The sequence below is a fragment of the Nesoenas mayeri genome (assembly GCF_963082525.1).
Source record: "Nesoenas mayeri genome assembly, chromosome: 4".
NCBI classification, from domain to species: domain Eukaryota; kingdom Metazoa; phylum Chordata; class Aves; order Columbiformes; family Columbidae; genus Nesoenas; species Nesoenas mayeri.
The window spans coordinates 23,504,160-23,648,338 of record NC_137540.1 but is presented as its reverse complement, the minus strand read 5'-3'; positions in this window follow the sequence as shown (position 1 = coordinate 23,648,338).

Genomic DNA, 144,179 nt, shown 5'->3' with positions numbered 1-144,179 from the left:
GTTTTCAAAACTGTTTGAAGAGGGTGCTTTTTATTAAATGTAGTTGCTTATAAAGTAGTGAACAATTGTTTTTTTCCTTTTTTTCTTTAAAGGTTTCAGTTTTTGAAGTTAGAAATGTACAGTATTTAAATAGGAAGGGTTGTGTGTTGTGTGGCGAGGTTTTTTTTTTGTTCTTTTTTTTTTTTTAAGGGGTCCACATTGCAAAACTGCTTGTCTTCCAATTTGGGACACAAGTCGGTGTTACCTGCAGACATGCAGAGGAAGTGAGAGTCAACTGTGTGTGTTTGGAGCAGGTGAACCCCCATGTTTGGCTTGTCACCTCTCCTAGGTGTGTGTCAAGATTTAGTGTTAAAAGCAGTAATTGCTTGTCTTCTGTACTTCAAAATACAGCATAATGCTGTTCCTCTTCAAGGTGTTTTAAAAAAATCTAACTACACTGTGACTAACATAAAAATAACGAGAGAACCAAACAAAAACAATGGAAAAAAACCTCAAATGAATGAAAAACAAACAAACAAACACTCAGAAACCCTAAACACACACAACCCAAAAGCCTTGGCTATGCTGTGACATTGCAGCTTCAACACCCCAAACAAAACTGATGGCACCCTGGCCTTGCAGAGGTTGCATGCTTTCAGTCCTTTGGTAGCTGTTGTTATGTAGTTCACCACCAAGTCTTGGCAACATTGGCAAGTGTGGCAGTGAAGTAAATATTCAGCCATAATTTTGAGGTAACCAATAGAAAGATGAAGCTGTCTATCAAAGATATCTATGAAGCTGAGGGTAGAGTCCCGCTACATGGGCAGAAAGCCACTGCATAGGAGGCTTTTGGCCAAAAATGTACTTGGGCTGTAGCCAGAGAACTGGGAAGCTCAGTCCTTGAAAGGAATGATTCTGTTGTGAGCAAACTGGGAAAACTGATCAGGGTGAACAGGACTCAGAAAAGCCAGATTTTTGTGGGTGTATGAAACTGGGTCCCATGGCCTTCCTGTGGCTGGGGTATACAGGGCTGTGGAGCAACAGCAGGAAAAAAAAGGTTCAGCTCAAAACAGTTCATCATGCAGTAGCCTTGTGTCACCATATGGCTAAGGAGCATACAATGCATTTGTGAAAATTTTGGCCAACTTTTCCTCCCTGTTTTTGAATTTCCACAGGGAAGAGGACAAAGTTTCCTAAAATGATATGATTTTAGGTTTGGTGAGGGGAAAAAAGCAGGCTCAGATGAGAGCGATGGCAGTGTGGATGTATACTGCTGTCTGTGTTGGTAACCAGAAATCTGTTTTAGAGACTCAAATCTCTCAGTTGTCATTTGAGAGGACAAGATGTTTAATTGAAGTAGGTGGCAGTTTGATTAAATGCTTTCCTTGCAATACAGTGATATGTTTCTTAAAGTGCCTTTTCTTCTTAATGTAAAAATGATGAAAAGAAGGTAGGCTGTCTCAGTTTTGTCTAGCTTCACATGCACCATTTCTTTTAACTAACCGTGAATCTGCTTTGACACACACTTGTGGGTATCTTAAATTAATGGATGGGAAGCTGATGAAGAGCAGCTATTGGGTACATTTGGTCTTTGCTACTTTTGCATTCCCTTCAAATAACTTGGAAAGGAGCTGGTGTCTTACAGCACATGCAGCTAGGGGCCAGCACCAGCTCACGTTTGCATTTTGCCTGACAATTGTCTTGCTCGGCATGGCCCTAAGCAATAGGAGCTCGTCTGTATGGTGCACTATTTGCATACCCTAACGAGATGGGCTATAATTGGCCTTCATTGATTTTGTTTTCATTGAGCTAAAATAGAGTCAGAGCTTCTTAGGCAAGAAGAGTGGATTGATTTGTGGTAGGATTCAGGACTATTCAGCTGAAGAAATAATTAATTATGTTCTTATTTAGTAATCATCAGGGTCTAAGTTTGCTCCTACTTTTTGAGTAGACACTGCTGAATTTTATCACTAGACTGAGCCCTTTTAAAAGCTAGGATAAGGTGCCAACATATGGAAAATGATTCACAGGAAACACTCAACTCACTTCCTTCTCTACCCCTTCATTATCACTTCTTTTTTCTCTGCACTTCCTCCCTACTTATACGTAAGCATGCAGTTCTTCTTCCCTGGTGTTAATTGATCAGCTCAATTCCCTGGCAATTTTCTTTTATATAATTCCAACAAGGCACCTTTTTAACCAGAAGCTGGAAAACAAAAGAAAAAGTAATTGCTTACTTTAGAAAAAGTTAATGTTCACACACTGTTAAGATTTGAGGGAAGGTGTGGTGGCAGTGTTAATAGTCAAGTTCTTGCCTTACTGAAATGCTTTCTTGTTTTGAGAATGGGTGTTGAGCACATACACCTGCGTTGATCAGGAGCTGGGGGGTGTTGATTGTGTGCTGTTATGCACTCGTAAAGTTGAAACAGTGGATATGTCTGTGTACAAGTGAGTTATGGTCTGGCTGAAACTGTGGAAGAGTCCCTGTCCTTCCTTGTGCTTTTCTTACGAAGTATCTGTTCAATTAAATGTTAATGCTGTGTCTGAGCAGACAGTGCTATACGGCTGAAGCAGATTTTATGAGCTGGTGCAGTAGAGTTGAAAGCAAGGTTATAATGGCCACATACAGCAATGTTAGTGTTGAGAGATATGTAACAAAAATGTTTAGTACGTTTTCTACTCATCTTGTGCTTGCGGCATAATATGGAGGCAGTGTTTACTAGTGCTTGTTAAGTGGTGGATCATATTGCAACTATAATATTAAACATTAATGAATTGAGTCCAAGTGCTCTCTGTGCTGCTGCCAGGAATACAGAGCTCAGTAAATACCTTGCACCAAGCAAGTAAATGATAAAGGTGCTCCCTGGACAAACACCACCCAAATGCAAGAGATTGTTCTTCGTAACAAATTAGTTCTTAAATAGAAGGATCTTCCACTGGCTTCACTGGACGAAGCCTCCTGGCTCAGTGCACTGAAGTGGACCCAATTGCCAATAATAAGCAAGACACAACCCCTGAGCAGCCTCAAGTCCTTCACAATATGAGAGTTGTAGGGGTGGGAAAACTGGAAGAGAAAACTCAGATGAATGCAGTTTGCTCCAGGAATGCTACCCTTTTGCATGAGAGTTGCTGGAAATCTTATGGAAACTGCCATGGAAAAACTGCAAAATTCCTTTTCATATGTGCTTCGCAGGGAAGGAAGAATTGAATTTGGAAGGATCTTAAAAATACCATGTTAGAACTCCACTGTGTTAAGGTTTCTCCTTTCTTTTCCAAAGAAACGCAGGAGGAGGAACACTTGGATACACAGAAGGATCTTCCCACTCATTAGTTTCCTTCAAAAAATTATGGAAAGATAGAGAGGAAGTAGTTTCTGAGGTGTTTTTTTTTATTTTCTTCATTTTGTAAGAATAAAGGGGCGTTGTTGTTGTGTGTGTTTGTTTTTCTTTCGTGAAAGATTTCTTATTTGGAAAAGTTGGACCAAATTTCTTTAGCAGTTTGGGGAATATCATTCCTAGTCTTTTTCATTTCCCACATGTGAACAAGCTTCTTTAGTCCTACTGTATGGAAGGAGCTCCTCCAGAGAGAGAGAACAGACTGGAGGCAAGGTTCTTTCAGCTGATATCTGGACTTTGAATGCCATCCTGTGTCTGAGATATTTACAGACTTGTGGCAAAGTTGCAGCTGGATAATAAAGCCAGGGCACTCAGTGACCTGTGAAAGCTTCTGGGTGCATCATCTAAGTTATCTTTTTGGTGGTGGCTTTTCTCTAAATGACGCTCTGTATTACTCTGCATGGTCCTGTTTTGAGAGCTTAAGGTCACAGTCTTCACCATTTCTATAGAGTTGCCTCCCCTCTCCTCTCTTATGTTACTGACCTGTTTTAAGGAGCAGGGATGTGTTGCATTTTCCTGCAGAATCTTCCTCTGTGAAGTCAAGGTCTTTATTATTAAAGTACCTTTTTGTTAAAAAAGTGAACAGATGCACCATGCCACCAGGCAACTAGCATAATTTTGTGTCTGAATGTTTTTCCAGTATGGAATTAACCAACATATGTACCTCCTGGGATTTCTGTCATTTGTGCTGTCCTCTTGCTATTCGTTCTGCATCAGAGGTCACAGGTCATTTTGGAGCAAGGAAGGCAGGAACTGGGATATTTTGCACAGGTGCTTTCTTGCTTTCATACACCAGAAATCTGAAGGCACTTCCTGCCTACATTCAGTTTACCAAAGGCGGCTTTCTTCACTGCGTATGCATCTCTTGGATTGGATTCTTACATATTTCTGCCTTGGAACAGAGGTTGTGCGTCAGGCAGGCCAGTGTATTTGTAAAGATTATCTGGCTTTGTCAGCATTGTGAAAATAATCTGAATTCCAAGTGCTGGGGATTGAGTGCATCTGCCACACTTGCTACGTGTTTTTCCCTTTGCTTTCATTGAAAGCAGAATGAGGCCTTAAACCCATCCAATGTTAAACATGTTTATAGGCCTCTTAAACTCAAATGTTTAGGGTGGACCAAACTTCAAAGACTTGTCATGTATACTATACTTATTGCCTTCAAAAATAAAGAATTTTCTATGCTGTTATACTCTGGATAATGAATAACCAGCCTAGAAGAAGGTGAGCAGCTTGGCAGTTGTGAGGATTATTGGACCGCCTATGCTGGAGCTTTAGCTATTGCATTGTAAAGATATGAATCATTAATTGATCTCATACTTTGTACTTAACTTAATTGATAGCAGTGTTTTGGCTGCACTGGCTGCTGCAGCAGCTTAGACTTAGAGGATATACCATTCTGTGTCAAAAACAAAAAAAAAAAAGAAGGGGCATAGGACAAGGAACAAAGTGCCACCCATAAGTATCCTCACTGGCCCACACAATTGTTGTGTGTTAAATGAGAGTGGAGGAGAGAGCTGGGAAAGGGGAGCACAGCAGGAATGTTCCCAGCAGGGGAGATGCAGAAACTCCTGCTGTATGGAGAGAAGAGCTTGCATTGCAACCTTCTTCTCCCTTACTAGCTAAGACCTCAATTTCTCTCTTTTCAGAAGAATGCAGAACTATGTGAAATGTCTGAGGCTGACCTGGGTATCTCTCCTGGGTATCTTCTCCTTTACAAATGAATTTATTGCAGCAAGCTTCAGCTACAAGGACTTGTTACTGCTGCTGTGCTATTTCCTCTTCTCGGCAGTACTGCCTAGATGTTCTGTGTCCTTGGCAGATTATTAGGCCCTGTACTCCTGTGTTTCCAAGGGTGAGTTACAGAAATAAGTGGCTGTTAAAAGAGGCAATTGGCCACAGTACGTCCATGTCAGACATGAAGTTAGTTCCTGTTAGCATTGCCTTTGTCTTTGTAACCAGCAAATCCCTATTTTCTGCCACTTGTTTGTACAGTATGTAAAATAACTTGCCAGATCTAAAGGGAGCCCTGGCAGCTGTGCAGCTCTAATCTTCTTTGCAGCAAGGGAGAGTTACAGTCACATTTTGTCTAACAGTCTGCCAGAAACCATCACACATTCATTTCACAAAGTGGGAGGAAAAAGCTCTGCAACTCCTCAACATAAATCAGGGAACCAGCTGTACAACTACATTGTCTTTCCTCCTTCCTGACGAAAGGAGAAAGGGTCCTACCATGACTCACATCAGAATAGGATGCTGGAATAGATGCTTTCTGGGTTGTTCACCTGTCCTTTTGCCGGGTGAGCTTTCATCTTGAGGGAGGTGATGGTAGCAACATACAATGGTTGGAATTGTTCCTCTTGCTGAAATTCCTCACTAGTTTGGAAAAACGCTGAGGTAAAGCTAGTAAAATGGCACTTGAAAATGAAAGTAGGGACATTACATTGCGAATATATGGTTGAATGGATGGAGCGTGAACTTGCCTATACATCTGTGGTAATCTTTATGACCAGGGAGCTGACTTGGGAAAAAAACCCTGGAACAAAGGACTGCAGCTTTCAATCAGATAGGCCAATTTTGAAAAGGACAGACACATGTCATTAGTGCCCCAGAGATGTGAAATCCCATTGGTGTGAAAATACGTTCATTTTCTAATGTGCTGTTTCTGATTTTGCAACTTAGAAATAATTGCCAATATAAGAGTGGAAACAGATACAAATGAGTATGCTACGGTGTTAGCAAATGGAAGTTATGTTAATCTTGGTATGAAGAGTCTATATATGTTAATAATGACCAAATAAAATTGCTCATTAATAGTCATCATAAGTAATATTGATCTTTACGGCCCTTTCCAACCAGATGCTCCAAAATGTTTTATGAACTTTTGAAAAATCACAGGAAGATGAGGTTAGCAATTTTGTCTAACACAGGCAGCGGGAGGGGGAGATGAGATCTGGGGTCACAATGACTTGGCTTTCTTCACTGAAAGTTTTCGAGTTGTCCTGAGCAGAACTGAGACTTCTTGACTTGGTCTGATGCCTGAAGATAGATGTTCACTGATGTTACTAGCAAGTGGCAGTGCAACAAAACGTAGTAGCTCTGACACTGCTTCTGCTGCTGTGGAGCAACTTATTTATAGTGTCCTGGGTACATGATATGCCCTTGCAAGATAGTGAGCGTGGTATATTTCATAGCAATAATGTGTGAAAAATCTTTTAGGTTGATTTTTCTAATTTGTTTCTGCTTCAATTAACTTTTTTAACTGCATGTCTTGTCTCGTAAAATGATGAACGCCTTCCAATTTATTGAAACAGTGGTTCTATAAAAGAACAATATGCTTGAGCAACCCTTTGTACTGATACATCATCATCAACCTTAGTAATGAGTGGGAGAGAGATAGAGCTGGTTTGGGCTCCACTGAAAACATTTGTAGATTTTATCTGCAACAGATTTTATTAAAATTGCAACAAACTTTATAAAGCCCAATATACGCTTCATTAAGTGAAGATTACCTTACAATTATGATTAATTAGATTAAACTTATGAAAGTGTGTTATTTGTTCAAATCAAAAGGGTGGCAGGGAAGAATGATGGATGATGAAAGAGTATGATAAATGAAGAAAGCAGCTGAACTAAATTGAATGTGTATTCATCCGTTTTCACTTCATAACTAATGATAAATTGAGCATGTCACATTTAACAATACATGTCTGAGCTTAAGCACAGTCCCAGCTCCTGTAGTCTAATGTCTTTTGTCAGGTAGCTGCATTCAGGGGATGTGATATTTGTTTGGAGAAACCTACACAGTTCATTATCTATCTGTCCTTGCAGCTAAAATCACAAGTGAAAGCTCTTGCACTCTTCTTGTAATAAAATCACGGAAGTCTCAACTAGGATAGAGCTGTCTAGGAAGCAGAATCTGACTGTGAAGTGTTAATTTGACTCGAAAATCAGGTGATGTATTGAAAATTGTGTGTTGTTGACAAGAATACAGTTTGGGATAATTGCGAACTTGAACAAGCCTGTGAGGGTCAGAGTCTAACTCATGGGCTCACAGTCACTTATTGTGCAGCCACTTGAGAAGGATGCTATTTGGCACCAGCTGAAATGTCTGAATTTGGCCTGAGAGACTTGGAGACTGTGTGTGGGCAGTGCTTGGGTTCCTCAGGATGGTTTCACAGGCTTCTGCGCTCATACTACATTTTCTTCTGGGTTAACTGTTTTTTCCCTCTGGAAGTCAACCTAGAAAACAGTCTTTCCAATGATAATCAGCAATTCTGCTTCTGTTCTTGGTTGTAGTAGATGTGAAGCAGGGTGACAACAAGGAGTGAGTACTGAGGAGAGGATCTTAATTTTGTTATCATCAAAATTAGAAAGAAAACCATTTTATTCTGGCATCACCAAAAGCTTTGGTCAACTTTTAATACCAGAAATTTTGTTTTAGCTGACTTTGTTTCATTCCTGTTCCAAAACTATTAAAACATGTTAGGCCAAATTCACTGATGGTGGATTGATCTGCTGAGCTACACCACGGATGAATTTTGGGTGTGAGATGTTTAGCATTTCCAGGAATAGTTCAGCAGTGATCCTACAAATCCTTATGTGCTGTTAGACCAAAGAATGAGAAAAGTTTGTTGTATAGTTTTAAGGGGTAATAGGAAGCAATTGCAGAAGAGCTGAAATAGTCCTCCAAAACCAAAATGGAAGGAAGTCTTGCACCTCTAAGAGTACTGGGCATAAAGGGATGTGCTGTATAATAAGAAATGCCAAGGTGAGCATGGGCATAAATGTTACGAATAGTGGTAGCCAAAAAATGTAGGGAAAGGTAAGTCTCTTTCTCTGGTTATTAGGAAAAGGATTCCTCATTGGCTGCAAGATGTTGCTTTAGTGCAGGACCCATTTTTCTCCCTGTGCTGTTCTTGAAAATCATGTGTCCCCTGTTTGCTGTCAAGTCTCTTGACATGGGAACTGCATCCTGTGCCTCATCCGTGTCCCTTGCCAGAAGCACCCCTGTAGAGTTTGAATGAAAGTTGTATTTTTAAGCCTCTAAGTCAGGAGTGGACTCAACTCGATTTCTATATGGTGCTGCCTGTAAGACTGGATGTTAAAGCAGTTCTGGACCATTAAAGTCATTTAAGAAAGTTAGTGAGATTGAACTTTGCTGGGTTCTCTAAATTTAGTGATGGGAGGAAAGGGGTTTGTGTGTGCAAAAGTCAAGAAAAAGCCTGAAGACTGCCAAATAAAGGGAAGCAAGCTGTAATGTTAAACTTTTCAACCCATTTTAATAATGAAGTTGTTTTCCTCCTAGACTAACACCAGGGTTTGAAGTGGTTGCAGTATTGTTCAGCACTGGTCTCGGGTGGGTGGGTGCTTTGTGGCTATGTGCCAGACATCACACCTGGGATGGATGTGAGGGAGCTTCTGTGAAGTCATCTCTGCTTTGCCTTTGTTCCAGGAATGCTGTAAAAGGTTTTAGTCCATTCAGCTGAGGACTGCAAGAGAGAATCTCTTGGTGTGTAAAGAAGTAATTTATTTACACCTGTAACCACCACCCATAAAACCAGAACCTGACTGTCTTGAACTATTCAGGTCTTATCCTTTGGGAAGGCTGTGATAACACACAGCATAGAATTGTCTCTAGCAGTCAGGTTAATAGGGGTAGGATTCTGTTTAAATTATGGCGTTTGTAGTGAAATGAATTCTGCACTTGAATTGTGTAGTTACTAGCAACCAAAGTTTAAGGAATTTGATGGAAGTCCTGTGCAAATTAGCAGTTTAATTTATCCTGGGCTCCATGAATGTGGTTGGGTGGGTTTTTTATGTAGCAGATACATGAAGTGCCAATTTTGTGCTTATCTCTGGCTGTTATTAGTGATGCTTCTCAAACAATAGTTTATGATTGCCACAGAGATATTTCTGACTCTGACCTGATTGATTTGGTGTGTTTTTTGAGAAATGGTCTGTTCTGTGAAGATATTGAAGTCCCTAGGAGGTGTTGTAAGTGGCCCACACGACCTATTTTAGCCATTTCAGGCTTCAGTATCTCAATAGGTGATTTTTACAGCAAGGCTAGATTTGGGTGAGAAAGGAGGGTGTGAGATGCTGGGGCTTCTTTTTGGAATATTCCCACAGGCCCTTTGATTGCGTGTCCTTAATCCAATACCCTTGCATCTCTGTATTGCCACTTCTGTAAGCCCCTTCCCTGCCAGCTCCGCTCTGCTTATGCTGCTGCATTCTCCTGTAGAAAACAGCAAGTTGACTGAGCAGAATGAGAAGGTGACTCTTCTGGAGAAAATGCTGCAGATTGTTTGGCCCCCTTGAAGAGATCACTTCTTTTGTGTGTCACTTACCATTTTGGGTGGCCCAGTTGGAGACTCCTTGAAAAAAAATGGCTATGAGTACTTTCTGGACTTCAGATTTCTCCAAGGCTTTGCAGTGTGAGCTCCTATAAAACAGAGGTAGTGGAAGTGACTCCCTTCTTAAAAGGCCACCTTTCATCTTTAAAGAGTTATGTAGGCCACCCTTCCCCCATGGCTGGGTAGAAGCAGAAGGTGCAGAGGAGACACGGGTGTAGGAATCATTAAAGTGAAATGTGAGTCATGTTCATTAAAGGCAAGCTAGCGGAATGTCTTATATTAGTGGCTGTGTAATGATTAGAACTTCCTGTAATAATGATGATGGCGATTCAACTATATGAATTGAACATTCATTCTAAGTTAATTCACATCCTTTTAACTAATAAGTTATTTAAAGGGGGAAAAAAACCCAGTCCTTTTTAGCTCATAATTTGAATAAACTGGTCAGAAGAATACTGAAATAGCAACCCTTCCGCTGTGCTGGGGAGATTCAAACTCTAATCTGTATCTGAATTTTCTACTGAAGGCATACTTATATTTATTTATTCATCATTCATTGCATCTCTGCTAAATGCTAGACCTTCCTCCTATTGGAACTTATATGTGTGTTCACTAGCAATATGTACCTTGCTGAGATATTAATAAAGAGCTTTATTTTGAGATTATTTAAAGAGAACTTAACTTTGATTTTCGTTATTGTGAGACATGGCAGGGAGATGAATGATCTACTGTTTGCCTTACAAACATCTCAATTTTGAGCAAGAAATCATGGTCTACAAATACTACTTGTCTGGAAAAAATGTGAAAGGCAAAGGAATTATTTATTATATATTGGAAATAGAAATTTAGAACAGCAGGATGAAAAGGAGAGCAAAATGTTTAGGTTAAATATTGAAGGAAAGCTTTGGTGGTGACAGCCGTAGCTTTGCAGTAGTCCCTTGGTGGGGAGGGAAACCTATGGTTAAGGCTGTTTAAAGATAGCCTAGAGGCTGATAAATAAATAAATATGAACTGCCCCAGTGGACTGGAAGATGGCTTCAATTAATTAATTGGTCTTTTGCAGCTTTGTTCATTCTGGAGATCTGGATCCATTAATAAGTTGAGGATCGTAGAAGCTGTGCTCCATTGTTGTCAGCTTCTGCATGTTTGCAAATCTGCTTGAACAATTAAAGGTGTTTCAGTTAAAAAGGTGAGTTTTCTCATCATTTTATTAAATACCTTTGCCTTGCAGTCAGAGTAGGTATGTCAAATAAAAGTTTTGGCAAAGTTAGGTATAAATACTGTACAGAATGCCACAGTGCTTGAGCCATGAATGCTGCTTAGAAGTAACAACCGAGTTATTACAATGATTTCTGTTTTGATTGAAGGATTACATTTATTAAAATATTTCTTGCATTGCCATACATTTCAAGACTAAACTAGTCAAAAGCTCCACTGTAAACACTGTCAAAACTTGGAGGAATTCCAAATTATGTGAACTGAGGGCTCAAAGGGAACTTCAGATTAATATAATTTGGTATGAGTCTGGATGATATGTTCTGATGTACATTCAAGCTTGTTCAGCTGACTTCTAGCACATAATAGGTTTTACAGGTTGGCTTGTGTGGAACTGCAAGCATGTAGGAATTGTAAGTAACTTGTCATAATTTATTCTTCAGGTTGTGCTCTTTTTTCTGATGTGCAGTCTAATCTGCAAAGCCCTCAGAGTCAGTACTTGCCTGCAATGACTCAAATAGAAGATATCTGGTTCCTTCTATATTAGTCACTTGACAATGAGCATATGGTTATTTTGGTTGTAACTAAAATTAGTTTGGTGAATGTTTGGTTTTGGATGTTGCAACGTATTCTGTAGGAGAACAGCCATGGCAGGGAGCCGGCTGCTGAGGCCTCTGTCTCAGAGGGCCCTGCGGGCTGAGGGAACTGTCCAGCCCTGTGTTCTGCATGAATTTTGCAATGGTACCTCTTAAAATATTTTTTTTTCTTTCCATAAGATGAGAGCTTTCCTGTTTGCCTCTTCAGAACTAAAAGCAAATCCTTACTGTGCTCAAAGCTGCTCTGGAATAGCAGTACTGGAAGCCACGCCAAATCAGGCTTGGATTAACATTTTAATAAAATAGCAAGTACTAAATACCTTAGTTCAAATAGACTGAAACACTAGCATTTTACTGTGTTATGATGCTGCAGATGACATTCCCACTTCAGAGTGTATCAAACTTGAAGTAATCTCTATAATGTGGCTGTCTCCTCATTCATAGCTCTGAGAAAATAGTTTTTGGTAGGCTTAACTCTTCTGATTTTGAGCCATATTGCCTTCCTCAGAAGTGTTTATGTGCTTTCATTGTCTTTACTGATGATGATACCCAAACAGAGTCATTGTGTACGATGATGTAGGTATTGAAGGATGCTGGCAGTTCTAATCCAAAACATATATGAAGTAGAATACAAGAGAAGGCCTAGTATATGCTGTCTAGTGCTTGCATGTTAGACTCAGGACTTGAGGAATTGCTTAGCAACTTTGTTGATGACAGAAAACTGGGAGGAGCAGTTGACACTCTTGAGGGCAGAGAGGCCCTGCAGAGGGATCTGGAGAAATTGGAGAACTGGGCAATCACCAACCACATGGAAGTTCAACAAGAGCAAGTGCTGAACTTTGCATCCGAGACATGGCAACCCTGGCTGTACATACAGACTAGGGCGTGAGATGCTGGAAAGCAGCTCCGTGGAGAAGGATCTGGGGGTTCTGGTTGACGGCAAGTTGAATATGAGCCAACAGTTGTCCCCTGGCAGCCAAGAGGGCCAATATGTCCTGGGGTGCACCAGGTACAGCATTGCCAGCCAGGCAAGGAAGGTGATTGTCCTGCTCTGCTCTGCACTGGTGCAGCCTCACCTGGAGCACTGTGTGCAGCTCTGAACGCCACAGGATAAAAAAGATACTAAGCTACTGGAGAGTGTCCAGAAGCGGACTATGAAGTTGGTGAAGGGTTTGGAGAGGAAGCCACATGAGGAGCAGCTAAAGTCACTTGTTTTGTGCAGCCTGGAGAAGAGGAGACTAGGAGGAGACCTCATCACAGCTACAGCTTCCTCAACAACGGGAGGAGGAAGGGCAGGTGCCCTTTGGTGACCGATGACAGAACCCGAGAGAATGGCAGGAAGATGTGCCAGGGGAGGTTTAGGTTGAACATTAGGAAAAAATTCTTCACCCAGAGGGTGGTGGAGCACTGGAATATGCTCCCTCCAAGCCTGACAGTGTTCAAGAGGAGACTGGACAACACCCTCAGACATATAGTATGAACTGTGGGGTTGTCATATGCAGGGACAGGAGCTGGACTTGATGATCCTTGTGGGTCCCTTCCAACTCAGGACATTCTATGATTCTATGTTGCAGTGGAAGATAGCTGGATATTCAGAAATGAATCAATAGTCAGGATCATAATGATCAAAAAGGATGTTCATGGATTGTAATTAGCTATCTTCTGGCTTTATTTTTTTGCCAACAAATAGAATGTTCTGATGAAGTTGTAGTTTAATTAACCTCATCTGAACAGTCTCCAAAAACCTATTCTTTGCAAGAACGCCCTGTTAGCTGTCTACAGTGATGTTGCCATCAACATTATTTGCTGTAATTTTCACATGTTGACTGAAAATCGCATCCAACTTGACTGTGAAATTCATTAAGAACTCTGCTTTGGAGCAACTGTCAGAAGAGGTTTTTTATCCTTACAACCTGAACATTCATGTATTTACATTTAGCTCTGTGGGAAACCACTTGAAAAAAGGGATTTTATTTTCCTTCTCCTCTTACTTTCCTCCTTCCACCGCCTTTCCCAACACTCTCCTTTACTTCCTTCAATAATGTCACCTAGATACCTATTAGCTCTGTCTTTCAATAGCACTGCTCTGGCTTCAACAAAAGTGCTTTTTAATGTAGGAGATGTACTTCAGCCATAACACTGGGGTCATTTTCTGAGTAACATTTTATGGGATTGATTAAACTTTAACACCATAACTGTTGACTTTATAGGCCAAGGAAGAGACACTGAGTGCTAAGCTCCAGATAATTTGTGCTTCACAATTTTTTAGAATCAAATAGAGATAAGAGTTTAATGTGTTTGATAAAGCAACCCTCTATTTTTTCCCATTGTCTTCTATTTTAAAAGATCGCCAACATTTAACATGAAATAATGCCTTTAACGCTAATGAAGTAAAGTTATAGTAAATAACCATATTAAAAAAAAAAAGTGTTCAACCCTATGGGAAGAATATGAGAAAGATTTAATTTGCTCTGTACTTGGCTTCAATGTGAGCACCTCTTACTTTTTGTTATTTCTAGAAAGTGAACAAATGGGTGCTGTAGGCTGAGATCTGATGCTGCAGAAACATTGTTCCTTCACACTGAAAATTCTCTCCTTCCAATGACTTTGGTAGGGCAGAAAAAATGGCAGTTTTGTTAAATTAGCTGAAGAACCTCAACTCTCCTTAAACTGCTTCTTTCAGTGTGCACGTGTTGCTGCTGAGAAAGTGCTGGATGGGAGTGCATCTTGCCATGTACCAAGAAGAAAGATGAGCATGAAGGAGGCCTTGAAGGACGAATGTGACTGCAGGTCTGAGGACAGTTCTTGGGTTGGTGGCAGTCTCACATGACTTTAAACAGGTCATCTGTGATTTCCTCATCACCTCACCTGTCAAGTGGCTAACAGAGCAATTATCTATCAGGGTCTCCCTTTTCTTTTTTAGCCTGTCAGTATCTTCTCTGGCTGGAGCTGACATACTGTTCCTAATGACTCTGGCACATTCACCCAGAAAAAGGGATGTACAGTTGTACTTCTTTGTGGAGCCTGGTGAGTTAAGTCCAATGCATGGTTGACCTCAGATGGGAGGACACTGAGGTTCAGTTTCATCCTGGCTGAGTGACTTGGGTGCAGGTTCTCTGGAGACCCTGGGGACATACCCAGGCTGCTAGAATGTGCTGCAGGTTATGAGACTGATGCTTCCCTGCATGTTTTTACTCTATTAGAGCAAATTTGTGCAGGGATGTTGGATAACACCATGCAGATCTGTGTTATAAGCATGAGCTTCCATTTGGGGTTTCTGGGTCTCAGATGAAAAATGATAGTTAAAAGCTCTTCATGAATCCCTCGAGGTATTAAGCCTGTGTCCTGGTGAAATCCAGGCACCTGCAAGGAGAGAAACACCTTCCCAGTTGGAAAAGATGACTTGGTGTGGCCAGTGAGTGCAGTTATGGCCTAGCATCAGCACATTTCCTGATGAAGTCACAGTAAGATTGTTATTTTAGAAAATCAATAACATGGTTAATTGTCTTGTCCTAACATTTCTTGGGAAGGGTAATTGCACCACTTAAAAAAGAGCCAAATTTTAAAAGCCTTGTGGCTTACCATTTGAGTTGAAACATTTTAAAATGGAAAGCTAGATCATGCTTGTATTGCTAACCTACTCAAACACCTCAGCCAATTTCTTCTCTTGAGACTTGAAGGAGGGGAATTCTGGAGGAGTTTCATCTCTCTCCTGAATGCATGAGAGGCCTGGCCTCCTATGAAGGCAAATACCCTGAGAGCTGCTGGGAAAAGCTGGAGAGGTCAACGTAGGTTATAGCTAAGGAAGGCCAACCTCTCCATGAGCCCTTCACGTGATGTTCTTCTGCCTGGCACTATTCCCAGTATCTCTGGCCAACATCTAAATGCCCTTCTCGAGAGATGGGTGGTAGTGGGAAGGGGTAGGGATGGCACTGATTTAAGGGCAGGTCTCTAGAGCTGCTCGAAAGTGTTAGTTCATCAAAAGCACAATTATGCTGTTAAGGGGGATTGGATATTATGAGTGATGTGGAAGAGGCAGCCTCTGGCTCAGGAGATCCCTGAAACGCTTTCTGCTGGAAACTGGGAATAACACCCAGAGAACAAATGCTCTGTCTTCATCTCGTGCGGTTTCTTGGGAAGTCTACTACTTGCGGCTATCAGAGATAGGTGCAGTACCGAATGGATCTTGAGTCCATTCTTAGTGTTTGTTAAAACTCTTAACTAGTAACTAAAATGGTTTGATATAAGTCTCCAGGAAGCTCCATAGCAAATAAAATGAAGATTGCTTTATTTTCATTCCCAGAATTAAGCGTATGAAATATAGCAGACTTTTTTGTTTGTTCAATTGTCTGAGTTGTTTTATCCTGGCCTCTCTGACTGCAAAAAGAAGAGTTTGTGATGTGGGGGTTTTTGTTGTGTTCTGTTTGTTTGTTTTTTGGTGTTGTTGTTGTTTTTTGTTTGTTTGTTTTAAGCTGGTTATCCACAGTCTGTGTACTTTTTCTGTTCATAAAGAGCTGCATATTCATAAGCCAAACCCATATTTTTTAAGATTAAAAAATACAGTCCAAGATCAGATCAAAGTAAAAATCTCTATGAAAAAGCAAAGCATGTGCTTTCTTTGGGTTACTGTGCTTTCTCAGCTGCAGCAGTACCCAAAGGTATCTATTTCTGCACATAAGCTGAATCCAGGGGAGTTCAGATTGACTGTGGAAACCAGGAGGAATCTCGATCATAGTTCCCTAGATGGAATTTCACAGGTTGAGTATAAGGTTGCAGATGGTGGAGTCTCATGACTGCTGGAAATTCACTGTATGGGATGCCTGCTTTCTCTGCTACTTTATCTTAATGGTTTTCCTTCACACAAATTTGTTTCTAATTTTATACTTTGCCTTCCCAACTTTCCTAGAACTTTTCATTCTCTGGCTTCTTCTCATAGGTGTTTCTTTTGCCTCCTTAAACTTCATCTTTCTCACCCAAAAAAGAGCCTACTAAACATCGGATGTCTTTTCCTTTCCACACTGACAAGTCAGTCTGTATTTTCCCCTTAAGCTGAATATATTTCTTAGGTAATTTCTCTAGCTGTTTCATTCTCTCTCTGAATCCATACAGGATTTGTTACTTGCGATTCCCCTTCAGTATTTTCTTTGCCCTTGAGTCTCGTGTCCTTTAGCGTGCCACTTAAGCTGATCGCTGAAGTCTCAAGAGAGCCTGGCAGGCACTGTTGCTGTTTTCTGATCTTGCCAACAGTAATATTTCTTCCAGGCAAGGCCCCTCATAATTCAGGTGAGGTCAGTCAGGACCTAAGAGCTGAACCTGTCCTTTCCAATGAATCAGCAGTGGCATTGAAAGAGTTTATGCAAACTATCAAAATGATTTTGTTTGTTCCCAGGTTGGGGGTAGGTCTCATAGCATCACAAGTTTTCTTTTCTGCAGCAAACAGTTAAAAAGTGCAGGATCTGCTAGAGATCAGCTCAGGCCTCATTCATCCTAGACGTGGGCCTTGAGCCAGTCCTCTTACTGCACAGGAAGCAGAAGAATGAAGCTAAACACAAACTTTTAGGTAACAATTTATCGCAAGCCTGCTTGTTCCTCCTTGAAGTTGCTCACCACCACTCAGCACCTGAGAGTCCTGCCTCTCACCTAAGGGAATGTGGTTTTCCCCTCAGGCCATAATTAATTGCTTTCTCAGATACAGACACTAGACTGAGAATTTGTCTCCTACTCTGCCTTTGCTGTTCTTTAGAGACTCTCAGATGAGAGAAAGAGGTGTTTTTCTTAGAGCAGGCTGTACTTTCAGAATTAACTAGTGTAACAACAGTCCATCTACCTACTTACAGCTGTTTTATTGAAATTAGAGCTGATTTAGACTCAGCAGTGTGTATTTTGGTGTCATTTAACTTTCTGAAGGCTTTGAGATCTGACTGCTGGTCCAAGCCTGGATTTCTGTCGTGGGCACTCATGTCATAATTCGGTGGACCATGAGAGAAAGAAACACAAAACACAGATGATTTGAACCCTCAGGGAAAGCTTATCTGTACAGAAATGCTGTGGAAAGAAAAAAACTGACTGGGTAAAGCAGTAAAATCAGTTTGTGGACACCCTGAGGTACACCTGGTGGGTAAAGGCAAAGCATGCTCAGCATGTGCTTCAAGTTGCCTGGAACCAAGTCTGATCTAGTGGGGAAGCTCTTCTTTGGTGCTGTGCTTTGCTTAGTATCTCACTGCTGCTGTGCCTTTTTAAATAGTCTGCCTTTAAAGGTTAGGATAAGATACCTTCTAATTCTCTTTCCAGAAGACTGTTAAGTGTGCAGCCTGCTACCATTATTGAACTAACATGCTATACAAGTTAAGTCAGCCCAGTTTTCCTGAAAATTTTAATGTAGCTATATTTAGATTCAGCTCTTGGAGATTTTGAAACCTTTTCCATAAATAGTTTCCTATTTTAAGCACTGTTTCTTTTACTCTAAAATAAATCGGGAGCATTAACAGTAGCTCAAAAGTGTGAACTGCACCCACTGGAGCCGATGCAGTCTAGGTCCAAAAGATGTGGATGTGATCTGTTCTTTGTTTTGGTCACTTCTTTACCAAGGAAAAATGTCATTAATCTGTGGAAGAGAACATATTTAAGACACACAGTCTTAAATCCAGAATGTGTTATCTTTGCTCACATGAATGGCACCTTGGTTCCTGAGCACTCCTGTCCTTGTCAGTATTTTCCAGAGCAAGGTGCTACAGCTGAGAGTTGTTATCCACCCATGAACAACACAGAGCACTTTAAACTCACATAGTAAGGTTTTGCACACTTCTCTCTCTCGAGCTCGTTGCCAAAGCAGACATTAATCAGCTTTACTCTCAGAGTTAGAATAGGAACTCGCTTGTAAATTACGACCATTACATTTCCGGCTTAAATTTCCCTACTCCTTTAAGCTAATGTTTTAAAAGACTAACCCTACCACTCTGGCAAGAGCTGCATCTTGCCTTTACATCCATTTGGCACAGTCTGTCTTTTTTTTTTTTTTTAAGTTGAAGAATTACATGATGTCTGTGAAATAACTTTTCCTTCTTTAGTTGTTCAATTTGATTCAAGGATTTTTGATTAAGCTTTCAGGGGTTATGAATAAATAAGAACCAGCAGCCCAGTAATTGGTATATCATTACTCCCTAGTAGCACATTTAATCCTCAGCTTCGCTGCACCATGTAACCTTTTCCTTCAGTCTTCCTCCTCCTCCTCAATATTGCTTACAAAAAAAGAAGGGGGCGGGGGCGGGGGGGAAAGCTATGTCACTGCAAGCTTCACAAGTTAGCATTAAAATGAATACTTTTTAATTTCTCTGGATGAGATGGGGCCCTGTGCTCTGGGACAATGCTGATGGATGACATTTTAATGCAGCCGAAATGTTATTTTTACTGAACCAGGGAAAACTATAAATTTTGCTTCATTGCCACTGATGGCTCTATGCATAAAACTATGGTGGCGCCCATTGCCCATGAATAATCACCTCAGCATGGCAGATGTTACTTCGCAGGGAAAGCAATTCTTATGCCGAAGAATTGTGGAAAGATTAATTGTCTACAGCTGTTTCATGGCCCACAGCAATCTTGATACATTTATGATAAGTTTAAGAGCTCACTAGAGGCAGCCCCTATTCCCTGTTGTGAGAGAGGGAAGGGGGGTGAGCTGAATGGCTTTATTTTGACACCTGGATTCATAGAATCTGTCAGCTCCATTACAGCCTTCATAGAAAGCTGGCGGTTGGCAGGTTTGGGATGATTGTGAGTGGGCTAAGATGCAGGAATTATCTAGACATAGATAAAGAAAAGGAGACTGAGAAGAATTATTCAAATTTGTGCAAATGAATTGCTTCCATTTTTCCTCCCTCTGCCAAGTGGAAATTGAACGTAACCCGCTCTGACCTTTCTCTATTAAGTGCTGCAAATTGCAGTAAATGCATAGTTCTGAGTGCCCTAATGAGACAAAGCTCTAGCAATGCCTCATTAATAAGGAAAGTTTGACCTTGCTGGTCAGCCCTTCATTCGATATTGAAAAGAAATAGGAAAAAAGAAGAGATGACCTGCTGTAAATTTTGAACAATACCTTTGATTTAGTTTGTATATACTCCCAAGCAGACACTTCACAACCTTTTTTTTTTTTTTTTCTTCCATTTTTGCTACACTAGTGAAGTAGAGGTATTTACTTACTAAGTTCCTCTGTAAATTCATGATGACTGTGGTGATTTGTGGTGGTAATGCACACAAGCTATCTGATGAAGCTTTTTTAAAATCTGGTTTTAGTGTCCTTGTATTGATGAAAGAATATTGATACCATCCATCTTGTACTGGTTTGTTTTCCCTTTTTCCTCAGCCCATATCCATGATCACTGTATCTGAGCGCCAACATGTATTCCTGCATTACTTGAAAAGGGTACTGCAAAGAAATAATATTCTATCCTTAAATATACAGTTGCTGGAGCAGGGAATCCATCTGAGAGGGTGATGGGAGATGTTTGCTCCCCAACCTGACAGACCAGCTCTGTGATTCCAGCCACTGGTCCTAGCTGAGATACAACTTAAAGGGCATGGTACTTTATTCACTGGTATATGCCAATAAGCCAGGCTAAAGAGCTGTATTAGAAAGTCCCAAAATTAAGAAAGAAAAGTCAAAGTCAACAAATACATTTATATAAGTAGAATGGTTATAAACTGTGGTATTCTATGGTCAGTCTCACCTTAGAAATCATGACAGGTCAAATGTTGCAAAAGTATATTCCTCTTTTGAATTACTTGTTCGTGATCATAGAAACACAGAATGGTTTGGGTTGGAAAGGAACTTAAAGATCATCTGCAGACATTCAAGCCAGGCTGCATGGAGCTCAGTGGAACCTGATCAGGGTGAAGATGTCCCTGCTCATGGCAGGGGGGTTGGACTAGATGAGCTTTGAAGGTCCTTCCTAACCCAAACTATTTTATGACTCTATGGCTATGAACAGTAAACGAATGGGTAAAAAGTTGAAGTCTGCTCAGAAATGGTCGATGGACAGAACTAATGTCACTCAATTTGCTGGATAACTTATAAAGAAAAAGTTGGCCAGCTCTGTTCGATGTTCACAGTGCCTCCAGAAATTGCATCCCCTGGGATTTGTGGGTGGTGGGGGATGTGGAGGATGATACCCTTAGGGATGCTGTAACAAAAGGGAGATGGATGGAGGTTTTGTGAGTCCTGCAGAGACTTCCTGCAGGGGTATCCTTAGATCAGCTTTTGGCAAAAAAGTAATTAGGAACGTGTTGCAAACTATGATCCATTTTGTGAGTGGAGCAGTGGCCCTCTTGAGGTGAACTGGACTGCCACACAAAACAAGAATATGAGTACATGCTTTGCGAGATCAAAGCATCAAATGTTGAAATGTTGACCAAGGAATCTAGTTTCTTCCATCCAGTTTTGAAAGTGTTAGTTTTAGGGGCTGAGGGGTGTCAGGTCTTTACGAATAGTATGGTTTTCTACAACAGATCATAACGTCTGTGCTTGCCATGTTCCTGCTGGGGACATAAATAGCTGCTGACCTCCAGGTGGCTTGTGAAGCAGTGTTCATTTTCTGGAGGACAAGGATGCTGGGGTGTGTTTTCCAGTTTGAAAAGCTGGTTATTACTATTGCCCACAGACACAGATATTTTTTCAGTTTCACATTGTCATGTGGTATGGCTGTCGTGGATACTAATGTTATGGGTTCTGAATCAGAAACAGCCTTCAGAAGAGCTTTAAAACTTTCGGGACTCCAAGGAAAGGATTGGGTTACCCCATAGCAGCAGTGTTGCAGAGCGGCAGCCAGAAAATGTCGTCAAATCTGTTGGGGGAAAAAATGAAGTCTGAAATTCCACTTTGTTTAAGAAACTGCTGATGACAAAAAAATACTCCCTGAAAGATTTCAGGAAATAAAATAGATGTGTCAGTGTTTTTATCTATACAGTGCTGTAATCAAGAGCAGAGTTGTGCCTCTTAGTGTGGGTGTCATTGGATGCTTTGCAGTGGTACTGTCCATTCCATAGATGTCCCTCATATACAGTCGGTGGACCTTATGTAAACATGCACAGCTGGAAACTGAGTCTCAAATCCTTAGTTTCCACATGGTCGTCTGTGGTCTGTCAGGTCCTAAGTGGTCTGTGGCGGGTCTGTGGACCAGTGCTGGCAATGGAGAAAATTTGGAGGGGTGACAGCAATCATCAGCCTAAAACGTCTGGGAATCTCTGTAGTAAAGGGACATCAGCTGCCTGGTTGAGTCCTGTACAGGGGTTTCTATAAAGGAATCTGGGCAGAGGATGTATATAGTAAGATATTGTGTAATGGAAGGTATGAGCATATGGAAGGAGGGCATTTTTAATGGATGGATTAGTTTTAAGTAATTTTTTGACATGTTTTATATTTCTAACTTTGCAATCTCTCCAGGATTTTGCTATTAGACCTACCGTAACAAAGGTCAGTGGCCATATGAACAGAGGTATATGAGAAAAGAATCCTAAACAACAATTATGGAACATATCAGCTTAATAGTTTCCTTGCATTGGCATACGTGATGGAAAGAGTGCAGGTGCTACATACATGGCAGCATTCTGCCCGCACTTACTCATTGCATCTAGTTCTAAGACTAGTATTTTTTCTTTTAATAATTTACACCTGGGAACAGATAGAATTTCATCAATATGTTCATAATTCAAAATAATTTGCTAAAATTCTGTGAATGTATCTTAAAATGAATATTATTTGCAAGTGGGCTCTGACAAATATCACTTTAAATATTCTGAAGTCAAGACAAGCCAGACAGCTTTCTTTGGATATGTGAGCCTCATGCCTCTGATTGGATGAATGTAACACTTTGAATTCCCACAGTGAATATTTATACTTAAGACTTAAAATGTTCATTTTGTATCAATATTTTCCAACGTGAACTTAAAATGTACTGTTTCTGCAAACATTCCTCCAGAAGGAGTCACTTGTTTGAACATGGTGAAAGTGTCTCAAAAAAGGTTGCCTGCACAGCTGGAATAATTTTGAATAAAAATTCTGATGTATTTACCCACAGGTTGTATAATACTCACTTACCCCTCATAAAGGGAGCTATTTGAGCTTGGTGAATAAGATTAATAATCTGCTGCCAAATTCTTCAGTCTTCAGGATCAGATTTTTAAGCATAGCTTGAAGATTGCAAATATTTAGTAAAAGATTAATTACGTAAGAAACCTGTTTGCAGTTGGAAGTGCAAAAACAGTTAAAATGACATTTTGTGGGAGCTGTCACTAAACTAAAATATGACATGTGATTTCAATGAGATTTTTTTTTCAACTATAATTAACTTTGTCTTTTGACAACTCCTTCTGAGGCATATATTAATTAAATATGGGATAATGAATAGAGACAACTAGATCATCAGGATATAAATCAATTGAGGGGTTCTGATGATACCATAAACCACAAGAATGGAGTATGTGCAGTTAATAATAACATCAAAAGACTGTGATTGATTTGGAACTTAGTGATCCTTCTACATTCATTATTATTTTATATAAAGCATAAAAACGAGTGGTGTTTTATGCAAAGACAGGACGATTTTTATCCCCTGGGTTCTTTGATAATGGAGAAATTGTCATTGTTCACAGTTAAAGAAAAAGGCCATGGTTATTATGTGGAGAGGGATGGTGGAAGATCCTTGTGTGGTCACAGAGAAGCCCTGGGACTAAGAACAGTTTTACTGTAGTTATTGATATACCTTCTACAAGGAAACAAGGGCCAAATTTTCTGATGGTTTAAAATGCAGCTGCTACTTGGAATCCACTGAAATTTTACTGACTGGCTTTTTTTAAAAAAAAAAAACAAAAACAAAAAACAAAAAAACAAAACCTGCAGGTTGTGCCCTTTTGCCAGATTCTCTCCTATGGTGTCTAAGACCCTTTCCCTGTAAATGACCTCAGTTTTTTATTTTTTCCAGAGAAATAAACCCCTACACTTACCTATGTTTAAAGTATAGAAATGATAATAGCCTTTTTTTTATCAATGGTAATGTTCAGTTCAAACTAGTGGGTTTTCCATGCAGTCGTGCATCTGCACATTAAATCTGGACCAGATGTGTGCTCTCTGTGGTACGACAGTAGTTGTTTTAGAAAACTGCATGGGGATAAATATGTTTGTGTGTATATACACACACATATATAAAAGTGTACTTTTGTAAAATAGCACTGGATGAGCACCATATATCTCTGGGTTATGCCACGTACACTCCTTATAAATTCAGTGTTTTCCATTTTAAATTTATTTAGCATGGGAAGAGGCGGTGGAACATGAGATGTTTGATTCCCAGTTCAGAATGTTCAATGCGAGAAGTCTTCAGACAGAAAGATGAGCTCCTGATTCTTTCACCTGTGCTGCGATGCTGTCAGAAGTACATACAGAAGGGGTTTTAGCTGATAAATAGGGCACTGGTTGAAGTCTCGTCATTATTTCTTAATAAACCTTTCAGGTGTGGTCAGCTAACTCTGGGCCTTGCAACACTTTGTAAACCAAAACAAAACTAGCAGATGGCTCTGTAATTGCATACCACGCACAATGATGGAACATGATTTTGGCTGTTTGATCAGATATAGCATTTAAGAATGAGGAGTTGAGTTTGACTTTGTCAGTTAACCCTGCTGTCATCACCGACCAAGGATAAATGCATTAAGTTAAAGTCTCTGTCCCCTCCATCCTGACTGCTTTCCCCAGGCTGATTTGCAGAGCTTTCTGGCAGCTCTAACATTCATTCTTTGCTGGTAACTTTTGCAGTTACAGATATTGAAAAGAAAGACCCTGTAATCCCAGAGGGGATGTGAGCCCTGGAAATTGTTGGCTTTGCAGTCTGGTGCTTGCTGCTCCTCTCAGCATCGCTCATTTTGACACCGAGAATCTGTCACGTTTTATGTGTGTGAGAGTTAGAGCCCAGGTGCTGGCGAGATGGTGCTGAGAGGTTCTGGGAAGGGGAAGGAGAACCAGCGGGGTGCAGGTTATCATATAGCAGTCCATGTTTGTGAGCTTCAGCCCCTTTCTTGCGGAAAGCTGGGCCGGGCTCGGGGGCCAGGAGTCAGCCACAGCTGCTGGAGGAGGATCAAAGACTTGAGGCGTGTTTGGGTTTATCTTGACTCCCCCATACTCTAGGTATGTTTTAAAAGCAGGTTCATTTATACTTACTTTGCAGTTATAATTGCGTGCACACGTAGTCCAAAGTAACTGGTTGCTTCAGGACCTTTTCTTTGCATGTAATCATCTCCTCTGAGTCTTAAAACGAACCTGACTGCAGATGGCTTGGCCTCAGAATCTTTTTATATCACTTCAAATTGGCTTCCAAACACATGGGAGAAAAAAAAAAACCAGTCATTTTTTAAAAAGTCTATCTGTCCATCTAAAATGTAAATTTGCTGCTAAGGGTACTGCTTATAAGTAAAGCACATTTTAAACATAAAATCCATTTTATTTGCTGAAACTTTGGGTACATTCTAATACTGTAATGCTAGCATTTTAAGTGTATTTTTGTGAGGCCTCTAGAGCGCTGTTGCAGATAGGCACCATATAAATAACATTTATTGTTATTATCATTGTATGTCGTATTCACTCTGTTTTGCTACCATTAATAAACCATTCAGGCAATGTTGTTGCAATGTATAATATTAGCAGCAGCCTCCTTTGGGAGACATATAATGGGGTATTTAATATTCTAGCTGTTTCCTGGGCCATCTCTCTACGGGCGCAGATGCTACAGTGTGTTCAAAGTTCAATATAAAAAATATGGGCTGGCTGTGCAAAGATCACAGCATCTTACAACATGCCCCACGTTAACTCACATGCTGGCTGCTGCTGTCAAAATTCTGCTACACTAGATAATAGTAAATTAGTGAAATTGCCTGTAATTTGGAGGACACTATTTTGCTCTTTTAAAATACACCACTGCTCAGAAAAAAAAAAGAATTCACTAAATTAATTGTCCTCATCCTCAGCCTTCGAGATAAGGCTGTTGCCCTGCAGGCCTCTCGTGGGGCTGCCTAAATTACAGAAAAGGCTCGTGCTAATGAAAAGTGTGAAACCCAGGGTTATTGGAGGGCTATATTAATTTTTGCTGAGGATCTGAGCCTTATGAATATCCTCCTTAATTGCTTGCAAAGCACAAGTGCTATGACCTTTTCTTTTACTAAACAATATACAAAACCCAGCCATGCTTAAAATTGCGCTGTTAAAAAACACAAAAACAAACAACATTTTTGGATAACAACATCATTGTGAATATGGAAGAAACAGAAAAGTATACAGGTGTGAAAGCACCATTGGATTAGTGGGTGGCTTTGCCAGACAGGGAGGAGCATCCCTCCTGCAGGGCCTCCACACCATGTAGCCACCCAAATGCTTCATCAGCTCACATGGCAGAATGCACAGGCTGGCAGACACCCCCGAAGGCTCCTGCTGGCCAGGTGGGTTCGGGTCTGGCAGCCACGTGGCCCTGTAAGGACAGTCCTGGCTGTACCTGCTTGCTGTGGGTTTTCTCCTTCTAGAGTTGTACAGCTTTTCTTGTGTTGCTGCTTTTCCTCTTGGGTCATATTTTCTTATCCCTCTGTGGATTTTCTCACAGCTCTTCCTTGGCACTCTGAGTCATGGTGATGTGGCTGGGACATATCAGAGCTTGTCCGTGGTCTGGCAGCTGACCTCGGGAGGACAGGAGGGAGCTCGTGCCAGGCAGCCTCAGCACCCACAGGCATCCAGTTAGGAACACAAACCTGTGGCTCCAACACTTTGTAGCTCTAGACACACTTTTCTTTCCTTGTTGCCTGTCCTGCCTTTACATTTTCCACACCTAGGAAATAAAACCTTGCTGACATCAGCCACCAATAGCGAGCAAAAAGCCAGCACAAGCCGTTGGTTTTGAGGGCACCCATGCTGTGACCCCCACCCTGCCTGCCAGGTTCTGGAAGTCTCACAGTGGCTCCACTGTCCATATCGCCAGCTCATAGCATGGGATGGAGCTGTGTCCTGCAACTGAATCATCTTGAAGGTGAGAGTGCGCTACCACCTCCTCCCCAATGTCATCAGGAGAGCCTTGTGATCTTTATAGCAACTAACACTTTTTTCCAGACTTCCCTCACTTATTCCTCATAAAGCGTTCGATGTAACTTGCACACTCATGCATTTAATGGCCTCTCTGGGACTGATTGTTCCATCTCTTTGAACATAAGCTGTTAACTTTTCTGTCTAATGATTGGATCATCATATTAGTCCATATTAGTGCAAAACTCCTCCTAGCCCTGCATAGCCTGGGAGAAATGTTTCCTTGCGTTTTATCAGCAGGAAACTGCATTTCAGGGCAGGCTAACAGGTTTTCAGCCTGCACACATGATGGGAGGGCAGGGGTGTAGGAAGTGTGTCCTCATCAAGGTCCAGACCACTGCACTGCTTCTTACACAGACAATGCTATCTGTGAAGAAATCTGAGTAATGGGCACATAGTAGAACAGCTGTCTGATACTGAGAAGATTAAATATCATGGATTGGTGTTGTAAATGTTCTCCGTGATTTTTTTACATTCATTTCACTGCATGACTGCTATTGGTAGGCACCTGCTTCTTTAAAACCTTAATAACTGGCAGACCAACCCATGGAAATTCACCACCTCCTGCCATAAGTTCAGCTCAGTGCAATTGTGCCACCTCGTGAAATGTTTGCAGCCAGGCAATGATGATGTTTTGACCAGTGGTCAGAAGTGTGGTCAAAGTCTTTGGGGTATGCTGAGTATGTTCCCTAATTGTTCTTGCACATTTGCAGGACAGCTAGTACTAAAAAAAAAAAAAACCAACCCAGACAAATTGATTTAAAAAAGAAGAGATTTAAATAAATCGAAATAGAGAACAGTAACTGAATTATATACAAGACATAATCAAGTTCCAAAAGCAATCTCAGATTTCTTCTTAAAGGTTACAAGAGAAATGCAGGATTTTAAGGATCATGGACATCAGTGTGTCCGCTCCTTCAGAAATTGGTGACCATTAATAGATACCATGTCCAGAAAGGCCCAAAAGGACTGTAGTCTCTGGTTGCCTGGTGTGTTTTCTGGGTACTAAGCCAGACTGTATCTCATTATGACAGACTACTTTTAAATAAAGCGCCCTCCTAAAGACTGGGTGCCAAACAAGGCTGGGGATCTGGTTACCAGTGTGTCTCAAGTGGATTTCTGCAGTTTGTTCACTCACTGGATGCAGTCTGTTGTTCTTGGTAGCATGGAGCTTTTCTGTGTGATCAGTTGACGGGGACCTGAGGGTATTAAAGAGGTATTAGAATATGGCAAAGCTTGGAGGAAGGTGGTGGGGCCTGAGTCTATCTGTAACTTAGATATTTCTGTATGTACATAATAAACATCCTTCAGTACACAGGTCAGTTGGTTTGCGCATATCTTGGTTTTCAGCAGTGCTTCATCAGTTCAGTCATGTATTTTGTTGTGAGACTAACACTGTCCCCATTCATGACCACTGCACAGATGTGGTGCAGAAAACAAATATCTGGTTTTCCCAGAGATTTTCTGTCTGTCAGATCTGCCAGCGTGGGAATGCTGCATGGCTGTTATAGGTCAGGTGTACAGTATCATCTTTATTTCAAACTAAGACAGGAGATGTTACACTACTGGAATAAGACCTTTGGCTTAAAATGTTAAGACTGCTGGAATATTGCAAACAGTCAGGGTGACACTCTCTCCCACTGAACTAAACATGGGAAGAGAGATCACTTATCCCTCTTCAGCATCTGTGCACTGCCTGCTGCATCCTTTCAAACTCTCACTGACCCAGGCTGTCACTTGTAGAAATCCCAGGGCAGCGTGTAGGCCTCACGTTGTTCTTTGTGCTTATTACTTTATTTCAGCCCTTTCTTTTTCAATTCTGGGATTGACATGTGGCTCTGGTGGTGATGTGCAGTGTCATAAATAGACACCCTGAGTGCAGACAGTTAGTAGCTTGGGAAATCAGGGAGTGAGCTGTTGCCCTTCCACTCCCCCTGCTTTGCCCTAGGCTATAAAGCTCAGAGAAAATTATTTCTATATTTCTTTTATGTATAAGAATGCTATGTATATTTTAACTTACTTTTTCTTTTAAAAATCTTTGAGAAGAGTATCTGAATGATAGCATTTCACGAACATCTGCTTTATGCAAAAGGTTTATGGGGTGAATCTGGCTTCCTCAAAAATATACAATGCTTCAGGCTCTGATGAGCACCTTCTGGAAAGCTCTTCAATGGACACGGAACTTTCCTGGGACATTTTGCTGGCCTCTTTGGAAGCTGTGAGCTAATTACCCACTTGAACTTCATAAAAGAGACTGGGCCATGCTTTCCTCAGGAGCAGGGAAAAATGGGATGAGGACAGCTAGGGTAAGATAGAGAGGGGGGAGAAAAGAGCAGTGAAAGCAGCTCATCAAAGTCCACTCTTGGCTGCTACCTGTTGATAGTGAAGAGAAGATGAATCACCAGCTTAGGTCTGTGACAGGTTTCCTGAGATGAGAAAAACAGGGGCCCAGCAAACGCATACAGCCTTCTCCTATCATCCCTTTAATAACCTGTAATATCGTAGCAGGATATTTTTGTCGCACGGACTCTGATTGATGGTCTTGGCTATAAGACATTACAAGTGTAGAGTAAATTGACCGAACACCTAAACATACAAATTATTAAAAGGAGGGGTGAGCAGGCTTGAGCCTCCTGGGGAAAGCAGGCAGGCTTTAGTTAAGATGATCCCATTTCCAAGTGCAATTTATAGTCTATTGACTTGCAGCAGTGTCTTTTCAGATGTGAGGAAATTGTCATACATTGCAAATGAGAAGCTATTTTGACATCAGGATCGCAGAGAGTGCCAGGAAGAAATGATATCAATGCCTGGTCTGTTAAGGTTAAATGAAGTTGCATTGTTGCCAGCAGATAGGCATTCATTTCCTTTTCTTCCCTACCTGTCCCTGTGTACAATTACTGTGATTAGAATGAGTAACAATGTGCTTCTGACACCCATTGTATTGACAGCTCGTCCAATTTTTTCCACTCAAGTGGCACTAGTCATTACTTAAACACTTGGGTATTTTGACAGGGAAGATCCACGCCTGCCAGTCAAGTGTATCAATGACAAGGCAGCCTTAGCTCCTGGACACGTATCTCTGAATTAAAGCAGTCAAAGTCATCACTGCTGGAACATGATGAACCTTTTTAGAACGGGACTCTGGCAAGCCTACAGATGCACTGATGCACTGGGTCTGTTCTTTCTGCCTTCTCCATGTATTGCTGCTGTTAATGTGCATACTTTTTTCCCATGTGCTTTGTGATCTTTTGGAGGAAAGTATAATTGCAAAGTAAATTATAATGGAGGAGAAAGGAGTCAAAATGGTTGTGGATTTTTAAATTGGGAAACAATAGTTTTAATTTGGACTATTCTGGAGAAGAGCCTCAGTTTACTAGAAAGGGGCAATCTTGCATATCTAGATACTGTCAGAGAAATGATAGCGTGGGCTCGTGCGAGTAGAGGGACGTATATGAGAGACCAGAAAACAGCCAGTTGGTTCTTGATGCTTTGAACAGAAACCCAGTGACTCCCATGTTAATGTCCCACCTAATTCCTTCCCTTTGGCTTGGCAGACAATCTCACGTTCTCTCTGAATGTCTGGAGAAGGTGTATGCCTTGATAGGGAGGAAGGGCGAATATAAATATTACTGCCTTTGGCCAAAGCTCTCTTGAAATATTGAATTCTGCAGCTTGAATAGATCAAGTAGGAGAAGAGAGAGTTGTTTTGGTGTGGGTTTTTTTTGTTTGTTTCTTTGTAATTTTTTGTTGTTTCTATGGCTGTTTGTTTTGTTTGTTTTGGGGTTTTTTGTTTGTTTTTTTTTTCTGTCAGTGGGATCTAAAATATTGATATGTATTATATGGGAAAGTTTACATATGGCAGATGATCTATTTACAGGCAAATTACATACTGCATACCATATGTGGCATTTGTTATATATGCTTGACTGTACATACTAGTTTGCTCTATAGCATGGCCTGAGATCTTTTTCCAAATTGTGTCTTTCATATGTTTCAAAAGCAAATGAATATACAAAAGTTCTTTTTTTTTTTTTTTTTCCCCAGGAGGCTTTGATAGTTGAGAAAAATTTGGGAGGAATAAAAAACTAGCTTTGTGCAGAAGGATTCTGCATATTGAAAAAATATTTGTGTTGAAGGTGAGAGGATGAAGGTGTACAACTAACATATATGGAACGGGGAAAAAAAATCCTAGCTGTGAGTTTTTACTAGGTTTCATTTCAATATCTTTGAATACCTGGATAAGTGCTTGGGCATTCATGCAGTTGTTTAAGTGTTATTGTGCTTTCAAAGACCTTCAGGACTTTGCAGATGTCCTTGTTTATGTGAATATAGGAGCATGTACATGCTCACAAAGCATTTGACAGATTATTCTTAGAGCTACTAAACTAGTACTTTAGTACTTTGCAAATCCACCTGATTTTCATAATCCGCCTCTTACCCCATTTTTCCTCACCCTTCCCCAGTGCTGGATGATAATAAAGAAAATGGTTCACAGATTTCTATTAGAATCAGAAAGGAGTCTAAGCTTTACTGGAAAATCAATTATGTAGTAGGCAAAGTACCCCATAACATTCAGCAAAAAAATATGCTAACATCCAGGTCAGTACATTGGAAAACACATTTATCATGATTTCCATGATAGCCTCAGCATAGTGCGTCACAAGAGCAACCTCTGAACTTTCTTGAACCAAATATTCAAATGGACAACTCTGCCTACTTAGCATTTTAAATATTTGCATCTCTACTGAGCCTTGAACTGGAAGTCTCGGAAACTGAGCCCTTCAGTCTCCCCAAGGAGGTTTTCATAAACATTTCCTATAGAGGAGATTTTTTTCCTAACTTGTTTCTTTGACTCACCTCTAAAAAGGACTTCATAAGAGTCCCTAAACTTCCTTATCCAGTGTTTTGCCTTAAGAAACATTGACTACTAAATGTACAAAGCATCAAATTTAGATACTATCAAATTACAGTTTCTGGCAGTCACATAGGTTTCCTTTAAATCCTTGCTTCTTTACTTAGCTTGGCATTCCACATTTCTGTTATGGTTTATCATGGAGATGCTAGTTATGGGCTTGGCAGTGTTGTGCTAGGTGCTGTACGAATACAAGACTAGAGATAGAGATGGTGCTTTTACTGAGCTGTTTACAACTAGAAAATGTGTGTACACTTGAGGAAACGCCTGTGCCGTGATTGAATGAGAAAACTGTAAATGGCTGAAAGTCAATCAAATCTAATCTCAACTTTGCCCTTTTGAGAGTTACCAACTCTACTGCGGCCTTTGGACTGGGAATGCAAAGCAAATTTCCAAATGAAAAACCAGCAAAGCTCCTGTAGAGCTGTCTGTGAGGAGGATGTATCATGACATGCAATGTGGTGCCCAGGACAGGTTAAATAGTCAAGCAGACCTCCTCTGGTGAGACAAAGTCCTTCAGTCCTCTTCCTCCCAACATGACCTGCAAAAAAGAAACCTGGGGTTTCACATGACTGCCCATATCTCAGGGTATATCCTGTCATCCTGATGTGTGTCCGTCTCTCACTTTTTCTGCGTAGGCTGTAAGCAGAAATTGTCTTTGAGTAGCTATACAATTTCTAGTGGAATATTTGAAATAAATGAGGGGGAGCATTCAGCATCCACATTTGACTGGCTTGCTCTATCAACTTTAAAATAAAGTATTAATGTTGTTAAGTCTTGCTAGACTTTATTTATAGTGTCATTCCTCAACACAAAATAAGCACAGTACTGGGACACAGTGGCATCTGCAGATTCCTTTGCTAAAAAAAGGTGGAAGATTTCTCTCTTTTTTACCCCAGCTGCATTTCTGAACTAGCCACAAAAAGTGTCGAAAAACAGGACAGTAGGGACCATTGAAAGCAGTTCTGTGCATTCCTCTGCCCCAAGCAGACTCAGCAATACTTCTGTCATTCCTGACAGAGGTCTATCAAAAGAGAGTTTAAAGATGTCCCATTCTGGAGGCTTTTGCAGCCTGTCTGGGCTTCATCATCCTTCTCATTAGATGGCTTTTTAATGTCTAACATTTTTATTCCTCTGCCTGAATTATATGCACATTCTTTCTTGGCTTATCCACTGTGAGTGTGAAGAACAAGTTACTCCTTTCCTGTTTGCAGCAAAATTTGAATGTATTTTATGACTGTTTGGTGTCATATCCACAATCTCAAGTCTTGCATTTGATAGATTTCTCTGTATAATTTCCCTATGTATCCTGTGAGGCATATTGATTCACTCATGTGATATTCTTTTCTGCAATGATAACATTGGTCTGATAGTATTTTTTAATCCACTTTTAATGATGCTTAAACATTCAGAGGATACAGTGCGTCCCTTTCCATAGCTAGGAAAAAGTTCTTGCCAGCTTGCAGTAAAGTATAGTGCTTCCCACAGCCTAATCAATGCACTGATGTCTTTGGCTAATGGGCCTCTTATCTCAAGTAGCAAGTGACAGGACAAGAGGAAATGGCCTCAAATTGCATCAGGGGAGGTTTAGATTGGATATTAGGAAAAATTCTTCATGCAAAGGGTTGTCAGGCATTGGAACAGGCTGCCCAGGGCAGTGGTGGAGTCACCATCCCTGAAGGTGTTTAAAAGGCATTTAGACGAGGTTCTTAGGGACATGGTTTAGTGCTAAAGTTAGGTTAGGTTATGGTTGAACTCAATGATCCCGAGTGTCTTGTCCAACTTAAATGGTTCTATGAATCTTGTGACTTTGTTCTTGGTGATGGATGGAGACAGAGTATGCATGGATGAAAGGAAAATACCTCAGATCAGTTATTATTGTTACTAGTTGTGATCCTAAGAATATTCTGTGACTTGAGCAGGAAAAAAAGATTTAGTGGAAGTCTATATGTTTTCCTTTTTTGTTGCTTACCTAAAATGTACAATTTCCTGTCCTGGTAGCAAAAGAAAACAGTGTCAGTCCTAAAAAGACAATCTACTTAAAATCAATTTGTAATGAATTTCAATATGTGGGGGAACAGTGTTATTTAAATGAAGCTGCTGCTGGTGATTCTCTCAGACAGATGAGGAGGTTAATGCACTTACCCAAAAGTAGGCCTACAGCTCAGTGTGCTCAAGGGAAAATAGGAGCAGAAAAGTCCGTTTCTCTTTGCCTTTTGCCTTTGAATAAAAAGATGGTCTCTGTTCAAAACTTATTTTAAGCATTGGAAGAAACAGCAACATAGCACTTTGTATTGGTGTGAGGTGCCTGGAAGGGGATGGTCACAGATGTAATGCACTTGCCATAGGAAAAGTTAATCATGCGAGAGGGGATCACACATAAAATATGCCATATTTTCTTGGTACGTAGTAAGAACACAGCTATAAGGACAGTCTCACACTTATAGCCGGAGTTTATCTAAGGAAATTCTTCACCGTGCCTGAAGCCAGAAAAGAAAGCTGAGCAACAGAAATGGGTGAGAAATCTGGGTGGGCTCTTTTGCATGACAGTGTAAGTTCCGAGTGAGCAGTGCTGAGACATTGTCTTGCTGAAGTTAAGGTGTGGAGATGATGCTACTAGGTCCTATTATGATTTATTTATTTATTTATTTATTTTTTATTTTAACCCTGCAGCTTCTCATAGGGAGCTAATTCTTTGTGTTAAGTTATAGTACACTGCCCTTCAAATCTACCCAGACATGTTTTGACATCTTTCATTCTGAAATGTTATAATACTCACATTGGTTTGGTTGCTGGCATGGCAAGCCCTATCAAAAACTAGTAATGAGCTGTGTTCATTGCTCTCTTTTATATGATTGTATAAGAAGCGATTTTGTTTTTTTTCAGTTCATATGTTGAGCTGAAACTTAAATCCTTCCCTGCTGGTGTGAAGGGAGAATGGATAAATAATTTTTTTTTATAGTCAAGTTAAGTACCAGGCAGGTCTTTAGATTCTGCAGCCACCTCTGACTGATAGAGTTATTTCCCAGCCAGCCAGTAAACAAAGCTGCCTGGCAACACCCAAGGGATATGAGCACTTTCAAGCATTCTTTGCATGTCTAGGAAAAAGCTTGACAGTCTTGTGGGAAATGCTAAGCATGGATATCTTCATTACTTTTCAATTAAGCAGCGAGCTTATGGATTACAGGAAACCCTTGAGTCAGAAGCTGAGCTCTGAGTGTGACTCTCATGGGTTGCATTGGGGAGAGTTTGTTGCTAGAACAGTGTACATTTTGAGAAAGAATCCCAAAGATGGGATTTATTGTCTGGAAGATGGAGGGCAGTGAGAAATGCCTTGAGAATTAGTTTTATCTGGCACTGTGGTGACTGACAGGAACAGAAGAAGCAGAGAAACAGACCTCCAGAATTGCTGGTGGTTATAATTCCTCACTTATTGTGAAAAAGACAGTATTTCTTAGAGCTTGTGATCCCATTGACTCATGTTCCACTCCTATCTCCATGTTTCTTAGTGCCTTTCAGCTTCTCACCCTCCATGAAGAGCAATTTCTTCAGGGACATGTGGCTTCATAGTGGCAAGATTTCCAGAAACAAGGCAAAATCCCCACATAGCTGTGCGGTGCCTCCCAGTGAAGCTGGGAAGAAGTTGACTGTGCTCTGAGCACAGTCATGGGATCATGGGAAAATGATCTGATCAGAGGGAAATACTTACTGGAACATTATTGTTTGTTGTAGGAGAGTGAGAAGAATGCCTCTGAACCCCAGTAATGTCATTGTAAGGTATAGATGCTGAATGTTTTGGAGTTCGGTGTTTGGAACAAGACCACTGCATCTCCTGGGCCACTGCATGGCAGTTGTACTGCAGCTTCTATGGAAGGTTATTTTACATAAACTGAAAAAGGGCAAAATGGAGTAAACTGAGACTGTAGTTGGTATATCTGCTGAGTGTCAGAATGGGATGATCTATAAGAGATCTATGTTTGGTACAGAAGTATCACAGGGGACAAATAGGGAAAAGTAAGAATACAAAACACTGCCTGTTCAGTTACCTAATAAATAATATCGTAGATAACGTCCTCTATGTAAAAGAAAAAAGCTGACATTGACTTCTTTGACCACACAAAACTAAATGCCTTAAAGGTTAAGGAACAACTATTAAAAACCTGAGGTATCTTCAATTTATATTTCAGAACTTTATACCCATTATAAAACGGAAGATATTTTATAATTATGCCAACAACAATTAATTAACTTAACATCAAGAACTTCAGAATGATTGAATTAACAGTAAAATCATTATAAGGCTTCAGTTCATCTTAGAGTTTTAGCAAATAATTTATTATCTAGTAAATGCTTAGTCTTAATCACACATTTTAAGAGTCACTATTTTTCTCTCTTGCTTTACATGAGTTTCAGTCCCAGTCTTGCAGTCCAAGCTGAAATGCCATCTCCTATGCAGAGCTGTGCTTATTTCAGCAAAACTCTGCCAGAAATCCAAAGTCAGCTTGGGAGGAGCAGGTTTCAAACCAAGCCTGTGACTATAGGAGAAAAAAAACCCCACATTTGTTTTGTATGTTGTACATTTTGCACAATGTAGTGCGTACTTTAAAGGTAGTTCAGCACAGAACCATTTTAAGCAATAGAACAAAATGCGTTCTGCAGTGACCCTGATGACTCTCTGCTTGCACTTGAGGTTGTTGGCACCGACTGGCTGGGTGAAGTGGGTGGAACGTGGCATTAATGTGGTCGGGTAGCTTCTGTTCCTGCTCACAAATTGCCAGGAAAGCCAGAGTGCTCACGGTGAATTGTCTCTGGATTATTCTAATTTTCATTTTTTCAGCACCTTGACATCAACCATAGTGTAGAAGAGCTTTGTAATACAAATGAGCTCACCAGCAGCGCAGTGGAAATCTCCCTGGCATTATATCTCTTCCAAGTGGAAGTGGTTTGATTCCTTCACCTCCTTGCCTGTTTGCTGTAACTACAGTTCTTTGGGTGTAGAAGTTATTTGGGGTTACTGCTGTCAGAACTGCAGGAGTGGAACAATCAGTCCCTTTAACGGAGAAGCTGATAAAGTCTGGCTCTGTATGGGTCTGTCTCAAGAATGTGCTTCTGTGTGGAGTCTGTGAAAGCAGTCCAAGAGCATTTGTGTCCCTGATGGTGAGTTTATGTTGCTGCTTTGATCTCTGCTGGGGAACTGACAGAGGCTTTGCTCACTCCCTCTCTCCTCTCTCTGGCCACCCATTTTCCTAAGGCTGTGGGAATTCAATGTCAGGGAGAGCTCTGTCTGTGCATTGGAGTTGGTCAGAACTTGTTCTTGGCTTGAAGAGTTATTGGGAAAGGTCATCAAGACAGATAGCATGATTGCAAGTTTTATTTCTTCAGTCATAACCAAAACTAGTATTTCTAGACAGAAAGTGCAAGCTTTAATGCAAGAGAGAATCACGTTCAAAATTACTCACTTGGTAGTCACTCTTTAAAAGCCTTTAAAAATATTAATATATTTAAAAACTTAGATGCAGAATATAAACATGGAATATCAACCCAGTGTCTCCTTTTTTTGTTCTAGGATTTGTGCAGTGGCTTCGAATCTGATTTATGTATCCATAAATATGGGATAAACTTCTTCTTTAACTCCTACAAGAGATTTTGTGTCTTGGCACAGGTCCCAGGAAAATTTCTTATTCACTAGGTTGGCTGTGCAGTTTAATTGACATGGAGCAGGGAATGTAGAGCTACTTACTGTTCAACCCAAATGTATGCTGACTGGGTAGTATCTCATACCTAGTTAGTTTCTTGTATTGGCTTTTACAAATATGCAGGACAATGGAAAATCAGGCTCATATTACTTTCTTAGGCAACTTTTGGTAAAACTTCTAAAGATGAAATCTAAATTCTCATTAGCACAATATGCTTTGCTACTTCCAAATTGGTTTGAAGAATTCCTTTACCAAAGGGTCAAATTCTGCTCTATTCACTTATGTTGTTCCCACTTCCTTTGATTTTCTGTAGTCCTCCTCAAAATAAATATGCTGAACTTGAACTTCTGTCTGCACAGCCAACACAAATTTTCACAGACAATGAAAAACTTCTGTCAAGTTCACAGGACGTTTTCTGCTGATGAGCCTCGTTAACCAAGGCTTAGTGCTCTTGTTTTCTTAGTTTTTGAGGAGGGCAAAGATCTTCATTCCAAAACAGACAATGAGATAAAAACAAGTAGCAGAAATACTGCATTATTATCATCCTCCCTTGTGGCTTTTTCTCCTTTGGAGTTTTTCTAAGAGTTGCTTAGTTCTGTCCTCTGATTAATCTTCAGCATTTTAGCACATTTCCAGTGATTCCTAGACAAATTAGCTTTACTCTCCATGGCTGTCTGGGCTGGCTCAGGCAGAAAAAAGAAACATGAATAAAGTATATCTTCTGTACACCATTCGCAACCAACCTATTATAGGCTTCTGAGAAGTCTGGCTATACAGAAAAAAATGTATTTACATACCATATGTTTAAGTACAACTACCTTCCTCTGTCCCTGCCACTTTCACCCATTTTCATCCAGCTTTTTCCTTTTAATAGGTTGCCACCTTTCAAAAGAGAAACAAAACCAGAGAGGTTGAACCCAATAGTTTGGATGACACCAAGGGGGCATCTGAAGTTTAAATGACTTCACTGAGAAAAGTAGTGGCACAAAAAGATGTGCAACGAATGTGGATGACTCATGGCTGTTGTGTTTATAAGCATCTTTCCTATGAAAGAACCCAAATGGTATTCGCCATCAACAGCAAACAAAGGAGAGAGGTGATGCTCGCTCCTGTCTTAATGTAAACATCAATCTATACTAGAAAGAGAAGGTCAGATTGTTTATGGCCTTTACTGTAGGGGTAAAGGAGGGCCCATTCCTTTATGAAGGGTGAGAACTCTTTACTTGCGTAAGGCTTATGTTGGGAATAGCTACTAAAAGTTGGAGGAAATACTTGTCTGTGATTCTCATTTAGACCATGGAGGAAAACTAGGCTACCTGGAAGTAAGAAGGAGGTACCATGTTGTACTGACTTGTGCACAGAGTGCTCATCAGAACATGGCTCAGCTTAGCATTGCTGCTTTCTGAATTTCTTGCATCTCTCAAACTTGGGACAACATAGAGGGGGTTTGGGATATTTTCTGGTTTGACCTGCTTTCCTTCCTCTGGAATTTTCCAGAGGCAAGTAGTGGCTGCAATTAAAATGAAAGTCAGCTGAGTATTTTTTGTGTAATCAGAATACATCTATAGCTGTTCATCTCTGTTTTTGAAACCCTGACCATCAAGGCTTCTGACCTACATTGAATATAATTTTCTTTTGGGAAAGCTTGCATAGCTTTCGCTGGTAAATTTTGCTCACTTATACTAGTATAAATCCATTGAATCCTGTCCTAGAAATAGAAAGAGAACTTTAGCTCCTTGTAAGTTTCACATGCTGTGGTCTGTTTACCCTGAACTTAGGCTGTCTTTTCCCCTCTGGTGACACTGTGAGTGGCTGTCTCATATTAAGTCAAATGTATCACGTTTACTTCAATTTCTTCTAATTTCAGAAGAGAATGGGTGATTATTGAATGGCCGTTCACTGACAGGAGAGGTATGGATTCCTGGAGATGAATACATGTCATGATGAGGAAACAGCCAATATTGGTATGGAGAGATTTCTGAAAGGACTACACAGAAGAATCTCCTAGAAGGCTGGCAAGTTTCTAGTTTCCACTGCTTGGGAACCAGTTGTGGTTTTGGAATTCAGCTCAGACTGGAGTCTATAACAGCATCTTCTGCTGTTATGAAGCTCAGTGAGGAAGCTCATCTAGATGAAAAGAACAAACCCACAAGGAGTCTAGTCTTTTCCAGAATTGAGAGAAAAAGGAAGAAGAACAAGGTTTTACAGGGTAAAGATCTTAATAATGGGTATAATTCTGTGTATGAAAGGCACAAGCAAGAAGCAGTTAAAGTGTCATGGGGCCTGGGCCTTGTACCTGCATGGAACTGCATCTGCAAAGTGTGACTTGGTTGCTGGTGGACCCATACACTAGAAGCAGGGAAGGTAAAATGGCAGTTCAATGTATTCAATAGACACTAGGCAAGTGACATCTATCTTTCAGGCAGCACTGGCCAGCTGAGGTCACGCATTATGTTTTGAAGTAGTTGAAAATTCTTCTGTGGTTTCCCCATCTCTCTGTTTCCCAGAGGTTCAAAACTGTTAGCTTCTGAATGGCAGGCAATGTGGGAGGATGCTGTGCTATGGACACAGGTGTGTAGACTGGAACCACTCAGGTCAATGTGCAGCTTAATGATTTGGACAAGTGTTATCATTGTTCATTGGCTTAAAACCAACTTCAGGTACCCAGTGAGAGCATGATTTGCCTCCCAGGATGGAGCAGGCTTATGCATCCATTGGAGTAAATGACATGTCATGCTGATGATTATTTTAAATTTAGGAAAAGAATCACTGCTGTGCCCTATGAAGTTTTGTTTTGCTTTTTAAAGGTGTGTTTATGTGTGTGTTGTGGAAGGTGTGTTGTGCCTGTTGAAAACAAGAAGGAAGCAGCTGTTTTTCTCTAGGTGTTTGATCTGACTGACAGCCCCTGTCTGAACTTACTAGTGATTTGCCGTTTCATTAGCTGCCAGGTTTTCAATTTCTGCCTCTTGGAAGTTACACCGCTTTGAACAAGTCCCCACAGTAATTGAATTTGCCACAGAAATAGAACACTGGAAAATTTCATTTTCTTCCCCGCGTGAAGGCAAGCAGGCAGACGCATATTCCTGCTGGACTGCTTATCTTACTGCCCCTCCATCTCCTCCTGCCCCCTTCCCAGCATGCCAGTACGTTTGCTGGTGGCCCCCACCATCCACACACACAGTCACCAAAAAAAGACCTCCTTTGGAATCAGCTCCGAGTGCATCAGCCTGTCGCTTTGTAATTTTCTTCTAAATGCCTTCCACAAATAATGGTTTTCAAAATGAGCATTAACAGGCTTGATTACATGAAATTGTCCTTTTAATTTACACCAGGATTCTATTGATCACACAAGTGCAGATTAAAGTGTTCAATGAAGCCCATGATGAGGTATTAACCAGCTAAGGGTCCTCCAGGGGCCGCCAGGGACGGCCAGGAATATGCTAGAAGTGTACAGTTATTTCCCCATAATGAAGTGGCACTATGCGAAGGCATGAATCGCTGGCAGGAAGAATAGATCGGAGATGATGAGCTCTTCAAAGTCATTTCTCGCTCACTCATTCAGCCTCATGCCCAGATCCTCTTGCGATTCTTCTGCATTACTTGTCATGAAATGCCAGGATTTACTTAGCCAGCTGATGCAATTTTTATGACCTTATTGCTTTTTCACCATGGTAATAGTTTTGAATCAATTTATCAATCCAGCAGTGCCATCAGACATATTGCCCTGAAGATCAAGTCCAGGTCATTCCATCAATTCACTGCGGTTTACGAAGATGGAGAAAAAAGCCGGGCCGTGTGGGCTATCAACTTCAAATGGCTTAGTAAACATGCTGCTGCTACTTTAACTGCTTCACTTCTGACTCCAGACCTTTTTGCTTATAAAAATCAACCACTGCTCTCTCCTTCTCTCCCTGCATCTTAATTTCAAACATATTAGCTGTGTGACAGATAACTTAGGGAAGAACTGGTAGAGGGCTACACAAGGATTTCAAGCCTGCTACAAAAGTCTAGAAAAAACAAGCAGCTTTCTAATACATTTTCCACTATTGCACTGATGAGCCTCCTGGTTTTGTTAGTTTGTCAGCTGCTTTTCATGTGTCGTCAAGGAATGGCAACATCCTATGTCAACAACGAGGAAATGAAAGTGGCACTAACAAGCAGAAGGAAAGTGTAGCTCCAGGAACAGATAGCTGGACACTAAGCTTTTCTCCCTATTAAATGTTTTGGTCAAATAGATTTAATGCTCACTGTATCCAGAAGCCATTACCATCTGGGGGAAGCTGGTTATAGACTAGACCCTACATTACACAGTGCAGAAATCAGTGGAAGTTCTACTGGCAGTCAGAGAGTTGGGTTCTGGATGAAGCTATGCAGCAAGTGTGTTGGAGTCATGATAGAGAAAATGTAGTAAAGAGCTAGCAGAGGATAGTGTCAGGTTAGAGCCAATGTGGGCATTTCACAAAGATTTTAGGGGTAGGGAAATATTTTTCCTATTGCATGTTTCCTTTAAGGTTTTGTAAAACCAATGCTAGCTCAGTTTCCAGTCTGCTCTGTGAACCAGTGTCATCCTTTGTAATTTCTTGATGCATGGTTATCCAACTTCATTATATCTCCTAAAACATAGCACTGAAGAGAACTGCTGTAATTACATTTGGCCCCACAATTCAGAGGGAGGCATTCTCTGAGTGCTAGGAGGTGAGACATTTTCCTTCATCATAATAAGCAGGGTCAGAGATATAAATCCCATTTTTCTAGTATTAGCAAACACAGACTGATGAGAATTACTGAAAGTTTTTCCCTGCCTCACTGCAGCTGTCTAAACTCTATGAACATATGTGATTCAAGCACAATTAAAGCCTTTATAGTGAAGTGATGAAACCAGCCAGAAACCATTCACATAACATCCATGCATGGTTTCCACATGTCCTATAATTTGCAGCGTACCTTGTTTTCACAAATCTGAGCAATGCCCTACAATAGGAATAGTAAGCGTGGAAACATAGGCTATTTGGGTACATACACAAATGAGATCAAATGCATCTGATCTGCTTTGAAGCCTGAAAAACGCTTGGGGCCAGGGGACCTGAAGAATGTCTTGGAATCTCATCTGCCTGGCCCCCATTTATACCTGCCGGTCTGTTAACAGCTGCAACTCTTCCTATGTCTTGTTTTGCTTGTTCTGTTAGACCAGCAAAGTTGCAGTGGTATTATAAACCATTTATTGTTCAAGCATATGAAAAGGGCTTGTAAAGTGCTAGTCAGTGTGCACAACGACACGAGCTGCCAGGTTGTGACTGACACCACCAGGAGACAGGTATGGCACAAGTATGGATGTATGTATGGGTAAACATAGCTGACTGCTTCAGCAATTCTGGCAGAACGTCTTTAAATACAATAGAGAGATACTACCTTTGTTGTTGTTGTTGATAGTAGGAAAACCATGACCAAAAAAGAACCGGAGGTTGTGGCTTCAACTGGGTGAGGGCTTTCAAACTTGGATGGCCAGTGTCAGCACCAGCTACTGTCTATAAACGTCTTATTTTTTTCTGCTTGTTTTAAAATAATTCCTCCTTGATAGACAAACCTGGTAAGTCTAAAGAACTTAATAAGAAGAGCAAATGTCACGGAAATGCTGGCTTTTTCACCCAGCAGGCTCCAAATTTCTCCCTCTACCCTGCAGTATAAGCTTTAGTGTGCAGAATGAAGTTGCAGTAAAGCCATAGCCTTTTGGTCACAGTGCCAAACTTCCAGCGCGAGGCTGCTGGGAGCCCTGCCTTGGCTATATCAGCCTAACAGCTGCTCACGATAGTAAAGCAGGTTCAAATTTATACTTGAAAAAAATAGCGGCTCATAAAAAAGAATATGGAACAATGACAACCATGGGGAAAAGGTAATAATTTAAGTCATGAAAAATTAATCAGGGAGTGATACATTATTTTTTTAAGCAAAATGTGTTGCAGTAGGAAAAAAAAATCCTGTGGCTTTAATTAATTCTGCTTAACATTAATAGAATAAGGTCAGGCACACCAAAAACTGTTGAATAAAGCAAAACCGCGTGAAAGATATATTCTCTGATGTTACTCATAATGAAGAAGGGTTATCTTGTGGTCAATACAGCACCATTATTTTTAAGTTAGAGGTGGAACTGCTGAAAATATACAGTGGCCATAACAACTTACCCAACTGGATTGTGAAAAAGGGTTCACATAAAAAGCGTTTTATGAAATGATACTCCTATTTGGATGATCACAATTTACAGCTATTTCTAGCTCTTAAACAACCCCAGTTTTGTTCACTCCAAAATAGGGAGCCTTCCTAGAATGAACAAACCACACCGTGTATTTGAAATGACAAAATGACAAGAATATACATTTTGGAATAACTTCTTGCTACAAGTCCATGTGCAGAGAAATGGCTCTCAGCCCAGCTGTTTTGTGCATCTACAGAAATAGAAGCTCTGGGGCAACAACTGTAAGCATGTTATTTATAGTCAGAAACAACCTCACATGGTTTTCCTTATGGCTGTGTATGGGACCTGTGGAAACGGCAGCTTCCCAAAAAAGGAGAATACTTTTAAAATGTACCAAAATGTGTCAGAAACAAATGGGTTCCCAGCCAGCTCAAGTTCCTTCTCTGTTCCTGAGACTGGACTAGGACTCTCAGTAGAACACAGGTCATGGGGATGGATTAACATCTGCAAAATTCAGATATCCACATATCTCCTAGCTGCCCATATGCCTTTTATGATCAGTGAAGAGACACCTCCAGGCAGTGATTTGTCTGACATGTTTTAAGTGACTGACTTTAGTTCCTCCCAGCCAGTCAGTGGTAGCAGGGACTCACTCAAAGGCCAGTTGAGATTAATTTGATCGTTGGTGTCTGAGCAGAGCTCTGGCAGGCCCTGAAGGCACCTGGACCCTCGGTTTCCCTGGGCAGGTTCATCTGCCCTCATCCCACATGCTCCATTTATTGTCTCAGGACCCCTATTTAAGCTCAAGTCAAGAAGTATAATCCTTTTCTCCCATGTTTTGGTTTGGTGCTGTTACTTGCTTGAGTGCCTTGTTGGTGAAGACTTCTTTTTTTTTTTCCTAAGACTTCTAGATGGTTGCTGATCTTAGTTGCTGTTACCAACCTGTTCTGCTCTCTTCCTTTGAGTGCTGTGATCTTCTCTGGCTCCTGGATTGCCTGACCATGTGGGGTTTTGTAGCCTAGTTCCTGCTACTCTAACAAGTACTCTCAAATCTGTTGCTAATAGAATTTTCTGTTAAGTTAATAAGAGCTAAAAATATTTAGAATCACACAACCAAATTTGGCATTCCTGAATTTTTAGAGCTTTTATTTAGTCTTGACCAAAGAAGACAAATGCAAACAGCCTTCAAAACATCTATTTGATGAATTGTTACACAAAAATTGTGCAGCCATAGATTTAGTTCAAGTGTTTCTGCAGGTTAGTATGTAGTTATACTGACTTTTCAGTAGTGCAGAGCAATGCTGGAACTGTTGTTCTGTTGTGAAGTTGCTGTAGGTTTCTTAGACCTGTTACCACAGCTTCTTTTCTCTGTTCAAACTGCTAACAGAGCTTCAGGTGGCGATACGAATGACGTTTTCTAATCCATGAAGCACACTAACGTTTTTGCATGTGTGATATTTTTGAACAGTTTCTAAATGGTGATATCATGAGAGTTCCATACAGCTGATGTGTGTGGTAATAGAAATGTTTCTTATCATCTCAATACAGTTTGACCCAGTATAGTCCACATATTTGCCATGGTTTAACCCCAGCTGGCAGTGAACCACAACACAGCTGCTTGCCCAATACCCCCTGGTGGGATGGGGGAGAGAACTGGAGGGGTGAATGTGAGCAAACTCGTGGCTTGAGGTGAAGACTGTGTTTAATAGGTAAAACAAAAGCTGTGCATGCAAGCAAAATGAACCAAGGGATTCATTCACTACTTCCTATCATCAGGCAGGTGTTCAGCCATCTGCAGGAGGGCTGGGCTCCATGATGTGTACTGGTGACTTGGGAAGACAAATGCAGTAGTTCTGAATGTCCCCTGCTTTCTTCTTTTTCCCCTAAAATATATACTGAGTATGGCCTCATATGATATGGGACAACCCTCTGGCCAGCTGGGGTCAGCTGTGCCCCCTCCCAGCTTCTTGTGCACCTGGCACAGCGTGAGAAGCTAAATAGTCCTTGACTGCTTAGCAACAACTAAAACATCAGTGTATTGTCAACATGATTCTCATTCTAAATCCGAAACACCAGAGTCTGCTCAAGTGCTCTGCGCTCCAGGCTGTGTCCTGCCATGCACCAGTCTTTATTTCTCTCAGCTGCTGCTCAGCCAGTGAGGACTATGACAGAAACTCTTCCTCAGATAGTGAAATACCTGATGACAGCTGTGTGCTAATAACCAGTGCTCACTCTCAAGGTATTCCTCTTAAAGCATCCTGTGTGGATTGCTTGCCTATCTCATAAAGTAAATATTTTCAGTGTTTTACTATGATCTTACCTATTTGCTCAGTTTATGGTTATTTCTCTTGTAAGCAAGACCTAATAGCAACAGTCTGCTTATTGATTTGTAGATGCAGCTTGATATTTTGTGTATTTGAACATCTTAAGAGGTGTTTGTCTTTAAGAACAAGGATACATGCACACGTGATGCTTCCAGTCAAGCAGGCCTGTGTGTCAGCCTTCTGGGCCACGAAGCTGTGACTCTTCAGGTTACTGCAAGAGAACTCAGTTTGGGTGTTCCAGGATAGAGCACTGGAAGCCACTCACTCCATTAAATAAAGAGTCTGTTGGGAAAATACCTGTTTTATTTGTGGTTGGTTGGTTGGTTTGTTTGTTTGGTTTTATTTTTGTGTGGGTGTTTTTTGTTTGTTTGTTTGGGTTTTTGTTTGTGTTTTTGGTGGGTTTTTTTGTTTTATTTCTTTGGGGTTTTTTTGTTGTTGTTTTGGTGGTGGTGTTGTTGTTGTTGGTTTTTTTGTGGTGTTGTAGTTTTTGGTGGTTTGCTTGGTTTTAACTCCTGCAGGTTTGACTGGTTTTTTTCCCTCTTGTTTAGGAAAGATCACAAATAGTTGTGCATAGTGGAACCTTGCATTGGCAGAAAGTGTGTTATACAGAGAAATTGTACCTATGATTTTGTTGCTCGTACTGCTGGCTGTTTTGGATAAGTTCAATAAAGTATTAGGTATAGTTTATTTATAACTTCAGATCTGGTTTTGCAAAAGGGATTTTTTTAAGTCCTGATGTTGCTAAATATTGGTGTCTCGTTGTGAATTTTCTAATGCTTTTTGTGTCCTGTAATGCTGAAGTAAAGAAATGGATTTGGAGAGCAGTGTTAAACTCAGATTTCACTTTTCAAAAAGTGATAGCCTCATGATTTTTGAGGAAAGGCTTCAAAGTAATTCTTTCTTTTTTTTTTTTGTCCCTAGGGCTTTGAAAAATGGAGGAGGAGGGAAATAAACTACTTTTCTACTGTTTTAAACCTTCATGCTCATTTTTTGAGAGACTTTTTTTTTTTTTAATGTTGCAAATAAGTGATATTGAGAGCAATTTGAATTATTTGAATTATTAACGCTTATCTTTGGGTGACTTACTGGGAATCAAATGGATTACCTCCTATGGAATGGCTCATGAAACAATGAGTTTTATGGTGCAGCTTGTCTCCCCTTCAAATTCACTGCTTGTTTCTTTGGCTAACTTCTGGCCATGCAGAGACTTTAGTCAATACACTAAAGGTGCTGAAATGAATTTTCTGAGTGAGCGATAACATGCTGGTGTTGCTCTTGCTGGATGCCAGGTTCCGTACATTTCAAAGGGTGTTTAAGAGCTATTAAGATATTAGACTTGCACAGGTTTTTTGGACAAAGTAGAAAAGAAACTTCTCAAGATGTATGTTAGAGAAATTTGTTTACCTGTTGATAAAGATGATGGATCTGGCATCTTTGCAAAAGTAAAATATCGTTGTCTCCTCTGACTCTGATTCAATGTGCTTCTTGTGTCTGTGTACTAGTAACTAACATGCTTATTCTTGAGTGTGTGAGATTAGGTTACCTAACCATCCAAGGGTATTTTTAATAGTTGCTAATGTTATTAAAACAGCTTAAATATTTAGTGAATAGTCATTTGAGGCAGTAATACCAATTGAAAAAATTGTTGCTAATCAGAGAGTAAGATATTAGGGAAATGTAATGAGGCTCTCCATGAGAAGAATTTAGCTCATGGATGGGATGGTTACTCTCCAAGGGGAGATGTGCCATCCTAATGCAGGAGCAGACTGGTTTGTGGAAACCCTGAGTTGCCATGTGCTCTTGTGCTCTTTTATTCTTAACTGTCCCTTCAACATCTGCCTTCTTAATGTAACAGATCTCGATTCTTGCTTAGCACCAGTGAAATAAATATTCCTTACTGATGAGCTGACCCTTTTCCACAATATCCTCTTCATCAACAAAGTAGTGCCCTAAGCCTGTGTTCACTGACTGCAAACATATTTATTATGGAGGCATATTGAATAATTGTGTATTTACCAAGTTTTACTCAAGGTTTGAGTCTTTCATCCTCTCAATTTGACTGATTTTTCTCTGCAAAATGAAAAATCATGTGTTTCTTCTAGTCCTGTACTGTTTCATTAGCACTGCAGCTGTTTCCTTACTGAGAGTTGTTGTCTCAGCTGACAGCCATTGGGAAGGAGGCTCAGTTCATGGAGGATTTTTTTCCAGTGTATTTTAGATGTCTTTATGCAAATAATAGATCAAGTACCTATATGTTTTCTTACGTGCCTCATAGGGGCACCCTTTCATAGTGTACATATTATTGGGCTGCTTCATAGCATTAATGAGAGAAGACTCTTTCGGGTGATGTTTTGTCTCTACATACAGTTATTCAAGAAGCACTTTTGTGCCCTTTCTGTCAAGGAATGGGCCTCAAATGTGTGTGTAGTGACTGGAGTATCTTAAACCCAGAGTGGGCTGTATTAGAGCACCTTCTTATACAGCTGAGACACTGATTTTGTTAATGTTTAATACTGTCAAGGTTCTTATTTTAACAGAGATGCAAGGGTAGATAGCTACTTGGGCATCTGTTGACCCCTCTAATTATCTGTTGTAAAAACAGATATTATCCTCCGTCTGAGAAACAGAGAAAATAGGAGGGTAGCAGGGCCTGGTGTTAGCTCTTACCTCTGCTCTAAAGACAGGTTAGGAAGCTTTAAGGAAGTTCTATAAATTAACTAAGACCAGTAGAGTAAGAGCCAGATTAGTTTCTTTTAAGAGTTTTGGGGTTGTCTCAAACTTGCAAAGGGTTTGTGCTTCCCTGTGCTTGTTGCATTTTTCTGCTAATTCTCGCACATCTGTATTTTCTTACTAGCTCCCAAACGTTCTGGCTCTTCTCTCCTTTGCCCCATCAGAATACTTTTCCATTGCTGTTGCCTCAGGTAGAGGGAAGCTGAATAAAGTTTGCTTTTAATATTTCTACCTTTGAAGATCCATTAATCCTGGCATAGTTTTCCAAAGCAGGCTGTAACGCTGGTGTTTCTTTCCCAACCTTCTCTCAATAAGAATCTGGTTGCCGAGGAAATAAGTCGAGGACCTGCTCTCATTCCAACAAGCTAATTTTTTATTTTTGACTGTTGGAAATGAGCCTGGTGATCATCAATATTTTAACTTAAAATGAACAGCTGCATCATCTTTGAATATGTGTACCTTCAGAAAGTAACAGACTGTCTCCTGGGCAGTGCCTATAGGTTTTGACCCTATTAGGCTACAGGTGAACTGAAGAAAACCTAATAGCTTCTCCCACTGGTGAAGAGATCCCACCTCTATAAGCACAGGCACAGAAAGCAGCACTGTGTGTAACTATGCTTCGTGTCTGCTTCTTAAAACAACAACAGAAGAACTTGTCCCAAATGGTAAAATTAATTTTATTAGCTCTACTTAAAGTGAGGTCCTTATCTCATTTCATAGTAAATAAGTTGTTATTGGCTGTGTGAACAGGAGCACTCTCAATGATATTTAGTGTGATTTCCTCCCCCCTCTCCATTTAATTCATTCACTGAAGCCACAATTCAGTATTTCTGACGTCAGACTTAATTCCCATAGAGGCCATTGTGGCCTCAAAAGCATTGAACTGTGGCCTTACTGAATGAATCAGGCAGGAGAAATAGGGATAATCATCAAGGAGGGAAGTGTATATTTATACATGGATTGTCATAATTGATAATAGCTGAAAGGGAAACGCAGGAGAAATACGTAAGTGTTTTAAATGAGGATTTTGAGTAGGAGTTCTCTAAACACGCTGCAGGAGTAATTACTCATCAGAGCTGTAGCTTGGGGATTATCGTAATGTGTTTGTGAAAGTGAACAAGAACTGTAAAACCACCCCGCCCCCCCCCCCCAAAAAAAAAAAAAAGAAAAAAATCCACACAACCACCACAAATCAAAACAAACCAAACAAAAAAAAACCCACCAAAAAACTTTAATCAGTGTTTTCATTTTGACAGCGGGTGCTTTAGCTCTGCCAAGACATTTTTACTATGAAGTCAGTTCTGCATCAAAGATTTAAATGATGCGTAGGATTTCATGGCTAGTTCTGTGGTTTAAATGTTATGACTGATCAGGGCAGAAGAAATGCCTTTTCATTTTGCTGTGATAGTACAGGAAAGTCTCATGTTGTGTGGAAAGAAACTACAATTTTTTTTCTATACCCTTTCCTCTTCACCACACATCTAAAGTTTTTCCCCCTACTGTTAAAACAGTTCAGTCTAAACAATAAAGCACCATAGGCAGGCTGTACAAAGATCAGTCCAGTTTCATGTTTATTAGCCTGAGAGATCTGGGTTTTAATAATGGCCAAAAGACAGGCTTTCCTTGTGGAGAAGGGGAGGGGGCATCAGCAACGCTCTACCTTCAGGCATCTGCATGCTCTAACAGATGTCCCAGTCGTGGTATTGAGCTGTGTGGTTTAAAACTTTGTCTTTCCTCCTGGACTAGCTGAAAGGAGCAGACAACAGAAGTGCTTCTGTTCACATAAGCTAGGTCTCAAACCAAAGCTTGGGCTTTAGACCATGAGGCATTGTGCAGATATGACATGGCCAAACCTTTACCCAAGGAGCCTTGTGAACATCTGGGACGAGAGAACTGCTCTGTGTACTCTTCAGAAATGATGAGACTAAAAAAAAACAAAGGAAAATTTGAGTTGTTTGCCTGTTACAAAACATGATAGTGAAACATAGATGAGCAGCTGTCCCCTTAGTGATGATTAGGGATCTAGAGCTCCTTTCTTATGAGGAGAAACTAAGAGAGCTGGGTCTGTTCAGCCTGGAGAAGAGAAGGCTGAGAGAGGATCTCATCAATGTTGATAAATATCTCAAGGGTCAGTGTCAAGAGAAGGGACTAGACTCCTTTCAGCCTTGCCCAACAACAGGATGAGGGGCTATGGGTACAGACTGAAGCACAGGAGGTTCCATCTAAACAGGAGGAGATACTTCTTTCCTTTGAGGGTGACAGAGCGCTGGAACAGGCTGCCCAGAGAGGTTGTGGAGTCTCCTTCTCTGGAGACATTCTAAACCCACCTGGACACATTCCTGTGTGATCTGCTCTGGTGAACCTGCTTTAGCAGGTGGATTGGACTAGATGATCTCCAGAGGTCCCTTCCAGCCCCAACTACTCTGTGATTCTTTGATTCTATGTAGCTTATTGCTTCCCCAACTGTGTAGATATGCTGTTCTGGCTGGTATGATGTTAGCCTGTGAGGCCAGTAGAGGAATCTGATTACCGTGGGGATGGTTTGATTATATATATATATATATATATGAATACATATATTTTCCTTCTCCATCTTTTATTTCTGTAACTTCTAATAGGAATGTGTGTGGTAGAAAGTTGTTTATGTGTGGGACCTATAGTAAGAGGGCTGTTTGTTTGAATTAGTCAAAGCAGGAAAGATTCATGTTTAAAATAAAACATCTGGGTATAACTGAAATGACATTTCCTAACAGAAGATTCACTGTTAAAGGTATATATTTATAAATACTGAGAAAAATGAGACATGTGTAGATCTAGCTCTATTGGATATTTATGAAGTGCCATAGTTTTATTTGGATACAAGTTTGGTAATTATCAACACTAGGGCCATTTATTAAGTTTGAAATTAAATCAATAACAAATTTGTTTTGTGACCACTTTGCTGCTGTCTAACATGCCAACAAGGTGAAACAGAATGCACCAACGAGACTGTCACACATACAAGATATGAGGAGAGACCCATAGGTGTGCTTTCCACTGTTAGTTGCTTTCATGAAATACTGTGTTATAGTAAGGAATTTTCGGAGGAGAATGAGGCACATACTCCCATGGTAAAAGAAAAAATGATTGCAATGTGTGGGGTTCAGCTGATGGGTGCCAATGCTAATGGAAGCTCTGTGGTAAGGGGCTTGTTTATTGTGTGATCTGTTTTAAATGCCTTGAAGCTTTTGCAAGTGCTGGGAAAGACATTTGTTGTGCATCTCTCTGTTATGTTTGAAAGTAGCTAAATACGCAGAATGCTGTCCCAAACCAAGAAAAGCTGAGTGTCTGCTCTTGAATTGCTGACAATGATCATGTTAGCAATAAAAAGCATATGGTCAAAAATGACACCAAAAACGAAACCTGTATATTTTTACTGGCAACACCAGTTAAGTTTCTGGTGACACAGGTGGAATAAAGAAAGTGATTAGAGATGATGAACCTCTGAGGCCAACTCTTCCTTGGGCACATTGTTCTTTGAGGATGGCTTGTTCTCTGGTAGCAGGTTTAAGTTTTGTGGGACAATAATACTGTTGTGCTTGGTATAGATAGATCTCTTTGTTAGTTCAGTTTTGCACAGTATCTCCATGATTTTGTGGCAGGCAAGAGTTGACATTGTGGCTCCCCTGGAGAAGGGAGCTTGATCTTATCCTATAGACTTGGCTTCAGCTGAGCTTATGGAATACCTGCTGGGCTTGTGAGTGCGTAAGAATTAACACCCCTTGTTACATACCAAAAAAGGGGGAAAAAAAATGTAATATGTGCAGTTTGCAAACTGTTCTGGGGTTTGCGGCAGCAGTATGATTGAAGGTCTTGTGTGCAGTGGGTTTTGGAAGGATTCAGAATTCGGCCATTGGCACCTATCACTGGGCTGTTGCCTCAAGGGACTGAGCCAAAATCTGAGATCTGATCTCTACTGATACCAGTGTAGCATCCAAACACAAATCTCTTGGCGCAGATCTCCTCTGTGTTGAGTGTGTACTGAGGAAGGTAGGAAATACATTATAGTCTTAATAGTATTACTCAAATTAAAAACAAAATGGAGGGAAGAAGTCCAGACACAGAGAAAAGACTAACTGCCTGGAAGCTAAGAAAGTGTAATGATCCTTAAACAACCAATTTGCAACGATTACTGGTATTTAGATTTTCCGCAAGGACCTTCATCCTTTGATCATGGCTACTGCTGGTCAGCAGGTGGAACAGCATTTGCTGTATTTGTGAGTTTTCTGGCCTGGTTGTGTCATCATGAACTAGGAGCTACCCAAATAAACTAAATTTTGTTGCACTGAGCTGCTTAAGGCGAGGTTTTAGTATGTGGCATTTGAACCATTGTTAAGGTGACAGTTCAACAGGAGAACTTGTGGTCTGCCTTCTGCTTTGAGAAGGTATTGCTTAGGAAGTGGAAGCTGTGGCTGATGTCCTCAGTGTGGTGACCCTTGTGCCTGATCATCTATCAGTGAGTTGATGGAAAAGCCAGACTATCAACTTTCAATGGATTGGTTTTTTGTGGTTGAGGTGATGGCAAACTCATGCCCAAGAATTGATCTGTTGGTTATCTACTTCTTAAAAGCTGTGAACCTTATCTGACAGGGGATTACAGAATCATTTTGGTTGGAAAAGACCCTCAAGATCATTGAGTCCAACTGTTAACCTAATGCTGTTACTAAACCATGTCCCTAAGAACCTTGTCGACGTGTCTTTTAAACATCTCCAGGGATGGTGGCTCATCTGCTGCCTGTCATACAAGCAACATCTTTAGGTAACCTTACCCTTGACTGGTAAAGATTCTGTAGTTAGGCCTTGTTTCAAAGTGGTAAATGTGTTGATTTAGTAACTGTTGCCTGGTGAGTGGAAGGATGACAGGCTCTGACTTCACCTGAGGAACGCGCAGGTGTTTCTCAGCTGAGGATGGGAATGTTTCTCGGGCTTGAATGGGAATGTTGGCTTGTTTGGAAGTGACTTGATCAGATTCTCTGCCATGAGAGCTGCAATCAGGTGCTGTTATTGCCCTTCCTGCAAACTGGCCATGTGTTTGTGAGAGAAGCAATGGGTGAAAGGTTCCATGCTCTGCCAAAGTTGCTGTGTTGGAAGAATACAGCAGATAGTGAGATATGAAAATACAAATAGCCTGGAGCCAACAAACCGTTTAGTTGAAAATGAATGAAATACAAATACTCTCCTGTAGAGCGAGCAGAATATGTCCTGGACCTGTCTTTCCAGTGACCTACAGGATTTTAAGAGAAGAGCTTCAGAATTTTATTGGCATTGCCACTATTAGACGAACTTTTCTTTTTCTTCTCCCCAGACTGGGGTCAGCTTTAAAGAGAACATTAAGTGAATGGCTAATGGAATTAAGGGTATAATAATAGAAGGATATAGTGAGACAATTGTATTAACAAGAAATAAATCATGTTGAGTGTAAGGTAAGTGTTTTTTAATTGATTGATGGGAAGGATGCTCCATAGGTTTTTTTCGAGGACTAACAGCCACTTGCCTTCCCATCTACAGTAAAAAGCCAAAAGGGAAAAAGAGATAAGAAAATTATGCAGTGGGGAGATAAATTATTCAGAGAAGATGGCCACTTTGTGCTGACATCACTAATGTGAAAAAGCATTAAATCTTTGACACTAGATGCGTTCCTCAAAGGTTGTGGTGGCTGGTAAGAGGTATTAGAGATTACAGCTAGAATACTACTTCAACTTCCCTGGATGCCTTCAGTGGCTTTCCAAGGTGATCCAGTAAGTAAAGACTCAGCAAGAGTTGTAGGTACCAAGCTGCTCTGACTTTTTCATTTATTTATGTTATTCTAGTGACTTCATCTCTAGTGAAAATAGCTCTGATATTCTATGTAGTATGGCCTGGAGATACAGTCAATATATGTAGAGGTTAATGGAAGATGATGGCTATTTTAAGTGGGGAGCTTAAAATTTGTGTGTACATAACTCCACTGAAAAAGGGGAGATGGGAATGTTAAGTACGAAGGGAAGTTTTTAGGGACAAATCTTCACACTGTAAATAATCTGATTTTACAAATAGGAGCATGGTGCCAGGTGTGCATCTTCTCAGGACCTGGTTTGCTTTAGTCAGGGGGTGCAGAAATTAGGTCCTAGACATAAGCTGGTATGGCAACTCAAATGGAAACTTTGTGAAAATGCAGTTTACGGTAACCACCAAAGGTCTATAGAGTATGTGAGGAAAATCTAAGTTATGTGAAGGGAGAGAGGTCATTTCATGGCTTTTTTCAGTTGAGAGCTTTTACGCACTGCAGTTGAAGTACCCTTCATTGTCAATAATTCAGCAGGACCATCTGTGTGATGCAAGACCTTAAATCTAACCTCGTTTGATTCCTCAAGACTTGAATTGACTGTCCCCTCAACAATTCCCTCGCCTATTCTGTTCATCTGTGTGTGGCGTTTCCTGAGGTCAGAGTTGCGGCTGGCAGCCCGCACCAACAAACCAGAGCAATGATGCCTGCATGGAGACACATCTCTGCTGGTGGACAGCGTGGGGACACCACTTCAGCAGCCACATTGCTTCTACAGCTTTTTTTACTCCAAATAGGGTAACGCCTAACTTCTTGCACCACTTAAACCACAGATTTCACTTAGAATCCTTCAGTGAGTGTTATCTATCAGGTTTATGTGTCCCTTTGAGTTGAGAACTCTGGATCAGCCTTGCTGGGCAACTTGAACATCACTGCAGTGTTGCTGTTTGTGTTCTACACATGAACACGAACTGTTTTTTCAAATAAAGGAACAGAAGCGTGTGAATTTTTTTTTAATGAGTTTGTATATGCCTCCAGTAAAGCAAAACAAAAATGTTTCTAAAAAGTCAGCTCAGTAAAATGCAACAGAAATAAAATGGAGAGCTCTAATTAATACTTGTTTTGAAAGACAGTGTCTTGTTCCCTGTTTAGTTTTCAGCAAAATACACACAACTTGCTAAATAGGCAGCTTTGAATATTTCTGTTTTCCCTGAAGTGGGATCAGCTTCTACCCTGTCATGTTGCTGTCCTGAAGCTTCAGAACTCTGTGAATGCTCATTTTTGCTGTAGTGGTGTGTGGTGGTCAGTCTGTCATTGACTTGTCAGTAGCCGATCACAGCCATTTTTGACCATACCGCAGTGTCATTCGCTGTAAATTAATTTACTTTTGCCATTAACTACAGACAGTATGCGGTCAATTCAATTTTGTCCATTAAAGACAATAACCCTAGCCAAGCTCTTTGATGCTATTCTTAGTTCACCCCTTGGGACTACTCTACTTACATCTCCAGAGGTACTGATAAATTTATATTATCATTCCTTGTCTAATATTCATGATTTGTTGGCTTTGCTTTAATACATGCACAGTTAAGTCTAAATGCAAAGGCTCTTGCACAGTGTAGTCTCAGGGATGTGAAAGTTCTAGGAGAAGAAACTCAGGTGGAAGGGAAATGAAATTACAGAATATATCCTCCTGTGTAAGACTTAGCTGAATGTACAGAGTAGCAGATGTGCAAAGCTCATCTGGGACTCCTGTCTATCTGTGTGCTGTGAAACATTTTCTAGCCCTCTGTAGGGTAAAATGTCTCAAAGCCTTGCCTGCTGGAGAAAGCGGATGTGATTGGGAATAGCAGATATAATATTTGTCATCTGTTTTGGAGTGTGATCATCTTTGTTTCCTTACTTTCAGCATGACACATATTACTACTTTCACCACAAAATATGGTGGCATGTCCTGGATTGCTCAGCGGTCTGTGAATATCCCACCAGCTGTATAGGTATTTAGATACTTATTGTTAAAGTAATGCAGACAGATTGAGAGCTACAGGGAGTAGAGCGTACTATCAGCAAGTTTGCTGATGACACCAAGCTGGGAGGAGTGGCTGACACGCCAGAAGGCTGTGCTGCCATCCAGCAAGACCTGGACAGGCTGGAGAGTTGGGCGGGGAATAACCTAATGAAATTTAACAAGGGAAAGTGTAGAGTCCTGCATCTGGGCAGGAACAACCCCAGGTTCCAGTATAGGTTGGGAAATTACATATTAGAGAGCAGTGTAGGGGAAAGGGACCTGGAGGTCCTGGTGGACAACAGGATGACCAAGAGCCAGCACTGTGCCCTTGTGGCCAGGAAGGCCAATGGCATCCTGGGGTGTATTACAAGGCGGGTGGTTAGTAGATCGAGAGAGGTTCTCCTTCCCCTCTACTCTGCCCTGGTGAGACCACACCTGGAATATTGTGTCTAGTTCTGGGCCCCTCAGTTCAAGAAGGACAGGGAACTGGTGGAGAGGGTCCAGCGTAGGGCAACAAAGATGATTAAGGGAGTGGAGCACCTCCCTTATGAAGAAAGGCTGAGGGAGCTGGGTCTCTTTAGTTTGGAGAGGAGGAGACTGAGGGGTGACCTTATTAATTTTTATAAATATATAAAGGGTGAGTGCCACGAGGACAGAGCCAGGCTCTTCTCGGTGGCAAACAATGATAGGAGAAGGGGTAATGGGATCAAGCTGGAACACAAGAGGTTCCGCTTAAATTTGAGAAAAAACTTCTTAGTGAGGGTGACAGAGCACTGGAACAGGCTGCCCAGGGGTGTTGTGGAGTCTCCTTCTCTGGAGACATTCAAAACCCGCCTGGACATGTTCTTGTGCAACCTCACCTAGGCGTTCCTGCTCCAGCAGGGGGATTGGACTAGATGATCTTTTGAGGTCCCTTCCAATGCCAAACATACTGTGATACTGTGATACATGCAGTTCATGACTTTTCTGCAGCTTTATCAGACATTGGAGAATCTTCTAACCTGTTGACTTCAGCTCCTTTTACATGCAAAGATAGCTGGCAGAAAGGGGGAGTAAATTAAGAAAATTACATTTCTTTGTATCCTGTCTGTCTTTACTCATTTAGACTTGTCTTCTTCTGTAACTCTCATATCCAAATCCCCTACAAGTTGTTGTTTCCTCACTCTTCTGTGACATAATGAAAAATGCTGTGTTCCTGCTTGGGTATCGCTAGGGATGCAAGTGTTAAATAGTTTTACTATGTTTGTCCCTGACTTGAATAACAATGTGTTTGGTTTTGGTCTTATGAAGCCATGTCAGTACATTCTCTGGATTAGTAGTTGATGGTGTGTGTACTAGGTACTTAATGAAGCTGTTTTCCACTAGTGGTTTAGAAAGCTAGAAGCTGTAACAAACAGCACATAACTTCTTGTGGTAGTGGATTCACCATTCCTTGTGGTTGTACAGTTCAATGAAGAATTAGTTTTGCTTCAGAACTTTTTGTAACAGTTAGGTTTTTCTCTACATAATTTTGTTACCTAAAAGCTAGGTGACACGCTGTCTTGCTAAATGGAAGAACCTGATTAAGCGGAAAGCAGTTGTGACTTTATGGTCTGGCCTGTAAAAGGGAGGAAAATGCACCCAGGATGACATGGTAGTAACATTTGCAGGACACAGAGAAGTTCTCTTCCTCCAAGGATGCTCTATATGTGGTGTAGGAATACTTCTAGCAATACTTCATTGCTGTATTTTGGCTGTTTCTGTAGAATTAAAAGGTAGTATGAGGTATTGTGCATCAGTAGTTCTGCACGTTTGGACAAACTGAACCAAAAGATCTTGCCTTCCAGTTGTAGGCTGGCAGCACGAGGAGGGATGGAGGAAAGCATCTGAATGCTGGGGAATGTGGCAAAGTCTGAACCATCCATCCCTGAAAAACAGGAAAGCAAAGCCAATTTATGCTATGTCTTGGCCAACAGGAGGAACAGAGGTTGCATGTTAATCAGATAGACTTGAACAGGCAAGAGACGATTGGAAAAATATCTCAATTTCTTTGGGTTAATGCAGTATGCTAGCCTTTCACCCCTTGAGACAGTAGGATCAATTCAGGTTTGGGTCACAAGTGGAAACAAGGTTAGCGAGCTCTGGCTAATCTCCAGTGGACATTTGTCTACATTACAAAGTCATTGTGTGATGTGGCAGGGATGGCCAGCAGTGGTTTCAGGGAGGCTGGGCAAGCTGGGACTGCCTCAGCAGTTGTACCTGAAAAACAACCAAAAGACAACTTCATCTTTGTTCTGCTTAAAGCTGCTTCCTAGGTATTTTGCCTCACTGCTGTCAAAAAAACCCCCCAAAAATTTACAACACCAAAATAACACTACTCCCCGTCTCCCCTCCAAAAAAAAAAAAAAGGCAGCAAAAAAATGCTTGAAATTGCAGTTGGACTACTGTTGTGCTGTCCAAATCTGGAAAGGACTGTTACAGCTGAAATCAGGCTTCTAATATACACACTCTGGTAAGTGCCTAAGCAAGTGCTGGTGGAAGGCAATTCTGGCTCTCTTAATATTGCAACTTCTACCACTAATAGTAACTTCAGAGCATGGGGGTCTTGACAAATACAAGTGTGAAAATGATACTTTCTCCAGGGAGCCAATACCTAGGGCATAAAACTGCAGTGGCAAGAGAGGAGTAATGATGTTAGGACTCGGTCATGTCCTGGTGGTTGAGGGAAGTTCTCAGCTGTTGAGATACCATTTGTGATGCTGCACAAAAAAAACCACCACTGGGCAGGAGAAAAATGACAGTGTGAAATCAAGTTTTCATGTAGTGTCGTGGCAGATATGGGAGATCATTTGGATGGCTGGTACTTTTCAGTGAGTAGGATGGCTGAAATAAGAGACTATAGGAGGATAAATAATAACTTGAAATTTTAAGGAGAGGAATTAGAGGTGTAAGTGCTGCATAAATGGAAAGGGATAGACCAGAAGATCACCAGGTGACAGTCTTTGAGTGATCATCTCCAAAGAGGGTTGTTGCTGATGCTGGGCAGGTCTGAGATGGAAAATAAATACCTTAATTTTGCATTCTAGCAATTGCCAATTCAGATGGAAGCTGCGGAGAGTTAAGGTAAACATATGAGTTCAGTAGCTTGCTCTATCTCCTGGCATGGCTTTTTCTTACTTAAAAGGTTAAATAAAATCATGTCAATATTGCTGACTCTCTTGCTCTTGGTTTGATAGTGAACAAGTGCAAAGCTGAAGTAAAAGGGGGAGGGAAGAATAAGTATGCCAATGTTTTGGAGAGCTGAAGCTCTTTAAATGTCTCTGCTTATAATCTCCATTTCAAAGCTTTAAATTGACTTATTCCTTAATTTAGCTACAGGAATTGCTTCTTGCACCTTGCCTCTCAAACCACCTGCTGCTATTATGTGTTTCCTGGGGATTTTTTTCTTTAACTACTTTACAAAACCTTAAAAATAAGATGTCCTCCCAGACTAAAGAGCCATGGTGCCTTGAAAATGTGTTTGCTGCTGTGTTCAATTGTGTACTTCACGTCCTTTTAATTTCTCCAGCCTGAGGACAGCAATGGAAGCACAGTGGGCAGCCCAGCAGCAGGAGAGGGTCACGCAGTGACTGCTGGGCCCATTTTTCTGCTAATGGCCTGGAGGCTTTAAACTCTGCTGACCAGCCCATGGTTGGACCTCATAGTCACAAAGCTGGTTTAGCACGGACTGACTCCATAGGCACAATTGCCATACGCAACTGTCTGGCCCCTAGGTGGGAGGTGAAAATTAAGCTTAAAGTAGTTTTCCTGCAGTGTTTTGAATACTATGAATTTGCAACAGTGTGGTATGTGTGGTTTTATTTTTTTTCCTTAATTTGAGAAACTTCTGTTTTCTTTCAGATTAATAGCAGTGATTACCTCTGAGTATAGAGCAAAAATTAGATCCCCTGTGTTAAATACTTAAGTGCCTGGAGCTTATTTAGGGAGTATTACCACAGCGGGTGGATGCTGCTTTTCTTGCTGGCAGGAGCCATGTGTTCAGTCACTGTTTTGGAGCTCTGGCTTTGCAACTTGACGGTATTTGGGGTTATTTAGCTTAATTTCAGAGTGTGGTTTGGGTCAGGACTTAATTGTTTGAAATCTGGGTGCTCAAGGCCCCTCTATGCTGGCAAAGTATGGAAAGCCATCACTTTCTTCCACTGTTCTTTTCTCTCTTCGCACTTTGATATCAGCATATATTCAAGAACAGGCAGTTGTGTAACATACTGGCAACTGACACCCACCAGCCTCACCACAGGCCTTAGTGAGCAAAGCAATTGTATGTAAACACTGGTTTAAAAGTAGTTACAGAGATCCTCTTAGCTTCATTTAGTACACAGAATGAGTGTGAATGACAAGCATCATATCTCTAAACTGGGGAGACTATCCAATCGAAAACATTTAGTGGAAGTCATTGATATAATTTAAATAAATTGCTGTTTCTGGTGTGCATCTACAGGCTTTTGCATGACCAAAGTGGGATAAAACCCACTGATGCCTGATCCTGGGGTGAAAAGCTGACTTCTCAAGACTTCTATATGCAGCAATAACAGCAACTAACTTTCTAAATGTTAGGTTGTGAGCGCCATGAAAATTGTTGGTTGGCAAATGACTTTCCAGTAAGTGCTTCTGTAAGATACTTACTTGAAGGGTCTAAAACTCACTCCCTGATAGCTTGTCCTGCTAAATACAGAATCACCACTCCTGGTCCAAGAAATGACTAATCCAAATACTACTAGAAGCCAAAAGACTGTTCTGGGGAGAAGCCTTTGTATACTTGTAAGTTTTCATTTTCTTCCTGCTATTCCCTGGACAACTCTTATGGACTATCAAGGAGACAGGATCCCGGGCTAGACAGACCTGAATTGGAGGTGGTAAGGCTGTTTGTACAGTCCCAGTGTATGAGCTGTGTATATGCCAGGCTCCTCTGAGAAGGTTTAACTGAGCAAAGCCTGCCAGGTAGCTCTTGTGAGGTGTGCTATAATTCATGGAGGTTTTTGGTGATGTGGACCATGGTCTGGAGTTCTTCCAGGCCATCTTTCTGTGGACCCACACTGAAAGGAGCAGGGGTGCATCAAGAGCTTTGAGCTGTGCTTTGGAAATGCAGGAGGCATTGTAACCCTTGGTGGCTGGGGAGTCCATCTATAACAAGTTTGGGGCAGGGTTTGTACAGAAGCTTGCTATTTGAGTAGTCCTGTTAGCCTTCGACATGCTGCAGGAGCCCTTGCAAAGCCAGCAATGACAGTTTGATCCCTACACTTTAAAAGTAAGCACTTGAATCAGATATTTTCTTCTTAAAACCCTAGTATTTGAACACTGAGCATTTGTCCAGGGCATTCAGTTATGTCACAAGTTGTGTTGTGTGGTGGTGGTGTTTGTTGTTGGTTTTGTTTTATTGTTTGTTTGTTTTTACTTCTGTGCTTTCTTCCTAATATAAGTTTTGGAAAATTGCATTGTAGATGTTGAGACTATGAAATGGCTTGAGTTGGTACATTACAGTTAGTATGAGTTAGATAGTAATGACATGTATAGTCTAATGGCCCTTCTGATTTCTTTCAGAGAAGGGAATATTTGCATTGAAAAGGGGCAGAGCTATTAATTGCATCATTTGCTGTTCAAACTCAGTGCAGGCTTTTATCTAGACAGCTGAGGTAGATATGAGTCTACATCTATCTTCTCACTGTATATTTATGTTTTTCTTTTCCACGTATGCAAAGTCAAGAGCAAGAAAAAGTATTCTTTTGAATGCTGAGAAATGCCATATTACTAATGAAGCATATGTTACAAAAAATATGGATTGGAAAATGCCATCACTGAGCTGAAAGGAAAGGGTACCCTGTTGAGAGGGAGCCAGCAAGGGTATATCACAGATGCCATGACCAAATTAAGAGACATTTAAGTCCTGAAGTCCAGTTGTGCTGTGGACTTGTGTGGAGATGCTGCTCTGTGTCCAAAGAGTTTCAGGTGCTGTTTCTAGTAGTGGGAGCTGAGCTATCTGTGTGTGGGGTGCTACACCTGAAGTGATGGCTGCAATTAATGCTCTGGGGTGTGCAGCTGTATGCCTGGTCCAGGAGTGCTGTTGCATTACTGGGGACCTGTGGGCAGGTTCTGGGCCGGGTGTATTGGTTCCGACATTCAGGAGTTGTCTGTAGGTCTTCCATACTCTTGGATGAGTCAATTTACTACTTGGTTTAATTTCTCTGCCTGTAAAGCAGAAGTGATAGTATGTATTTGAACTTACTCTCCTCCACTCTCAGAATCCACTTGCATAGGTGGGGAACATGTAATTAAAAGATGAGATAAGAGGAGGGTCTGTTCTCTAGAAAGTTACAAAACTGCCAAGAAAAACTCCAACAGAAATTTTTTTATGTTTATACTTTACCCAAAGTTTTACCTGAAGCAAACCTAATAGTATTTGGATACCAGAGAGAAAAGGAGAAACCTCTAGCTCAGTTGTGCAAATATTTCGTCCTGGATTCTGCCGATACTCTGTTGTAGGTTGGCACTGTCTTATCAAAATACTGGGCTGCTGGTCACAGACTCCCTGGTAATACAAAATTTTGACCTGCTGTTCCTTGGAGGCCAGCAGATAAAAATCCATGGAGCAAGAATTCAGTATATTGAGGGAGATTCTAATATTCTTTGAGTAAAATCGATGAACTGCAAAAAGTGGGAAGAATACTTTTTTGTTTTTTCCTGAATTTTTTACAGGTCCCTGTTGAGCTCTCCTTGAAGCAAAACAAATAACAATTCAACCTACTGAGGCTGTAGAGCTAAATTGAGCACAAGTTTTGCTGCTGTGAAAGCCACCAACATGAAGCTTTAAAATGTTGCAGAGCAAACTAGATAATAAAAACTTCTTTAAAGACTCATTCAAACCCACAGGCAGTGGGTTGACCAGATCAGCTGGAAGTCAATCTAGCTTTCTCCATTGCGTTGCTGAATTAAGCTGTCATATCACCCCCTACTGAAATATCGTCTTTACCTCACATTGCAGTCACGTACTGGAAGTGCTGGGGAGAAGCGTGGATGCCTTTGCCCTGCTGGAGTCTTGACTTCTGCTTTAGGCTGATGTCTTCTGGAGGAATGGGATCTACTCAGCTCCCTGCCGTTGCCATCAAAAGCTGCTTTGTGCAAATGGGTTGTGGCTTTTGTCTGTCGGATCTTCTCGCAGGAGTAAGTGCCGCACAGTGCCAAGGATAAGAGCCTGGTTCAGCAGAGGGGAGGGGTTATGAACTGCTTTCCTAAATCGGGCAAGCAGGCTCTGCCACTTCTCTCACAAGTGGCTGGTTGGCTTGGCTTGGGTAAGTTTATCCCATAAAAAGCAGCTGCTTGCGTACCACCTGCTTCTACGTCACCATCTTGAGCATCTGTTTGAATATATAAACAAATGTTTGTGGTAATTATTGTTAAGGGATCCCTGTGTATAAGAGCTGTGGTGCTTCTAATATAAAGAAGTAGTAGAGAAGATGGGTTGCCCCCAGCATTTTGTTTTTCAGGTTCCTCAGTGGACCAGAGAAGTGTGAGTGAATAGTTGTCCTGAACTGAAACATCAGAAGAACAGATCTGTGTTTTATAGAGATGCAGCATCTGAATTCATGGTGTCCCAGGTGAACTTTTTTTGGTTGGTGCCTCTCCCTAGCTGGCTTCACACCTCCCCTTGTGCTCACGCAGCCCTGTGCTCCCATGATAATCATCCACCTCCAGCTATTATAAGCAGTACAAACAAATGACAAATCTCTGGGTGCAGGAAGGTAACAAGAGGCTGATCAGTAGCTTTAGTTATCTTTCCTTCATGTTTATTGCAGTCTGCGGCAGTTATTTCAAAGGCACTGACATTGATCGACAGCTTCTATTAAGGCCCATCCAAGGCAGCTGGATTGAACAGATACATTAAATAAAGCAGTTATTGCTTTTCATTGCCTTTCCGTAAAATATCACTGCTAAATAGCTTCTGCCATCAGATGCAGTTAGGTACATGGTTTTAATTTGAGGGACTGCTTTATAACAGTGCACAATCAACACTGGTCTTTGTTTCCCCTACAATAATGATTGTGTACATCCTGGAGAATTGATGAGCTGTCTTCTGAGGGTAGAGGGAGGGAGCCAGGGGGGGCAGCCGCCTTTGTTGCTCTCGCTCTTTTTTTATACTTGCCATGCTTGTCAGTTGTTTGCAGCACAGACAGAAATAATGTCAAGCAGGGCCCCTTATCTCAGGATGTTGTAATGTAGCTGCTGTAAGCCCTCGCCTGGAGACGAGATAAGAGCAACCTTACAAGCTGGTGGGGGGAGCGGGGAGGGGGAGACCAGCAGTGCCACTGCTGGGACAACAATGGCAGAGCTGTCACTTGCACATTATGACTCTTTCTGGTGCCAAGGAAAGATATGTATGCTGAGTGGTGAATAACAAGCACGAAAATAAAAGTCCCGAATGTTCATCTAATAATGATGTATTTGTAACGGGATTAGACTGTCCAATGATATTCTTTCTTTATCTCCTCGCTAAATGGTGGGGCAGCTGTGTGCTTTGGCACGGCATGATGTCCTTTCTTTTGTGTGCTGCATATTAATCCTTTATTGAAGTAATTAAATGTGTGCTTAATGGCAATGAGCTGGCAGAATGAACGTACAATTGAATTAGCAGTTATGACAGGGACCATGCTACAAGATGAACTAAATGCAATTACTGTAGGCATTTTTCTCCAAGTCGAATCTAGCTACATGACATGACTTAATTACAGGTTGTTAGACACACTCCCTGATCTCGTGGTGGCGCATGTGGAGGCACAGCTTCAGCTCTGTCGCGGACCTGTAACACGTGCACAGGCACCCATTCACTAACAGATTTACCCTGGTGAGAGGGTCGATGTGGATTCCTGACACTGCTGCAGGCAGCTCTCTGTTGCAGTAGGAAACAGACTAAAAACCAGGCAAACAACAAAAGAAGGGAGGTCAGTACTCTGCTACTAGCAATCTGGTGGGGTCTTTGACCAGCTCCTTGTTGTCTAGTGATCACCCCCCTTTCTTAGAGGACACCTGCTCTTTCTTGAGGACAAGGTGGACAAAAAGCAGGTAGCAGTCTTCTGAGGAGTCCTTCTCTCAACATCTGTGCCTCCAGTCAAACTCTGCTCTCAACAGGTCCACAGATAAACTTGTCTGACCCCAGCTGGACATCTCTAGACAACCAAGAACAGAGTTTGTTGTTTTTTGAAAAAAAATTGGAAATAAAATGGAAAAAGGCAAAACCGTGTGAAGCTTTTAATTTGCAAAGTTAACTAAGATCCATAATACAACCTGCAGTTGCATCACAACAAAGATAGTCCTGTAATTTAGGACTTGGGAAGTCCTTGAGATTTCTGACACTAGGGGGACTGTAGGTACAGTTGTGCAAGTATGGATTTGCCAGCTCTTTAGGCATCTAAAATGCCAAATTCTGGATTTCCAGAGGTGTTCTGTCTCTGGTTCAGAATTGGACTGAGCTTCAGCTGTCATCAAGGAAAGATTTACTCAACCATGGGCTTTGGGATTTGGTCTGTTTTGATAACTGTTGAGTCTGGATCAATGTCAGCAGCACATAAATAGGGCCTGCCTTGTGTTATTGGCACACAAGAGAGAAGGCGGCCTTCTTGAGGAAGGCAGGACATGAGGTATGAAATATCTCAGACAATACCCTGAGGTGGAATGTGTTGTGGCCACTCAGTCCTCAGTCTGGAGGTGGCCCAAGCCTTTCCTTACATCAGAAAGAGCTCTGCTGTCAAGTCTGTGCATCTTATTGCTTAGGGAGTCTTAAACTGCAAGTCTCCTGTGACCCTTCAAGGTGATACAAACCTTATAGGGTATCTCTGAGTGGCCGTGGAAAGGTGCAGGTGATCAGTGTTGCACTTGAGTGCATTGCTGTCCTGTATTGATTGTGGCCTATGTTCCTTTCTAAATCTGACATGGGAACACAGAGCAGAGTAAGGGAACAGAAGTAACAGTGAAACTGATGGTACAATATGTAGCAGTTTATGAAACAGAAAATGTTCTTTTTTTTTTTTTAATTTTTTTTTTATTTTAACTTAATATGGCAAACCTTCTGGTCACCAGGGTGCTCAAGGTTTATTTTATAGCCTTCATTCTCTTTGGGGCCATAAATGAAACCCTTTCAGCCCTAATGACCACAACGACTTTCCTCGATCATGTTATTGCTACTTTGGCACATTTATTGCTTTCACATGCACTAATGGATGAGTTTGGATATGTTAACAATTTATATATCATTTGATCCTAAAAAAGAGCCCCCTTCCACCAACCAAACTAACTTAGCCCTGAGGATTGAGTAGCTTTTAAGGAGTATAAATGAATTTAATGCTTTAGAAAGAGCTTCTGTAAATTATGAACATGACACCTATTACATTAAGCTGCATTAAGCATTAATACATCTTCATTACTGGCAGGTTGCCCAAACCTCCAAGGTTGAAAAAGCTGCCTGAAATGCCCAACGTGGTAGTCACCTAAGCTAAGATTTATGACCTTTTTTTGGGAGGGTGGCACACCCTGACTCGCAGTCTGCTGCATTTGCCCATGGAGAGATGTCCTTGTGATACCTGTTGCATGATGGCTTTTTATCCTAAAGTTTTGCTGGCCTTTCTGCATTGAAGTGTCAGACTCTTAGGTAAAAAGGTGCAATAAATCTCGTGGAAGCTGCTGGAGAAACAGAAACTAGTCGCACTAACCTTTTTAAGCCACTGGTAGTAGATTGCTTGACAGATTTTTTTCTAACCACTGGCCAAAAATTATCTCACTAAGCATGTAGCAGTCATTTCTTATTGTAAATCCTTTCTGTGATGTAGGCACCAAAAGCTGGAATTGCTGAATTGGTGTTTCCAATGGTTATGGAGGAAGAAAGTCTAAAAAATAATCACAGTACATTAATAAGAGCCTGCTCTACACGGTCAAAGAAAGAAATAAAAGTGATTTTAGTGTCTTAAAAAGCAATATCCATTAGACTCAGATTTGGCTAAAAGTGGACTGAAAGGCTCTTATTTCATCAAGATGTACAGGCTCAGGGAAAAAAAAAACAAGCTAAATGCTTCTGACATTGTAATTGATTTTATGCGGTACATTTATGAGACTTTCAATTCCTGTTCCGTATGGGTTGTTGCACTGAGGTGTTATTGCAACTTCCGAGAGGGTTATGTTGTTGTTCTTGATGGAAAAATTGGGTGATTTCCCCTGGTCCCAGAACAAGTGCTGACTTGGGCTCAGTGTTTATGCCTTGCAATGAAGGAATACCTAAACTAGGGGCTGCTTTGGCACAAATGGGAATACACGGCACAGCTTGGGAATTTGGGTGCCACAGGATGCTGCAGTGAGCATCGCATTGGCAGGGAGAGGGTGAGCTGCTGTCTGGGAGAGGCGACAATACAAGACTGTAACCCAAGACTAAAGCGATGTGGTCACTATATGAGATGGAGATTTAATGGATATTGTTCTCGGTGTTGGAATATATGAAGCAATAAATTGCTTTTCTGGATGATTCAATGCTGAAGCAAGGATGAAGACTTAGGTAACTGCACATGGTTTACTGCAAATACACTAGCTTTACAGTGGTAAATGCATAACCTATTAGACAGCAGAGGGGAGAAAGAAAAACAAGCAAACCCCAAATCCTTTTAATCAAAGCAATACTCCAAGGTTCAAAGTCAAGCTCTCAGAAGTTGAGAAATACCATATTTAAGGTAACCTAGCCTTCTAAATCACGTAGTCTCTGAGTGTCCGCATGTTTATATAGAATCAAAGATGTGTGTGCACATTTTATTATAGGCTTCAATTATAAAAAAAGTGTGTGCTTTTTTTTTTTTTTCTGGATGCTACTGGCTTCAGCACACAGCTTGAACCATGCACAAAGTGTGAAACAACTCAACAGTATTTCTGCCTGTAGTTATGGCTCAGTGCCAGGGGTCATGTAAACTCTGCGATGAATATGCATTTAATAATTTCCTGATGTTGTTCTTTGTGGCAACTGTCACTGCTGTAGACAAATATTAATGAATTTGTCTTGATTGCTTTCCTGTGACATGGCCAGCTGACATACTTACATCGTTAAGCATAATTCACCAGAAGTCAGTGAAAAAGCTTGAGTACTTCAAGTTAAGGAAAGCTTGAATCTCAGTGGCATCAGGGTCTCGAATGCCTTTACTGGATTAGTGGAAATGTGAAAATGAAAATAAATGGTAAACTATATCAGTGTGACTTCTTTGAAAGTATGAAGATTATCAGTGTATCCTGAAAAGCATATTGAGGAAATACTTAGGCATGCAGAATTTAGACACACATTTATGTCTTACTGGAGCTGTGCTTACCATTCCTTGGCATGCTTGGTTTTCTTTTTTTGTTGTTGTTACTGTTTGCAAACAAACACAACAGCTGGTAGTATTGTATATTCTCTTAACTGAAACTTAATTTGAAAGTGTACTGTTTTTTAAGGTTATTCTGGTTCTATTGGTGTCTGTGGCAAAATTCCTATATTGAGAAGTGTGTCCAGGAGGATGTCCTAGAAAATGATATACTATAAAAAAAACCCCACCTCTTCTTACTGTGAGGTGCCTGCAGGAAAGCTCTGTGTCTTTTGTCACTCGCTAAGTAATTTGCTGGTGCTTCTGAAGAATGTACTTCATTATCTCATCTCGTGTAGATTGTCTGACTTGCTCTGTGTTTTACAACAGAATAAATTGCTTTTTTTAAGGTCTTGCCAATTTTTACAGAAACTTCCTTCATAAACAATATCATGTTAATTATTTGTCCAGCACTTGTCATAATTTAAATATTTATCAGAAGCATTTATTTTAAGTTTACATTATCAGTTATCATTAACTCCTACAGACTTTAAACTGTACAAGGGAATATGATCTTGAGCCTTTTTGGCTATTGTAAAATCCTGTCCTAGCAGAAACTATAGGTCACTATTAAAGTTACGTGAAATAATTTGCATCTACTGGCTTCAAAGGAATTGAATAAAAATATCCTTAGGGTTCAAATAGAATAATTGAGCTTTTGAATCAACTCTAATGTTTAAGCTAAGAATTTGCAAATGTATCTAAACATGGGAAGAACAAAAAATCAAGGCTTTTTTGAAAGTTGGACAAGACCGTCTATGAAGTTAGGATCTCCTTTAATTGAAGGCTTGTATGGTAATTACATCAAAAACCAAAAGATCATTGTGTTTTGTTTTTTTTTTCTTGTACTAAGTGCTGTCCCAACTCTGAAAATATCATGCTTCAAATTAGGCATAGAGAGAGGAAAATATGGATGCACTTTGAAGCATGTAAACTGGTTACTTCCCTGCATAAACCTTGTATTTCTGGGTATTCCAGGCTATAGTAAAGAGCATAGCCAATTGCTCTTTACTTTGCTTCACAGGAAAAGTGCTTGGAGAATATACAATAGATTCCTTGATCTCTTAAGTGTACAAAAAAGTTTTTACAGGTTTCAAGGCCTGAATTCATTATTCAAGGCAGAATTCATAATCTATTCAAGGCAGAATTTCATATATGCAATATGTACATATTTAAGAAACTATGTAATTATCAAATATTTGGCAAACGTAAAATATTGCACTTCATAGACGTGATGTGCAAAAGGTGTATAGAAATTGGGAATTTTAAAACCAGAAAGTCATCCATATTTAAGTTTAAGGAATTCTGTCTTCTCTCCCAGTAAGTTGAAGATATGAGCTATGCATCTCAGTTGTTGTCTTTATTAAGCCAAGTATCTGAATGCATTGAAGTGTGAATCTAGAACAGATGCAGAGAGACCTCAGGCCCTTTGATTGAGCTCACATACTTAACTAAGTATAGATACAGACATCTGAAAATGTTGATTCATGTTGTTGCTGTTTCAGTCTTAACCAGTGGGTTACAAAATGCACTTGAAACCAGGTCATAGTTAAAACTATATTATTTGATTATTTTAATGCTGCTGGAGCACGTGTTTGCTGGGGCAAGGACCAGCTTCAAGTGGATATGTTTTTTTCTTTTGAGTGAGTTATGTAGGAAAATGCTCTGATATGAGAAGCAAGAACTGCTTTGCCCCTGTGTAGCTCTTCTTTGATGTACCTGGTTACTTCTTTATTATGCAAAGGTACCTAAATATCGGAGGTGAGATTAGTTTAATACATTAAATTGCTTGGAAAGCACAAGGGACTCTGTTGTCATACATCTCTTAATGACCTGCACGGTGTGTGACCCATTCAAAGCATGGAGCAGGAACTAATCTGATTACTATTTCAGTGCTGTTTGATTGGAAATGGACCAAGAATTGAAAGGAAAGTGCAGGAATCAACCCTTTGTGTAGGTGGTGATGTTGCTCATAATGTCCAAGCCACCTCATCTTCAAGGTGATTTGTGTTTAAGATGAGCCAGCAAAGAAAGGAATGCTTTTCTCTTTTCTAGTTCAGGAATAGCTGATATTAGATTTATATACCTTATAAATGCTCTTACAATACACAGGATTTCTGCATCTGCCTGTGGTCAGCTAGAGGAATACAGACTTCCTATGAATGAATGTGCTTCAAGTAAGATCTCAGCATCTGAGGGCCCGAACTCCACCAGTTCCCTTTCCCTTCCAGGTTTTGGGGGTGAGATGACCCTGGCACAGAGCTGTGTGTGGGACTTTTCTGCAGACATGAGCTCGGAGAGGAGATGTTACGGAACATGAAATGCCGTAGGCAGCACTCCACTATACTACGTGGATGTGTGTTACAAAGCCTGTTGTGTTAGACCATTTCCAGTGCTTTCCAACAGGAAGGAAGACTTGAAGTCAGGAATGTTCTTCAGTCTGTAGCTGTGTTTTAATGGTTCCTCAGACTCTAGGGTTTGAGACATCTTTCTTTCAAACTGCAGTAGATACTAGAGCAGGGGTGTCAAACTTGTTTTCACTGGGGGCCACATCAGCCTCACAGTTGCCTTCAAAGGGCCGAATGTAATTTTAGGACTGTATCACTGTAGGAGTAGTTACATTTATAGAGTCTAGAGGCTTTTATGTTTGTCCCTGACCGATTTTTAGGCTGAATTTACCCAGTTCAGGTACAGCCTCTTGCTGTTCCCATCAGACAATTTGTTGTTATGATTGCTATGAGCTTTCTGGATTATATGACTGCTGAAAGTTTTAATGAGATTAAGATTGTTTCTACATGTGAGCACTCAGTATGCCATTAAAATTGTTCTCTCATTGAAAGACATTGTATTTGAGAGGCTGCTGTAACCACAGGGAAAAATAGCTCAGGCAGCAGCCAATGAAGTCAGTAAATCAAAATAAATAAATGGAAATGCCAGGGGCTATAAGCATGTATTTTATGCAGTTCAGAGCAATTACTGTTACCTGGACAGGGGATTCCATCATGCAGATGCCACCCTACCTGTGGGCAGAAAACCTGCTCAGATTGCATGGTTCCAGTCATGGTCCCTCAGCAGGAAGTTTTGCCTCTGAGGGCACAACTTGAAAGTTGAGCTTGACTTTTTTCAAGGACCCTAGTAATTTCTTGGTTTGCTATTTTTACGTAGGCATCTCTCTGCCATTAGAAAGTGATGATTCCGAATTCTGCCCAGGAGGGATGTCATTCTCTTTTGGACTGTCGAGAGCAAATGAATCTTGTGATGCTGCCCGTTTGCAGTGGCCAAACGTGTTCTGTGTGTAAAAATGATCAGTGAATGTACATATGTTGGTGTAGAGTACCTAAGCTCTTTGGTGCTGGAGATTTTAAACACTGTTGTGAATTTAAATAGAATTCCTCCATGTATTTCCTTGTTTGGAATAAATGGTGGTATGAAATTCAGCCCAGTTTCTCCAGAAAGAGAAGATCAGTTGACCCTCACATTCCTAAAAGCTGAGCTAAAAATTTTGAGGCTCACATCAAAGCTCTGTAAATAAAGTGAGTAACACTTTGGCCGCTTCTGGTGGGGAGCGGGGGAGGGGGAAATTCCCTCTATAAAGAACACCCAAGTATTTTAAAAGAAATGGTTAGGTTTAAATATCTCACTGTTTTTCTTCTCCAGGGCTCCATGCTGAGGATTTTATTTTCCTTTGCAATGCTTATGCTGCTCAGCCTGTTTCTCAGAGGTAGGCTGACGTTAGCATGCTGAAGCAGCTAGCAGGTTCACTAGAGCAAGTTTATTTGTAGTGTGGCCTTAGTTGCGTTTGAGGGTGCCATTACGATTCGGAAAGCTCCACAAGGCTTGAATATCAATGGCACTTCAAAGGACTAGAGCTGGGAATGAGCAGACCTGCTCCCTTGCAGGCCCCAGGAGGAGGGAGGGATGGGTTTAAAGGTAGGAAATGGGTGAACATTTTTCCAAGGGCACTAATAGTGAAGTAGGCACCCCAGGTCTTCAGAAATGTGGTGGAGTCTCTCTGGGATCAGCAGACTCTGAGGGTTGTATAGAAGACAGACTGCTCTCCTCCCTTTGCTGTCCTGTGTGCCCCTTTCATCCAGCCAAGAACTGAGGAGAAAGAAATGCATTCATTTTTCCCCACAGCGTTTTGCGTGATGGTGGTTTGTGGTGTATGGTTTTTTTGTGTGTGTGTGGTGGTTTGTGCTTTGGTGGCACTGGTGGTTTGGTTTTGGTTTGGTTTTGGTTTGGTTTGGTTTTGGTTTTGGTTTGTTTTTCTGTGAGAGGTATAAATGGAAGCCATATAGTTTATCTCAGGCTTTCTCAGGTATCATTTAAAACTTTGGGATTCTTTCCTAAACCACTCAAATCTTCTTTCACTTGGTATAAGCAAAACTAAAACTAAGGGTAGTTCCTTTTTCTTACTCTTATAATTCAACTAAGCCAATTACTTAATTTTCTTACTGAGGGATGAGTGAGGAAATGTGGTAATTTTTGGTTTTAACTGTTGAAGCACTCTTAAAAATTACATTAGAGATCAGTGAAGCTGGGCAAAACATCAGATGATCAGAGAGACCTACATTTCTAAAAAGACTGCATCCCTATCAGTAAGACTGGTGGATGCAGGAGAAGACCAATATCCTTAATTCAAGGACAGGAAGCTTGTGAACAGGTATTAAATGACTTAACCAAGGTCAATCAAGCAAACAATGGCAGGAATAGGAAACTGATGGCAATACAACATGATTTCATGCTGTAGTAATGAACTACAGGTAAAAGTATGGTCTTGATACCTCTTAACTAAATTAACTCTGCTCAGGCAGCTTGTTTTGATGGTTTTGTCTATTTTAATTTTTTCAAAGGGATTTTACCACCATGCCTTTCTCTCTGGAAAGGGAGGGTCTAGAACTGGACTTTCTGCCCTAACTTTGGCTACACCTGAGTTGAGTATGCTTAGGCTTTGGAGAACCTCAGCAGTATCTTAGCAGTATTTTTGTGCCAACCCTTGCAGCTTCTAGGCCTGGAATTTGTGATTGGATGGAGCATGCTGTAGGTTTGGACTGGCTGCACCACATGCAAGTGCAGGGCTCTGGATGCGTTGCCCAAGCAGATCTTGCCAAATGGCTTCATATGTGCCAAGCCTGAAGATCTCTGATTTCATGTAAGGTAGGCAATGCACTGATTTACTTAGTTGATACAATACTGTGCCCTGGGTTCCACCAGGGAAGCTTTTTTCTCTTTGTGGTTATAAATATAATTAAATTGAATTGAGCATTTAAGCAGTTGGTTTACAGACATCAGCATGTAATTTTGAGCACTGCTAGTCCAGCTGCTTATGAAATGTTAGACTAAGTACGATACTAACTCCAGTATCGTACTAGATACTGTGCAGAATAGTATTCAGCAATGCTTCAAGGTATGCTCAAAAATCTATTACTAAAATGTGCAACACAACTGTGTTGCCTGCTCTGCTAAGTCAGTGGCTGAGGGATTCTCTTTTTCATTGGGCAAATGAACGACAATGCTCCAAACGGCTCTTTAAGATGGGATGTTAAATATGCAAACTGTTTTTGCATTAACCACAGTAGGAAAAGGGTTTAAGAACACCTAACCAAAAGGTACTTAAAGGCTGCATCTGTGTCTAGATCCTTGTTGTAATTTCTTGTGAATCCTTCCAAGGAGATGACTGTATGATTTACAGCTGAACCTGAACTGCTGGGACTGCTGGTCTGCTGCCGGCTTTTTCTGGAGCCGGGATGAAATCTGAGCTGGCTAGGTTAACTAGGCTGCTTTGGGGAGGGAAAGTATAATTCAATTTCAGCTAGACAAGTGTGTTCTAACTTTAGCTTGTATTTTGCTGGTTTATGCTGGCATAAGGCTGCCTAGTATGTGTATTTCTCTATGTAATTATTTTTGCAACTTTTCTTTTTATTCATCTATCTCTAGCCTGAGACATGTTTTCCCCTTTAGACTGCTGGGTTGCATTTGTTTTATTCACAAAGTAGTTCTTCTTCCTTGAGATCAAAGACTATGTTTTATGTTGATGTTCCTCATCAGTTTACTTTCAAAATTGTTGGAGCATGCTTTTGTGTTCTAACCTTTCAATATTTAATCTGACCTTGTTTGGTTTGGAGCAAACGTCTTCATTAGCTGCTGTTTGCTCAGGACTTGGATAATAGAGGCACTTTGCTACTGTGAAGTATTTTACATTAGACTGAGGCCCAAAGCACATTTCTCATGGACAGCAGCCAATGTAAGACACAGGCATCATCTTGCCATTGCTTTGGCTCCAGTGGTGGGTCCTGTGTGAGAATCGTGGCTGGTTTTGGCAGGTCAGGAAGAGTTCCCTGTCCTAGTGGTGCTTGTGCCACTCAGTGGGCACATCAGAGCTGGAAAACAAGGGCAGTGCTTGGCGTTTGGACTTGCCCTGTGCTGAAGTCGGAGGAGCAGCCAGAGTAGTTACTGCCCTACCTCAAACGTCACAAAGCAAGTAAATATTCAGAAGACAGAGGAATAGATAACAGGGGCAAGTGGAAGAAAAGCTGGTGGTAAAAGCTGTTATTGCAGTTATCGGAGAGAGGCTACAGACATCTCGCCCTCTCCTCTGAGAGCACAGGGAAGTGGGAAGAGTCTGAGCAATACCAATGTGTTAAGATGGAAAAGAGCTTACCTCTTTGGTACACAAGCGGTTGCTTTTGTCCTTGCTCTGAAGACACCTCATGAATTTGTGCAGCATCTGGTCACTTGTGGAGGAGACTGGAGGTGCAGAGAAGCTCTGAACACAAAGCAGACATCTGCAACCCGTTTGCTGATGCCAAGCCACATCAACTGGTGTGAACGTGTACTTTGTCACTCTGAGGATGCTCCTGTCTGGCATGGCTGTCCCTGTCCCTGTGACGACTGAGACTGTTCCGGCACATCCCAGCATGAAGCAGGAGTTGGTGACTTCATAGACTTCATTCTGCACATGTTTAACCAATGGTGTATTAGTGATTCCGCTGCCGTGCCAGCCTAATGACACAGTATTGCCATTTTGTGAACTCTGCTGTGCAGACAGGAGCTTATTAGTTTCTGCAAGGATTTGCTTTTTTCCAGACCCATCACTTGTTTTATAAAGCTATCACGTACCATTTAGATACTTACTGCTGTTCTACAGTCTTCTTACAGTACTTTTTGCTCTGATATATTGCAAAATGGTCTATGTTAAATCCAGGGTAATATGATTGAATATCAATCATTATTAAAATTTTTTTGTTCAATGATATTTCGGTGTGGCCTAAGATAAAAGGAATTAATCTTTTAGGGATGGACTCTCATTATTCTTCATTACTTACTTTATTCTTGGATTTTTATTATTATTTTTTTTTTCCAGATTGCTTGCAGTATTAGAATGAGTAAATAGGGCAAGAGTGAAAACATACTGTGTAGGAGAGCTCAAAGCTGGGAAAGCAAATCAAGTTTGATTTTTTTTTTTTTATCTGTTACAGTGTATTTCCTGTGCAATGTTTTTACTGCTTTTAGATGTTTCAGGTTTTTCCTTTTCTCTAACTATACTTTTTGCTCACATGCGTTATGAAGTTGCATTCTAGACTCACTTGCCAATATTTTCCACAGTGACAAGTGATTTTTTTTTTTTTTTGAGGTTTATAAACAATCTCAACTCGAGCTTCCATCTTTAGAAGTCTTAATTCTTTTTATTTGAATGCTCAGCCACCTGTTCTCCAGTGGCCAAGTGATATGTTTTACTGCTTAGGATGAATGAGCTTTAATAAACTTGATTATATCTGTCTGTAATATTTCTTCTGTGAGTAGATAGCTGCATACACTTATTTTTCCATACTCGGCCATTATTCTTGACAGCATATCTGACAGCATTCTCTGCAGAGGTTTCTATGACAGTCCAAGAGGCTGCACAGATTTTATCTCATCAGTGACAGGATACAACACGAAAATATTCAACATTTCAAGTTTAACTCATAACTCCAAGGTATTAAGCTGTTCATTTGAGAACACGGCAATGAAAATTGATGTGTGGCTGTCTGCAAAACAGGCCAGAAAATATCACAAACTCCAGATCTTGAGCCACAGACCCTGTCTGTAAGCTGTGCTGTTTCCCACTTAAGCACTTGGTGCTGAGCCGTGGGCATATCCTTCTGTTGTGGTAGTTCCAGTGCATGATGACTGTGCGGAGTAGGTGACCTGTGTTCTCCAGGTCTCTTGCATTGAAAGGTGAATGTTATACTTGCTGGAGTTTTGTCTTCCTGAGTGTTCCTGTAAATGCAGGTAACCGCCACAGACAGGAGCAGCTGGGCACTGGTAGCAATTTGCAATGGCTGATTTTCCACATTATATGAATGTTCCATCAAGGCACAGAAATTGTTTTGGAATCAGTTAAGATGCGTGTAGTCCCCATTCTTAAGACAGTGCTGAAAGAGAGCAGCCATCATATGTGGTCTTTAGACTTCAGATGCCTGACCTCTGTGTATTTCTGAAAGGAGAGTGTGGATGGACTAGGAAAACAAAATTGTCTGTGAATATGAGGCCAAATCATGGGGCTGAACAGCTGCTAGGAACCTCTCCACATGATGGAGTCACTGGGGACCCAAGTGGGACTGCTGTTGTACTACGTACCCTCTGAAACTGGAGTGGCAGATTTTGGGATATCTGGAACTGTCTGCATTGGAAAGGGCCTGTAGGATGACACTTATGTTGTATAGGTGGCTAACGTGAGCAACCACTGAAGCCCAAAGCTCTTCTGGACCTGATGTTCCACTTTGGCACTCATTGGCAGACTGACTCTTTTGAGAGACTTTTCATATTTTACTGTGATGCAGGTAGGATCAAAATTTTTGTCTTGAAAGACTCCTGTAGATACCAGTGGAAGTAGGGTCAAATGTGTGGTATGAGAGATGACCTCTTCATATTAATTCCAGCTACTTCAGCTGTGGTGCGCAGCAGGGCCAGGAACATGTACTCAGTGTTGGCCCCAGAAGCCATCGCTCTGTGAGACTACCAAGATAAGAATGACTAGCAGATATCCTGTGAGCTCAGAGGAGCTTGCTGGACCCAACATGAAGCTTCAGTGAACATCTTACTGCAGCTTTTGGTTGGGACACCGGGTCCACAAAGCCTCATGTCTCAGAGAAACAAGCCCAGCAGAAAATAGGATTGGTGTTCTGGCTTTATGAGTATCAGATGAGGGAAGACAGGTTTAGTGTCAGGGACTAAGCAGCCAGTCCAGCATTTTGTGCCAAAGTGCTTTCCCTCAAGCCATGGCAGTAGAGAGGCTGCATGGTGTACACAAGCTATGTTAGTAACTGCTACTCCAAAATTATTGGAGGGAAAGAAGGAGGAGAATGCTGTAGAGTAATTATTTTTCAACATTAACAATGAACATTTTCTTGTCTTGTTTTCCACCAGGGTAGTAAGATAGTGTCACTCACAGAGTGTAAGACTGTCCAAACAAGAGTAAGGTATTCTGTAAGGGCATGCAAAAAGGGGCTCATCTGCTGTAACAGAGAGGGATAAGTGAGTACTTGTAGAATAGAACATCAGTTTTATTGCAGCCTTTCAGTTCTTAAAAGAGGCCTGTAAGAAAGATGGTCACAGACTTTTTAGTAGGGTCTGTAGTGATAGGACAAGGGGTGGTGGTTTTAAATTAAAGAAGGGGCGATTCAGGCTACACATGAGGAAGAAATTTTTTACAGTGAGGGTGGTGAAACACTGGCCCAGGTTGCCCAGAGAGATGGTGGATGCCCCATCCCTGGAGATGTCCCAGGCCAGGCTGGATGGGGCTCTGAACAACCTGATCTGGCTGAAGATGTCCCTGGTCATGGCAGGGGGCTGGACTAGATGAACTTTGAAGGTCCCTTCCAACCCAAACTATTCTCTGATTCTGTAATGAATTGCTTGAAGGGAGTGTGAAGTAGAGAGAAGGAAAGCAAACTATGGCAGAGTGGGGGGTGGGGAAAGGCCAGGTAGTGACTCTCATCCTAGAATTAGTCATGGTTTCCATGTTGCCTTTGTGCCTTATCTGATGCATCCAGCCATGATGTTCTTGCTAATAGATGGTTCTCACTTTGCATCTGCAGTTTCATTTTTCTGTGCCCCAAATGGAAATGTATGTTACTTTAGTGAGCAAGCCTCTCAAGTACCTACTGTCAGTCAGCACCCAGTATTCATTCATGTGCTCTATTTCCTTGTCCAGTGCAGTCTAAACTTTTATTTTGATGCTTTATATTATAATTAGGTGGCAAATAATAACACACTCATGTGACACTGTCACACCTGACAGCTGCTGATGTTGAATGGAGATGTTCTGAGCTTTTTGAAAGCTTTACTTTTTCCCATGCATTATGTGATATGTATTAATAGAAGAAAAATCCTCTTTTGAAAGAAACTGGTAAAATTCCTTTTGACTTGAATAAAATCAGGAGTAAATTCTGGGAGCTGAATATAAAATAGAGCTAAAAGTAGGAAGGTGCTCTGAAGTACTTGAAATAGTCTGATTATTTTTTTAAGGACTTTATTCAAAAAAATATTTAAGAATCCCCCCACAAGCAACATGCCCGTTGATTAGGTATTTTTATTACCATAAGCTTACCTTTCTAGTTGACAAAATATTGCTAAGTTCTTTATATGGGTTCAATGCCAAGAATAGTAACAGGGGAAAAAACCTTATAGTGTATTTATATGTTCACGTCATTCATTTGCGTAAATGGTTGTAGAAGCTGCTTTGATTTATATGGCCAGCAGATGTTGGAACTTAAAGCACCTGCTAAGAAAAGCAGATTCTTTACGGCCACGGCCTAGCCCCGTCTCCACAGGTTTTTATTTTTCCCCTGGCCTCCTTGCTGTGGCCCAGCGGTATCTGTGCTGTTAGTTCATCTGTGCAGGCAGTGGCTGCGGTGGGTCTTGGATGCACTGTTCTGCATGTCTGCCAGGCCTGCTTTGATAATGCAGCCAAGCCACTGCTGGTTGAAATGTGAAAAATGCCAGAAGCTTCTTTTTCTGTGTGTACAAAACCAGCCCAGGAGGCCTGTGACATGAAGAAAGCATAACTCGTTCTACTATACTGCTTAAAAAAACAGCAAAAAAACCAAAACAAATAAAAGAGGCTTACTAGCAACACCTAGGCAGCACTGCAGCTCAAAAGGCTCGTATTGTGTGAACTTGATACAATTGCTCTAGGACAAGAAAAAGTCCTATTAAGAAACTATGAAGGAACTAAATTAATCCTAAACAAACTGTTTGTTCCAGAGGTTTTTTTTTTTTGTACCCATCAGTGTGTTTGTATTAAAAAGCAGCAAGCTGTCTTACATGCTATTTCTGGGAGCTGATGTTCCAGCAGCACTGCCCAGAATTTGAGTCAAATCGCACTGATTTACCCCCCATATATATATATATATTCAGTAAAAACAATCTGTTGCTTATAAGTTTTCTCCTCCCATCATTACCTCTGTTGATCTTCCCTGTGCCATCCCTGTCTTTCAAAATAGATGCACAGCAGGTATGGAACAAGCAGACCAGAATTTCAGGTTTGATGCTAGTGGGCATTGGTGAACTGAGTGTTTCTGCAGATGATGGGAAATCTGCCTGTGGTGGCTTTTTAGTGTAACCTTGCTGTATATGAAACTGTGAACAGGCAATGTGTGCCTCGTCAACAGGTGACCTGTTGTCAGGGGATTCATTTTCAGCCTGGAGAAGTCCTAGTTGGGGATCTTATTTATGCTTATAAATGTGTCAAGGGTGGGTGTCAATAGGATAGGATCAGACTCTTTTCAGTGGTGCCCAACAAGAGGATGAGGGGCAATGGGCACAGACTGAAGCATCAGAGGTTCCATCTGAACATGAGGCGAAATTTCTTTCCTTTGAGGGTGCCAGAGCACTGGCACAGGCTGCCCAGAGAGGTTGTGGAGTCTCCTTCTCTGGAGACACTCAAGACCCACCTGGACACATTCCTGTGTGATCTGCTCTGTGAACCTGCTTTAGCAGGTGGGTTGGACTTAGATGATCTCCAGAGGTTCCTTCCAACCCCAACTACTCTGTAATTCTGTGATAGGACAGGGGGTGAGGCTGACATGGTGTCAAGGTCGATTTGCAGAGCGACAATAAACCGTGGCAAATGCTTTGTTAACTCCCTCCCCTTCCCCTCCCTTCCCCGCTTCACTCTCCCCTTCCCGCTAAATAAGGGCAATAGGAGGGCAAGGAGAGGGAAAAAGAGAGAGGACTTGCAAGTTGGAAAGAATTAAAAATGTTTTACTAATGCTACTAATAAAATAGAGAAAATAATACAACATATCCAAAACCAATCTTGAATTTCCCGGCAAAGCTCAGCACTGCTCCGGCAGCAGCAGGGCGGGCACCCGGATGTCCTGGGTTGGACTCTGCAGCAGACCGGAACTGGATTCAAGGATGCAGGATCCGTTACTGGGGACAGGGACAGCAGACAGAGAGAGCCTCGTGATCTCCCATGTTATATGGTATCATGATGTGGATGGAATGGAATAGTTAGTTGGTTGGTTTTAGTCATCTGTTCATTTTGCTCCTCCTTGCCCCTCTCACTTATGTGATGTGCATTCTTATCAGCAACCTCGCATACCATTGCTATGTCTACCAAAACATGTATCCAACTTCAGAAAAGTGCAGTTACTAAGAAGGGCTTAGCTGAAAGAAAAATTCACTAAAAGAGAAACCGGTCTTGTTTTTAACAAAACCAGGACACATAGAAAATACACCATGATGCTAAAAACAGCTGAAAACCTCAGATATCTGCACCAGGACCCACACAGAAGGGTGATGCCCACTTCCTTAAATGAAGAGCAGACTGCATGTGAAGTGAAAAGGCAAAGACTGTAGGCACAGCATTACTGACACACAGACTGGTGGAGAAGCCATCAGCATTGGGAGATGGATTAGGCTGAGTGCATCAGGGCAGCTGAGTAGCAGGTGACTTTTGGAACAACAGTGAGATGTTTGCAGTGATGGTGTCACTCATCCTTCCCTGGACAATTCCCATGCAGAAGCAGAAACCTGCTGATCTTCAGAGTGTAGTGAAGAGCTGTGCCTCATTGGAGAACTCACTTCATATAATGGACTGTAACTTGAGTCTGGATGGATGATGGATCAGAAATATGAAAATGAGGCTTGCTTACCTTAAATAAAAATCACATCACAGCTCACAAATCCTCTAATGATAAAGTTTTTCATTCAGTTATAAAACTCTAAATTGTATCTGAATCAAAGTTACTCCAATTATAACAGTTTTTTAATGCTATGAATATTCTGTCAAGTACAGAAGCTTAGGTATTAAAGGAATACATCATATCCATTAGTTAATGATGTAGTTTTGTCCAGCCAAGTACTGCTTAAAAAAAGTTGGAGAGCACTAAAGGAAGTGACATAGTTTGGCACCTTGACTGATAATGAATGATCCTTCACCTCATTTAACTGAAGTGGTAACTGATCTCAAGTACAGTATTTCTTTTAGCTCCTAATGACTTTTGCAATATCTGCTTGTAGAGTCAGTCCTCTGCCACAGCTGTTAATCGTTCACTTTTCAGTTCTCTGTCAGTCTTGACTTCTGCCAGACTCTGTGTTACTGAACTGGGTGCCTTGCCGTTTACTTCAGCAGGTACAGAATAAGCCCCCAGCACAGGAGGTGGCCTCTGTGAATGTTACTCTGTCCTGCTCACACCAAAGGGAAGATGAGTCCAAGTCATCCCCTTGGGGATGGGGCAGTTAGAGGTAACTTAGCCAACACGGCCCTCCAGCTGTTTGTTTCAACAGCAGCGCTTTCACCTACTCTGAAGCCAAGTCCCACCCAGGTGAGGGAGTAGTTTCTCTTAATCTTCAGCTTTCTCTGACATACTTTACAACTGTTACTTCTCATCTTCTCTAGGCAGCCTGCAAGTTAAAACTGAAGATTGCTGATGTTTGTTTGCTGAAACATAATTTTGTTGTTTTTCCTGCTGTCTTGGCTGCCAGACAGGGATAAATAGTTAAGATGTGTTGTGCTACAGGGCATAAATGAGAACATGGCATTTGTATTGTTCAACAAGTTGGCATGCTGTCCTGGCAGGAGCCAGCTCTTCCGAAGGTGTTCTTTGGCTTTGCTGCATCTCATTCACTAAAGCACTCTCCTTTGAACACTGAGTGAGCCTCGTTCTTAGAGCTAAGCATTTAACCTTGTGTTTGGCATTACATTGCAGCTTTACTCTGAAAAATGTCAGGCAATAGCCTGATAGGTTGTATTAGTCTCTACTGGTGAATTGGTATGGACTGTCTGCAGCAAGTAAAACTGTTTGGAAGAATAAGGCAGATTTACAGTGTGTGAATTAAGCCAGATGAAGTGTCTGTTTAATCAGATGTGACCATCATTTGTGTTGCTGCAGTTTATTAGTGATAAACTAATAAAGGCTTTCTGTAGCTAACAGAATTGTCATATCCTTCCTCATTGAAGTATTTCCAAATTTAAGGTAAAGGTCTCTACTCCTTGATGGAGTGAAAGTCTTGCTGACATGAAGTGAAAGGTTTTCTGGGTTTAGGATTGCATATATAGACAGGTCTGTTTGTGAATGACAAACTCAGATTGAAAAGACAGCAGCAGGAATGTGGATTAAAAAAAAGAGTGACTTGGGCATAAGCACAGCTCAAAATTGGTGTTCTGCATTACGATGTAAAGAGAAAAATCACTTAACGGTAAGAAGAGTAATTATACAGTACTAGTAAAACAGTGTGCAACGAGAGGCCAGTATATCACATGCAAATCACTGCACTGAACTGCCGAGCTGGAGAAATAGATCCATTGACTCAGCTGGGAGAGGGGACCAATGCGCAGGGAACATCTGAGGCACCTTCTCCAGCAGAGAATGTGTGCCTGTGGCTGCGGACAGAAGCTACAGATGAGGAAGTATACAGGATCTGGTGAAGATGAGGGATGAGAGTTGTGTCCCCTCTGTGGAGACACGATTCTATTCATGGGCTCTGTTTTGTTTTGCCCAGATGGCTGCTGAAACAGGAGACAAAAGTAACCAGGGAAACTTAGGTTGGAGAGGCTCTGGCATCCTGGTGGAGCCTTAGAAATATCTTACAGCCCCTTTCTGCTTTAAGGAAGAGAAGACATAGGGCTTGATGAATAGAGAACGACTTATCTCTAGAAGAAATGATTAGTTATACTTAAAATTATAAGGTTGGAAATTCAGATCTTGTCCTCTTAAAAAAAATGAGGATAGGTGAGGGGTGATCAGACTGAAACAGTAAGGTGAATTTAATCACGTATATACAATACAGCTCCAAGGGACAAAATGCTGAGGAAGAAGGTTTAAGATATTATTTAACTTCTTTAATGATCTTGAAAGGTAGTAGGCAGTACATTAATGAACTGATAATAAATTAGGAGGATCTTCGGATAGATAAATGATAAAAAAGGGGCATTGATTTCTTAATACAGAAAGAATAGCAAAATGATTTTCAAGCAATCGCCACTGAAGGCAGCAGTGAATGCCAGAAATCTCTAATATTAAAGAGGTACTTATATAAAACAGTGGGTGTTCTGGCTGCGTGATGTTTGAAGCTAAATTTTTTGCCCAAGCTTGTTCTTCTAGCAAATGACAGAACAAACTCTTCTGTTCTTCATAAATATTTAAATTTTGGTAGTTTATCCTTGATAACAGATTTTCCAAACTGATTTAAATGTAAAGCAGCAATACATTGCTAGTGTATGATACTGTGAGCTTCCAAAATCATCTTTAAAAATTAGTCATTGTTTTCCTAATCATATCTGTATGTTCCTCTGTAGCTGGGCCATCAAACTACAGGAAAAATTATCAATTACTGTTCAGAATTTTGCCCACTCTTTCCTTGGCTTCATCTGAAAAATATTGGGGCAGCACTGCACATCATAGTCCATAATTTGCGCTCCCCAGGCAATTACAAAAGAATTAGTAGTGTCTTCAGTTAAATGTGAAATGTACCTTAAAATTAAATGGCTACTAGCATAACCCTCTTGGCCAGGCTGGTTGCAGGAGGTGTTCCTCAACTTAAGGGACTTTATGTAAAGTTGAATCACAGAAAAGCAACCTGAGCACCCCAACTTGTTTTAGGGTGAGTGTGGTATGAAGTGTTTCCTCAGCTCAAAGACAAGATGTTTTGGTTAATGGCTTAGAGATGAGGACTCATCTCTACTGATATCATAAAGAAACTTTTTCATGTTCTTACACTTCTGTGTGAGAATCCTGGCAGTCATTTTGGTCATAGATGGAGCAATAAATATTTGCCAAAGCTCTAGACAAGCTAAAAAAACCATGACAAACTGTCTTTTTATTTGATGTTTATTGAAAAATACAATGCCTTTTTACTAAGTACTGTAGAAACAAGGTTGATAATCAATAGTAACAGGAAATACAACTCACCTTTAACATCTCTATTTAGGAGAGGTCCAAGGAAGGCTTGAAAGGATGTGTTGTGTTTTAGAGTTCACTGTGTATGCATTGTATAGTGGCACGAAACAGGGCCTGGAGGGGTTTTTGTGTCAAGAACTTGACTCCCTCAAACTGCTAGAAACAGCAGCCTTAGCTTATGCAGTGTATCATATAGGCATCCCCTTCTATCTCTTGCATGTAGGACTGTAATCTTGCAGTTTTACCCGTTGCATTCTCTTGCACTTGCTTCACATTAGATTAAAACTATCCAAACAGCATAAGTAGGAGAGATTTCTGGCTGAGTATGGCTTAGTGCTGGTCCTTTTCCCTCACCCTGCAGATTGTGGCTTTCCACTTGCTGAGATGGTGGCTACAAACCCGAACTTTTGGCATGTAACCTAGGCAAATATTCTGATGTTGTCACTGAAGCATGGGCAAAGGGGTCCCAGGAGAAGCTGTGTTTCTTGGAGGCCCCAGCTGCAGCTGTGGCTTCTGGAGATAACATTTGATTAAATGAAAGCAGTTGCATCCCCAGCTCTTTACGCTCGTAGCTCCCCTTGGTGGGTTTGGAGTACGGAGTCTCTCATAGCGACATGCGGCTGTGATGGTGCTGCATGGTCACATAGGGCTGTATTAACTGGGGCAGGAGCAAGTCTTGCCCACCCTGAGCAGCATCCCTGGGGGCTCCTGCTACTTTGAGGGGCTCCCTGATCCTGCCTTGTCCCCTTGTGCTGCTCAGGAGGAGCCTGAGGACCCTCACTTGTGTCCCCCAGCAGCAGCTCCCTGGAAGGGCTCATTATTGTGTAGAAACCTCTGTGGTGCTGCTGTTAGAAAGACATATGTAAGGAAGTCTCTCAGGAGGCAAAGCTGATGTTGGTAACACAGACATCTTCGGAAGCCCTCGGCTGCCAAAGTGCTGGAGCCACCTCTTCAGTGCTGTGGTGGGAGCTCCCAGGCAGATGTTGGAGAGCATCTTTCCTATTACCAGAGACTTACCTTTGCTGTAGAGCAGGTGCAGCCTTCCTGTTTTATCTTGGAAAAATGCATGCTATTGAAAAGAAGGTGACTGGGGTAGCCTGCTAAATGCTAGGCAGGGGCCTGATCTGAGGTATTCTCTACATCCTTGCTGGGTATTGCTGAAATATAGTAAGGAAAAAATGTTGTGGGAAACTTCTTGGTTGAAAACTATTATTACTGCTTGGGTCCATTTTACCAGTTAAGTATTTAATGTTAATGTTAATTTTTTCACCTAAAACCAAGTGCATGTTTAGGTTCCATAGATTCAGTAACTTCAGCTTAGTGAAATTTTCAATGCTCTGAAAAAGTGACTAGTTTTTAAAATGGAAACAAAACCTCGTCCTTTGTTTGCTGGTAAGTCTAAGTATCAAGGGATTTTTTAAATTATTATTATTACTGTGCAACAGAAATGACTTTTTACAGAATTAAAAAATATGATCTGCTGGAATTTTAGGTATAGTGTATGTGTGTAATCTTCTTGTGACAGCACGTTTATGAATTCAATAAACCTTGTCAGTTATATACCAAATATAAGATAACTGTTGTATCTGCTAATGTCTGTGAGCAAGCCTTTAGAGGACTGAACCAGGACTGGTAGACAGGAGTTGGTACATCTGAATCTTCTCATCCATATTCATTTTTACTAGGGCAAAATAAGTGTCAAAATTATTCAGTTGAACAACAGTGTTAAACTCATTTTTCTCAAGCTGCCCTGCAGTGAAAGGGGATAGCTTCTCCCTGCTGCTTGTTAGTTGGGCCCAGAGAAACTCTGCCTATGTAATTATTTTGTAAGTCTTTTGAGGTGGAGACTTTGAATTTTGTATGGTGTCTTGTTGGTATCCTTGGGGCATAGCCACTTGGTGATTAACAACATACATATACAATATGTAGTCCATAGGTATTGATATTGAAAGCTGCAAATGTCAAGAGAAAACATGGCCCAAGACCGTTATTATCAGGGTCTAATTAGATATTGTTGGCATCGTCACATACTAGGTCAGGTTTTCAGTGAAGTATTTGGTTCTAAGTGCTCGTGCCATATGAAACTGTCATTTTTTTAATCCAGGCTTAATACTCTTCCTTCTGAATAAATAGGTTAAATGTGCCGTGTTAATTTGAGAGAGAATGTAGCATAAGAGGCAATTGCGTACAATTGGAAAGAAATATTTACGGTCAGTTTAGCAGGATCAGCTATCAGATGACCTATGACATCCACAATCATCTACTAAAGAGCTAATTAGCTGTAAAAGTAGATGACAAGTCAATTGCATCAGCACAAAGGATTAATTTGTCTTTTTGGGGTTTGCTGGTAATAAAGTCTGCTGGATAAAGGAAGGCAGAGAGCCACCTGTGTGTGAAAAGCAAACTTTCCCGAAGGAAGGTTAACGGAAGATGCCATTGTAAACAGAAGCATGAAGGCACAGTAAAGGTACAGGATGGGGGAATGTTTGTGGTGAAATGGGTGGAGGGGCTCATGGCTACAACAAGGTAATGAAACAAAGGAGAAAATTCAGTCTGTGGACAATAGGTTTAGCCTCATGGTAATTCATGAGTCTGCTCCTTGAAATGTTTGTAGATACTGCAAGCAGATAGAGGCTGGGGGAACTGCCATATGGAATCTAGAGGAGTTGAGACATTTTCAGCAGCATTGAGAAGATCCTATGGGAGCTATTCAGCCCTACACTGCACAGAAGACCTTCTGGACTATGCTCTTCCTTTTTTCCTTTTGTGGTGTTCCTTTTCCTACAAAGTTCTCTTCTGTGACTTAGTCCTGTACTGTGCAGTTGTCTGCACAGCCACATAAAGTGATGCACTGGTAGCTTTACCAGCAACAAATCAGGGTTACCTTGTCCCTCTTGCTGTTTCTGAAATACTGGCACAAAACTCTTTTCTGACTGTCTCTACTGGGGAAAAAATAGGAGCGGCTGCACTTCCTAGTGATCCTGAGGTGGGGTGAGACCAGAGTTTATTTTGGGTGAAATGGCATATGGTATCTCAATAGCTTTGTGCTTCCCTTGCTCTCATTCTCTGCATTCTCCTGCTTTCTCTTCACCTGATGCACATGTTGTCGCACATTTGGTGGAAAAGGGAATTTCTTCTCCTCTGAATGAAGAGCCAAACAGTCCTGGCTGAGGGACAGATTCCGTTTTGGACAAAATGAGATGCTATAGTGAAATGACTGCATTGCTTTCAGGTAAAAAATACTAAAGCTAAAGTCTGGAGTGGATTGCATTTTTATAAATATAAATAATCCAAGCTTAGTTAGAATTCTGTTTATTTGAAATTATTTGAGGGTAAAGAACATCTCTTGAAGTCTGCAATACTTAGCTCTTTATGTTGCTTTTCATATTTTTAATAGAATTTTTAAACTATCTTTTAAAATGATTTATTAAAAAGGAAAACATTTTGATCCACTCTTGTGCCCTTATATTTTATTCAGACTCTTCTATCGTGCCCACTTCTGGGGTGCCTGTACGCTTAGCTACCACTGCACTACAGCACACCGACATGAAGCAATATAAAAGACTATCACAGCAGTGAGAAAGCATGATTGAAGGCTTTAAAGGGCTGTATAGGTCAGGGAGAGCACCTTGGAGCTAATGTGAAATTTGACTGGCAAGCAGTGGATGATGGAGACAGAAGTGGAATTATGTGCTCACTCCATCTGGTGCCAGTCAGAATCCCAGCAGCAACATTTGATACCAGCTGCAGTCTGTTAATTGTGTGTTCAAGGAGACTGGCAAAAAGGGCATTACAGTGGTTCAAATGAAATGAAACAAAAGCAGGAGCGAATACCTCTGCTTCTGAAAGGGCAAGTTGCTGGCACAGCCAGGCAGTGTTTCTGAAGTAAAAAATGGTGCATGTGCTTGACGGAGAGCTTTCATCTGCATGTGTTTAATTCCAGGTGCAAGGAAAAGTCTGTCTCCTAAATGACTAAGGGAATAAATTGCAGTGATCCTTTCAAAATACATAAATAAAAATAAGAGATTGAAGGCAGCATATGTAGATGACTTTTGCAGTGTTTATTTTTAAGTTTTAATTAAAGAACGCTTCAGATACTTCCACCCAGGCTTTGGTATGGCAAGAAGGCAGCCTATGTGGAAGAGAGGGTATAATTTATTAGTAAGTCAGTGGTGTGACCATATGAATGTGATATAACAGTGGTAATGATTCACTGTGACTTGAGAATTGATTTAAAAACAGGTACCTAGGAAAAGTGTCAGGGGTTATGGAGGTACATCTCAATAGTCACCAAGTGGAGAAGAAACAGAAGTGGGACAGATTTGGACCTTTCTTATACAGGATGATGTGTCAGAGGAGAGAAGGGCAGAGGTCCCAACTCAACCTACTTATGTGTTGTACCTTCCCACACGAGATCCTCGTGCACCAGGAAAATGGAGTGCAAGCATATGCTTTTCTAAAATAAAAATAAACTAGATTCAGGAAGAGTGTGTGTTACAAAGGCATGCAAATCTTAAATGGCTGAGGCACAACATATAATACCAAAATACCAGGAGAGCAATAAAAGCTGAGTTTTATCTGCACCTTCCTGTCTTGCTCATCAGAAAGGATGTAAGGTAGTTGGATGCTCTTTGTATCACACACTGACAAAGCTCATGCACTTGGCTGAACACTTGATGTACCTTCCTGGAATGCTTTGCCTTTCAAATCTGCGAGCAAACAGCTGACTCTGCACTGCTGTGTTTGCTGTACCTGTCCTCATCAGGTCTGTACAAGCTGCAGGAAAGATGTTGACAAAAGGAATCGATAGAGCAAAGAATGATGAACCAATGAGAAGGATCTGACTGAAAGGCCACAAATGGAGATAGCAACAGTCATGAAGTGTCATAATTATCATTTTTGGGGATGGTAAATTAAAATGCTAACACAGAAATAACACCTTGCTAAGTGTAAGGTTAGAGAAGAAAATGCCGAGGCGGTAACTGTTCTGCACAAAAGAATGCTTTCTTTACTGTTTAGTTTATCGGCATATTCATCAGTTGTGATGCAATCCTAGACCTGTTTGCAGACTCCTTCAAATACTGATAATACACCAAAGAACTGGAGAGTGGAGAGGAGATAATGTTTTCATATGTAGGTATTACAGAAGCCAGGTTTCTCCTGGGTTGTGTTGCTACCAGCTGCTTGTGTGACCTTGAGCACAGGACAGTTTACTTCCTAATGATTCCTTTTTCATCTAAAAAATGGATTATGCCTTTTAAATGTGTGTTTTGAAAGTACTTTGCTATACTTGTATGGAAGGCAACTCTAAGTGTTCAGACACAATATTCAACATTTCATTAAAATGATACTATTTAACGTCAGCTGCAGTAAAGCTGTGGCTTAAGATCTTGATTCACAAATTCTTCTAGTTTTACTATTTGCCATGCTTGGAGTTTAGAGAAAGAATATGACTGAAGGTTTACAATACTTGTGTAACTGTACAGGACAGTGTCATTATGGGTAAGCAAATTAGCTTTGTTTAAATCTCTGAAAATACTCCTGTGTATGCAGGCTGAGTCCTAATTTGCATTATTTGAAAGCTCTGCTTCCATTTGTGAGGAACTGGAAGGCTGAAATGAAAGAAGGGAGAGGGGGAAAGCCCAGAATTCAACAGGAAAAGAGGACGTGAGAGACTAAATACTGGAGGTGAAAGAGAAGTATAGAGAGAAAAAAAATGGGAAAGGATGTATTTGTTAATGTAAAATGAGAGTGTTTGAGGCTGGTAGGTGTGTCCAGAAATGGTCAGTCTAATGCTCAAGCATGATAAGAGAGAACACCTTGCCAAAGACCGTGTCCAGTTGGGTTTTGAGTATGTTCATGGATAGAGACTTCATAGCTTCTCTGGGCAAACTGTTACGGTGTTCAACCACCCTCATGTTTAAGATTTTTCTTAAAAATTAGTGCTCCTTGCCTCTCGTCCTGTCACTGTGCACCAAGCGCAGTGGCCTGGCTCCCTCTGCTTTACAGCCTTTCCACCTTCCCAGCTGAACGGTCCCAGCTCTCGGATTCTTTGTCTGAGCAGTTGTTCATCACTTCTGTGAGCTGGAGTCACTACAGCCAGTGGCAACCCAGTCTTGTCCTGGGAACCCAGCACCGAACCCAACACTCGAGATGCCTCTCACAGGGAGTCATGGCTCTTGACCTGCTGGCATCACTCTTCCTGATGCAGCAGCTTTCAGGGACTGATCTTTGCAAAAGATCAGCTCTTTTAAAAAGAAAAAAAAAAAGTGAACATGCCAACAGATCTCAAGAGCATTGTGTGATCTTGAAAATGTGTCCACCAGTACGCTGATTCCTTCATGGGTGCAGGGCCACTGTCCATGCTGTTTGGTGTCTGAAAGATCTAAATTAAGACTTTGATTTCTGCAGAAAAGGTTTATATCACATCTAAATGTTAAGATGCACTTTTAAATATTTTTCACGCTTTTTTTCTTTTCCTCCAGCTTGTGTATTGCATTGTGTAGAGCTATTGCACTAGCTTGGCTCAGTGCATGTTATAATCTCTGCTGGTGCTCTGAAAATGGAGAGGACTGCTGTTTAGTCCTAGACCTAAAATTTTGGTTGACGAGAAGGTTTTGGTCACAGCCTTAATTTATCATCATGTTTAATCAGGAAATGTCATTTCTAAAACAGAATTTAAAAGCAGTTCTTTCATGGCCACCTGTGATCAAATCTTAGCGATGTTCAGTCCCTACAGAACACTTCCCATTATCATTGTTATTGACTCTTCTGCTGTGAAAAGATCAATAGATATATATTACACAAAAATTTCTGTGAGTGTTCTTTCAGCGCAAAACTTAATTCTGTTGTTGCTGCTTTGCTATGTCTGAGTTTGTCTTCCCCTACTGTTTCTGTGACTAAAGAACTTATAAAGACATAGGGAAAATGAACTTCAAAAGGATCTTATTGGTTTTACAGAGAGATTGGGTTCAAACTCTTGAATATATATATGTGTGAGGAAAAACACTGGATAAACAACTAACACAAAGATTGATCATAAACATATTAAGGGTAAATTATAATTCCCCAAAAAAATCCTAAACTTGTTCTGAGGAATTAGATTTTTGTTGAAGCCTGCATTTGCCATGAAAGGAAGAAGCTTATGTTCTCAAGTTATTTTCTTACCTGATTCTATACTTTAACTGCATCTTATCTCAGGCTCTCATATAACATAGATTTTTCTGTACTCTTCTGCTTTGCCCAAGTTAAACTCACCTTATCGAAAGCTTGAGAGTAACACCATGTGACAGGCACCATTAGCTTTTTTCAGATGTATGCTGCTTTAATTATCGTGTCTCAAATATTTCCAGCCAGCTTGTGGTCTGCAGAACAAATTACTCATCTCCATAAAGTAGTTTAAAAAATTATCCAAAACTGGACTAAACTTGAACCATGAATATATTAATGATAATCTCAATCTGTTCATGGACAAACTGAGCAACAAAAAGCAGCATTAATCAGGTCAATTACTTGCTTTGCCATTTTCACTTGCTCTACATTCGGGTAGTAGCACGAACAAGGGAATTTGATTTTCAGTGTTCTCTTCAGTATGCTTATTTCTTTCAACATTTACTTGACCATAGACTTTTCTATCTGTATAAGGTAGAAAGTGTCTTTGTTAGCTCAGGCAGCTTTTGTGTTGGAAAAAGCAGCACGGGCGGTCAGTTAGAAGGCATATTTCCCTGCACACGTGCTGCCCGTAATTCATGCTGAGGTTGTCAATCAGTAAGCTAAAATGTCTACAGGTATCTGTGTCAGTGTGTATAAGATAATATTGCTTTTCATTTTCTAGCGAAGGGCATTACTCCACTAATGGCACTATTCCCAGTATCCCTGTGAGTTTGCTGAGGACTGAAGCATAGCTCCTGAATATAGGTCAGAAAAGGACGTCGTTACATCTCGTGTCCTTGATGGAAACTGATATGTGCTGAATCTGCAAAAAGTCTGAGTTCAGTGTCATCCATTTTCAGTATTTCCCAAACAATTGATTTATTTCACATTATTAATGAACTTTGCAGCAGTTCTACTTGTCAGGCCTACTCTGCAGGGGTCAATAATGAGAGGAAACCTGATGTTAGTGGATCCAGCTTAAGTGATTCTGTCATGCTAAGGATTCAATATATCAGGACAAATGTCAGCTCCTTCCAATATGTTAATTCCTCTGATCCTATTTGCATAAACTACAGTCAATGAAATACAAGTTCCCCCTCCAGGATAGTTAATGGAGATTTGTAAGGAATTTTTTTTTTTTTTTTTTCTGGGTCTCTTAAGAAGGCTGAGGAGAATGGGACCTAATTCCTGAGCTCTGTGTGTAATTTGGAAGCAAATATGTGGCTTTACTTGACCATGAATGCTTCAAGGAGTAGGTTTAGCTACCTGATTTAGGTGATAGTAGAGGTGAGGATGGGACATCCACTGTCTCTGATTTTGGAAATCTTGGATGGGGTTGCTCTTGAACCAAGCAAGCGGAGAGTTTTGACTTCTGGCCTCTTATACTCAGAACAGAGGACTAACATTTCGGGTTAGTGTGCATGGCAGGATGTATTTTCCCTGTCTTTCGGGCAAAAAATATTGCTGAATTGTCTTCATAAAACAAAAGTTGCTGTCAACAAAGCTCTGCACTAGCAAGCTTTCAGAACATGCGCTTCTGGTTCTCCAGAATCTTGTCTGATTTCTCAGTTGCTTAGGCTGAAGGTGTTTCTGCATTTGGAGGGGTGAAATCCTTGCCTATGGATCACACCAAGTTCTTCAACATGGCTGAAGTGGGGCTTCTGAGGTTCGCACTTGACTTGTCCACAGCAATGACCTTATTTTCTTCTTACGTTGCTGTGCTTTTGTGTGCACAAATTTGCGTTTAGGAATGAAAAAAATAAGTCATGGAAATTAGAAGTGGGCAAATCAATTCCCTCTGTGTTTGTGGAGTAGATGTTACTTGTTGCCGTGCACTTTGTTGTGGTCCATGTACTGCCTCCTTGGTACCTGAAGATGTTACAATGCTTGAATAACTTAAACATTTATTTCTATAAGCAACTCTACGGTATACACTTAAAACAAGATCTTGTTGTCTGTGACTACTTTGCTTCTACCAAAATTTCGTAATTAAAAATGAGGGGATTTTTGTGGTACTTCCCTCCCTCCTTCCCCTGGCTTTTTGATATGATGCTTCAGCTTTCAGTAGCAGCAGTAAAAGCTTGGAATACTAATGGCTGTAAACACCATGAGGGGAAGGCAGTCTTTCCCATAGAGTATTAAAGTTTCTCAGGACCAAAAAAAAAAAAAAAGATAAGTAGCTACCACTTTGTTTTATTCTACTTCCTCTGTGTATGAAATCACTTTGATAGATCTGCAGGAAGAGATTTAGTTGCAGATGGCAGAGGTCAGTGTATTGTGTATTCAATGTAGTCAATAATAAAGTCAGGACTTATGCTAACTGAATGTTAATAAGGAATCACAAGGACCTTGGAAAGTCATTATGTCTGGTCATTTGCTTCACAATATTGCTCCAAACAGGCTCTGGAGGCCAATGCAAGGGGATTTAAAAAAAAGAAGTCTGGAGGAATAAGGGAAAGCAGAGAGGTTAAAAATAGAAGGTTCATGTAATGTGCAACAGAGCATTGTAAAGACAGAGTATGGTTGTTACACGGGGAAGAAAACTGTATTACTTCATTTCATTACTTCAACGTTGAGCTTCATCCTAGCAGTCTTTTCTCCCCACAAGACTGCTGTCTAGTTGGCCTGGGAGATTAAGATGAAGCTGTGCATTTTTTCTGTAATAGTAGAAATTTTAACTATGGTTATAAAGTAGAAAGAACGCAAACTACATTCAGTTGTCAAGATTACAGGTGAAATAGACACAAGACAGAAGTGGGTTGATTCGTGTAGCTCTAGATACTTGAGCAAAATTTTTATTTGCTGTGATTTTCATATGTCTGAACAATTTGAGATTTGTCCTAGGAGCTCCATTTTGGGGTTGGGCTCGAAAGTAAAACTTTTAGGCTATAGCATGACCCAAGTCATTAGTCTTTCTATTCTACAAGCCAAATGTTTATTTATCCCTTACAATAAACCATCATTATTTTGTTCCCTAGCCTGAAATGATCAAAAACAGAACAAAAACTTCAAACCCTAAATCGGATCATTTAATCTCAACCAGACAAAGCTATCTTTGGAGGAGTGATTTCACTGCACTCAATGTAGGATCTTAGTGTTGCTCCTCACCTTTATTTCCTGAGGCTGCTAATGAAGAGAATACCTTTCAGGAAATGATCAGTGTAGTCGGTGAGCACGCAGGTGATGTTACTGCCATGGGACATGCGGCTGCCCCATTTCTTGTGAGTTGTGCAGATAAAACTCCAACCTTTAGCATTTCAGTGAGCAATGACCCATCCTGCAGTACACTCAGTTCTACTACTTGGCTATGCATGATGCTGTCTCTCTGCCACTGAGCTGGCCTCCACCAGTTAATTTATTACAAATGCCTATAAAATGCATGTAGAAGGCAGATAGGTCTGTCATAAATCTCAAAGAATTAGCTTAATGCTCTTATTGTTTGCAGGCTGAGTCCACGGGCATAATGCCTGTGTGTTCATTATAATTTGGTCTGAGGGTAAGAGTTCGGTAGACAAAACTGCTGTTTTTGCAGCAATGTTCCAGTATATTTACAGGGGAGAAGACCAGTGAGGTTGTTAATATTGCATTGAATTCCATTACTGGACATGTTTCAAACCCCATACATAGGGCACCTTAATTTTCATCAACTTTGCTGTAGTGAGGAAGCTCAGCCCTCTGTACAGAAAGTCAGTGTGGGTCATAAGGCTTTAGATGACTTGGGGTTAGGAAAATTGATGGTCTCACTTATAAATATGCCCTAGTCAATGAAGCTATGTCCACAGTTTAGATGAAGCTTGAATACCAGAAAAATGCAGCCTGGTGAGTGACGGGGATTCTGTTGGGATTAATTCAATTTTCTTGTCAGAGAGAGTCAAGATCTGGGTGGAAGTCTCACCACCGTGTCCTGAGCCATGAGAGACTTGCATGCCTTAAACGTTGGTTATTGTAAAAATATTAAGACCCAAAAAGCATTGTGTTTTATTTATTTGAGGCATATAATTCCCTTACTCAGCTTCTATGCAAAACTGAACTAAATATGATTCAGGCTGAGTTCACCCAACCCATCCTCTTGTAGATCTGAAATGCAGTAGTGATTTAGCTCAGTATCCCAAAGACAATGTGAATGTTCAGCCTTTCTCTTTAATGTGTTGGGTGTTTCTAGGTGGATCTTCCATGTTAGATGGAAAAATCTGTAAAACACCTCCCAAAGACTCATCTTGTCAGTGCTCATCAGAGCAGATGGTAAATATAAATAACCTGTGGAGCAGTTTTTCTTTAACCTGTGCACTCCACTTTAATCTTCACTGGAGCAATGCTGGTCCATCACAATTTAGTCCTCAAATATCACATCCTTGTTATATTGAAAAAGCCACTGGAAAATGTCCTCCATGTTGATCTAAAGGGGAGAGTAAATGAATAAAAAATGAGGGAGTTGTCCCTCAAAAGTTGATATTAACTTCTTTGCCACCATTTATTAGTACTCAGAGGAATGTGTTTCAAGTATTAAAGTATCACGGGAACTTACTGTTGTCAGCTTCCATCCAGTTTCCTTTGAGGAGACAGTGTGGAGGCTCTGAGTTGCAAAAACCTTGTGTTATCAGTGACATCATCTTCATTAAATTCTTACACATAAATCCTAGATTGTATTTTGTGTGAAGGGCTGTGAGGGATGGAAGCCTTAATGAGCATGCACATCCTTTTCTTCCTTTTTTTTGTTCAGTGATCCTTCATTTGATAAGGAATTGCAACATTTCAGAGTTCCAGTATGTAAAACTATGTGCATTTTTAACAAACTCAGAAACACAGAGATTAACTGTCTCTTTCTGCTTAACCCCAGGCTAAATGACACATGCTTGCTGATAAAATGAGAATGAGCTACAAGTTTCTATATTACAAACGAAGTATAGAAAGGGTATTTAGCTTTTGTCAAGTTATAATAATGAAAATGTGACTCTTGTTTTTCAGGTACCTTCTATCTCAGAATATGTTGGCATATTGGAAAACTTTTCAGGAAGCCCTTTTTTATATCTTTTGATATCTAGGTGACAACATATTTAAGCTTTGGGGATGCTGCTGACTTAAGTCAGTGCAGCTTCATTGTTTTGTGGGTTTTATTTTTTAAGGGATCCGATTCATGTGAAAGATGGTTCAAAACAAATATCAGCCTTTGTGTCTACCATAACCTCATGTAGGGCCTTGTGTTACTTGAGGAAAGGAGAACTCAAATAGCCCTATAAATGTTTTGCAAGCATACCTAATGCAAATTATGTCTTTGCTAACTCTCAAGTAAACTCCAGTTGTCCAAGGCCCCTTTCACTCTAGGAATATTCCCCTTCTACCCAACCTGGTGCCATGATCTAACCCTTTTTCTATTCCACAGAGAAAACCACTGTGTCGAGACGCTGCAGGACGTGAGTTGAAATAAAAGTAACCATTTCAAATATTAATGCTCTTCTTCTAACAATTAGTAGAGTCAGTGGGACTTAAATAAGCGTTCCTTGCAGGATGAAGCTTCTTAACAAATGGAGACATGAATTGTGGCAACATCATGAGGAAATAATTCCAGCCCAAAAGGTGCACAGTTGTCCAAACGTGGGGTGGTATTCTTAAGCAGCAATTTGTGTATCAACACTCGCTGCACAAGATTGAACAGCAAGTTTCAATTATAGGCCTTTTAAAAACATTTGAAAAATGCTGTTACTTCATGCCTATTGATTTCCTTATTGAAATCAATATTCATATAATGAGGTCTGACGCATTTCTGACCTGTGTAAATGCAGTGAATTCTTAGGGGGGAGGTATGGCGGGGGAGAAAACTCTGGTAATGGAAATTTAAGGATCTATCTTAAATCTGTATGAGATACAGAGACTTGAAATATGCCTCTCATAAGGCAGAAGGTGGTTTGGTACACTTAATTTTGACCTTGATTACATAGGCATTTTTAGGGATGAGAACAGGGTCTTTGCTTATGCAATCACCTAGCAATAAGCAATAAAATATATTGAGGTCATATTTACTTTACAAATCCTGAATAGTACAAAACGGAATGAACCCTCAGATGATACACTTGATCACCATCACTGCTGCTGAAAGATGTCAAAATGGGGACAGTGAATGTAAGAGCCCAAGTTGAGATGAATGCAGTACAGTACAATGTAACCTTACTTAAATGCTTAGTTGAGAGTATATCAAGATGTTATCATGTGTAAATGTATCAGGCTGTTGCTGGGTGGAGTGGGTTTATTTGGTGTTTTTTGTTGTTGATTATTTGTTTGTTATGTGTTCTTTGTTTTAGTTTGGTTTTTTGCTTGTTTGTTATGTGTTGGGTTTTTTTTAATTTAGTTTGTTTTTTTGTTTGTTTTGGCTTTGTTTTGGTGTGTGCAGTGGGTTTTGTGTGTGGTGTTGGTTTTGGTTTTGTTTTCTTCTGTGGTATTGTAAACAAAGTGATAGAGGAAATCTGGATAGGTCTGCTCTGTGCTGCTGTCTTCATAAGTGGAAAGAGAAACAGTAGCTCCCACTCCCTTTGTGAAGTGCTCTGATAAATGAAGAAAAGTGCCGATTTTCACTAGCGTTCTACCTAATCCTTAGACATTATGGTTATTTTAATACCTCTTCCCTTCTTATGTGGGGAGCTAACAATTTTCTTAGGATTACTTGGGGCTTTTAATGTTTGCTGGTCAATTAGCTGCAAAAAAATAACCATTAAGGAGTAGTTGCAAATGAGAGAGCTAAACCAGAAAATACTAGTTTTTGGTTTTGTTTTTTCCCCACTTAGCAGGCATTTTAGCTAACCAAATGGGTAAAGTCAAAGTGTGCCCCTAAGTGAGACCACCAGCATAAAGGAATGTGGTCCTAGAGTAGTTTATGCACATTAATAAATCCTATATCAGGCCCAGGGTTGTGTCATTACAGTTTCTTTTCTTAAGACACAGCCCTATTCTCATTTAAGAACATGACTTTAACATAATCTACTATTTCAAAGGAAAGGATTTTAGTGGTCACTTGGCCTCATTGCTAAGAATATGCTGTTCAACAGTAGCATGAATTTATTATGCTTCAGTTTCTAGCAGCTGAATTTTTTTATTTTGCTTAAAAACTAAAAATCTACCGAAAACTTGTACGTTTTCTTGGTAGGTGATGGTATTACATCCTGTCTTACCATGCTTCTAATTCCTCTGAGTTCTAAATAACTGGTAAATGTTGAAAAACATCTTTCCTAAAATAGTTTTGCGAGTATCCATTTTGATCTTAGCCAATTGAAAGTACCTGTGAGGATTAGGAAGATCAGTGTCTTGCATTATCCATCTGTGGTTTCCTCCTTTCCCATGGTTGAGGGTATTTGTGCTACCAAGATCCTTACTAGAGAAATATTCTGGAGTGCTTCTAACAGATTGCTTTCAGTTAGGGGTAGAAGATATGGATATCTTTATCCATAGGGCATATACAGATTGTCAGGAGACCCAAGAATCATGTGAAGGAACAAAATCAACAGTTCTTTTTAAGTCTTGTTCTTATGAGATGTTAGAGTGGGAATAACATTGTTCATTACCTCATGCAGTGAAATAACCATGCAGTGGTAAAATATTCTTGTCATTTGTAAGTGTATATGGAGATGTAGTTCTCTGAAAATTCATTGGGGGTGGAACAGTCATGTATTTGACTTTATCCTGATAGAAGGTAATTGATTACGTAAAGGTGATTATTTTTGTGCCTTAGTACTGAATGATTGGATAGCAGTAGGTGTAATGTCTCTGTTTTCTAAGCTGTTAATCTAGAAGTAGCTGCAGATGGAAGGAACACACCGAATGGGATCAGAGCTGATATTAATTTACTTAGGACAAATTGTGACAGACTGACCTGGTACGTATCTAATAGGGCAAGTTCACTGTTTAGGAGATGTAGGAAGTACAACGGGTTTCCTGCATGAGGAAATGATTAGTGAAGAACGAAGAACACAGGAGTTGATAAAAGTGCAAAGTGGCTAAGCAAGCAGTTATGCACCACTGATGAAAGGCAACATGGCTACAAAGCTCAGAGGAAAGTTGCTGAGGGTTTTTCTTGTCTGGTGTTGGTCTTTGGTGGCTCTTGCTCAAATTGTCATCAGTGACCTTGTGAGCACATTCATTTTGTGCTGAAGCTGGAAAAATATTGGGACTTAACAGGAGAGCTGGGATATCAGAAGGCAGAAGAGGAGGGTACTGAAGATTGGAGTAAAAAAAGATAAGGCTTTAAAAGAGCACAAAATGCACAGAATGCCATGTATATCAATTACATCTATAATAAGGTAAGAAAGTATGATTTGAGGATGGCTGAAGAGAATGAACGATGGGATGGCTCTGGGCCAATGGAGGTGAGTTGGCTCTAGGAAAGATAAATATTGCTCTAGCCCAGAGAGATGTCAATACGAGGAGGAATGAGGTGATGCTATTGTACCAGGCACTGGGGAGAGCTCACGCAGAACACACGGTACTATTCAGATACAGTGCAAAAAAGACAAACTCTCAGTGAATCAAATTGGAAAGAGAGATCTGGGGATAATTAAAGAACTGATCTGACCATCATCCCAGAGAGAACTGAAAGAGCATGGCTTGCTTAGCTTAGCAGTATTCAGAGGTGATATCACTGTTTCCTATAAATCTATCAGAATAATATAGTTCTTGAAGAGAGGCTACTGTCAGCACAAACTCATGGATATAAGCTGCAAACTGATTTCAGCTGGAAACCAGGAGAATTTTTCTTTGAGCTGTTACCTGTTGGGATGATGAGGCCGTTTATCCTTTCAGGTCCTTATGGCTCTTACCTAGAAGTAGGATGGAGCTTGACTGGTGTACAAAAGATGTGTATGATGGGGGTACCGGAACTACTGTGTCCATGGCCCAGTGGCAAACTTGAAAGGCATGTGAAGAAAATACCTTAAATTATTAAACTGCATAAGGGCCCTTTACTGAGTGGTCAACTCTCTCCTCTTCGAGTTCTTCAGGTGAGAAAGAGCACCAAACTAATTGAAAAACTCATCTGGCTCAGAAGGGGCCCTGAAAGCAAGTAGAAAAACATGGACATCACAAGGAAGGAAGCGGAAAAACTAGTGGTAATTAATACAAATAAGATGATAAGAGTGGTAGAAAACTGGTATAGAAGCAGAGAAGTGTAGGGAGAAATGTGTGGCTAGCCTACTTAAGGTTAGTAAACTCACCTTTTAAATTACATTAAGAATGAAAGATATCTCAGGAGTAGTATTGCTCTGTTGCTGGAGGAAGATTAAAACTGGAGATAACAAAGCAGAGCTTATCAAGCAAAGTATTCTGTATTTACAGTAAACATCAGATGGTCATTGTGTGATGTTGATCTGGCTTTCTGTTCCAGCAGTGTAAGGGTTGTGAAAACAAGGACATCAAAGTGAATGCTTCTGAAGCAGTGGGGTAGGAGATGTCAAAGCTCTGCTTGTTTGCTTTTCAAGAACTGTGCAATAATTGACTGAGGACCCTTTCAATAATACTTCTGAAATATATATACTGAAATTATGGCGAGACTTGTGCTTGTTTTGTTGTGTGTGGTTTGTTGTTTGTTTTTTAAATGAAAATTTGAATGGAGAACCTAAGATGATTGAAATTTAACTCGGCACTTGGTATTGCTTGAAACGCAGGTAAGATTAAGTCTAAGAAGGTATTTCTGAGTCTGAGCAGCTGCTGATTTCTGAGTAGTGAGTGATTTGCCAGCAGGATCTGTTGGGATTGGTTCTTGGCTTTGAGACATTTAATGCTATTAGTGGCCTGGCAGGAAGCACAAACTGTGGCAGGTAAAAATATCAGCAGGAAGGGGCAGAAACAGAGACCTGGATCACAGGGGAGAAGGTCGCTGTGTGGAACTGAACAAATAGGACTATGGGAGAAAATAGCTCTAGGAGCCATTTACCAAAACTGTGTTGGATTTTTTTCACTCATGCTCTTTAAAATCAAAATGTTTTCCTCAATGGAGCATGCCTCGGACAGTAGTCATGTCTGTTGCCTTTGTGGAACATATAAATAATAACTCTGAAATCATCTGAGATGGGTTTGGCTTGTCTGTCATGTGTGTCTCCTCCAGATGCTGGAATATCCTGTGTCAGTTGAAAAAAATAACTGCAAGGGTTGATGTTGACCGGCTGTTAACAACAGTAGCTGTTTGGCTTCCTAGAGGAGGGGCAGGCATCCAAGCTTTTGCTTTGCATTACCATTAATGTTATAGATTTTAAGGGAAAATTACTTTAAAACTATTTCATAATGATACTAGTTAGCAGGGGGAAACAGTTTACTGAAGTGACAAAGACAAGGTAATTTCTGATGTATTAATGTCACTTTGTGAGTAGCAAATGTTGAAAATCATGAATCAAAGTAACTGGGATTTTTGTTTGACCTGTCACTGTATGGTACTATGAAATCATGTTTTGGTGTCATAGAAGGCAACTGATATAATATGTCTCAGTGTGAAACCTGTCTAGGACTGAGCTAGTTGGTTTCCAGCTGGTGTCTGCAGAGTTGTGGGAATCAAAAAGCAATTCCAAAAGTTAAGTTTGGTAAGATTAAATTCCCTATGCAGGCTTCTGCAGCTGAAGCAGGGGGAGAAATAATCGAAGTTCGATAAACTGAAGAAAATTCTTGACACGAGGAAGAATTTTTTTTTATACCGAGGGTGGTGAGACAGTGGCCCAGGTTGCCCAGAGAAGTGGTGGATGCCCCATCTCTGGAAACACTCCATGCCAGGCTGGACGGGGCTCTGAGCAACCTGATCTAGTTGAAGATGTCCCTGCTTATTGCAGGGGGTTGGATTAGATGAGCTTTGAACAGTTCAACCCAAACTGTTCTGTGATTCTATGAAAATTGAAAGTCACCAGGGGATTAATGATTTGGTGGAAATTAATATATTTTTTTAAAACAGAAGGCTCTTAACTGTGTTACCTGGCATGGGCTTTCTTCTTGAATTGTATTTCCTATAGTACAGGGCAGGGGTAATTACATTTATACAGTCCTAAAATTACATTCAGCCCTTTGAAGGCAAATGCAAGGTTGATGTGGCTCCTGATGAAAATGACTTTGACACCCTTGGTATAGGGAGTTCCTTTGCAGAAGGAACTTAAGCTGCTGTTTCTGGGCAAGGTAAGTGGTACTGGAAAGGTACTTTAATGTATGATCTTGAGGACTGTTGTAAAAACAGAGTTAATGGTACACAAAGCTGGGGATGCCATTTGCACCCCAGTGGTTGCCGTGCTACTCTTTCTTTCTTAATATTTCAGCTTATGCTCTTGGCTAACGTGTTCTTGCCTGGCCTCTAAAGGTCTGGGTTGTGGTTTTGATTTTTCTGCTTTTTGTGTTCTCCTTAAATAAGGTTAGTTGCAGAGCAACAACTTTTTGTTCTCCTTATGACAAGCTATCGGATGCAGCATGCAGGGACCTGTCCCTGCAGCTACCGAGGAAATGGGGCTGTATAGCTGGAGTAAAGCTTTGCACGGGCACTAATTACGAAGCCAGCAAAATGCATCTTGTTTTATAAAAGCTGCAAGTGCTAAACCTGGGGTCAATCGTTTAATTTCAGAAATTAAGGGACAAAACTTAACACAATGCCCTTAGGTGTTTTTGAACAGCTCGTGAATGTAGGTATAGGTGTTTAATCCCAGAATCCATTTAAAAGGGCTTAAATCTATACATATGTACAAATGATGAATTAAGTGGATCAATTTTGCCTTATGTGTATTCATCACCATACTGTTCATTAGCTGAACAAAGAAAATAGCTTCAAGATTGCAGATCAAGAGTCTATCAAGGTTTGGCAAGCTGAACAACTTATGCAGAAGCTTGGCCTTGTGGGACATGAATGCTCCAGAGTGACCTTGAAAGCGTGATTTTGCAGGACAGACTGGGCAGAAGTGTCGTGGCTGTAGGGGCTGTGTGAGGAAGTGGAGAGGGTTTGTTTTGTTAGCTGAACTGGGAAAACAGAAAACTCTCTGGGGCTAGCCCCAGAGTACAAATGCCCTTGCTGAAACAGAATACCAAAACACAGTGAGCTATGGGAAATGTTCATATTGCTTATGACCCTGAAATATTACATTTTTGTTAACTTCTTTAAATATTAATGATTTAGGAGCAAAACATTATTTCAGCATGGAAAACAAACTATTCAAAAGCCTTTTCTTTGTTTTCAAGGGTAGAAAGCACTCCAAAACCACAAATACTTTTCAAAATGCTTTGCAAATATTGTTTTATTTAGCTTTTACTTAGAAGGTACTTATATATGGAAGTTTACAGCTTGCTTCAAGAAAATCAGATGGAAACAACATTGTTCTTGAATGTGTCCTGCTGAAGGACCTGTGTTCGGCTCTCATCTAATTCTTGTGTGCACGTACCTACAGCTGTAGGATTGCAGGTGGGGCTTACAAATAGGGAACAAGGAATGATTGTTCTGAATATTGAGTTTAGCAGGGTGTGGAAATCAAGTAAGAATTGCATTATGGTATAAATCTTCACTCACATAGAAGTAAATTCCAGCATCATTCAGTACTGGCCAAGGAACCTGGCTAACTTACCTTGTATGACTTTTCTGTTTTGGACCAGATGACTATAAATGGCTCTATGACTTTGTCTAGTACTATTTGATATACACTATACCAAAAGTCTTCTGAGAAATCATTTGGCTGTCATAGTGAATTAGAAAATGGTAGAGTCACCAATTTATTTCTATTAGTCATAATGCCCATAGGATGCTTGAATTCAGTTCTTCTGGTATTACAGTAACAGCAGAACTGCTGCACTCAGTTGTTTAAGCTTGCTAAGGGCAGTATGGGGGGAAAACAGCAGAAAAAAAGGGGTTGAAAGGAAGGATTACTGTTGCTTTCATGGTGATGGGAGTGGCACCTGAGACCCACAGTGTAGGATTAACTTTAATCCTGACCGCACTTAGTTGGTGCCCTGCTTTTTGATCGTGTCTCTTCAATGCTGTATTGTGTTTTATCCAGATCTGAAATGTGGAAAGGTTTTGGGGGGAGCTTTTAATGATCTGCTTAACTAGAAAGCTTCATTCTAACTGAAGCTACCTAGGGTGAGAGACACAGTGGAAAAACTTGAACAGTATTTGAGAGATTTAACTTGAAATGTGCATTGATGTGAAGTTTGGAAAACATTTTCCTGGTATTTTCAAGCTTGTTTTCAGAACTACATGGTAAAAGTAGGCGTAGGTAACTGAAAATGGTCTGTTGAGCTAATGGAAGACTTTTCTGTGGAACTGGTGGATAAGCTCAGGAAAAACAGCACTATTCTTAATTGTTCCAATGAAGTGCTGCTACCAGGAGGCATTCAGCTTGACCTACCAACATCTACACCTTGTTGCTGTACTGCAACTCAACCAATGTCTCTCCATTTCACTGTGTAATTCATCCCACCATCACCGCAAGTCTGAACTACACTTGTAACCTCAGATCCCAATATGCTGAATTGGCGATAAAATCAAAGTGGGGGGAGAAATATTTTTTTACAAAGAACAGACATTACTCCCTTTTGACAAGAGACAAATGTTTCATTCAAATGCTGCATTTCGCATATTGGAAACGGTAATGAATTCTTGTGCACCTTTCTCCCTAGTTCACAATGTCAGCCCCAGGCGTAGAGGCACCTCAGGCTTTTCTTACAAAATTAAATTTAATGTTACACCCTCCAGTGGAATGATGCATAAATCAAGTGTTTGATTTGCATGGACTCTAGTGAACAGCCCCATTCTGTGCAAATATAAACCCCGTCTTGAATATTATGTCAGGGACAGGAACAAAGCAATCTAGGGTTTCCAATGAGAGTCTGGTACCAAGTGTAATTCAGGCTGGTATTATGTTGCTCTCATGTCAAGGCTGTTATTAAAATTCTTAGGTTTCGCCTCCTTTTTTTCATCTCAAAAGAAAATGTTTTTTCTGACCTTCTTGTATTTTGGCAAACCAGTATATACCAGTGCTATTTATACAGTGTCTGTGCAGAGTTGAGATGGAATTGTTGGAGGTTTTTCAGTTTTCTCTTGGATAAGCAGTGAGGCTAGCAGGATACAGGGGTAATGAAACAAGGCAAAGCGAAGATGATCATGGAATAAAAATGCAAATGGAAAGAAAAATATTAGGTAGCTCTGTGTACCCTTTTTGTAAATAGGCCACTTTCCACATGAGCGTTCAGAGCCTGGTGCAGGTCAGCAAAGTTGAGGGACTAGAAGGCAATAAATATTTTCTGCTTCAACATGTAAATGCTTTTTTGTTCAACACTCTACAAATTCATCTGCAGGGATTTTTCCTGGAGCCAGGCTGTTAGGTACTGTGCTGCCATATATAATATTTATTACAGATGGATGTTCTTAAGTTCTTCATAGTGGCGATGGTTCTTCTAGTCTAGTGAATTTTCAGTGCTGTTGCTCACAAACTCTGCTGAAATTTTGATTGCTTTATGAGCCTGAAGTTTGTCGGTGAGATGCTGAGTTTGTCAAACCAATAAAGTCTTTCCACAGTATTTGAGCATTGACTGTATTGGGATATGGGACTTCTTTGTGGTGCTAAATATGTCAGGGTCTGATGCTTTCACCTTTCCTGCACTATCCCATCCCCTCTTTCCCTGCTTCTGTTAAGGCTAGGAGTTCATACTTTCCCCCTCCCTGCCCCCCTGCTTCCCTTCTTCCTCAGCAGATGCAATCTGAGGGTACCCTACAGGAATTAATTGCATAGGTACCGATTTGTACTGGGCAAGGATCTGCCTCCTAGATCTGCAAGACTCTAGGTTACAATAATGACAGTGCAAGCAATAACTCTTAGATAAAAAAGAAAATCAACAATTCCATTGGTGATCTATTTTCACTCTCAATTCCAGTTGAATGGTGCCCTTTCCTCCAAACTTTGGGTTATATAGTAAGTGGCAGCACGTGTCATAACCTACTAAACCTACTTTCCTTTAGCTTCAGAAATTAGATTTTCTTGCACTTATTCACTTGTGCAATAACCTTACTTTGGACAAAAACCTGCCATTGTGTTAAAATGTAATACTGGATTACTAATATAATTTCTGTTTGAACAGTAGTCATACAATTCTTAGCAACTTAATCTGTAATTTAATTTTGCCTTTGTTTCCAAACAAGCAGTACACAGCTTTCTGAGATCAATCACAAACTATCGAGAAATCAAATGTACTTTTTTCCAATTCCCCTTTGCTAAATGAGGTGGTCTGCTGATTCTGCTTCTTAGCAATAACCAAGATGTGGCTGGGGGTATGGTAGTCAATGGCAGTGGCATGAATTGGTAGTTACAAATCCAAAGGGGAGTGAGGCAGGGTAACAGCTGGATGAATCTCTGATTGCAAGAGTAGGCTTTGACTTTCCAGGGATCTGCTTGGCAGCATCCAGTATAAGGCTGCTCTGGAGGGCAAACAAGTCTTGGAGACACTATCTGACCTTCAAGGACAATCTTCTCTAAGCACAGCCAAATTTGGTCCTGATGAGCAAGAAAATTAGAAGCCAAGGAAGGTGGCTAGCCAGCTGGAAGAAAAGGGGAAATTCTGTCTAAACTGAAATAAAAAAAGACACATGTGGGAGATAGAAGTAGGGATTAGCTACTGAAATGTGTAGAAGCGTCATCCATAAACTTGGGATAATTAGACTAAAATTATATTTAGGATAAAACTTGGAAGAGTAAAGCTCATTTGCATTTTTAAACTGGTGTGGGATGTGAAAGAAGAAGAAAAAGTATGAAAATTGTGGGCTCCTAGCTGAATGGGGTGGGCAACAAGTGATGAAGGTTACAGAACAGATTGAGGCTCCTGATGGCATCTTGGCATTAGTCTTTGCTGGCAAGGTTGGGTTGCAGGACTGGTTCAGGGAGAGAGAGTACCTGCTGCAGAGGACTGGATAATGAGTTATTTACTGGAGGTAGACAAGTTTCTGGGATGGGGTGGAATGTGCCTCTGGGTGCTGAGGGAGCCAGTTGATGTCACTACTGTTACTGTCTAAAACGCTGGAGTCTGTATCTGCCCCAGACAGGCTAACATAAGGTCTGGATGCTAAACTCTTTGGTCAGAATTGGCTTTGGAAACCTTGGGCACTCAAGTCTCCTTCCAGCTTTATATATCTCCTGTGGGTACATCTCATGCATTTAGAATCTCCTTTTCTTGTATCATTATAAGGCTAAATGATAATGTTTACCTACAGTGTTCAAGCTCTTATTCTGTATCTGGTTTTTGTTCTTCATAGGATGCTTTATAACAAGAAATATCTAATTATTTTATTGCATATTGATCTTTCTGATCTGAAAATCGAGTGCTGAATAAAGCACACTGTGTGAGGGTCTATGTCTACTGGAAAGAAATGGCGAAGCAGAACATGAGTGCAACTCTACACATTGAGGAGGAACATAAGGCCAGTTTTAAATAGGAGGCTGGAAATCTGTTATCATTTATCACTGATGAGATCCCTTCTGAAAATGAGGAGCTCTATTGGAGAGAGGGACTTAAATGCACCAATGAAAAAGTATATCCATGGCCAATGGGCTGTTTTAGAAGACACTGGGTTCCTTTAAAGTGTTATTGGGAACTGTACCATCAAATGTTGAGCATTCATGAGCATAACTGCTTTCAGTGCTTAAACAGTATTTACTTTTACGGTGAAATGCACAGGGAACTTGTGGGGATTGTCTTGCACCCTCATACAATTCCAACTGACTTCAAGGTCTGTTTTCTTTGAAACAAGGACTGTCAAAATGAGTTACGGGTAAATAAAAAATATTATTTAAAGAAGCATAAAAAGAACTTCATTAATGTAATTTGCTAGCAGTTGAACAAGAAGAAAATAAGATCAACCCTGAATATGGCACATATATACCTAGCATTGTAAAATGACAACAGGCTTTTCAGACTTGATAATGTACTGAAGAGTGAATTTCCAAATAACTTGAAGCTTTTGCCTTTTTTTTCCCAGTTTGTATAATGGATAATATTATTTGTATAATGTGTGTGATGTTTTTGTGCTGCCATGTGGGCACATATACATTTCTCTTACTGTTTCCAAAGCCCTTTATTAGGCAGTTGCTATACAGTTGTCAAGTGCCACTCCTGTTAGCTGCCTACATTTTCTTTCAGTTAGTATTTCCACTGTGAAAGGTACTGAAAACATTCTAAAAGGTCAGGGCTTCCATAGTAAGATTTTGATACAGCAACTCACTTTGATTTAATTATCCTTTACTGATGTTTATGGAAGTCAATAGGACTAACTCATTTTCTGTATTAAGTACAAGTTAAGTGTTTTGATGGACTGGCATGCTTTTAAGTGTGTATTTTAAGTTACACACCTGCCTAAGTGCTTTGCTGAATTGAAACCTAGGGAACTATAGTGTTTTGATTGTCATAATCTGCAATGGAACTTGGAAAGTTAACTGGATATTCTCAAGCTTGCTTGGAGCATCACTAGGCCAGCTTTGGAGACCCAGACAGGGTCATATCAGGTGCTTATTCTCTTCGTCTTCAGGTTTTTTGCAAGCATTTTAATCTCAAGTTCTTAGCTTATTGAAGTAGTTGCTGTAGTTGGCAGAGATTGCATCTGCGAGAGGGATGTGATCTGAGCAATGAGGAATAAGATGAGGGCGCAGGTTAATCTTTGGACTAATAGATGATTCATGATATGAAAAGGTTTAAGATCCCAAATGCCAGGACTTGTGGAAAATAAGGGCAGCTCTGTTGCTTCACATTGGTGAGAAGGTTACGTTGCAATGGGGTTTGGTTTTGATTAGGGAGACGTTTTTCTTCCTACAGCTGTGCAATCAGTGCTCAGCAAAGTAAAAGCTCAGTGACTGTCTTATCACCTTGTTTTGTTACAGAACTAAGAGTGGCATCTGTGTGTTAATAGTGTGTAGTGAGCAGTCTCCATGTCTGTTGCCTGACAGAGATGTGCTATATGGGCTACCTTAAGCTCTTGCAAGCTGAATGATCTGGTTAGACTGATGACAATCTGTGCTTTTTTTGGCCTAAGTATCATGGCTGCAAGGTGAGGATGGGGGATCTTTCAGGCAAGGCTCTGGACTGGTTGAACTCAAAAGGAACCTGAGTTTATAGGTCTGTCACAGACCTTCTATATAAACTTCAACAACTTCCTACATAATTATGTCCATAGAGTTCATATCTTTGAAATACACCGATAACCGCTTTGTCACATTTGGTCTGTTCCTTGGATGTAAGCGTCTTTGGATGATGACTTTGTGTCATGTCACACTTAATAGGGCCTCAGCATTTTGGGTTGGAGTCCCAAAGCACTTTTGATGTAGATGAAATGAAAAAGAGACTGTCTGTTGGTATGATGATCAGTGTTTTAACTTTGCAGTTTTCTACCTGTCCACAGGTGCCTTTCAAGTAGACTTAGAGCATGCTGGAAATGTCCTGTCAAATTCTTCAAGAGCTCTTTTGGGGAGGACTCAAATACAGCAGAGTTGATTCTAAGCATGTTTCACTCCTCTGCTGTTTGGGAAAAAAAAAACAACAAACATATTGTTCTAGCACCAGAAAGAATATATAACTTGGAAACTGTGTGTTCATATTTCATTTATAGTCCTAATACAGCATATGGTCATCCTGATTTCAACCCTGTCCCATAAGGATTCCTACTGGCCACTGTTAAACTCAGATCTACATTATCATCTGGTCTAAAATGCTTTAATTAAAAAAGCAAACAAACAAAACCAAAACCAAACAAACAAACAAGAAAAAAACCACACACACACAAAACCCACAAAACAAACAAAAAACCCAACAAAAAACATTTAGCTCCTTGTTGAGATCAAGCAGTGACGAGGAAAGGTTTTGTAAGTTTATCCCAAAAAGTGCAGTTCTCTGTTTTACAGGAAGTATTGTTGGGAAACATCCAAAATTGTGTGGCTTACAGAGCAACTTAGGAGTAAATAAAACTTCTGTTGCTTTAGAATTGTTTGAATATATCATCTAGTTAATAACTGCATGATGCCTGAACATACCTACCTCTGTAACATGCTTTCAAAGATTGACAGACCTACCCATTTTGGTAGTCTTGTATGCAATTATGAGTGCTGTGCCCATTTTTACTCGTATGAATGACATGGCTCTTGCAATTACTGTGAATGTACAGCCATATAAATGGTTATATTGGAAAAATCAATTATATCAAATGCTTTGAAATTCTTCCATAAGCAGGCCATGTATTTCCAGGCTCTGGTTCTTATTTTGTATCTCTCTGCTGGTTGGTTTTTTGTTTGGTTGTTTTTTTGTTTGCTTGTTTGGGGTTTTTTTTCCTGTTTTAAAAGGCATGAGTTTGGCATCTGCTCTTGGACAAGAGATCATCTGTGGCATGTTTTTGTCAGGGCCAACAAGAAAACCATTCTTCAACAGAGGCTGAAGATTTTGCTTTTGAGGAAATCAAAGCTTGTAGCATTTCGTAATGCACTTGGAGATCAGGACCATTGTTGTTATCATTGTCATGAAGGGAGGATGTGAACGGTGACCCTTGTTGTGATTAAATGTGTAGTAAATAATGTGGACAGTGGGAATCTATTTAAATCACAGTGGAAGAAAATTGCTGCTTAAAAAGGTAACACAGAAAAAACTCTGATTTTATCTGCTACCTAGCAATGTAATATCATAAAGTAGCAAAGGATCTCATTCTTAAAATAAATGAGGAGAATTCCATTTACATCGAAGAACATCCTTAGAAAGCTTGACTTGCTTTGAAATTTACTAATATGAAAGACAGTATAGTGTAGGGATGTCATCTCTAGTAAGTTTGCTCCAAGTTGGGAATCTTGAATGGGGAAAACAATATCCCCACATCACAATCCCAACCCCATCAGCTTCACCATGCAAGATTGAATAGATCCATGCAAGCGCATGTGCTGGTGCAGCTGGCTGAATTGCATGCCCTGTAACCAAATTTCTTCTTGCAGACGAAAGGCTATAGTCCTTCCAGCTTTTAAAAGTGCTCTTTAACATGTTGAATCAAAGAGTCCTGTTTTTTACAGCTTAAAAAGAACTTGACTCAGGTTAAGTAATGATTTTTGCCTCAGCAATTATCTTATTAAATTCTCGCAGAAAACAACTGCAAGGTTATTTGGTGAAACAAGCACAAAACATACTTACCCAGCTAGCTCTGTGCTTTTATATTCAGTCATGAAGACTAATGAATCAGAGACGATTGCTATGGTAAAATCCAAATGTAGATATTTGCTGTCCTTGCTAATGGGAGAAAAATATAGTATACCATTGGCCTAAAGGCTCCAGCTGTGATTCCTTTGTAAGTTGGAGTGCATTAAAAAAGCTTCAGTCAGCAAGATAAGTTAATTTTTTTATGACCTTTATAAACTGTTTTAGCCTGGAACTCGGGAACATCTCTTTAAGATTAAATGTTTAAATCCTTTTAGCTCAGGATAGCTAAGCATCTTGAGGTCTCCTTTGTTTCAGAAAGAACCTCCAAGATAAAGATAAAGAAATTCTGTTTGTGACAATTATTGTCGAAAGAATTATTAGCTAATGCAGAACTCCTAAGGTTTTTAATGATTGTCCTCTCTGTGATACCAATCTAGTAGAGGAGAGCTGCTTTCTCTGAATGTAGGGCTTCCCAAGGTGTGCATGGTCACCAGGTGCTATTCCCTACACTTGCAAACATTTGGAGTAATAAACTGACTTGTCACCAGCATAATTATTTTGTCCTGCCACAGTTGTTTTCTTGGCCAAAGAAATTTAAGAAAAGAACATATTTCTGTGAAACTGCACCCATGTAAAACACTGGGCTGCTTTGAGCGATACACTGGAACTGAAGTCATAATGCGTCAGGTGAAATAGGTGAGAAAATGTGGCCAAGGCTTCAGGTGGGCTACTTGGCTGTCATAGCTCAGCTCCATTCTAATGCCTGATGTCCAGAGTTTGCTTTATGCGTATCTGCATTTCTTTAGTCATGCAGGAGGATGGGTTGTGTCTCTGATACTGGAACAGTCTCCTGCATTTCAGTGAAGCTCATCTATGTATGCAAAGCTGTTCATTGTTCAGCATGTGGGTTGGGTAGTCCTTAAACCAAGCTCTTTCCATTTGGTTCTGATAGCTAATGTTCAAAATGACAAAAGCAAAAATAGCAGCAGTTGAATACTGATAAATTAGGTATGAAGTGTTGCATATGGCCCCTGCTTAGGGGATAAATTCAGCTAAAGATCCATTGTCCGGAGTTGGATGCTGACACTATAATCCCCTAAGTACTTTTACAGATCTGTCAGAGTTTTGTAACTTGAAATAGCATCTTTGATGAATCAACAGCTATAAGTGGGGAGAAGTAGCAACGATGGGCAGAAGGTGCCTTTTCCATATCTGATCAGAATCTGAGATACAGGTAAGTATATTAAAGTCTAATATATTTTTCCCAGCTGCATCAGTGAGTCTAATGAAAGTTCTTGTTCTACCTATAAACCGCATCTTGCCTGATTCTTTACACTGACCATTAAAGTGGGACAACTTAAATAGAAATGTTTCTTTTTTTTTTTTCATGTCAAGGTAGATGAGGTGGATTCAACTGTTCTTTATGGTGACTAGAATGATGAGCAGCTATCCTGGATTGTATTTGATGGGATCATAGGCAAATAGTTCAGGATTTTTCTTTTAACTTAGACACCAACAACTTAATACAGCTAAGGTTGACCCTTTGCTATCAGTTGCTGCAAAGTCAAGAAATGTGTGTATCAGTCATCTGTTGGAAACTGTGGTGGTTATAAGGCTGGTTTCAAAGTAATTTAGTTTTTCTTTTGGGTGCTTTGAGATTACTTCTTTTTATGTTGTGTGGTATTGGGTTTTGTTTTGTTTTTTTTAATTATTATTTTTATTTTTTAAGGATATAAATAGTAACCAATGGTTGCTAGTTAATTAATTCATTTGTCGGTTTTAACTTGATATCCTCATTTGATCATGCATCAAACTGAAAAACCTATTTCAGGCTGTGAATGCAGAAAAGGTTTTGTGCAGCACTAGCAACAAATGTTTGTGCATATTTTTGTGGAAATAAGGTTGTTTAGGGAAGTTTCTTCCACTTATAATTTACATACAAGAAGTGTCCATAAATATGATTGATCCAACCAGGCACGACTGCTGCTTATACATTCCAGCAGTGTTCTTTAGAAAACTAAAGACTGACTAGAAATGTACAGCTGCATCATTTTGTGCAGGAATCTGTACCTTCTGCACACTGCTGAACAATACAAAATGTGTTATTGATCATATACATGATTGGATGGAGGTTAGTGGAGGGGATACCCTCTGTAAATGTCCTTTGATCCTGCTAAATGTTGTTACTCGTGTGCTACAGGAAATAAGTGAGTGTAATGATTTTAGAGTGGTGATATTGTTGGCTATATCAAAGATGAAACACTGCCTGTGTTCCCTTAGCAGACTTTACAGTAGTGCCACCATGAAAGATCTGAAGATCATTATTTACTGGAAATAAAAGAACAAGGCAGAAATCGATTACTACAACACTAGATTTATGTCTCCGTTGCACTCTATATACATCTGCTATTTGTTCTATCTTCATGGAAGGATATTTAATACGTAATGGAAAGGGGCTTTTGCTTTTGATTTATTTTTTGTTTATTATTTTTGGCATTCCTTGGAGAAATTCTGGAAATCAATACTTGGATGTAAGTGTGCGTGGATGTAGGTAGAGGAAGGCAGTGGCAAGTGATGTATCTGTACATTTTTGCACTTACGTGAGGATCTGGCATACACAGTGCTCTGTTGTAGTAGGATGCTCTCAGCCTAAGAGGGGAGAAAGCCATGTTTCTTCCATCATCTATTTGCTTAAAAATTATCCAAGAGGCATATGTAAATTTGGGTAGCTAACTTAAAGCTTGGAAATCAGTCCCACTACAGTATTTAGTTACAAGTCTAAGTATTTGCTGCATCAAGATGAGAGATGAAGACAAATATTCTCAATGATGATGGAAAACTTGAGCATATATTGTCTTAAGATGGGGCAGGGGGGATGCCAAGTGCTGAGAAATTTCATCATAAATTACTTGAAAATGGAAAAAATGGACATGGCTTTTATTTCTCTGCTGTCTTTTGATCTGTTAGGTGGTGCTCAGTTGATTTTTGCCCTTGTCCCGATTTCAGTTGAAAGTTTAAACCTCATAACTCTAGTAGCTCTAATGTCTAAAGAAACTGTAGAACACTTCTTGTCTTAAGATAAAATAATGAGATTTGCCTTAAAAATCTTAAGGCTGGATCTTGAGGTCATGTGCTGCAGCAGAAGTTCCTACTGCAGTAGACCTTATAGAGGTTTGAAAGCAAAGTCAGTCTGTTGTCCCTTGAATACCTTTTCGTAAGACATAACAGGTAAACAGTGGGCAAAATAAGGATAGGATTTGAACCACTGACTTAGGTGGTCTGGAGTAAGGCACGCATTAAAGGAATTTATATGAGATGCCACAACTCAGAGGCCCACCTAAATTACCCAAGAAAGAGCACAGCAGGACCTTGGGTCCCCTCCCACCAGTACTGTGCTGTCACAGGCTGCAAAATATCAGGTTCTCCACAAAAATGACCCTCTCCCTGAACAAGCTCTGGAAGTGTGTTGTTACTCCTGTTTTCTCCTAATGTGCTTCATTTGTAGAATGGTTTGTTAAAGCTCCACTCACTTGTGTATAGTCTGTATAAAGTATGATCTTTAATGGTGTTCAGGACGCTTGTGGGGGCTGTTACTTCTTTCCTGCAGAGAAGATTTCACTCTTGTGAACTTGCAAAACCAGGGGCTGGACCAGTCACTGAGCTGTGGCAAGACCTACTCTGTGAAGTCCCACTGTATGGTGGACAAGATGGAAGGAAGGGAAAGCTATCTGGACACCTCCCCTCTACCCCGGTTTAAAATAACGAATTTGAATATGGTTGGTTCAAGTGATGATAATGGTTAATATCCTCTGTGGATGACTTGTGGCCCTTCAACTTGTCAAGGAGAATTGGTTATGTGAAACAGCACTAGGCTTCACCCAGAAAAATCTCTACTTTTCCAATTCAAGGGCAACTTGGAAATTCTGTTCTTCCATGGCAATGTAAAGTATTAAAATCCTTCCCCTTCTGCGCAGATTAATTTGTGATGAGAGGAAAAAAAAAGTTTATTCCCTTTATTCCTTATTGGCTTTTAGGCATTAATAGGAGCAGCAAATGACCAACAATAATAGTTTGTTGTTGGTTTTTTGTTTTGGTTTGTTTTTCCTTGAACAGCACTGATCAGTGATAGCTCCAATTCTGCGTATCCTCTATGGTTGTGCAGTTCTGACACCACCACTACCTTGCTAAAACATCTATCAATAACAATTTCTAGCTGATGTATATAGCTTTATGAAAAAGAGTCGGCATCAGCTGAAGTCTAACAATGCACCTCCATCAGGGCTTCCTGGAGCAGTGTGATCAATATTCTTAGTTAAGTTTATGAGGATGCCTTGAAACCCTCTAAATGCAGTGGCATTCTCTCCAACCTTTCTTGCAGCCCATCAATTACAGACTAAAAGGTCAGTCTTGCTGTAGGAAAAGTCTGTCTTCAGTAAAGATTTTCTTCTACTTTTCCTGCTGGGGGGTGGGAGGCGGTTTTTTTTGGCAGGAACTGTTCCTTTATAGCAAACCTCACCAAAAAAAAAAAAAAATGGAGGAGAGGAGGAGAATCCTTCTTGCTATTCGATGTGTCTTTCTGTTCTATTTCCAAATCCTCTCTGGTAAGTCAGGGGTATTTTGAAGCTTGTAGTGAAATAGCCACTGGTGATGCACAATCTGTACTGAGCTGGCAGGGAGTAAATGGAGCTCAAAGCAGGTGCCGTGTTACACTATTAACAATGTTCTGCTTTGCTATCAATTCTTGTACAATAATTCCAATTTTCCCTGAAGAACTCCACAAGGTTACAAAGCCAATCTACAAATGGAACATCCATCCTGTATCTGCCTTGATGTTCTCTGTGTTCCCTGAGTATGCAAAGCTTCTCACGTACTTGCTTGTGTGAATACAGGCCAAAAAACCAGCCCCAAAGTATGTGGCTTGATGTTTCTACACTCCAACCTTCTTAGCTAGGCAAGAGGCTTCAGCAGCATTGCATGCCTTAACCTCTTTGGAGGAGAGCTGGTTTGAAACTTGTTTCATTAATGGTCAGTTATTTTGAAAATTGTCAGGCTTGGCGTAGCTCCATTCACCCTGGTGCTCCAGCTGCAACTAGGAACAGTTTGGCCATTGCTGAGTGGTTTTCAATGCAGCTTTGTAATGTTTTATTGAAAAACTGTCACCGAATGCATATGCCTTCATGTATATTCACAAATTACTTGCAAAGTTCAGCAAATAATAAAGAGGATGGAAGGAGAGGAGGAAATACTAAGTAATAATCTTGAAAACCACAGTGGAAGTAAGCAAACACCTTTTTCAAAAAAAGTGAGTAATCCAAAGCTAACATCAGTGTACTCTAAAAAAAAAAAAAATAATAAAAATAAAACCAAACTTCTTTCTTTTAAGTAATTCCTGACCTGAATTCTAAATGAAAGCTTTTTTGGCAGAGTCTAACCTCACCCCAGGGAAAAAATGGAAGAACCCCCTATGTGAGGCGGGATGTGGGTGCAGCAATTATATTACTTCTTTCTTATCTTTTTCCCCAAGAACTTAATGTTTTTGTCCTGTACAACAACGTTTAGTCCTGTGACAATTTACCTCCAATACCTGGGCCCCATATTTCCACCCTGTGCTTGGGGCACTTGTCAGATTGTGATATAACCAAAGAGAGGGTCAAAATGGATCAAATGCTTTTTTTTTTTTCATCTTTTTTTTTTTTTTTTTTTGGTGCTGTACCCTTAGCAGCTGCCAGTGTGGTGCTGACATTGGTCTGTAGGGAGGATTTCATCTGGATAAGCTTAAAAGGACTGAGGGAAATACAGTGAAGAAGGGATTTTTGTAAAGAACAATGATGTTGATGGTATGTTGGATGTGGGGTTTTTTTTGGAGGGGTGGTTTGTTTGTTTCTGTTTTTTTTCTTCTTTCAGAGGAATCTCAGTGTTCCTCCAGCACTGTCACTGCACCCTTCACTTTCTAGGTTCTTATACTTCAGAGAATAAGCACATTTGTATTGCAGCTATACTGCTTGGTGGGACACTGATTAAGGGCCCTTGCGGAGCCCATCTGGAATGAAGAGTCCTTGATTTAACTGGAGCTGTATAATTGATGTACAGACCTTAGTTTAGATGGGTACATGTCATATGAGTGGGTCAGGAATAAAAGGGCTGCCTGTTATTGTGTCCCATCGACCAGGTGTGGGGCTACCACCTGACTTCAAAAGGAGGTGCAAAAGTCCCTCCAGAAAACATTTTTGGTTTTCTGTTGCTAAGATCAGACTTCTATTCTAGAGAAGCCTCAAATTATTTTCTTTTGATTTGCTATTTGGTTTTTTTTTTTTAAAGCTGTAAAATACTTCTGCTCTGTCAGCTTAGAGGTGACTGTAAACAAGTGAAAAATGTAGGATCAAAATAAATTGTCAACATCAAGTTCACCACAAAGAACTACAGCATGTTTTGCTGATACATCTCTTCAGTACTGTGTGTGTATATATTTCCTATTTACAGTATCATTTTTGCACTCAGAGCAGATGAACAAATTAAATCCATGTGCAGAAGGGAATATCATCTTCTGCGCTGGAAGCCTGACACAGTTCCAGCTTTGGATTTTTTTTATCTATTTTGGGTTTCTTTGGTGGGGAGGGAGGGACTAAAGACAGGTCCTCCTTGACCAACCTGATCTCCTTCTATGACAAGGTGACCTGCTTAGTGAGGAGAAACAGGCTGCTTGTGGTTTGGATGGCCAGAGTTAGTTCAATGGTTGGACTCAATGATCTTGATGGTCTCTTCCAACCAAAATGACTCTATGATAAGGGACAATACAGGCCTTGTGCAGCACATGACAGGCTGTTAGACGGCAAAACTGGGTGGCTGCTAGACGTTTCCAGAGTGTTTAATGAATTTTTGCATGAATGTGTTTGAAAAATCGCTACATGGGTACCCTATTTATCTGAAAATCCTTTTAAGCATCCAATCAGAAAACAGAAATCACACTATGACTCAGCAAACTGATTGTACAACATTGTGGCTGCTTTTGTAAGTGAATATCTCGTGAGTTACTTATACCCTATGTGTTAGTAGTTTATAAATACTTAAAATTACAAATCTGAATAAACAATATGTTCTTTTTTTCTGAAGCTGGAATTCATTTTTTAATCGCATAAGGCAGCAATTGATAATGAGCACTGCATGTATTTGTGTTAATAATTTACATTTGCAAGCTACAGGCAAAAATACTTGCTCTCAAAAAGACTGAATGGTCCATGTGTTGCTGTGGCTGTACTAGTATAGAATCATAGAATCATTTTGTTTGGAAGAGACCCTCAAGATCATGGAGTTCAACCATAACCTAACCCTAGCACTAAACCATGTCCCTAAGAACCTCATCTAAATGTCTTTTAAACACCTCCAGGGATGGTAACTCCACCATTTCCCTGGGCAGCCTGTTCCAATGCCCAACAACACTTCCTGTGAATAATTTTTTCCTAGTATCCAACCTAAACCTCCCTTGATACAACTTGAGGCCATTTTCTCTTGTCCTTTCACTTGCTAAGTGATAGTATCTAACAGTGCTTTCAAACAGAGTGAGCCCCTGCCCACGTAAGAGTGCCTAGGCTTGTCTGCTTCTGTAGATGTGGGGGAGGACTACATTGGTCTACTTCTGAAAGGTAAAGCAATGCATTGTTTAGTAAGTCCAGCCCTTGTTTTCCATTCCTGTGACAACCTAGGACAGTGTCGGTGTGCCCTTTGGGTGAGTGGCTTTGGATGGGCTCATCATGCTTCTCACTGGGTGCTGTGAAAAGAAGAGCTGATGCGCTCTGCATCTGCAGCTCAGCACTGTCTCACAGCCAGGATGGCGGCAAACACTAGCTCAGCAGTGCTCACTTGCTCGAACTGTCTTTAAAATGGGAGGTAAGAGTACTTCGTCAGTGAGACGGCCTTCCTTTGTGTTGAATTATCTTTTAGTTGTAATGAATTACTTGACCAAGTGAGATGAGCCATGCTAAACTCTGTATTTTTGAGCAAAAAGCAGTGGACTGTGCAACCATGGATCCCAATGGCTTCAGCAGATCCTTCACTAGGTATCACTTTCTTTCTGCTCAGGCTCTCAGTGCACATGATGGTCTTCAAACCTATTTGTGAAATGATAGTGTAGATGTAGCTTTAAAATACAATGGGAAAAATGGGCAGTAAGTACCACTGTTTGAGATGCAGACAAGTAGTACACCATTTTCAGTATGCAAATATTTGTGAGAGGAACTAAAAGCAACTGCAAAAATGTTTTCTAGCATCTTGCTTCCTGTGATATTGTCCCAAATGGCACAAAGACATCCCCTGCTCTGAAAAGCAGCTAAGGTACCACTTCCCCTAGTAGCTCCAGGAGTTAAGAAAAAACGTTGCATTAGCAGCCCCTTAATCTTGTCATTGCCTAAAGACAGCAGGATTTGCTCGAGGACGGTTTGTTGAGGAAGGATTTCTGACCTGAAGCACAGTATAAATGAAGGCATCCCTTCCCTAGCTCCCCCTGCTTGCGGGAATCCAGTTCAGGACAGGCTGTCTGTGACACCATGATAATAATTCAAAGCCTTTTCTAGATAAACAATAAATAAAGCCAGTAAAGAGTTAAATGTGGCATATATTAGATTTCAGTGATGAAGTCTCTGATTAATATAATGAAAAGCCTGGTTTAATTGCATTACCTTCCATTAGCTCCCCTCTTCCTCTTTTTATAATTGTTTCTAAGACTCTGAGTCCCTCATCCCTACTGGGACTTCCAACCCACGTTTATTCAAGTGAGGTTTCTGCTTGCAAAACTGCACCTTTCATCAATCTCCTATTAATTAGCCAAATGCCGCATCATATTATACATTGATGCATTCGGTCGAGCGTGTGCCATAATGAGAGGAGAGCCCGCAGTCTGCCTGGGCTCCTCTCAGGAGCTGGTCATTGGTATTCCAGGATAAGTCAGCTTACTGTAATTTGAAATTGGCCTGCTGTCCCATTAGGAATCTGCCCGATCAATACCAAGTGAATTAGAGTTTCAGTGATCTGATTAACTCCCCATTATTTTCTACCCTGGCTGATTTAGAATGCATGATGAGACAATATTCCAGTTTCTTTGCTTTATCCCAGTTTAAATGAAATATAGACATCTGAGGAAGCAGTGGCTGTGCATTTGATTTGGCTGTGCTGTAATAAAGTCAAACACTGTAAGTGTCTGCTTTGCTGTGACAGCCGGGAGCGAGGGCTGCCATGCCCGTGCTGTGCAGAGAGACAGCAGGCGGAGGGGACAGAACTTTATTTCGGCACTGCTGCTCCCTTCCAGCTCTTCCGTTCTGTGCCTTTGTCACAGAGGCACCCCAAAAGTCAATTCAGGCAGGCAACAAACTCCAAACAAACTTCATTCTAACCATAAATGTTTAGCAGAAAACCAGCTACAAATGGGGCTTATCCAAAAGTATTCAGCACTCCAACAAGGTTATACAACACAGGTTTGGATATCAGGACTTCGTTTACTACATAACTGATTCAAACTGAAGGGAATCAGATCCTTAAACTGTAGAGCAATGACTCAAAATTAGCATCTTCCTACTCTCATGAAGTGAGGACTCCTAGTGGTACCCAGAAGATCACTTACCAGGTTAGCAAGGTGTCTCAGTCCCTGGTGAATGTTCCTTAGATGGTCAGTCTAAGGAGGAGAGTCTTGGACTGCAGACCCACTGCTCCAAGGAAGACCAATTCAATGGGGGCCTTCAGCGGGCTCTATTGGTACCCTAGCTGAATCTGAGCTGTGCTCACTTATGGTAGTAGTCCAGAAACTTCTCCCAACCAAGACTTTTCATTGGTTAAGGACCCTATCTGTTAAGGAGTGTGTGCATGACCATAGTGGTCTATTGGCCTTGAAGTTCCTGTTGCTTTTGTGGAGGTGGGAGAGAGTCCAACTGCCACAGCATTGGTAGAGTGGCATTGGCTGGACAGTGCTCAGCAAGGCATGTTTGTTTGGTAGATAGCCACACCGTTTGTGAGCTTGTGCAAGTCATGAGCTGAATGCAGGTATGTGCTCTCCTGAGTACTGACCCAAGGCATAGAGGTGAAAAGCTTGGTGTGCAGACCCAAATTTGGTGCAAGCCTGAGACAGGGCTAAGGCTTAGAAGATGTGCAACAGAAACAAGAAAAACGCTTCAAATTCATCTACATTAATGGGATCCCTGCTGCCTTGAGAAAGGAAAGTTAGAAAATCTCATAAAATTTAGTTAGGTATAAATCCTTGGTTGTGATTGAGATGGACAAACGACATAGACCAAGTTCTTAAGTACAAACAACAGCCTCCATTTGTTGCCACAAGTGCATTTTTATAGTTTTACCAATTCATGTGTTTCTTCACTATTGGTTACAAGTTACAGCAGTAACATCTCATTGGCTAATTTTGCTATCATCAATGTTACTCTTCCACTCCCTTCTCTCTCATAGGTACATCCCTTCTTTCTCATGGGTACACCTTAACATCTCTGGATACTCCTTTACTCCCATCTTTCTCAGGGGTAAACCTTAATACCTTCAAGGCTGATCTCTGTTCCCATACCCTCTGTCAGGGAATCCACAAACCCACTGTAGTTTCCCACAGTCCTTCATCTTCAGGATATGGATGATTATTTTGTGATGGCAGCTTGTAGATGCAATCCCTAAATTGAGCTTGCAGCTGCTATTTTATTGCAAGGATATAACAACATTAAGCAGGACCAGAAAATAGGCCTCATTCTTTTGGGGAGTCTGGAAGGTAGCTTTTAAGGAGAAAAATTGCTGGCTTTTGTTCATCTGCTGATTTTGAGATGATGTTAATAGGCCCTACTCATCATCTCTTATTTTATTCTTAATTTTGCCTTTCCAGTATAAAAAGGCTAAGCATTTTTATTGCAGATTCCTTTGGCAATGAACGTTAATATTGGCATGGTGAAAGAACAATGCTAGTTTACTGCAAAGAACTGTACAACCCAATAACCCTAATGCCAACTCTGTCTCACCGTCTTCAGTGCTCATTGGTCACAGAAAAGAAATAAAATAGAAAAAAAAAAATGCCTGCATGATACCCAGAGATGCTTCAGCAAGGTATTCCCACCTGAAGAACTTGCCCCTAAAAAATCAGGCCATGACAGCTACATGTATGAAAGACTAGAAGAGCAAGGATTCAAATCATGCTTAGCTACTCAAAAAGACGATTTGAACCCTAAGCAGAAGTTGCTTTATTTTAAAAAGTACAGTCTTAATGTAGCAGTAGAAGAGAATTACAAAATATTTTAAAAATCAGAAAATTATCTAGAGAAAGCTGCAGATGCGTTTATTTTAGGGGGCAAAAATCTTGTTTGTATTTCTCATCAAGCTGTTGTAGAGTCCTGGCCCCTTTAATGTATTTCAGGGCATAAAATAATGAGCGGTGCTGCACATTTTGTGTGCTAAGAGGCAAGAAAAGGGTCATAATCTGCTTAATATGTGCAATGAGTCTATTAATATTAATTTCTCTCTTTTGTGAATTAATTTAGATTTGCTGAGTAGTACATGTGTAATACATAAATAAAAGTTTAATGCAGGCATACTCCTGTAGCTCCCGCCAGTATACATTGATGTAATTTGAGTATTTCTTCATTGCTGCTTCATAGACAGTTTATAGGTTTTTTTCAAATGAGAAAAGAAAATAAAGATTTAGAAGTGCTGAGAGTTTGGGTCGTCTGTGGGCAGTCAACCTGGAACCTTTGACTCTCAAAGGTTAAGCCCCTGCTAGTGGTTTTCAGAGGTCCTGGGGCAGGACACCAGTGATGGGATGGTGAAACTCTGTATGTAGCTCACTAAAGGGTGACAAAGCCTAATGTGAGGAGAATGGAGGTGATTCTACTCCCCTGGGCATCAGGGTCCAGAGGCCTTGGCATCTTCCTTCCTCCCTGATGCCCCCGCCCTGGTTCACCTGCCAGGCTTAAAATGCTGGTGTCCAATGGCATAAACCATCCCTGCCTGAGAAATATGAGCTGGGCCTTGAGCTTGTGGGTGGTAACCACCCCAAGAATCTCCTCAATGTCACGAGATGGAGGAAACAATTCACACTCTATTTGTGCTAAAAAGTTCTGGGAAAAATATGAAAGCAGATGCAGGACAGCTGACCCTATCCACAGTACCATGAGTAGGGGCTGAGAGCTGTGCATTATGCAGTTGGTTTTGTTCACAGATAAGGACGTGTGGAGAGGTGGCCATAAACTAACTCAGTGAATCAGTAGCCAGTTGGCCTATTCCAAACCGGCCAAAGATGATGAAGAGGTGAGCTGCTGACCTGGCTAGGCTTTTGATCATGACCACAGCAGAAAGACTCATTGCAGAGTGTCCCAGCAAAACTAGGTGGCCCTCAGGCTGGAAAGAGACCCTTTGGCTGCAGTGGTCTCAAGCATGTTGCTCCTGTAGAGAAATGCCATTTAACAGGTCAATGCATGACAGCCCTGTGGGAGACCTCTTGCTCCACAAAAATGCCTCTTAAACTATAAAACTACCTATTTTGGTAGTCGCTACCATCTCTGTGCAAGTATTAAGACTAAATCCAGGGTTTGCAATCTCTAGCTGATGGTCGGAGATGGAAATCCCAAAATCTGCAGAGCAGCAGTGCTGTACTGGTCCAGTTCAGACACCCATGTGGGTTTCCACATGTTGATTGGAGGATACCGCATATCTGGTGGTGAACCTGGAAATGTGAGGTCTCTGCTAGATATTTGTTGGTCTGCTGTGTGCTGAGCTTGCTGAGAGCAGCTCTGTCCACCCTGTAGGTTTTCATTAAATAGACTTTTAGTTAGGTGTTCTACATCTCACTATTGTGCTGAGGCTTCTTTACTGTCTGTAGCTTCATTCAGTGGGGTTTGTGGCAGAGATAGGTTGATGAAGATGAAAATAAATTTCCAAGAGAAATGTTGCAAGCTCTGGTCTGTGTGTAGCTTAACACTTAAGTGCCATGGACTGATTCAGTATCGCTCAGGGACTGAGAAAAGAGAAATAGAAGAGGAAAGAAAAAGGTATTGGTGAACATTCATATAAAATGTGCTAAACTTAAAAAAAAAAAAAAAAAGATATAATAGTAAAGTGTTACAGTTGTATGAAAAAAATCTCAAAAGGGCTAATCATCTTTGGAAATGCACAAATTGTGAAATCCTGAATAAAAATTTGTAGAATTTGAAATGAGTTTGTGACTGATTTCAGGCATGATTTACTACTTCAGTGTTTTATTATTATTTCTGAGAAACCCATATAGAACTCTATTAATTAAAACTCAGACCGACACTTTGGCTCATAAGATTTAGGAATTAGTGAGATTTTATCTCATTAGCGCATTTATTGCAGTGTTCGTCCTTTTAATTAAGCATTAAGTCCCTCCAAGGTGAGTTTTATCATCCCATAATGCATCTGGGCTTTCACTACTTGTCTAAATATGCATTAGGGGATGACAGCCACCTTGGAGAAACCTTAATTGTGTTATCACTGAAGTTTGATTCTTTAATTTGTCTATTTTTGGGAGATAGACTTTAATTTCTTTCCAGTCTGCTGCAAATATGTAGGAAACATGATGGAAGTTGTGTCTAATGTCAGTGCTGCTGTAATGTGGGTAGGAAGAATGAATTCAAAGAACTTGAGAAGAACCTGAGCCAAGGTCCAAAGAGGTCTTCCCACTGGTCATGGTGGCCTTTAGAAGGGATCTATGATGTGGCAGCTGGGCTGAGAGCTGCTGGTCCTGCTTGCTTACTGTCCCAGGGAGATTAATTAAAATGTGTATTGTTTAGGGAAATATTTTATATAATACAATATTTTTATCAGTAAAAGAGAATATGATTCTTCATTGTAAAAGTGTAATCTATAGAATTTTCTGTGATCAACACTGAACTGCATCTTGCCTGTTGTTGGGCATCCATAGCTGGTCAAAGATGGTGGTTGCACAGACAGTGTAGTTTAGTGCAGGCCTGTTGCTCTTCTGGATTGTGGTGTTTCCATGTGATAGGCACGTTGCTTCTACAGCACCTCCATTTTGATGATATTAAGAGTTTGTGGAGCCACAGGGTCACTCAAAGTAGGTAACTGAACATTTTGGAAGCAAACCTATTGAAAAATCAACTGTCTGAATTAAAATGTGGTACTATGATTGCATGGAGGGTGTTGGTCTCTCCTCCCAAGTAGCAAATGATAGGACGAGAGGAAATGGCCTCAAGTTGCACCGGGGAGATCTATATTAGTTATTAGGAAAAAATTATTCACAGAAGGGGTTGTGAAACACTGGAGCAGGTTGCCCAGGGAAGTGGCAGAATCACCATCCCTGCAGGGGTTTAAAAGGTGCATGGACAAGGTATTTAGGAGCATGGTTCAGAGGTGGATGTGACAGTGCTGGGTTAATGGTTGAACTTGATGATCATTTAGGTCTTTTCCAACCTAAATGTTTCCATGATTCAGTGAAGGGTGCTGGCACACCTCGTGTCAGACTTGGGCTTTCCGGCAGGCAAGTGAAGCTGGTGGTGGGCTCCATCACATGGTCAGCTGTGCTTGGAAAGCGCTCCTGCACCCACACTTGGGTGCAGGTTAAGGAAACCATAAAGCTCAGATCTGCCAAGATATTCACGTCTCTGTCTCCCATGTCATATATTGAGGCATGGAGCTTAGCCTCCCGTGGTGCTGGTTAGTCACAATTTTCATTGAAATGAGGGTGTGTCTTGTACGTATATAGATACATATATGTGGTATAAACATATGTGTGAGTGTGCCTATAATGTACATACATGTGTATATATATATATATCTAAAATAAAAGGTAACTTTTGCCCCAAAGAACTTGCACTGTTAGCAGTTGAAGGACACTGAGTAAGCACACAAAGAAGAGATGCATAGTGACAGAAAAGTGTACTATAATTAAATTATCCCTGCAGATCTACTGGGCTGTGAATACAGTCCTGTTTAAATAGTATTTTTTGCAGTATGGACACGTGTATATTTGTAATAGTCAGCCTATTTCAACAAGCCATTTTGCTGTCACCAGATGGCAATGTAACGATGTTTCGTCATTATTTTGCCTTGATATGTGCTGCCAATTTGTGGTACTTGGTGTTTCTCGAAAAACCCTCATTATGTTTTGTTTTGTTGGGGTTTTTTTTTGTTGTTGTTGTGTTTTGTTGGGTTTTTTAATTTGGTTTTCTGTATCCATTTTACTTTGTTGCTGCTAACTTCTTTATTTGAATAAATAGCTTTAAGGAGTGCAGGAATTAAGAAATTAGTTTTGCGTGGGCGTCAGCCTTGCAGGTCCAAGCCCCCCAGGTCAAATAGAGAACCATGTTATTGTCGTGACTATTGTTGCTGTTAAGCACTAATTTGTGAATTATTTGTTTATTTTTGGTAAATGCATCATGACTGTAAAATGTAAGGGGTTGGTCAACACTACAGATTTTTCTCAGTAAAGAGACAAGGCTGAAAAATGGCAATTAGTTCATACAAGTCAGACTAAATACTCAGAAATGAGGCAAAATTATTGCTGCTTGCCTGGACAGTGTTACTTCTAACTTAGTGAGGATTGTGTGTGATTTAATAAAATAAGACTTGGGAAGCTTTGGAGACATCTAGAAAATCTCAGGTTTCTTAGACGTTACAATGAAGCTTGGATATTCCTGTGTTAGGAAAAAAAAAGATGAGAGAGAGAAAACAAATCATATTTTTCTAAACCCTAGTATGAAATATACCTTTAAAATAACTAAACTTGAGCATGCTACAAGTATAGTGGTGTCAAAATAGTACGTCTTCTGTGTGCAGAGATAAATTACGTGTACATGATTTTTATATAAAGCCCCTTCCCTTCCTTTTGTGGCTGACTCTGAATAGCTTAACACCCTTCTTATCTGATTTGCATTGTTTTTCATGTAATACTTCTGCCATTGCTTTGAAGGAATATTTAACTGTTTCTTCTAAAAACATATTTTTTTTTAAGTCTGAGGAGGTAAAGACAATATCCAAGCAACCAGAGCACCAAAATCACAGTTAAATACAATACGTAAAATCTCTTTAAAAGAAAAGTACCTTTCCCAGTCAGGTAAATAGTAGGTAAAAAGAAAAACATTGCTTCTCAGAAATGTTATGTTCAAGCAGGCTCATAGTTAAACCCATCGTGCATCTCCATCCTTTCCCCTGGACTCTCCTTAGGAGTTGGTCAGTGTGTCTGGGAAGCAGTCTGAGCAAGACTCCTTAGCTAGAAGCAGACCTGCTTATGCTAAACCCAAATATCAAGTTGAGCTTTTGTTATTGAAGACCAGGTGTTAAGAAGAAAAACAGCTGGTCCAAATAATGAATTTTTCTTTCCATTCCCGAGACTTCAAAAACACAAGAGTAAGCTGCAATGAACATCTGGAGGAGAGGTCATGCATGGTGCCAACTTTGTACATCACCCAGGACTGACAGCAGAAAGTCTTAAATTTGTTTTACATGGGTTCAGTTCTGGCCTTTTTGGACAGAGTGTTGTTACTGGATATGAGAGTGTTGATCCCCATTGCCTGGTTCTGTGACCAGTACTGGCACTTTCAGACTTTCTACTCAGAAAGTCTGATGCTCTTCTATGCAGGTGTAAATCAAAAGATGTTCTCCTGAATTAAGTTGAACTGTGCTTGCATAAATGTGCCCTGAGGAGAGACTGAGGCATGTACAGTAATGCATATTAAGCACTTGTGATTTAGTGCTACCAAGTCTACTTCCCTAAATTTCAGTTTTCTCTTGTGTAGGCAATCCTAGCACTCTCCTCTGTTGGAGTGACGGGATCACTCTGTATGATTGCAGTGCAGCTGTAGTGGAAGTCCAGATGTAGGGACTTGCCCCCTCCTATATAAAGAGATTATTGATTCTGAATATAATCTGAGAAGAAGTTATCTTGCCCTGCTTCGGTAATGAAAAGTCACCTATTTTTCCAACAAATTACAAGAAAAGGTTTTATATTGTATGAGAAATCCAGCCTACTACTCTGCGGAAGGGTGCAGGAATCACCTTTTGATCCCAAATATGGATGCTCAAGTTTGTAAATTTAATAAAAGAGATAAAAACCTGTGGCAGTGCTTATACCAGAAGCAATAAACTCTGATTAGATCTCGCTAGTTTTGTATTGGAGTCTCTTTGGCTTGCACAGAGGTGAGAGCTTTGGATGAGATTATAGCTTCAGACAAATGCTAGAACGTATGAAGTTTAAAGACCCGTTCAGATCTCACATTGTTTAGGAAATTAAAATAATCAAATATGTTTTCTGTCATTGTCCCTTGTGTGTCTGTCTGTGCCACTCTATCATTCATTCTCACATGATGGAGGATATACATATTTTTTCTGTCACACAGCCTGGATGTCTGCATGCTATGAATAATCTCCATCAACATATCTTTACTAACCTTTAAAACAGCGAAGAGCCTGAACCAAATAATCAGGAACCATCAGAATATCAGAGATGTTTCTAGCACTTGTCTTATGGTTTCCACTTACAATCAAATAAAATTAATGTTCTCCCCTCATTTTTGCTTGTTGTGCAGTTATCTTAGTGCAAGTGATAAAACAAGGGAGTGAGATGAAGGTGAAATGGGGAGGATGACCTGTTGTGTGCCACCCAGTCCAGCTTTTAGCTGTGTTACCCTAGGTAGACTTCATGAGCTTTAACTGATACTAAAATGCAAGTTGTCTTTGTGTCAAAGATGACTGATGACTAATTGAACATTGAAGCTAAGACTGCAGTTATCAACTTTCACCCAACTGTTGTCATTGCTGAAAGAGTGCCTATGCAGATTGCACATTGTCTTCTCGGTAAGAATCTCCTTGAGAAACAGAGCTTCAAAACTCTGTGGCTTTTCTTTTTTTTAAAGGCAGTAAAGTGTTCTCTATTCAGTGTGAAACAAGATGCATGATAGATAATAAATACTTGTGCAGTGAATTTTCTTAGACTCAAGCTGGGATTTGAGCAAAAAATATTCTTCCTGCTTACCTTTTCCTGTTGTGCCTATTATGTGAAGCTGATGATGAATTTTTCATGAAGACAACCAAGTACCAACCTCTGTTTTTTCTAATGTCCCATATACTTGCTGTCAGCAATTTTGCTGCTGGGCCCATGTAGGAGGGAGAAGACATGTCTAATGGGACAGTGAAGTGGACTGGAGAGTGGGAATGGCTAGAGTGAAATTATTTTGCTCATGCTGGTAAACCAAGGGCTTCTCAAATGTACAGGACCACATGAAACCCTGTCCAAAGTATGGAGATATTTAAAGATGTGCATTGTGTATACTTGCAAAGTTATGACTATGTGACCATCTGCCTTAAGTAAATTTGTATGTTCTAAAATGAAGACAATGTTACACTATGTCATGTTGAGTTTTGGGGAGGTTGAGGATGTAATAACAATTCCCTGTTATTCTAAGTAGAAGAACTATAAAGCTTACCCTTTTTTTTGACTCATAAATACCTGCATTTTTAATTGGAAGTAGACCTCTACCTCAGGAAGCTAATGTTCTGGACTTCCATTGACTTTTCTGTAAATTAAGTTTTTATAACATCAGTTTTTTCCTTTAAAACTGGATACACAACAGACCTTACATCTTGTGCTGGCTGCTGTATGCTGCTTGGGCAAGGTGTAGAGTCTCACAACAGCTCAGAGTATTGTTTGTCCAGCAGGAGTTAAATAGTTTTAAATCCCAGAGCTTCAAGTGGCAAATCTCCTCATTTACAATGCTTGCAGAAGTAGAAGTCTCAGGGATGTTATAAGGGGATATGTGTGTGAGGGAGGATGGTCCTTATGCAGCTTTTGGAGAGGTCTATTTGCAGCAGCAAAGAGATGGCTCCTTAACCTGGAGCAGCTGAGCATGTGCAGCTGTTTCCTTAGAGAGCATCAGCTCAGCTGGAATTAAAAAAAGTGTATTCAAGTGCAAAAATAATCACAAAACAAGTAAACGCTTGTCTGGGAGGATAATAACATAATATAAAGCAAGCCTGAAAGTCACTCATAAAGGACAGAATATTAAAGCAATGAGCCAGGGGTAGGAAAGGGGGCAAGCCATTAATCCATGTGTCTGTGGTGTCAAAGACATGCCAAATGGTTCTGCAGTTTGGACACCTTCCAGTAGAGATGTTCACCAGTCAAAGTGCAGAGCTTGGCCTATCTTCTCCCCAACTCTTACGTTTCTCAGGAAAAAGCAGTAAATATTTTACAAGAAAGTGTAGCTGGAGTAAACAGAAATGAACTCGAGTAGTTCAGAAAATGCAGGATGTGATAAATTATCCTGTTCATGAGAAAACCATGTTCTAAAAGACAGACTATAGCAGAAGCCTGTAGCCAAGCTACAACCACGTGACAGTCTGTATATAGATATATATATATAATTGTTTTCCTCCTCCAAACTTGATGCTGTCAGTCCCTGAAAGGAGCAGACAGTAGAACCTGCTGAGCAGGTGAGGTGAAACCCTGCATTGCCTTGGGCTGTCAGGCTGGCTGCTTGAGGGGAGGCAGCATCTGAGGTGATATCACCTCTACCAGGTACCATGCAAAAAAGAAAGAGAGGCGGGTAAAGGAACAGCCTTTGCCAGTGAATTATTTTTTCCCCACCCTTTGCACAGATTGCTAGGTACCCCAGGGTGTATCACAACATAGTCTGATTGCAGCTCTCAAAGTATTTTTCTCTCCTGGCAACTTTTTCTCTAGTGTTTTGCTGAAGTGGGCACCGCTTGGTATTAGTCTTAGAGCAGCAAGCAGTTCATCAGTGGGGCTGTAGATTTCCTGTGCCAGTGGCTGAGCATGCATGAAATGAAACGGATTCCTGCTTACAGCCTTCAGTGGCAGGTAGGGCTATGGTTATAGCAGAAGCAACTTCACTGTTGGCTCTTAAGGACAGCTATGAATGATTTGTCTGAGGTCACTGTGGAGGTCTGTGCTGGAATCAAAGGGTGTTTTTAGCTAACCTGACTCCTTGTCTAATTCAAATGACAGGGAGGCTGAGCTGTCAAACAGGCAAAATTCCTGTCCCCTTGAATGCAGACTTAGCAGGTAGTCAGAGATGGCAAGGACCTTGCTGTTACCTCTCTGTTTCCTACTTATTTTGCTTGTGTTTTGTTTTATAAGGACAACGGTTAGTCTTTTATTTCAGAAATCGGCCTTGATATATCTGATTACAGGTGCTAAAAATAACCATGGTCTTGTTACTGTATAGTGGTTCTTACTCAGTTAACCAAGTTGGTGTTGGCTTAATCTGTGTTTTTCTAAAGCTATATAGAATTTATTCATCCTGAATATCTCAGAGACTGTTTGCAGGCAAAATTTGTGGCACACATTGGTTATTCTCTCATAAATTTGAGGCAAATCTGGTCAGATTCTCGGGTCATATCAGTTGAACCTGCTTACTTGAAGTAAATGACACAACACCACTGGGACTGTTGGACTGGAAGCTGATATGAACCATGTTTGCCTCTGGTTCAGATCAGAGCAAGAGAGAGAGAGGTTTCACTTCACCTCTGAAGAAACAAAGAGATGCCTTTGCTGCCCTTCTGGAAAAAGAGCCTGTCAAATTTGCTTTCGCAAATTTTGAATGAAAAGGTATTGAACTGGAAGGATGAGCTCCTGCACAATTTAACTTCTCATTGAGTTTTTGGTCTCTCAGACTCCTGTTATATGGTGAAAGTGAAGCCCATGTGAACATGCTCAGGTTAGCTGATGTAGCCCCAAGGCAGCAAGGATGTCACTCACCGTAGACAAGCCTGTTTCTGGTCTCCAGGCGAGCAAAGGGATCTATCTGTGGAGATACACACACACAGAGGGGATCTGTGCTTCCTGCCCCTTCCTTTTAAGGACAATATAAAAAAAGATCCCTTGTAAAGCAAGTTTATAAATAATTCAATAGCAGATATAAAAAGCTTTTACTTTTTTTTTGAACTGGCACCTTTTTTGTTAATCTGTCTATATGAAAAATTTTCCTAGCAAAGTTCACACAGAGAAGGCTTAAAGTTATTATTAGGCATATAAATTGACTGCTTTCTCATTTATATGCAGACAAATTTCTTTAATTTATTAATCTGATTTGCATAGAAAATTATGGCACTCATTGTCACCAAGAAATTTCGTTAAGGAAGGCTTTATAAATGCTGTAACTAAACGTAAGTGTTTGGTGTTGTGGGTTTTTTTCACTTCCTCAAAATATTTTTCTTTAATGGAAAAAAATTTCAAAGTTGTACCTATTGCAAGAATTTGGAAATGGCTTGAAAATTGCTTTACAAAAACATGTTGTATTCGTAATTTAATTCAGGACAGAGGAAAAACATTACTGAACTTAAGTTTTAATGTTCACCGGGGGGAAAATAGCTTAGAGGAACTGTTCTTGGTAATGTAGGAAGACACTTAATTAACTTGGGCTTCATTTAAAACTGTAGTGTAAATCTTTTCAAAATGAATCAAAGTCTCTGCTGAATTATGTCTTAGCCAAGTTTTACAGTCAAAAGGGTCTTAAATCAGTAAGACCTGTCACTGTGAGAGCTGTGGTAGCGTTTTCACTTTCTCTGCAAGCTCACGTGCTCTCGGACTTGAAAGTCTCTTCCCTGGGTCCATTTGCTCTGGCAACAGCTGGCTTTTGGTAGCAGCACATTAGCAGCTCACAATTAAACAGTATTCCAGCTAATTTGAGCTCAGGCAGATGACAAACATCAATGACAGTGAGTTTCCTCCCTCCCACCTTCTACTTGTTCAGTATTAAATATATATATATTATATATATATATATATTATTTAATTGCTTTCTGGAGACATGAGTTGCTGGAATTTTCTCTTCATTTTGGAATGTCCGGCTGAGAAATTGTTCTCCCATCTTGCTGAGGCAAAAGGAGAGAGCGTCAGCCCACACATGCTGCAGATGGGTCAGGGGGTAAAACTGGGGGAAGTAATGACAATTAAAGAGCATATGGTGCAAAATAAATCTGTACAGTAGTGCCAGTCCATATTAATCACAAGATTAAGAATAATAGTGTATCTGTACAAGTAGCATGCTAAATCTCCTATTACATTTACTAGCCTTCATATATCTGTATGTTTATCAGGGTGTCTAATATGATATAATATATGAAGTGAGGGAGGATTTATAGTACGTTTTGTGTAAATGGACCTGATAAAAATTGCAAAAATACATGATAAAACATTAACATCTGGAAAGATGTATGTCACTGGAACAACATGCAGCAAATACACTCGTGAAAACAGTAGAATTAAAGCTTTATCTTAGCAGAACTGCAGCACACCAAGCTTGTTACAAATCTGGGTAAAAATGTGGTGTGTAAGTTTTCATCTCATATTTAGCACTGAGGAGGCTTTATGCCATAACATTGTTAACATGTTACTTTGTGACATCTTGGGCTTTCGTTAGAAGGATTTATTTTAGAAATAACTTCATACCTTTCTGAGATGGGTCTGTTCTGCTCTGTACACATGTGCCTGGCAAGGACTGAGGAACAGGCAGAACTGAAATGAGAGTTGCCCACTCTGTTTGAGGTTTTATCAACCAAAACAACACTTCTAACCAGTCTTTATGTTACTTTTTGTTCTGCTAGGAATGGGCAGGAAAACAGATTCTTCCCCGCTACCCTGCCCCAGAAGGATGGTGCCCAGTGGGGATGGGGAGGGGGGATACCAGGTTGGGAGTAGCAGCCGTACCAGAAGGATGTTGGATGTTGCTCAGCCTCAAGTCTGAACCAAAGAAAAGCCCTGCTTTAGAGGAGAAGCTCTGTCAGGCTACCAGGTTTTCTCTGCAATTCTAGGGATTTTTTAAAAGGACGCAAAGGTTTCTGTTACTCCATCAGTAGTGGTTTCAAAGGCAGGAGCACCCCATGTCTCAGGCTAAACCATAGAAACAGATGCTCTGCAATAACTCTGAGACCCCCTGATATATACTTAGGTCAGAGACCTACCCTTAATATGTTGCTCAACTGTACCTGTATGCCTGTTTCTGCTCAGCAAAGCACCAAAGCATGTATATAAAGTATTGTTCAAAGTACTTAACCATGGTTAGTCAGAGAATTATAACATTTCTATCTTGTACAGTGTTTTATGATGCATTAATTTTCCTGAAGTATATGAACATATATTTAGGAATGACTATCAGAGACAATGTACTATATAGTGGTATTAAGGGTTCCTGATATCTTGATTTCTGTTTTTGATATAAGAATGCACTTGTCCTGACAGAGATGAGTATCAGGGCCCTTTGGAAGTATGCATGTACACCAAAAACATCAGAAACAAGCTTTTCTTCATTAGGATCTTACTTTGTCTTCATCACCTGCTACTCAGAGTTCCCAAGCATGCCTCAGTCTCAGTTTCTCATTTGCAGAAACAATGTTACCTGGGGAGAAATATAATGCATACGCAAAATATTATCAGAAGTACAAGGTGTCCTTGTGCCCGTCACAGGCAATAGTTGCATCCCATTTATAAACTTGTCTTTGTGCAGCAGTACATGCCAGGGCTGGTTTGCACAGAATAGGAATGGGGCTGCTTCAGAAGTGGAGAAAATGCTGGTAAGGTGCTTGTTGGAGACACACTTCATCCGACAGGAAAGATAATAGAATTGCTTTTTTAAAATCAGCTCCTAAAATAAAGAACTTTTTGACTTGATATTTCAATAGATATGGATTTATTTATCAGCCTTGCAATTCACACGATCTCATGAATCCATCACACAAGAAATACCAGAACTGTGCCTCTGCCTGTTTGCTCCTCTATCTCAACCCTTAAGTGGCTACAGCAAGAGAGGATTAGATATGAAAATTCCCTATGCACTCAGCATCTCAAGTCGTTCATGGTCTTATGGTGGGTCAGTCACTGGAACAAGGTCCCCTGGGAAGTGGCCGTGGCCTCAAGCCTGTCAGTGCAAGGAGCATCTGGACGACACTCTTAGTCCTATGGTTTAGTTTTAAGCAGTCCTGTGAGGGGCAGGGAGTTGAACTCAATCTGTATCAGTCCCTTCCAACTTAAGATGTACTGTGATTTTGACGTAAAGAGATGCAGCTTTATTCAAATGAAAGCCTTCTCTTTGAAATATTTTCAGGTAAAAGCACCTGCAGGAAGCTTTTTTAAAATAGTCTGACAACCACTTCCTTTCTGTTGTTCTAGTCTGTGTCAAAATTCTTCTGTGAACCCCCTAACTGCAAATGAATGGGCTGTATGGTTGGGGCTGTGTTATGATTCAAGCTTCACTGAATTCCTCAAAATTGAAAGAAGTCATTACACTGCAGAGGCTTTTTTAAGTGGACGGTAACTTTCTGCAGGTCAGCATATAATTTTTCATGCCAAGTCGTCTGTTCTTTCCGGCTTCCTCCCAGCCTTGTGATACGTGTGCAGCAGCCCTCTCAGATTTACTGGTTTGCATCTGAACAAGGAAGCAGCTGCTGATGCTATGATGATGCATGCAGTCTAAGGCTGCCAGGTTTTTATTCCTGTCTGTGAGGCTTTTCTTTGGCTTCTACTGAGAAACTTATTTGGTACAGTCAGAGTTTTAAGATGGGTTGGGGACACAGTTAAAATACAGTTAATGGGGTGCTTAGATACTTAGAGACTTACAAGTGCTTTAAATGTGTTCTAAACAAGGTCCTGATGTGGGTAGAAGGGATTTTTAATGGAGGACTAACCCAAAATAAATATTTTTGTTAAGGTTTTGTTGTGTTGGGTTTTTGTGTGTGTGTGTGTGTGATAGTTTCTGAACAAGTGTTCCCTTAAGATTAGAGCATCAGATTATGCGTTTGAACAGTATAGAAGCTACAGACAAGAAGTGGATGTCTTGAGATTTTTGTGGTGACTGCATAGAACTTGGTCCTGATGAAGAAAATAGGATTTTGTTCACAAGTGGACCGTGAATCAAAACACTTCTTTTTTCCCTTGCTCTGTTGCTGTCACACCTCTGAGCTAAGCATTGCTGTTGTGGAAGTGCAATTCAGCTGAGTTAAGGTCCCTGTGACGGTGCTGGGCAGCAGCTGCCTTGCAGCACCTTTGCCCAGGCTGAGCTCTGCCTCGGTAGGGATGAAACTACCCCAAGAGTGTCCCATCCTCAGTATTTATGGACCAGGCAAGATTACTGCAGTGGAGAGCATTAGCCAGAGCTGTGAAAATTAATCTGTGGCTTCATCTCCAAGGGTCTGTCAGATGCAGTTTATTTAGGGTGACGGTCTTTTAATGAAGCTGGAAAAGGACTTTGTAAATGCTGCAGAGGGTAACAAGAACAGGGTAAGAGGAAGATGCAAAATGTCTGTGATTATTTTCACTTGAATTACAAATATTTTTCTTATACAAAACCAATTGGCACACAAATGCTAATAGAAGTATGTTTAAATATCTAAAAAGGTCACTTGTAGCCAGAGCATTGATCTGTCTGCTTGTTACTCTAAACATGGGTGGAATAACCTCCAAGTTATTATATTTAGCTGGTGTTCTGTCTTCCTGTTACAGCCTTAAGCAATATCCAGACCTGTTTGGTTGCTTTGTCTCCTTTTTGGTATCTGTTTATTCACATCAGCTGACAAAGAGAAAGCTTGATACTTATCCATCACTTGAACCTTCATTTGAGGTTTTAACTCATGCAAACACCTAATATTAGGTCTGTGCAAAGCTGGATTTTGCATGTTACATAGACAGTGAAGCACAAAACAATTAACTTCAGATTAAGTTGCAGGTGTATTAGAGCCATTTCAATGTGTCCCAGAGCCATAGCACAAGTGCAGAAAGGGCTTAGGGACTGAAAGCTGAAGCTTGATTGGGTTGGGGCAGAGGAAAAAGAAGAAATTGAAGGAAAGTAACTGCAATACCAGCCATCAAATCCAATACCTGTTGGTACAGGTACTTGGGAGGAAGAGATAGTGTGAGAACCAGTGGGCTAACACAGCTAGAGTTGACTTTTTTTTTTTTTGGCAGGGCTCCCAATAGTATTCACATAGGTTAAGTGCAAGTCGGGGTGCTGACAGAACTTGTAAACACTTCTCCTTGCTGCAGTAAAGGTAGGGGTTGACACCACCCATATAAACATATGTTTCTTTTTGTGCCTGTCAAGCTTCCGCTTTCAAGGAGGTGGTACAGGCTTGTCTTTCAGTATGGTCGCATGGAAGGTATTCCTTAACATTTTACACCTACGTGCTGTCTATGTGTCTTGTCAGTCTTTCTCATATTGATTATAGCTCCTAAACTATCCTACCAACTGTGGTTAATTTGCAGACAGTTATGCTGCATGTTGCTGTGGAGAGAGAGACAGAAAAATTGAGAATTCACAGGTTGTGAGCAACGAAACAAATGTTTTGACCTCATGTTGGTGGACTGACTTCGCCACACTGGACAGGAGCAAGCAGGTGCTAGTTACCTTTCTATGTATTTATGTATCTACTCTGCTGTATACTTGGGCATGGGCAAGCATGCTCAGTAAGGATTCTGGGACACTCCAGAATGTTAACACATCATTAATATGCAAAGATGCAGCTATCTGTCTGGTTATATAATGCTATTCCATTTATCTAGTGCTAGTACTTGAAGGATATAGAGAGGCTCCATTTCCAGCTAGAGAGACATCCTAAATAAAGCCACCAAGTCACTGCAGAAGTTACCAGGCAGCTTGCAGGAGTTCAGGTTCAGTTCCTCTTTCTCCGTTAACTAGCTCTTAAATTCATCTCAGATGTCTCTACATGTGCTCCTGCAACTCATGTACCCTCTTGCCCTCACCAACAGTTCACCATTGAAGTCTTCTCCTCCTCTCATGATGATGGAGTCCCCTGAGACTCTGCAAGTAAGGTTGAGGTGGCAAATGGGCTGCTTCTCATCTCCCCAGCTTTTCCTCCAGAAGTGTCATTTGCTTTGTGAAAGATGTGGGTGTTATTGCTTAATATGCCCTTATGAAAGAGTAAAGGTATCTTTAAGCCTAATGTGCCAGTACTGATGTACAGAAAAATAGTTTTCCTTCACCTCTTGGGTTGATAGAAATAACATTTGGATACATGTACTTAAAATTTCTGTATTGCTGGTCCAAGGTGCCAGGATAATGGTCTCACAGGCCATAAGGATCTCTGTTATCCATACAGAAAAGACAAAAACATTGGTCAGAGTAAAATACCCAAAGAATCCTCTTTCTTCTCTGATATCCAAGATCCCACTAAAATCAATTAAAAGGCACATGCTACTTCAGTTGTCTCAATCTTAACCTGAAGAAACTGCCTCTGGTAAATAGCTTGTTAACGTGTATGAATCCCATGTTTATCTCTCAGATGGCCCAAAAATGCAAGTATTACTGGTGAAGAGTCATGTCCAATGAACTGGATACATGTTTATGTGACCTCTGCCTCAGGGGAGGGTTGGAAAACTGTATATCTGATATTGCCACTATAAATATATATGTGTGTATATATATATGTATGTATTTCTTATAAGGAATGGCATGAACAGCTGAAGAAGTAGGACTGAACGAGATCTTGACTTACGAGCTGCTCTTCTGAGAATCAAGGATGCTTACTCATGAGGGTAGATCCAGCAGTAGTACTCTGGCCACTTGCTCTTTCTAACTGTGAGTCTTTCATAAAATAAAGGTTTAGAAATAACATGGCAGACCTCTGCAATTGCAATCAACATTAGTGTAGAAGGGTTTATAGCATGTAGTTGTCACAGCCCCCCACCTGGCTTTAATTCTGAGCTTAGGCATGCAAGCACTTAGTTTTGCTTTGCAGTGTGGCGATCTAGAGTAGTGAAGACAATATATAAAATAATATTAATACTAGACATGATAGCCTATTGTGATCAATGTGATGGGATATCATTTTACCACTTAAAATACATTCTGTGTTGCGCAGTTTTTTAGAGATGCATTAGAGGGTAAGAGTTTTTGAACTACAGCAAGTCAATCGTCAAACAGATTTGCTGCAGAGGAAGAGGTAATGCTTGAAAGCAGTGTAAGCATGAGAAATAGGCAAGAGACCTTGTCTTCATATTTTTTACCTAAGCACAACCCAAGGTAGCAAAGGACGGAACAAAACCAGGAAAGAATAACATGCTGACTTTGTTCTGTACAGGGCACCCTGTACAGGTTTCATCAGCTTATTTATTTGCAGCTTTTTAAGTCTGTGTGTCTTGCTTCCTTTTCTGAGGGGCTTGCTTTGCAAATGCAAGTATCTTGTAAAGGGGACAAATAATATTTATTTCTTATTTTCTAAAAGGGTCTCAAACTCTTCTGAGATGTATCAAAAGAATATTTTTCCAAGGAGACCTTATAGCAGCCTTCCAGTACCTAAAGTGGCCCTACAGGAAAGCTGGAGAGTGACCTATTCCAAGGGTGTGTAGTGATAGGGCAAGGGTAACGGCTTTAATCTGAAAGAGGGTAGATTTAGATTAGATATAAGGAAGAAATTCTTCTCCATGAGGATGGTGAACAGGCTGCCCAGAGAAGCTGTGGATGCCCTGTCCCTGGGAGTGTTCAAGGCCAAGCTGGATGGGGCTTTGAGCAACCTGGTCCAATGGAAGGTGTCCCTGCCCACGACAGGGGGGCTGGAGCTAGATGATCTTTAAGGTCCCTTCTAATGCAAAGCATTCCATGATTCTATGATTGTAGCTTGTTCTGAAACAGTTGGTGGACACATTAAGTGCTCCACCATATTGTGCAGCAAAGAAACTCAGTGTTAGCCTCACTCGAGGCAGAAGTTACATCCTGTTGTGTAAGTCCATGCTCAAAGTTAATCCGGTGTTTAATTGCATTGCTGTAATGTCTGCTGAAGTCTGATGTCTGGATAAAACCAACGAAGTATTGTCAGTACAGAAGAAAAATTGAGTGATGGTTCTTGTCATAGTGTTAGAATGAGCGATATTAAATATCTATATCTATATCTGTGGCAGGGTTTATAGGTACCAGTTTTCCAGAAGGACTAAATGGGGGACAGGAAAGGTAAGCAATCTGCCATCATCTTGTGAATTGCAACAACTTGGCATGCAACCCAGAAGCCTGCCTTTAGGTGCTCTGACTTGAGGAGTAAGACAGCTTGCTCTGAAGAAAGGTGTCTGGCTTCCTGCTTGGAAAGAGATTAAATTAGCATGGCGGTATGTGCTTTGTACATCTGCTGTGTAATATGCTTTGTAAAATGCAGACATCCAAGAGTAAGGATGCAGATGCTCTGCTACTTGTAGAAGTTAATGACAATTATCCCAGTCTTTGATGGCAAATGAAGTCGTGAGGCTCTCATTTCCACAATCCATCATGTCACCGAAGGCTTGCTGAGTGATACTTCATGACGGGCTGGTGAGAAAAATATACAAACTCATATGCCGGTGTTGCAAATCAATTCTGCAGCGAAGTGGAAATAACTCTTGTACCAATAAGCCGAGAGGCCTATGGAAAAAATACCCGTTTTGTGAATTTTCAACTTGCAGATAGCAGGAGAAACCATCAATCATGTTAGAGAGCTTCTATTCCAGTGATGTTCTTAAAGACACACCAGATGAAATCAGACAAGACCAGAATATGCAAAGCCTTTTTTTTCCATCTTCACTCCTTCCTAGAGGGTTGGGTGTGGGGAAGGACCTTTCTCTTTTTTTCTTTTTCTACTTTTTTTAAGGCAAAGCTGTAGCCTGGCAAAAACGTGTATATTGGTCAAGTTTACTGTCAAAATGACTAATTAATTGCTTCACAAATGGCTATTTAATCATACATTAATGAGATGCTCTCTTTGCTTTGGTGACTAGAGACTCTGGCAATTCTCTCTCCTTGGTACCCCAAGCAGGCCAAAAGCATGCACAGCTCCATTAATCTTACTGCACCATGGGCTGTTCGAAACTGCTCACCAGCTGAAGAGAAGCAAATAGTTGGGACATTTAAACTGTCCATACTTCACTGTGTATAAATTCAGAAGCACTTAATCATTCCTTCAAGCATTCTTTTGTTTCTTTTCTTTCTGCCTTTTTAGGCGTATTTGAAGCATATCCTGGGCCACAAGAAAAAGGCTCCAACACATCCGTTTCCAAGCACGTTTAGTTAAACTGCTGCCTGTTATCTTGCAAGAATGACCATCATCTTGTGTATAGCAAATAAAAATTGAAACCTACTAGTCATGCTCTCAGCATCCCTTGAAATCCATCTGAATTGTTAATGTGTGCAGTGAACAGAAGGAAAAGGGCATCATGCACTGGGATACTGTTTCATTTTCTCATTGGCAGAGAAGCAAAATACTATGAGATAGAGACTGTTGGCAAGATTGACATCTCAGATAAATTTACATTTTCGTCTTTAATGTAAATCAAGTTAGGTCAGTTTGCACCACTAGAAAGCCTAATACATTTTGCAACAATTAATTTTTTTTGTTTTGACAAAAAACAGGGTAGTACTTTCTTGGTCAAGATAGCATGAGACTCAAGTGATTCTCAAACAGACTGAGGAGAACAGTGGCCTGTCAGTGTCTGTACCCAAAACACTTCAAAAAGTTAAGACAGGTACACTCTTTGCTCTATCTGTAATAGTAGCATGTGATCTGAGAAAAGCCCTGGTTGTGTGTTGTGCAGTTGGGACCTGCTTGAGAAATACACTCTCTGTATTCAAAGGTGTTACTGGGACATACTAAAAACTGTTAAGCAATTCTGTTGATAATTAGTCATGAATTCAATGAGATTTTTGGAGAGGCATCAAAATCTGCCTGTTGAGGAGCATAAGTCAATCTCTTAGTACTGGAGTTGTAGGAAGTTCTCCTGTGTTCATTATTGCTTGGTAGGTGTTGTGGTTTAACTCCAGCTGGCAACTAAGCCCCACACAGACACTCACTCATTCCTCCCAGTGAGATGAGGGAGAGAATCAGACGAGTAGAAATGAGCAAACTTGTGGGTAGAGATAAAGACAGTTTAACAGGTAAAGCAAAACAAGGAGTTTATTCACTGCTTCCTATGGGCAGGCTGGTGTTCAGGCAGCTCCAGGACAGCAGGGCTGCATCACGCCTAACAGTTACTTGAGAAGAAAAACACCATCACTCTGAATGTACCCCCTGGTTCCTCCTTCTTCCCCCAAAATATATACTAAGCATGAAGATGTATGGTATGAAGTATCCCTCTGGCCAGCTGGGGTCGGCTGTCCTGGCTGTGCCCCCTCCCAGCTTCTTGTGCACCTGGCACAGCGTGAGAAGTTGAAAAGCTCAGCAACGACTAAAACATCAGTGTATTGTCAACAAGTTTCTCATTCTAAATCCAAAACACAGCACTGTACCAGCTACTAGGAAGAAAATTCACTCTACTCCAGCCGAAACCAGGACAATGTTTCTCTCAGTTTCATCTGAGATAGCTAAAATAGGCTACAGATACAGACAAGGTGCTGAAGCATGCAGATCTTTAACCTCATTCAATACAGCAAGTTGTATGTTACCACGTGTATGATTTTCACTGATTCAAATGTCAAGATAGTGGTGATGCCATGGATTTCCATGCAGTGGTCTTATGTTAAGAGTGCTAGAAGCAAGTAGCAAGATAATAAGAAGCGTGAAGATATATGTTTATGACTTCTCATCAGTGCTTTCGTGTCTCCTCGTCTGTTCCATCACTACCCTTTTCTGTCCACAGTGGCTGTTTGTTGTTAATTTAACCTTAGTGTCGGCAGGATGGGAAAAGATCAAGAATGCTCCTTCACATGCCGTGATACGTGGTGCTCTTAAGGATAATGTTTGAGAGTTACTCAGGTTTAGCTATAGCAGGAACTGATGGATGGCCGCTTAAATTGCTCCTACTTGGAGAGAGAAAGGTTTGACCAGCTGAAAACACACAATCTCATGTGCCTACACTTCT